Here is a 143,090-nt window from a genome sequence, read left to right on the forward strand (position 1 = left end):
ATATCATGGCCACATGATGCAATGAGGATGATTGGTAGGGCGAAAGGCAGGAAGTGAATTTCCTGGACAAATATTATCAAATAATGTATTGGTCCGTGACGCAGTAAATGGGTAATCGAATTTTTTTCACTCTCACATATGTCCGAGCATGGCTGGCTGGAGTACGGGTTCGCCGGAATATGATTATACGGAGTGAATTGTTGAAGGGAGGTGAAGAGTAGGGAGATAAAAAAATTATTTGGGTGAGTGAGGGAGAAATGACAAGGGTATAATTGTAAAAGTCGTATGTGAAAAAGCATGACCCCTAAAATTTATCATACTACTACTATTATATTATTAATATTCCATAGGATTATGAGTTCTTCCCAGAATAGAAAAACTTCATGAGAATGGTTTAAAAAAATACAAGATAAGTCTGATTCTTTAATGAATTTCTTTTTAAGGTCATAGATAAAGGTTATAAAGGTGTGACATATATTTAATTTCTTATACATTCCTAAATGACGAAGTCATGATTAATTCGAATGTAACACGCACGCTGGAGTTCCACTGTTCAGGAATCCGACGTAGGAGATGTAGCAGCATTCCTTGGAGTCCATTTCAGGCTAAGTTTCGAATAGTAGACATGCTATTCGTAGGGGGTCCAACTGTCGGGCAAGCTTGAATCTGATTCGGTTAGGCAAGAGGAATTGGAGTCGAAATAAAGGATGTTATTTAAATTAGGAGTCATATTTCAATTAGGAGTTTTATGTTAATTCAATTTCGTTGTCAATTAGCATTGCATATGAAAAGCTACTTAAGTAATAAGAAGTTCAAACTCATGCTACTTACATCTTCTTTGTCTCTTACGTAACATTTTTTTAATTTTAAACATTAGCTTACGTGTTATATATAGATGAATTCATATAGTTATGGGAAAAGTAGTTATTCAAGAAGTTTTTCGACATAAAATTTGAGATGATTTTATTTTAATCTGATTTTTATGTAAAATTTGAGAAGAGAGTTAACAATATATCGAGTTGTCATCAAGATATATGTTATATATCCATGAAAGATTACTCGAAAGATTATATCAATAATAAAACTAAATTATTTCATGTGAGATTGAGTATAATTATAATACATATAGAAGGCCATGGTTAGAATTATTTCATGTGAGTTTGACTATAATTATAATAATATACATATAGAAGGCCTTGGTTAAAGAAAAATACTAAGTATAAACTATTGACTGACGGAGAAAATATTTTTCTCCGTCAGTCAATAGTTTATACTTAATATGGTTAAAGAAAAATACTAAGTATAAACTTCATGGTTACTTAGATCATTGATTTTTTTTTTAAATTTCGGATGTTTCAACTTCAAATTTATATCAAATGTAACACCACATGCGATTAAGGGTATACATGTAATTAACCTGCTATTATTTGACCACACCAATTTATCTACTAAATACCTTAACGTGCCAAAAAAAAAATGTAAAATCCAGTTCACACATATTGAATCTCAAAAGCATGTGTACCGAAATAACCCGGCCAACGGCCGGGCTTGAACACTAGTATAATGAAATAAAAGGATGGGCGACATGGCCTTGCTGATTGCTACTTGCAACTTGCTAACACATGCATAACTCGTACTCTATATATGTGAAGTATATTTTAATCTACATTTTTTAGAAAATAATGGTCACCAATCCAACATTACACTATACTCGCAAGTCACACTCTGTATAATTTTCACCACCAGTGCTACTACAAAAGAATAAACGACTTTCCATTTTCATACACATATTATTATTATATTTTTTCCTCATTATTTTCCAAAACCCTTTTAATTATGGGAAATGCTATATACAACCCAGTGGGTTACTGGGTTGTATTTAAGCATTTAATATCCTTCTAAATTTGTTATTAATTTAGAAATTAGAGAACAAATTACACATAAATCGATGCAATTAATGCATATATTAAGTGTTTATTTCCTTTTTTAGTTTCTTAAATACAACACATTGGGTTGTATTTATCATAACCCATTAATTATTACATAGTCTTATTTAAGATGGACATATCCGATCTTAAACTTATTGTAGAGTCTAGAGAATATAAGATTAAATGAATTAATGACTTGAATATTATTCATGACAAAGGTTGCTTTATATAACAATTACAAGAGAACGATGATTAGAAACATAATTCAACTAGAATATATCTTAGAGATCTATTTGACATAATATAAAAAAATATAACTAATAGAATATCTAAAGGTAATTTCAAAAACCTATATTTTTTTTTTGACATAATATAGAAAAATATAACTAATAGGAGTAGAAAATAATAATCCACCATAGTCACATTTTATTTTGCTATAAAATAAGCAGTCATGGCAATTTTAATACGAGGTTCAAACTAATGTTATGAGTATTACAGACTTTACCAATTAAGCTAGTTGATATTTGTACCGTCAGATATAACTATATTTTACTTTGACTATTTTTCTAAACCCTTTTAATTACTATTATTACCAAGCATATTTGCATGAGTAAGTATTGTCATATGATGGACATTACATTGTTATTGCATAGTAGAAGTCATATCCATGGATCTTATCCTCACAGAGACTCAGAGTTGTATATGTAGACAATATATACTCAGAGTTGTATATGTAGACAATATATACTCACAATTGTGTCTCCAAATGTAGGTAATAATTTGCGAGTTTTAATGTAATGGTCTCCTTCTCTATTATTATCACCAGGCCAACTTCCCATTTTACACCATGAAAATGAACAGTAATGCGTGGGCACACTGTCAACATTTTGTCTGCAATTTTATGTAATGTCTGTCAATTTATCTGCACTCACTGATGATCCCCATTTCAAGCCTTGACCACTTTCCAAACTTTACGTTTTAGCTCTCTTTGTTTTTCTCGATTCACTCTTTTCTACCTCCGTATACCCTAATAATTACTCCCTGGTTTCATACATTTTGGATACCGAGCCTTACTTGTGAGTTGTGACGGTACCAAGTTTTACTTCTTACCGTCTTCTTAATTTCTTTTTAAATATTTCTAAATCGGGTATAAATAGAGGCGATTCTAGGATTTGATGTACTGAGGTGTAAAATTTTCTAATAATGAAAATATCGAGTTTTATAAAGAAAAAAAAAATTGTTTAGTTAGACAAAATGTATGGTGACATGGTATTAGATAAAAATTACAATACAAGAATTGAACCCATGACCTTTTACTACAAAATAGACTTGTCAACCACCAAACGCACATACTTTATGTGCTTCCTTATTAAACAAAATTGTAATTATTTTTTGGAAAAGGGGTGCAGATGAACCCTTGTACCCCCGTCAAAAACGTCACTGGGTATTAGTCGTCAACTCGTCATAGCTTGTAACAACCACGAGTAAAAATTTGTGTCTTTTGAAACACTCGAAAACTTTTTTTTTTTCTTATTTGGATGTATCGGTTAGAGTGATAGAGCCAGAATTTATTGTTAGAAGTGCGAGAATTGCAGCAAAGACAAGCTACTAATATAGAAGTAATAGGGTAAATTAGAAAAAAAAAATTGAAATTCTAACTAAGAAGCTTCAGTTTTTTTTTTTATTGTTTTCCGTTATTAGTCAATCATATATGTATGTTTTTACTTAGTATGTTGGGGTAATTTTACATGTACTTGTTATTTTTCACATTTTTATACGAGTATTTTATAAAACATTTCTGTCTCTCAATTTATTGATCTTTGTATCAAAACCATAAACATACCGAAGTGTCTGAGGCGGACAAATAAAAAAGAGCACAATCAAATATTATTACATATACTACGATTTTACTATTGAAAAACTTTTTTCATCAAAAATCTTTATAGTTCATTCTATAGACACGTAGCTCATTAAAAAAAAAAAACTTTAAGTACCTCTAAAATTTCACAAATTCTCATTTAATTAAGACGATACTATTTATTTTAAGCTTAAGACGGGTCAAGTATCATGTGTATATAAGTCATATACTCCGTATATTGTTTATTCTTTATGCATTCTTATACACTATACATAATACACAAGTGACAGTACTTGACCCGTCATAAAATTAAGACGGATAATGCCGTTTTAAGGGGACTTAATTAGGCCATGTTCTTTTCAGCTAAAACGAGCTGAACTGAATTGAATGAAGTTGAGCTGAGCTGAACTGAATTGAATGAAGTTGAGCTAAGTTGAACTGAAGGAAGTGAGGTGACTGAATATAGCTAAAGTAAGAGTAATTTTGTGACGAGATGAGTTGAACAAAACTAACTGAAACTGAACGGAATTGAACTAAATAGAACCGAGTTGAACTAAAATGAGCTGAAATTAAGCCAGAAATAACGGGGCCTTACTGCTAAAAGTTATTATATCGTCCTCTTAAATCTTAATAGTATGACTAATAAATAATTTCCAAAAAAAAAAGAAGTTAATAATAATACGAGTAATTTTTTTTTAAAATTTTTGTAGGCATTTATTTGAAGGTGTGTGAAAAAGTTTGAGTGTACTTTGTATAATCGAACTGACACTTGAAACATTGAATAAAGCAAAAAAAGGAACCAAAAAAAGAAAGAAAATAAATAAAAGTTGAAAAAAGCTGCATAATCCAAAATACATGGACTAAAAATTTGTCTTGATTCTCCTGGCCCTTTTATACTGCTTGTCTAAAGGAATCACCTTTACCTTTCAATTTTAGGGTTTTTTCATGCAAAAACATACGTCTTTGTTTATTTTCCTATTTTGTCTACTTTTTAACTTCCCACGCTTCCTCTTCTCAGTCTTTATTCTATTTTTTTCAATTCTCATTTACTCCGGTCATGTTTTACAATTAGTTTTTCTTACCTATCCTTTTTACCATTTAGGGTAATTTACTAATCAAATTATTTGAATCATACACAAGTTAAAAACAATTACCGAGTATGATTATATAGATTTATAGTATTGAGTTTTAGTAACATCTCCTAATATGAATTTTATTCTTAGTCACCATTATATAGATCAAGCTGTACACGCAAAAAGGTGATAAATAATCAATAATCACACATTATATATCATTATCGAAGATAATAATTGAGATATATATTATCATCTGGTGTACTCTCATTGTATTACTTTATTAATAATATAGTTATTACTATATCATAAAGGTATGGTGGACCGGTTCAACCTCAGTATCACCCTTTGATATTGATATAAATTTTGTTTTTGGATTACGAATTGATCACCTTGTTTTATACTTCAAGTTAATAATTACTTTATTCGTTAAATTAATCTCTAATTATAAAGGAGAGTAAATGATGGCTGGTACGTTACAGCAATATAATGATTTAAGTAAATAACTAACTGGAGCGGAAATATAATATTTATCATTGTCAATATAATACATGTTAGAAAAACCGTACTATCCGATCCTTACACTTTAATTTATGATAATCAAGAGTCAACCATCATCTCATATTTTCCAAATAGGATGATATTTTGAATTTTTACATATGCAATTGTGCATGTTAATAGGAGAATAACCATGCATATACGAGTATAGAGTAAATAACTTGAGAAAGTGGCACAGTTTACGAAAATTACTACAACTGAAAACTGACTAATGCATGCATGGCCGTATATAATCATGTAATAAAGCTAGTTTATCCAATTTACGTAAGTACAATGTACTTGATTCAATCAAAAACAAAGACGTTAAAAAAAAACATTTACGTATGTAACTGAAGTTTATTTTTTGCATGTAAGAGAAACTGATGAAGTGCAGTAAAAAGGTGGTAAGTAAGTGAAATGGTAAGAAAGAAAAGGAAAAAAAAAAAAAGGTAAAGGTAAGGGTGAAACCCGAAAAGCAGTAAAAAAAAAAAAGTAGTGTGGTCCTTTTCTTTTAGTAATAAAGGTAGGGCTTTTTTTGCTGCAAAAGTTGGGTAATAAATACATATAGATACAATAATAAACTTACAGTGATGACTACTACTATCAGATCACTCCCAGTCATCACCTGTTTCTATTGCTTGCTTGAGAGTGACTCACTCCCACTCCTCTGTCTTTCTCTCTTCATTATATGATGCTTATATAGGACTATATTGTAAGTTTGTAACTAGTGGTCGAGATAGCGGTAGTGCGCCATGGTCAGTGTCGGAGTCAGAATTTGAATTTAGGATGGGTGAAAAATTTTAGGAGAGGGTGGACGAATGAGCAATTATATACTCCCTCCGTCCCGGTCATTTGTTGTCCTTTGGTTTTGGCACAAAGACCAAGGAAAGGGGGAGAGGGCCAATGACTAAATGACAAGTGGAGTAAAGTGGGTGTGAATGATCAAATTACTCATCAAATTCATTCTTAAAATAGAAAGGACAACAAATGACTGAGACACCTCAAAATGGAAAAGGACAACAAATGACCGGGACAGAGGGAGTATATAAGAGTTCTATTAGTACATTGTAAGTTTGTAGTCAGTGGTGGAGATAGCGGCAGGCGCCATGGCCATGAGCGTATTAAAACAAATAGAGGTCCTGTGCGCCGGAAAAAAAAAAGACCCTAAATGTGAATGTACTAGTGTATTGAGTATATTTCATCAATAAAGTTTGTAAATTCGACGATCAAAACTGTAGGCTTAGTTTCTGCACTCATGGTTGGACTAAGCGGACGGTCGCTCCTTGAACAGTAAAAAATTGAGCTTTTTAGTCAAAATTTTAGCTAGCTAACCTTATTTTTACAACAAGTACTCCCTTTGTCCCGGTTATTTGTTGTCCTATTTTACTTTAGGGTTTTTCGGTCAATTATTATCCTTTTTATTTTAAAAATGAATTTAATCAGCAATTTGATCCATGACACTTAATTTGGTCCAGTTGTCATTTTGTAATTGGCCCCTTCCTCTTTCCTTGATCTTTTTGTCAAAACCAAAGGATAACAATTGACCGAGACGGAGGAAGTACTAGTTTGGCTCCCAAAAGTTTCAACCTGCCAATAAATCTTGGTTCTGCTACTGAATTAAACGAATGTTTTTCCAAAATGGGGCGTAAACACAAACAAATTAACGAAATAAGTTGAGTTTCAAAGTATTTACCCAAAATGGGTCCACGTCATCATCGAAGCTAGGCTCGGATTCAAGTCGCTCTCCCGCTCAACGACCTTACCCAAAGTGTCACTTAATGTCCACCCAAACCTCAGTATGCTACTTAAACGGTAAGTCGCTCCGGGAGTGAGCGATTTTAGCTCAAATCGCCTACCCCCACAGCGACTTAGGTGTTCGCAAAAAAAAAAAAAAGGCTGTTAAGGAGAGTCGAACACAGGACCTTCCACAAAACTAACACTTATTCAATATTACCTAACCATCAGTGCAAGAAAGTTTATATGTTAAAGGGAAGTGATTAAAGATAATATTGAGTAATCGTTATTCAAGTCCCAAAACACATTTATTGCTGTTAGCATTAAATATGGAAATTTAATCCCCTTAATAAGACATCACTTTACACTTGGTGTTATGGTAAGGGGTGTGAAAGAAATGCTAGTAGATTCCGTGTTCCATTCCCATCAGCTACAATTCACTTCTCTTTTTTATTTTTCTTTTTTCTTTTTTTTTTTTTTTTTTGGCTAAGTCGCCCAGCCGCTGAGCGTTTTTCCTTCAAGTCGCTCTCCCGCTGAGCGACCTTCATCCTGAACCTACCATCGCCAAAACCGAGCCTACGTGGACCCATTTTTGGTAATTAGTTTCAAAGTTACCCTATTTCGTTAAATTGTTTGTTATTAAAACCCATTTTGGAAAAAAATTCGAATTAAACAGATGAAGTGAATGATCGATCTTATATGATTTTTTTTTTGTTATTCTTATTTAATTTGTTTATTTGGTTGTATGACATGCATGTGTAACATGATGTAATTGTACCCGATCAGCACTACTACTCTGAACTTGAATCAAACTCTCTACTATAGCTAAAATATGCGTCATAAAGGCAGATCTAGCTGCATGTTTTACTACAACATTGACAACTTCTGCTAGCTGTAAGAGTTGAGAAGAATTGAGTATGAATGTTATGATTTTATTAATTCAAGAATTACAATATATATAGGAATTACAAACACAATGCTTAGAAGAGAAAAGACCTAAATTACCTAAACTATACAAAGATATTAGGAAAGTACAATCACAGAAAGATCTATAGAGTAACGAGCAAGGCAATAAGATACGGAGAATATACACTAAATATTTTAATGATTAACACGCCCCCGCAAGATGGACGTTCCGGAGGAAAGGCCAATCTTGGAGCATAGAGTAGCAAAACGGAGACGAGCTAGGGGCTTCGTAAGAAGATCAGCGAGCTGATCAGTACTGGAAATATGCTGAACCCGGAGTAGTTGAGAACGAATACGCTCACGCACAAAATGAAAAGCAATAGCAACATGTTTCATACGAGAATGGAAAACGGGATTGGCCGAATAGTGAGTAGCACTGAGATTGTCACAAAAGATGACAGGAGTAGCAGACGGAGTAACACCAAGATCACGAAGTAGAGCATGGACCCATTCAATATCAGCTGTAGTATCCGCAATAGCACGGAACTCAGCCTCAGTAGTGGAACAAGCAAGAGCACGCTGCTTTCGAGAGGACCAAGTAATGGGATTACGACCAAGGTAAATAATATAGCCAGAAGTTGAGACATAGTCATCCTTGTCCCCGGCATAATCCGCATCACAGTAAGCGTGTAAAGCAATTGGAGAGTCACGATAAAGCTGTAAGCCAACATCAAGCGTACCATGGAGATAACGAAGAAGGCGCTTAGCTGCTGCCCAGTGAATGTCAGTAGGAGAGGACATGAATTGAGCCAATTTATTTACCGTAAAGGAAATGTCAGGTCGAGTAATAGCAAGGTATTGGAGACCACCAATGATGGCCCGATAATCAGAGGGATTGGAAATGGGCGAACCAGAGGAGCGCAAAAGAGGCGGATGGGAGACAATAGGGGTAGGAAGCGGCTTCTATTCGTGCATCTTGTGTCGTTCAAGGAGATCAAGAACATACTTCTTTTGAGTAAGAAGCATACCTGCATTATTAGGAGTAACCTCGATACCCAAAAAATATGACAAAGGACCTAAGTCCTTTAGGGAGAAACGACCAGCAAGAGTAGCAATGAACGACAAAAGATGAGACTGCGACGGACTTGTGACAATGATATCGTCAACATACACCAATAAGTAAATAGGGGATGGAGAATGAGAGGACATAAACAATGAAGGGTCCGCAGGGGACACACGAAAACCATAGGAAAGTAGGGCTGTCTTGAGCTCATTATACCAAGCGCGAGGCGCTTGTTTAAGACCGTAAATAGCTTTGGACAGCAAACAGTGGTGAGATGGACACGATGCATCGACAAACCCCGGAGGTTGTGCCATATACACAGTGTCAGTAAGTGAACCTTGAAGGAATGCATTATTAACATCCAATTGCCGGATAGGCCAATTATTACATACAGCAAGAGAAAGAAGGAGACGAACCGTGGCCGGCTTGACAACCGGACTAAAGGTTTCTGAATAATCGAGACCCAGGCGTTGAGTGAATCCTTTTGCAACGAGACGTGCTTTATATTTGTGAATTGTATTATCGGGATTGTATTTAATCCGAAACACCCATTTACAACCAATTAGATTTCGGTCACTTTGAGGTGGGACTAAGGTCCAAGTTTTATTTTTGGATAGGGCAGTGAACTCCTCGAGCATAGCATTACGCCAATGAGGAATGGTTAGCGCTTGTTTTGCCGAGGTAGGAAGGGAGTGGAGGTCAGAGAGTGTGACGGTTTTGGCATACTTAGGATTTGGCTTTCGAATATTATTGAGTAAACGAGTAGTGACAGTACGTTGGGGAGGAGGAGGAGGGGGTGGAGGTGGAGGTGGGGAAGTAGCAGGAACGGAGGAAGGAGAGGGAGGTGAAGGAATGGTAGAGGAGGCAGGGGTTGGACTGATGGGAACAGAGGAGGGGGATGCGTGTTGAACAGGGGTTGCTGTGTTTGTGGGAGAGGCAGGAGGGGAAGTGACGGGTGATGCAGGAGTGGAGGGAGGAGTTTCTGGGTTCGCAGGGAGAAGAGGGAGCATTATTTTGCACCATTGTGCAGTAGTGGAGGGTGGTAATGGTGAAGTTTTCGTGAGAGTAGGAAAGGGAAAGGAGTCCTCAACAAATTTTACATGACGCGATGTGTAAAGACGATTTGTGATGGGGTCAAGACAGTGATATGCACTTTGTGAGGCAGAGTATCCGACAAAAATACACGGTTTAGAGCGAATGTCAAGTTTATGAGAGGCATAGGGACGAAGCCATGGATAACATAAGCAACCAAAGCTCCGTAATTTGAGATAATTTGGTGGTTTATCAAAAAGTTTTAAATAGGGAGAAGCATTAGCGAGGGATGGTGTAGGAAGGCGATTAATGAGATAAACTGCCGTGGAGAAAGCATGAGGCCATAATTCAAGAGGAAGGTTGGCGTGAGCTAAGAGGGAGAGACCGGTTTCGACTATGTGACGATGACGCCGTTCTGCATAGCCATTGTGTTCCGGTGTGTGTGGGGGAGAAGTGAGATGAGAGATGAGAGATACCATTATGTGATAGAGAGGGAGTAAGTTTGATGTATTCTCCGCCATTGTCGGAGAATAATTGCTTAATGGGACGATCAAAGTACTTTTCAACAAGATTTTTAAAACGATGAAAAACACTTTCGGTGTCAGATTTTCGTTGTAGTGGGTAAAACCATATATATTTAGTGAAGTGATCAACGAAGATGACGTAATATTTGAATTTGTCATAAGATAAAACCGGAGATGTCCATACATCCGAAAATAGTAAATCAAGAGGAGCACTGCTGGATAAAGAAGACTCGGAAAAGACGAGTTTATGACTTTTATTAATGTCACAGGCATTACAATTTGAGTAGTTGAGAGCGGGAATATTAAGTGAAAAATTACTACGTAAATAAGCTAAGATAGACTTTGACGGATGTCCTAATTTATGGTGCCATGTGACGGAAGGAGACAGGAGGCCGAGGTGAGCTTGAGGGGAAGGTGGGTACCATAGATAAACGCCGTCTTCAAGTTTGCCTTGAAGGAGCACTTGGTTCGTTGTGATGACCTTAATGAGAAAATAAGAGGACAAAAATTCAACTTTAGCATTATTGTCTTTGCAAAATTGAGAGACAGAGAGTATTTTGCGAGATATTCGGGGAACATGTAAGACATTAGAAAATTGTAAAGATAAAGAGGAAGTATGTAAAGTGAAGGAGCCTATATTAGAGATGGGAAGAGATGTACCGTCACCGATAATTACGTCATCAGACCCGTCATATGGTGAGTGAAGAAAAAGAGTTTGAAGTTCATTTGTAATGTGGTGGCTTGCACCACTGTCCACGATCCATGGTCGTGAAGAGGAAGGTTGAGAGGATGATGCAGTGTGTACCTGTGGATGAGAATTTGGTCGAGGAGCAGACTTAGGAGGAAACAAGTCAGGCAGTTGAACATTGGGGAAATCCCTTTTGAATTTGCGGCAGATTGTAAGATAATGGTCAGTGAATTTGCAATACTGACAACGGCCTTTGAAGGGTGATTGAGGCTCGTTGGCAGAGGAGTCATTAGGGGTAGGGAGTAGGGGTGGTTGAGAGGATGGCCGAGGGTAGGATTTTTGAAAATTGGGACGGGTTTGTGCTGCTAGGGCAGTGACGGGAAAGGGAGAGGCAGGGAGAGGAGTTGGGTTTGATTGTTTGAGAGTGAGTTCATGATTGATCAATTTTTCATGGAGGGAGTCAAAGGAGATGGTGGTATCGCGAGCCCGAACAGCATCGATAATAGGTTGATAGGATTTATCGAGACCGCGAAGAATTTTGGCTATGATATCCTCGGCATCCATAGGTTTGCCAAGAGCAGCTAATTTATCGGTATAAGATTTGAGTTGAGTCATGTAGTCGGAGATAGAAAGGTCGCCTTTTGAGAAGGAGTCTAGGGAGTCCTTAACTTGAAGTATATGTCCTCTAGAAGGGTTAGCATAGGTGTTGGCGAGGATTAACCAAGCTTCACGTGAGGTGGTAGCATTGGTGAGAAGAGAGGCGATATTAGTAGGGAGGGTACCTATGAGGGCGCCTAGGATTAGCCTATCTTGGCGTTGCCAGGTTTTGAGGGCCGGGTTGGAGGTGGTTGCTTTTGTGGTTTCATTGGTCAGAGTGGCAGGAGGAGCGGGGTGAGTCCCGTCTACGAATTTTAGCAAATCGTAGCCGAAAAGAATGTTGGAGAGTTGTGTTTTCCAATTAAAATAGGTAAGGGGAGTGAGTTCTTTGCATTGAGAAAGGTTGACATCAATGAAGGGAGTGTTGGGGTCATTGGGGTTTGGGATGAGATTACCATGAGGAGCCATGGGAGAACCGAGGAGAAGGGGAGGGAGACCGAAAAAAAATTTATTGTATGTGAGTAGGTCGGATCTTACAAGCTCTGATACCATGTAAGAGTTGAGAAGAATTGAGTATGAATGTTATGATTTTATTAATTCAAGAATTACAATATATATAGGAATTACAAACACAATGCTTAGAAGAGAAAAGACCTAAATTACCTAAACTATACAAAGATATTAGAAAAGTACAATCACAGAAAGATCTATAGAGTAACGAGCAAGGCAATAAGATACGGAGAATATACACTAAATATTTTAATGATTAACACTAGCTAGATAGTAGATACTCCTTAAAACGGACGTAAATTGTGCGCTGCTTGTAAATTTTGTACTCCTTCCTTTCGCCCCGTTCATTTGTTTACCTATACCATTTTAGAGTCAGTTAATTGTTTACCTTTCCATTTTAGGAATACTTTGATAGGCTATTTGACCATCCACACTCAATTTGGTCCACTTGTCAATTTGTCATCTAATAATTGATCTCTTTCTCTTTTCCTTGTCTCTGTGCCAAACCCAAAGATAAACAAATGATCGAAACGTCACAAGTTTTAATCCAGAAAAATGGTCACATGTCTTACATCAATCAAAGGCAAAAATTATAGAATTACCTACATGGTTAACTTAGTCATCCTGCCTACATATTGGTTAATTTCTATGACATCACATTTTCAGAAGTCAAACATTTGTCTAACAGATACATTTCTACATTAATAACATCCAATTACTACTTACAATAACAATGAGTAGGAATAACTATGTAGAAATTCAAGGACGAAGCTAAGGACAGACCGACCAGGCCCTAGCCCGAGCAAGCTAAGCTTTTCAAGATAAAAATAATTATTTACTTTTTTTCTAAAAAAATAACCATGATTAAAGATATAGGTAATACTGATGTATGTTTCGGCCCTAGGGGTAGAACTTGAACCTAGGTTCGTTCTTGTTAAGAAACTCTAAACATTAAATGAGAGTAGTCTTTATTCTTGTGGAAGTAATGAGTGATTGAGTGTCATTCATGTAGGTGTTGATCAAACTGTTTGGGAAGTATGTAAGTCATCATTCGCTAAGCTAATTAATTAGGTCAAGTAATTAGTTTATCTGGTAAAATTATAAGGCGTGACGATATTGATGACCTGATTTCAAATCCTGTCAATATCATTAGAGTAAAAAGGGGATATACGCAAACCCCGTCAATATCATTTCAAACCCTGTCAATATCATTAGAGTAAAAAAGTATTATATATATGACCGTTTCATTATAATATTAATTCTCCACTCAATTACTATAGATATAAAAAAAATCAACTATCGATTATTGTTTCATGGGTCCCAACTATCAGCTTAAACTTTTGGTTGAGATGGTTTTTTGACATGCATGGTATCAGAGTCAGTGTGACCAAAATGTCACATGTTCAAATCTCATCCCATTTCTAAAGTGCAATATTTAGCACCAGGTAAGGGAAAACCTGTAGTTGCATCCACACATCAAATTCAAAGCCCAACGGGCGTTCATGTGAGGGGGCGTGCTAAAGTATAAACTGATCATGGAACTTCAACTATCAGCTTAAACTTTTGGTTGAGATAATTTCTTGACAAATATTCACACCTCATATATATAGATGATATAGTTGGTGAATAATGTGTATTATGTATGTACCCCTTGGACTAATGTATGTAGTTTCAAATCTATATGATAATAAATAAATTATATAGTAAGACGGTTTTACACTGTGAGATGGTCCTAAGTTACTCGATGTCTTTTTACATAATAGCTGGAAGCCAGGAACCGTCTTACAAAGTAAACCCGTCTCACACAACTAGTGATGATAATAATAATAATGTGAGTCAGTAGTGTTAGGGACTGCAGTAGATGTATACATAAATCCTTGACCACATTCTCTAGCTAATGTATGTTATGGGGATGCGAGCCCAATTGAATTTCCCCTTTTGCTTGGTATACTCCTTACAATATGTAATGTAATGCATTTATTATTGCAAAGGAAACTACATACTGATAAAGTTGATAGTCTTATATGTAAAGCTCACATTCATAAATCAGACATACTAATAATACTGCCACTTCAACCTTTGTATAAAGCTGTTTTCTCCTTCTGCTCTATTTCACATTTCACCCGGACTGTACTACTATATGTATATTGAGTTCTCCTTATGCCTAATTAACAAATGGGTAATTCGATCGGGTCCCGAAATGGGACGGTTAGGTTAGGTCAGGTCAGGTCAGGTCAGGCCGTGTCAAGTTACTTTTGAGATGAAAGTGAAGTCAAGTATGATACCTATACTTCAATACTATAATAGTTTGCATAATTTTCATTATCAATTTCATTTTTTCACCAAGACATAATTATGTTCAATAAATTGTACAAAAATGCAACGGATTATGGAAATCACCCTAATAGAAATCCGTGAGCTCTTATATCAACTAGCAAGGGATTTTTCAAGCTAGTATTGGAATGTACCGGTGTTAAAATTTATAAGAAAGAGCTTTTATTGTCACAGTGGTCTTACACAACTCGAATCCGAACCAAATCAGGTGGTAATTATGCGGTCTGGATTCTCTCCATTACTTAGAAAAGAAATGGACATCCATTACTTTTAAACGGTGGAGATTAAATATTGAGACGATCTAGTGGTTATAATTATATCGTAAAAGTAATGTTTAAATGAATGGAGAGAGAAAATATATTAGAATAATGGTGTATTAGAGAAGTAATGGAGAGAAAGTAATTGGAGAGAATCCATTATGGTATATTGGTATTCACAAAAAATATCACCCTAAAATAATAATATCGTCATTACTCATACATTTATATTATTTATAACTAGTGTAGAGCCCGTGCTACAGCACGGTATTTTTTAGTTTTGTTTTATAAAGAGACATTCTATTAAATTAATTGCATAAATTAACTGTACTTACAGTTTAAGGTTATAATGTACTAATATTATCTTAGTAAGAGGTAGAAAATAAAAGTTTACTATCATCAAGAGACACTTTAAGTTAAGTTATTTTTGTTTTAAACTATTTTTATTTTACTATAAAAAAAAATAACTCTATAATGCTCTATCATTGCATGAAACTAATTTATGACATTAAAATACAATTAAGTGATGTAAAATCTAATTAAAACGCATATTAACCATATAACGAAAACAGTACACCACGCATTTAAAAAGACGATTTACGAATTATTAAACTAATATTTTTATTTATTTCTAATAATAAAATACTTTAAAATTGTTACGTCCTTTAAAAATACACCATATTTAGAGAGTAATTGATGAAGGATAATATAAGAAGCAGATTTACGTAATTTCAGAGTGTAAGTGATGAACAATAATTAAAGTAAAGATTGCATAAGAAGCAGATTTGCGTAATTTTAGAATATAACTGATGAAGAAATAATATTTATGGAATGATTGCATAATAAATTAGAGACAATGATTATTTCTTGTAAAGGAGGTAAAAGATAAATGAATATAATTTTGTTATTGTTTCCATATATAGTTTTAGCATATGTTTAGGCGGGAAAACTACTAAGAGTTTTATTCTCTTAATAGTAAGGGAGATTAGTAGTAAGGGAGATGCAATCTCAGTCACAAACTCACAATACATTATCGAGAAATGTTAGTCATAACCTGTAACCGTAAATTTAACTCTAATACTCCCTTCATTCCATTTTTATTGTCCCCCCTTCCTCCAAAAATTTATCCCATAATTTTTGTTCCCTTTCTAAGTTTAGTAAAAAAAAAAAAGTTGCTTGTAAACCTCTAATATAGCCTTAAATAATTTAACTATGACAATATTCATCCTGATATACTTTATTTACATTCGTTTTAATTCAAAGGCTATAGAGTAGTAATTTCACCCTATTTTATAAATCCTTCCCCAAATGGAAAATAGGACAATAAAAGTGGAAAGGAAAGAGTAATACTCCCTATGTCCCGGGTATCTCAGTCAATTGTTGTCCTTTCTATTTTAGGAATGCATTTGATGAGCAATTTGATCCTTCGTTCATATTCAATTTGGTCCATTTGTCATCATTTAATAGTTGTACCACTCCTCTTTCTTTGATCTCTGTGCTAAAATCAAAGAACAACAATTGACCACAGAGAGAATATTTATTTTTATTTTTGAAAAATGCCCTTATAAACCCTTTGCAATGCAACAAAAAACATCAATCTACAACACTTGATAGCCACAACTCATTTTCCATCAAATAAATACAATTCTCTCTTACTTTCTCTTCTCTCCATTTCATTGCATACATACATCCTTCTCCCTCACATTTACAAACTCCATAAAACAAAAATGCAAAGTACATCATGGTCATTAGAACCCAAAGAACATGTTGACAAATATTGCAACATTTCCTTATCTTTAGCTCCTCCAGGCCAAAACCCAAACAAAACCCAAACCCTAATTACTTCTAATAAAACATCAAATAATAACACAAATAATAACAATAATAATAATAATTTTATGTTCTTATGTTCATCAACAAAACCTACCTCATCTCAAAATAAACTTAGTATTAATGTAAATAATGTTAGGGAAGATGTAGACGAGGAATCGGCCGTGACAGTAGCACTTCATTTGAGCACAACTCCTTCAACAACAACATGTACAAGATCAAGCAAGATATCGGCGGTTCATGGTGGGTTAAATGATGGACAATATTGGATCCCTTCTCCGGCTCAAATCCTTGTCGGTCCGACCCAGTTCTCTTGCTCCGTTTGTAACAAAACCTTTAACCGTTACAACAACATGCAGGTTCTTTTCTTGTTTATTTACGTTTTTGGTTTAAATTGGGGTGTCCATCATCGACAATTGACAACCTATTCTTATAAGTTACTCCGTCTATAAATTCACTTTATTGTTTAATTATTAATTTTTTTTTTTGGTATTGTTTTTGCTTATTTTATTTTTACCTTGATTTTTTTTTTTAGTTTGCATTTCAAACCTGAGGTAATATATTTTCATTTAATTAATACCATTTACCATTTATATTGTTATCACTAATTATTGTGTAGTGTTTTTTTTTTTTTGAATAAAATGAATTGTGTAGTTCATCGTGTACCTAGGCTATGTCACTATGTGGTAGTGTCAGGGATGATTTTTATCTTGTATCGGATTTTTTGCAGGCTATTATTGCTTTGCGAATCTTTATTCAATGTAATATATACTAGTCTACCACTCACAAAGAATGAAAAAGGTAAATAAATGAATGAGACGGTAAAGATGATTCCTTAGGGTTTTAGTTAAGTGAACATAAAACATCAAATCAAATGTAATGTAGAACACAAGCTTTATTTTTTATTATTATTATTATTATTTTTTTTTGGTAAAATTCAAATCCACAAAACAAGTATTTCTCCAAATAAAAATCATATATGACTATATGAGGTATTTTGTTGGAATTTACTAAGCTATTCTTAAGCATGGTTAGGGATTAGGGGATAAAATTTGTTGTCTTAAACAACTCTATAATGACATACTATACGAAATTACAAACTACTCCCTCCGTCTCAATCTTTTATTTACCTTTTATTTTCTTTGTGGGAGCATTTTAATCAAAGGGAAACAAATTATTGGGACGGAAGGAGTAATACATTATACATTTGACTATCAACATTAACAGGAGGACACAACACATGCATTTTTGCAAGGTTTAATTTATGTACATAAAATAATTAATTAAGCTAATTTTGTACTAGTACTCACTGTTCTACGTAATCTAGAAAGATTAAATTAATTTATAGTAAATCCAAAAAAAGTGTTCTTGATTGCATGACTTTAATTTAGGTCTCTCTAAAATAAACCAAAATTATACAGTACATATGCATATGTGGGGTCACAAATCACAGTACCTGAAGAGGTCCAGCATCATTGTGTGCAACTATAATGATAATGATTTAATCTCAAATAATATCAATTATTATCTTACAATAATAGACTAAATTTTATTAAATTCAAAATGGTTTTGATTCCGCGATTTAAGCTTTTAATTAATTATCACTTAAGGAAAATTTCATAACTTAAGATTTTAAATATTTTGAAATAATTTTGTTGGTGTCAAATGAGCCACAATGACATCAGCATTACAACATCGAGGGTTGGACCTGTTATTCACTATATTTCATTTTTAACTATTAGGCTAAGACTTCTTCGGTAAATTGTGAAATATTGTACAGATGCATATGTGGGGTCACGGATCACAATACCGAAGAGGTCCAGAATCATTGCGAGCAAGCACAAGATCGACACCCTCGACAATATCAACCCCAACGTCGACAAACATGCTAAGAATGCCGTGTTATTGTTGCGCGGACGGGTGCAAAAACAACATACAACATCCAAAAGCCAAGCCACTTAAGGACTTTAGAACATTACAAACTCACTACAAGAGAAAACATGGGACTAAATGTTTTGATTGTCGAAAATGTGGCAAGGGTTTCGCGGTCAGAGGTGATTGGAGAACACATGAGAAGAATTGTGGCAAGTTATGGTTTTGTGTTTGTGGGTCTGATTTTAAACATAAGAGGTCTTTGAAAGATCATGTTAGGTCTTTTGGTGATGGACACGCGCCTGATGCTAGAGTCGAGTTGTGTGATGAGGAGGTCGATGATGAGGAAGATGAGGAAGAAGGAGAGCAATGTGTTGAAGATCCTTTTGATGTTGATTGTTATGATGATGATGTTGAACATGAGAATAGAATTCTTGATTTTCTTAAATAAAGTTGTTATTATTAGTGGCGGAGACAGGTTGGGGCTGGCAGGGGCGGTCGTCCTCCTAATATTAAATCCTGACTTCGCTGCTGCTGATTGTTAGTTTGTGTGAGTAAAATGATTATGTTTAGGTGCTACGATAGATTATGTAGATTTAATTTGATGATTTGTAAAAGGATGAAGTAGGGTTGTATTTCATATGTTTATCTTAGGGATTAAACTAGTAATGAACTCACTATGTATGATTTGGATCAACATTTGTTTAGAGATGCTAAGAAAATTGATATTCAGTTTGGTATTTGGTTCGAATACGAAGCCATAAAATAGACGTAATTTCTCCGTTAAGGACTTAAGTCCAATTCACTATAGTAACCAAATTAAACATCTCTGATTTTTTTATTTCTTTTTTCTTTTTTCTTTTTTTTTTTTTGAAAATGTAGCGAATATCACAGAGCAGATAACATATAACGTGATCGAGCATTAAAATTTAGAAGTTAGAATTGAAAATGGTTGATTAAAAGAATTTAAAGACAATTCATTACGACCAATATAATCATACTGTAAAATCTCAAGATGTTGATTTAGCGTTTTAGCGGATCAGAGGATCGACAATTTTGTTAAGACTCCGCTTTATATAAAATATACAGTATAATCCAAAGAAAAGGAGCTGAGATCTTAAAAATACAACTCATTTACAATGGTAGTCCGTTATTTATTCATTTTTTCGACGAGTAATTGTAAACAAACGCGACGATCTTAACCGCAAAAGTACCTGTGCTTCAAATCATTAGTGTTCGCGTTAAATACGAAAACATAATCATATTCCCCGGAAATCCTATGCTTAGAAAAGAAAGCATGATATTCAATATTCCAGAGTCCGCAAAGGATTGAAACACAGCTCCGACCTTGTTTTCGAAAAAACAGGAGGCGCGTCACAGTTTACACATGAAAGAACAGCCACAACAAAATCTCGGTCCCAAAATGATTGAGGTTAACTAAAACAAACCAACAAAACGATGCAAAGTTTGTCGTGCAACTAGATAACATACAGGAAACGTCTGATAGTACAAAGGAACTGCATAACAAAGTTCAGTAAAACATCAAAATTACATTAATCACTCTCAACGTCGTCTCCAGCAACTGGCTCTTGGATGTCGATTGAGAAGTTGTACTCCTGATCACATCCCATATATGAATCACACATAAAGTAAAGGGTTAGATTCTTCTTACCGAGTTCCTTAGGAGCACGAAACGAGAGCTTGGTATTAGCTTTCCTCTGTAAGGCCACCCTCTTATTAGCGAGCACCTGGTTAGTCTTTGTATCTCCCACCACTAGCCACCAACCTTCTTCTTTTGCCTTGGGGTATCTAAGAGAGTCTACGGGCCCCACTTCGTTCCTTCCTTCCATATCCCGGTCAAGGGCCACATCTAATGTAACATACTTGTTTGCCCTAATCTCGTCAGAATCCACCACATCATATGTCATGTCAATGTGCGGATAGCGATTGCAGAAGCGAGCAATGTCGAGCAGCTGCATGTCGGACATCTGCAAGAGGTCCTTCCTTTCGTCATCCTCCATTTCCTCCAAGTCAAAGACGGTCTCAATGGGTTTTCCGGGATTCTCTTGGCACCTCTTGGCCAAATCCTTGGTGAAATGTGGGAGTTGCAACAGATTGGAATCTCGCTCCCACATGCCTTGAGTCACCATTTGGCTAACTTCCATGGCTAGAAGAGCGAGACCTAGCCAACCATTACTGGAAATAACATCAACTATTGACTGAAGCAATTTAATAGCACAAATGATTACTTTGTGTTGATCCAATGCTAGATTGCCACCAACAGGATGCCTTGAGAAGTGGGCTTGCAGCAGCGCGTTTGCTTTAACATTTGGGTCTGTGTACTTGGGATTCTCGAATGAAAATCTTTGGTGATGGACCAACTTTCGAATCGTCTCTTCTTCACCGGGCCGAACTGGCAGGTCTGAGTATTCCGAGGCAGAAGCCAGAATCTCCAAGAGACCCTTCAATTTGGTCTTAGGGGTCAACGAAGAACTAAACCGCTCGATTGTGGTGTAACTGACGTAATAATACGAGGCAATCATACCAAGGTTCAAAGGAGAGAGATCCATGTCATCATCAATAGAAATACATTTACTTGCCTCCAAATCACTGAGCGTGTTCTCAACGAGCTCAGATAGATAATCTGACAAATGCCTATGGCTGACCCCCTGAAGATTGTAGTAATTGGGATTCTGCGTGAGCCTCCGGTACATAAATGTCCATGTGAGATAATCCACAGCATCCTGCTTACTCTCAACAACCCCGACAACTATTTCAGCATTCAGATTATCGTGTAGATAATGGTGCAAGTGACTTTCGACAGGGAATGCTTCATATAAAAACTTTTTGTAGTACTCCTTTCGGGGTGCATGGCAGAGAATAACGCACTTCCCGGACTTGTCTAACAAAGGACGACTGGCATGACCCATCATCTGCAGCAAATCAGTAACGGGGTAATCGGTATGAGCGTTTTCTCTGCCATCATAATGTTGGGTTCCCATGACTACCACCAGATGCGCCAACAAAGGCACGCCCCAGCACATCGAACTTGTCATAACACAAACTTGAATCCACCCGGCTTCAAATAGCTGGGAGACGATATCTTGGTCAGTGCTACATAGCCCTTCATGGAGAAAGCCCACGCCAGCTCTCAGTGTGGTTTTGAGGGTCGGATCCTTTATCTTATCAGTAAAAGGCTCCAACTCTTCCAAAAAGTGCAATAAAAATAATGGTTCCTCTTTACTTTCTCCTGGAGTATATGCCACGAGATCCAGTGCAGTAAGTGAGGCATGTTTCCGAGTTGGAACATAAACAATAGCGGGCTTATGAATCTTTCTGCGTTCTACAATAGCGTGTTGCACAATAGCAGTGTATGTTGGCTTAGTCATAGCTTGCATTCTTGCCTCAAAATTAGCGATATCTACACCTTGAATGTGAATTTCCAATGGCACCGGACGTACCCCTGGAGGAAAATTGAAAAGCCCATGTGAGGTAGCACCTATCCATTCACCAAGATCCTTGGCATTAGCAAGAGAAGTTGATAGCGCCACAATGCGGATTTTATTCTCTACTTGGCTTGCAATGTATCTCATCCTTGACACAATCACCTCCAAAACGGGGCCACCTTCACCACCAATCAAGTGCAGCTCATCAACGATGAAAAGGGTGACTTGTTGAACATTTTTTCGCTGCTTCCAACGCCTCGATAAAGCATCCCATCTCTCAGGAGTGCTTATTATAATCTGCCCCCTCTCTAGTAATTTTAAATCGGTTGTCGTCTCACCGGTAAGCTCCACCACCTGTAAACCAAGACCTCTTGCAAACTTCCTCTCCCAATCACGATATCGCTCCTTTGCAAGAGCCTCCATCGGAGCTATATAGACAACACGCATTGTGCTTTCAGGGCTTTTCTGATGATTCCGAAGGATAGCAAACTCAGCACAGATGGTCTTTCCACTACCAGTAGGTGCAGCGACCAAGACATTGTCATCTGTGTTGTACAGAACGGTGAAAACTTGTGTCTGAACGGGATTGAAATGCCTGAACTCCTGATAAAGAGCTTCATACGATGAATTTCTTAACGCGCTCACTGGCAGTGGTTGCAAATCCAGTAACTCAGTAGGAGGAGGATACTTCTCAGGCAATATAAGGTGCCGGAAAGAAACAGGTAACACAGTCTCTGATCTCAACCATTTATCAGAAACAACATGAATGAAATATTGAGGTGGCAGAGGCTCAGATATTGGAACAGTGAAATTCAGAGTATGGTCTTCATCAATGTACTGCTTTTTCAGCATGAAGTATTCGTGGTGGAGAATGTATTCACCATCATTATCTTCCACAATGACCCAGAAAGGCTCCACATATCCATGGATCTTGTCATCCCACTGGAAGTCAGGTGTGATGGTGAGTTCCACCTGAAGTACGGATCGGGTAATAGGCTGAACGTGGGCCGCAAGGTTAAGCTTTGGAAACTGGTGAATAAACTTATGAAGTGTTTTGCCGAGCTTTGGGATTCTTATAAGTTCTCCAAGTTCTTGTGAAGAAAGATCATAGTATCTCTCCCAAGCTAGATCCTTCTTCTCCAGCCTCATAAGGACATCAGTTGGAATCCCGGTGAACTGACGGAGAGGTGTCTGGACGCTCCACATTCTCTTTTGTACCATTTTGCACAAATTCAAAGCTTTCTCAGCCAACTGAGCCCAACCTCTCTTCAAGACAATCTCAAATAGTGCTCGGAGAAGACGAGCCGCACTCTGCAACAGAAGAAAAAAAAAAGTGGGAATAAATTCACTAGAGTGGCAGAGACAGGGTTACGAAGAGGGTATGCAAAATTTTGGAAGAGAACTATTACGAAAATGCATTTTGCCAAAGTCTAATATTTTTTCTTAATTGAGTTCTATGACCCACATGTTTACAATCATGGAGAAATTAATCAAATGCCGATACCATTAAGTAAAGGAATGCACATGCAAATAAAAAAAATCGTCACAGCTGAATTGAAGCATACCTGAGTTATATAAACCATGTCTGATGTTAGTGACAGACCTTCAAGCTTCAACTGTGAAATATAGGCTTGAAGTAAAACATTGATTTTAGCACTGGGCTCTTCCAAGCTCTCTTTAATGGGGATAGGAACACGATCCAAAAGCTTGGCCAATTCCATCTTCTCGTCTTGCCTGACACTCACATATCTAAATTCCTCGCTGAGAGAGAACAACCGGCAAAGCTCAATGTCACCCATAGTTGGCTTCAAATGCTCATTGTAAGTTGATATAGTTCCATGAGTTATGTAGTAGTAACTGGCAATTCTACCCAAGTCAGTCACCTGGAAGTATCCACTCTTCCGATCATATTTTATCAGGTTGTTTTTGTCCAAGACTGTAGCAGCAGAATGAATCTGAAAATTGGAAAATCGATAAAAGTCAGGCTACTGAAACTTCTTGAAGGTATAAATGTGTTGAGTCATTCATAACAAAACACAGCAATTAAGATATCCAAAATGAACCGGAATAGGTCTCACTTGTAATTAAGTAAATCTTAGTCTAATCAGTCCTGTGTTTTTCTCAAAGCCATTTTGACAAGGATGAGGCTATTATATGTTACTTCATCCGAAAAAACAAATAAAGAATATTACATCTGAATCTTTTCAATTAAGTTGCTAAACATTTTTTGTAAGAGTATTGGCTGTGTCCATATAGAAAATGATGATGTGTAAGAACTACCAATTATATCCTGGCAGCTTTGATAATGCAACTATTCTCATTTAATTAATCACTGTGAATATAAATAAAAAATGTCATATCATTCTTCGCTTCGTGGAACTTCTTTTGATAGACTCAAAGTTTTCATTTTGTCAGAATTAGGGGTGTCAATCAAGTTTAATGATATACCACGATTCTCTATTATTCATTCTAAAATATCAATCCCCCCAGCTTGCATACAAGTTTCCATAAGATGCGGTTTTTTAGGCCACTACCATAATTTATACATATTGACATTTAATCCAATTATGAAAAATCATAATGTTCACTGAAAATCTGAATTTACAAAAATTGATACTCCGCATTTGAAAACTCAATGAAGTACAAGACTACAAATGGCTCCTCATTTGGCATTATCATTATTCAAAAGAAGGGGCTGATTCATTACTTAGAATTCCTTTTGTCTTTACGTCAAGTTCTTGACATTGTGTGATTAAAGGCCATTTGTCTGAGAGCTATAAATTAAGATGATTTGGGGATCCATGTATAATGTCACATGTTTATAATGAATCTTAGAGGAACTTTTGTAGAAACTAAAAAAAAAAAAAAAAAATTGTTCGGAAGAATAGCTAAGCCACAACAAAATGTTCAGATAAGACTCGAACAGGGACAAATGAAAATAAGCATAGGGATTCAGAAGAAATAACAGGATCCCATGGAAATATGGAATCAATAAAAGTAAACATAAGGTAAGGATAGAAGAAGAATTTTACCAGGTCAGCTCTTCTCTCGTACAATACGTCATCATGCACAAGCGCATCAGGTGCTAAGCCATATAGAGTACCATTACGCAGCATCCGAATGTATAGGTAAGTATAAACGATCCAGTTGCAGGCTTCAGTAGAATTTTGCACAGTCCCTAGAACAATTTCTGCATTCAATTGATCAGCTAATTTCGAAATGAACTGGCTTTCAATAGGAAGTTGCTGATTCATAAGTGAAAGGTAAAACTGCAATTCTGTATGGCCAGTAATGATAATCCCCTCTCCATAAGTATCATACTGGGGTCTACCAGCTCGACCCAACATCTGCATAACATCCAAAGGACTCAATTCAGTCCAGGCTCCTTTTTCGGGATTGTAGATCTGGGTTCCCTTGATAATCACAGTGTGGGCAGGCAAGTTAACACCCCAAGCAAGGGTTGCAGTGGAAACTAGGACTTGCACATGACCATCGGCAAAGAGATCCTCAACAAGCTGGCGATCAGCCCTCGCCATCCCAGCATGATGAATTGCAAATCCATAAGGTAGAAGGTCCTTGAGGTCATTACTCTTGACCAAGTCAGTATGAGTGTGAAGAATCTCACGACTTGCACTGTCCTCTTTTAGGAATCGGCCAAGGGTATCATTTGCTAATGCCGTGTCCCTTATAGCACGAGCAGTCTTCGCTGTCTCTTTCCTGGAGTGGACAAAAACAAGAACCTGGTGTTTTCCGGCAACGGCCATCACCTTTTCATAACAAACATCGTTCATCAGCTGGAATCTTTGTAGTGGCTTCTTCACATTGATTCCAATGTACTGTTGAGCAAGGGGACAAGGTCGATAGCTGTTGTCGAAGTAGAACAAACCCTTTTGTACATCAACCCTCAAAAACAATGCCACATCCTCATAATTAGGAAGAGTAGCTGATAATCCAACTAGCCGGATATTCTCTTGTGTAGTTTCGATCTGCCTGACTGTCCTAGCCACTATACTCTCAAGAACAGGACCTCTATTATCATGAAGCAGATGAATTTCATCAATGATAAGAAGTTTAACAAGCTGTGTGTACGTCCGATCACCCGACTTCCTGGTGATAATATCCCATTTCTCAGGAGTTGTGACAATTATCTGAGTTTCATCAATCTGTTGCTTAGTCAATGACTGATCTCCACTCAACTCCTTCACATTAACACCGTAATGTTGCAACCGATTAGACAGGTTACCAACCACTTCGGCCACAAGTGCTTTCATGGGGGCCACATACACGATCTTATAACTGCTGTGATTAAAAGATCCATCAGGACCCCTATTCAACGCAATCTGCTGTAATATGGTCAGGACAGCAACATTGGTCTTCCCGGCACCAGTTGGAGCACAGAGAAGAATATTGTCAGCAGCGAAGAGTGCTGTCTCATAGACTTTACTCTGAACCCTATTGAGCTGAGTCATGCCCTGGAAAGCTGGCTGTGCCCAGTCTGGCATTGCAGAGATCTTCACCATTTGTTCGCCTGGTTCAAGTGGTTTAGCTTTCAAAGCAGGAATATGAACTTCCTCGTAACCTTTAGCCTGATGCCGGAAAGATCCATCTGGCAGTATAGTCTTCTTATTTGCCATGAAACGGCCACCTTGTTCAAAAGTGATGCTATCTAGATCAAGCAATTGGCGCTGCCCATTCAACCAACCATTCTCAGAATCTTTCTCAGCTAAACCTCTAGGACCACGGTGGTCCCCGTCTGCAGCATTATTGTCAATCAAACGACGAGCCTCTGATTTTATTTTCCTCTCCACATCCTTCTGCCTCTCTTTGGCAGTAGCCCTGGTGGCATGCAGCTGTTCCAGAATTGGGGCTAATTCTGGATCCGATCCCGTCATCATCTCTTCTTCAATTCGTTTCCTCTCTTCCTCATTCTCAGCTCTCGCTAGACGAGTACACCACACAATTTTCCTCCTATTTCGCAAGAGATACTTGACAAGGGAGAATTTGTCGAAATCAAGGTGTACCAGAAGCTTATTCTCAGCCTCCCTATCATCCCCATCACCAAGAATCTTAAGAACCTCCTCAGCAAGTATCTGGCTTTGTTGTGGATCAATCGCATTCTTAAATGCTTCAGTAATCTTTCTCTGAAGCCAATAAGCATCAATAACTTTAACACTCAATGCCATCTCCTCGTCAGCTTCCTGCATATCGTCGTCATCATTTCCAGCACCCATTTGCATACCACCAGACCCACCAGCTTCTGCCAAATCGTCATCATCCTCCTCATCTTCCTGCACCATATCAAGATCACTCTCCTCATCATCATCCTCATTTTCCTCAAACTCCACAGCAACACCCCCTTCATCCACAACATCCCCACTCCCTGACGACTGCCCAACATCACCACCCTCTTGGTAATCCGTAATCTTCTTCCCTAAAGCAGCCAACGAATCAAACACCTCAGTAGTACCCAATAACTTCTCAATCACCTTCTTCTTATCAGGCCCCTTAATCGTGTCATCCTTCAAAGTCGCCAAAATCTCATCAGCAGCCCCCTGCAATATCCCCGGCTCCTGCCCACCAAGCGCACCTTGAACAATATTCAACATAGCCTCAAACGCAGCACTAGTCTCCTTCGTCTTAGGCTTATAAACCGCCTCATCAATAACACTCAAAACACTCTCCTCCTTAGTTCGTCGCCTCTTCCCCTGCCTCACTCCCCCAGCTTCCGCCGCCTCCCTCTCACGCGACTTTTTCTTTGACTTCTTAAGCTTCTCATCCAATTCAGGCGGCCTCCCCCTAGCCGCCCGATCCCCAAACGATTTCGGATCAATTTTACCATACAGAGACTCAGGTTCACCCGTAGGCTCATGTGTATCCCTCGGACGCGAGTCTGTCGTTAACACCAGACTCGCATTCGATTTATACTCAAACTGCTTAAACCTCGCGTGTGCTTCCGCCATCTCTCTAAACACAATCAAACCAAAAAAAACAACAATCAACAGTCACACAATTATCCCGTTCTTAAACCCTAATTAGGGTTTAAGTATACGCTACCAGAATTAGGGAAATTAGGGTTTAAGTATATGCAACAACTTAGGGTTTAGCAAAAATAACACAAAACCCTAAAATTACACTACAAACTAAACCCTCCGTCTCAATCAATCGTTTCCGAGAAATATTTTAATCAAAGGTAAACAAATACGAAAGACGATAAATGCGATTAATTAAAAAAAACAAATGAATTGAGAAAAGAGAAAGACGTACCAGAAATTAGATCTAGAACAAAATGAGAGATTGATAGCTCATGAACTGAAGCGTGGTGTAAAATATGAATTAATGGCGGATTTATATAAACTTAGGAAATTAAACCGACCTAATAATATGAAATGAGATATTTATTTAATATTTAATTTGTGAAGATTAATGTCGGTCTATTCTGTTTTGGATCCGATCTAAATTTGAATTGGGCTGGGCTGAATTGGGATGGAGGGAGTATTAGAGATAGAAGTGGATACACGGATGGTTTGGGTTTGGCCCATTTTAGCACGATACGAGTACGAGGTAGTCACTGTTTAGCATGGTATGACACGTCATGGATCGTGAAACGTACAAGCGCCGATGTTTGAGAAAGAAGATTGTGCATAGTCCAGGTGGGCCATCTAGGCACGACATGACTCACTTGGCAACGTCTAAAATACAAAGAAATAGGGCTGAAATTAAGGAATTGCTGGGTACACCAAGCACTGCATGACAAGACTCGTCATGGGTCGTTGCTTCCATTTCACTAGCACGCTCGAAGTCTACCTTTATCTGCCTTGGACGTGCCATTTTCTCCTCTAGACAAAGTAGGCCGGCACGAGTCAGCGTATGACAAAACCGATAGCCATCGCTAAGTTCTATTTAGAGGTACTTGTAAAAATATTACGGAGTGTGTTATATTATTTTTTACTGCCTTTTTTTTTTTGTTAGGTTAATAACTACATATGTTGAAAATTCAACCGAGATTTTGTCAGTTTAGTTACGTTAGCGTATCTCACGTGACTTTATTAACATTAGACAACAATGATCAAGTGATCAACTAAAAGTAGAACTTCAGACAAGAAAAACTTATGTATGCCTGGTTTATATTAAACAAAAGGGCAATGTGCTACATTTTTAATGATGTTGAGTGGTTTCTAGGTTTTACACTCACTCATATTTTTTTCTATAACGTTTCTATGTTTTACAACTCATTCGAGCGAGTAAATGGTTTAACCAACTTTGATACAAAGCTATGTTTCTTTTTTAGTTACACTTATTTACTTACCTGATAAATTATCCCTAACAAAACCATTTTGAGCCAAATTCAGCAAGTCCCTTAGGTTTATAGGTATTTTTGGATAACAATTTAAATTTGCAAAGAAAAAAAAAAGGGTAAGGAAAAGTAACACAGCTTTGTATTTTGAAATAGGTAAATAAAATTCTTGGCAGTTACCGTTAAATTATTGAGGAGATAATGGAAGGAGAAAGGATTATGGAAAGGACTCCTCGACTTGATGTGTGATACTAGTACACAAGTCATGAAAAAAATTCATTGTTTTTCTTTTCGTTTTTGTTCTATTTCTGTTGCTTAACTTTTTGGGACTCGACTCGTTGCAAGTCCCTGAGATATTGTTATCCCGTTCTGTTAATAAAAAATGTTCTAATTCGAATAAATAAAAAATATACCAAAGAACACTTCCTCCTTTTGTTGGCAAATGCAAATGAACTTCTTAGATGAAGAGCTAACTAGGTAAGTCTTAGAATTGGGCTTGGGTGAATGCATCAGCATGTCGATAATCATCGAAAAACGTTGGATCCAGAGCATACCTTTCAGGTAGTCATATACGCATGTGAAACAATTCATTAATACCGCGACAGTATATTACTCGAGCAATTGTAGAACACAATATTGTTCAGAAGTAACATCACTAACTGAAACTGACTTAGTTAGCTTAGCTAACATTTTCGTGCCTCAGTTTATGGATAACAACAATAACCGATAATCCTAATTTGATTTGTAATCGGTTGATTATATGCTGTTATCAGAGCGGATATCAGAAATCATCAACAAAGTCGCTAATAATTCTTGAAAAATAAATAAAAAAAGTAGCTAACAATATAAGATTAAGGCTGGTGGCGATTTTAGCCCATAAACATGTTTGTATGAACAACAAGAGGACAACAATCGTGTATGGAGCAACAATATCCAGCAAAAATGCGTTGTGAATCAATATCCAGCAAAATTGTTATTTGGTGTATCTGTTTTAAAGCTGGGTTGAACAATTCCTCCCTGCATTAAGCGAAAGTACACGAATTCACCGTCATGTATATGTGTTCATATATCCCAAATTGAGCTTTTTCCGCGCTTAAATGAGAGATTTCTGCTGTTTCGTATGAGGCAGAGCTATCAAATTAAATTTGTACTAACCTCTTGAAGCAGTGTCGCAAGAAAATTAGTGGACTGGCGAAAGGAAAGACTGGATTCCAAAAATAATGAAGAGAAATCCACCAAAAATTCCGACCTGGTCATAGAAAGCAAAGAACTGTCATAGGACTAAAATACAAAGGAGTAATACACAGTGCTTGCACACTTGCAGTCGAGATACTCTCGGGAGAGCGTTAGTTTTGATACATACCACTCTCTCGGATATTTGAGACGCTAAGCTCTTTCCACCAATGACAGCAGTTACTGTGCACAAAGTTTGTCCTCTACACGTTACAGACAAGAAACATCAATTAATCATGGGTTTGAGTCATGCGCCACAGTATGAAACATGTTTATATGAAACGTTTACGGTTTCAACCTTTGTCTTCTAGAGATTATAGAATGAACAAGGAGCATAAAATTATTTAAAATACCGGAAAGGAGAAAGGTAACATGTAATACTCACAGAATCCCACCAAGAACAACACCTAATGGATTCTCATCGGCAGCTAGACCAATGGTCGCCAGCTGAAATTATACCACAGAAAGCGTTAATGGGGGTAGTGAAATTGTAGAGCGTAGGAACATCAAAATTCACAGAGCTTTCTTTATGGCTTACCTGGCTCTTGTCACCCCATTCACCGAAAAAGGTAATAGTAAATGCCTGCAAAAGAACGAAAACAAAGATCAATCAAATATTAATAGCCTGACTTGGAGAATATATGAAATTCAAATGGACTCCTGAACAATGTTACTCTCAGTTACCTGTAGAAGGATTGGTGAAAGAAATTGAGTAAGAAATGGCCTGCTCTTCTTTTTCTCATCATCATCCTGGAACACGTAAAACTATGGTGAGTATCCTCCAATTCAATAAGGTTATAGAAACACGAAAAGTATATATGTAGATTAATCCAAGCAAGAACTAAATGCTGGATAACTCACACGGGCAAGTAGCTGTCAGCTATTGACCAAGTTAAGACAGTTTACTTGAGTGCAATGTAGACTAAGGCGAAGAACACATAATTATTGATTCTATTAATGAGAGTCCAGGGATCATCCTATTATATGTTATTGATTACGACGATTGGCATTTGGCAACGACGCAAAGGGATTCACTTGTATATATATATGATGGAATGTATTAAAGTCTTCCGCTTATCGATCAATTTTCTTTACGGCATCTTGAAACTATATATCTTCAACACATGGTTAAGATTACTTACATATGACCCCCTCTACCCTGGGCCCTGCCATAAGTGGGAGTCTTTGAGGCACTAGGGTAACGTTATTATAAACAAGTTTATGGGAATCAATACATTGGATGCACACACAAAAATGAACCACGGAGTATTTACTAGAATCACTAAACCTACCTTGCCTTTGGATGCTCCTTTGACTCCCTGGAAGTCAGCATCCTAATAAAATAACAGCAATCAGTTAAGGGAATCTATAATAAACGTACCATAGGAAAAAAAAAAAAAAAAATGGGAGTCATATGCTAACCAATTTCTTTTCAACTTCATCTAATTCCCCGTCATCTCTGCACAATCAAATTAAATTAGCTACGAATGGAAAATCCACAACGAACGCCTTTTCAACTTTTTTCAACTGTTGTGAAACTGTGATGTTTTTAATCTGGTAGGGGGGAAATCAACATGAGAAGATAAATGAACGAAGACAAAAATAAAAATTAATAATTACCCTTCTCCATGGAAACCTTCCCACAATGACCAACATCCAAACCCAAGGAATAATAGAGTTGCGATATGATGAGTCAAATTTCGAGATATCTGAGCAGTTTAAAATCATAGCATTAGGTAAGCATATTGTAAAAATAAGGGAGAAAAAAATAGGTAGAGTCTTTCCACTGCCAAGTACGCTTACCAAATTGGGAGCAGCCCATCCAACAACTACTGAGAGCATTGTCATCACCTAAATAAATGTATTATCAGACATCCAAATTTACAGAACAATTTGAACACAAAGAAATAGCATAAAAGGATAAGACCAGGGTCTACTCACTATCATAGCAGAGAGGCAGCCAGCAAGGACAAGTCTCCGAGGGTGGCGCATAGCTAAAATCTAGACAAAATCAAGGAGACACAAATAGTAAGCAGTTGTGACCAGAATACTGCAGTTGCAAAAGTCATTATTATTCAGTCAGTCATAAAAAGATACGCAAGGAGGGGCTGGGAGGAGGGGGAGGACATGATCGATATACTATAGCTGCAAGGTGTCATCGCTTTTTTCCTTCAAAGATTTCGTACACAATTCACTGGAGCTATTTCAAGTACTCTTAGGAGCTCAATTTTAAGAAAACAGCCACAACAAGAACAGTTGGTGATCATAGAACATGCTGACGGTCCCTAGGGAGAAATGGTTTTCATTATAATTCATGTAAGTGGGTCTATGAGGAGATGAAACACGAACTTTGCCCCTGGGTCGAGAATTTGGATCAGCTATATATTGGCTTGCCGCCCGCCCTCCCTAAGTTGGGACTTGGGAGCCGCCCCACTTGGCTTGGCCAAAGGGCAATCAACGGATTCCTAAAGAGTAGGGGACGTATGAAGTTGGATCTAAAGACCAATAAGTATGTATCAACAGTATGATAACTTATAAACTCCTCCCCAAAATCCAATTTAGACAAACAACATTAAACCTCAAAAACGAGCCAGGATACAAAGTATACTCGAAACTCAAAGCAATACCACTTTCAGACACTCCACATAAACTAAACCACTTCAGCTTGTCTTTTCCTGCTAAGTACAGTAACTAAGAATAATCTACAGTTTTTCCCTCAAAAGAAAAGAATAATCTACAGTTTATAGCTAATTCAGAATTATTCCAACAAAATTGTTCCCTTAAAGTAAAAAGGCATCCAATTCCATATAGAACCATATTCTTGTTAAGCACTAAACATCATTAAACCAATAAAAGCATCTTTTTTTAGGGTGGTCAATGGTCATAAGACTCATAACGCCACTCCCAATATACAGTCCCGCTCGTTTTTATGTTGGAGTTAGATAAACCGATTAATAAATACTCGCACAAAGCGAGTGGCACAAGCAATTGCGTTCTCATTCCATTTTTTTACTCTTTGGGAATACATACAAACTTGTCATTAAGCTAATACAAACACAAATAATTGTCCATATTACCATATATCACATAATTAATCCTTAAAATTAGAAACAAACTTGTAATTAAGCTAATAAAATGAAAACTACTCAATTTTAATAATCAAAATCACAAATAAAAGTCTTCCACAAGTACCCACATAGCAAAAATATGAATTTAAACAAAATAGAATGCTAATCACAAATCACTCAAATTCACAATCACAAAAAACTTCTAATTAAGCTAATAAATGAAAATTAATCAAATTCACATTAATCACAAATCACAAGAAATCACATAACAAAAATATGAATTCAGTAACCTACTCAAGTACTCATCTGTCTATTAGCCCGACGAATTACCCATTAACCCACACAATAGTACACAAATCTAACTAAAAACTCGGGGGTACAACGTAGAATATCCGAAAAACAAAAAAACAAAATATGAATTCAAACAAACTAAACAAAATCAACATACAGCAGCAGCAATGAAGGTTTTATCACCGATCTCAGATAGAATAGTCATTGCCAATGATTTAGTAAAACCCTGCAAAAACCCATTAATACATTAACATCATATTTCTTCAAAAACCCAATGAAATTCAACAAAAAAATAAATTAATTAATTAAACATATTAATTAATGAAAATTACCTGAGCTACTGATAAAGTCATACTCTTTTAAATCTTTTTTACCCCTTTTTTTCTACAAATTATAATAATTTCAATAAATTAATTAATTTGTAAAAGGGATAAAAGAGTATGAAAGTTTAGAGAGAGAAACACAGTTTGAGTTGAAGGAGAATTTGCTCTTTTTTTTTGTGTTGTATGTTTGTTTGTTCTGACTACTATTAAGTAGAGGAAAAATGACTTCTAGTCTAGTAGATAGATCTCAATCACCCCAAATTCTCGTTTAGAACGGATATATCCGTCTAAATTTAAACGGGTTAAAAAGTATTGGTAGGACAACAAAAAAAAGAACTCTCTAGGGAATTAGAAAAAATTTGTCTTATCTAGTTAAGTTGGGTAATATTTAACCCGTTTTATTCTTAAAATAGATATACTTATCTGAAGAGAGATTAATTATTTTACTAATTAAAGTATAATTAATTAGAGAATACTTAAGATGAGTTATGATTTATTGTGCCTAGTTGGGTTTTGATTCGATTTGGAGAATTGATATTTAATTAACATTGATTTGTTTGGTGGATCTAGCATCTAGTGATGTTTTTTTTTGTTTCGCGTAAAAATGGTTATAAGAGTGATTTTGATGTTGACGGAATTTGAATTCAGGTCATAAGTATGACGTTGTGTTAATATAATGTATTTATTCTGTAAATATTTTGAAATGAAAATAAATTAGAATAATTAATATATGAGGACTTAAAGTATTAAGTACTTCAGTTTACTGTGAATTTGTTTTACTGAATAAAGATATGATAACTGATATAGAGTGTATAAGAGTTAAGAACTTGTTTTGTAAAAATTCTTGTAAAGGCAAACAAGCTTATAGTTGCTTTTCAATTCAGCTTAACCTTAAGTTTATGAGATTAAACATCATAAATTAAAGGGTTAGTTATTGAACACTACCTTATAAAAATATTGTTTTACGAAGTACATATTAGTACTACTACCTTTTATTCAATTTTTTGTGTAACACCTTAAAAATATGTTTTGATGTTAAACACTACCAAAATGCATTTAAGGCAAAAAAATAAATCAAAATTCGGCATTCACAGCGTGATAAAAATTTGTTTGCTTTAAACCTAATTGATTTGTCTGCCACAACTACACAAGTAGAAATCTGAAACATTTTTGAAAATACATAAAGAGGACTTTTAAAACAAGTAAAATTACAATAAATGAGGGACCAGTTGATTTGAGTCATAGTTTTTAATCGAGCAAGTATAGTAAAATCAATTGTATGATAAACTTAAATCATTTATTTCCTTTTCATTATCACGGAATGATAATATCACTACGCTTTTTATTAATGCCACGACAATATAAGCCAAGTTTAAGGGCAAGTTATTATTCACCGTCTTACAAACATAAATGGCAATTGGCATTAGTAATTTTAAAGTACCATTATGTCTTTCCTTTTCATTCGTGAAATGTACTTAATGAGTACGGAGAAAAGAAAGTGAAAGCAAACCTATAGATTTGTTTTAGCCACAAATTATTTTTCTAACGTCAACACGATTTAAAAATCTTATAAATAATACCTCTTCCCGGTCAATAACTATTTATTTCTTTTTTAGGGTGTTTCAATCAATAGTTATTTATTTTCATTATAAGTTATTGTGGATATCTCCTAAGTAGGTGGGATATTATGATTTTGTGTGTTCTAAAATCAGTAAATCACTCTTCTTTCAGCTCTTGGTCTTTATTCCAAAATTAATAAATAACCATTGATCAAGACAAAAAGAGATAAAGATGATGATATAAGAAGTGTCTATTTCAAACAAGTCAACGATCAAAATGGTTGGCCAACGTATAAAATATACAATTACATAATTTACATTAGCAAATACGAGTAAGTCAATCACGTAACGTCAAATTTGTCGACTACTAGTTATGAAAATAACAAATGCTATAATAAAATAAAATAACTCATTTTTTAACCTAACTTGATACGATTTTACATACTTGCGTAACACAAAGGAAACGTGCAAATTTGGTTAAGAAACCATTACAGACCAAGTTCGTGTACACTCTCAAATATAGGATTATTATTCAAGATTAATAACGGAATATCATTCTACAACATCAATCGACACCCCCCAAAAATTTCCTATAGGATTTATTTGTAAAAAGAATACAAATTGCGTATATATATATATACAGTACAATGATCAATATGAAGAAGTAAATTTGATGAACCTATAGATCTAAGCAAAGGTATACTAACCAATTAGCTTCCTAGTTCGCCTTTATTATGCACAACAGTCAGAGGCCGAGAACAGGATGTGAGGCTTGTGACAAGTTATCATATTTGATACCATGGTTATATATGGCTTTTGTAATGTGGCTGGAATCTGGATGCTGTAAATTTTCGTTCTTAGCCCATCGGAAGATAAGTCTTGCCCATGTCATCAGACGACAGACATTTGTTCTTCGGCTTCAGTCTCGTCTTCCTTTTTCAAGGTGGAGCACGTAAATGATCTATACCAGTTATTGACACTCATGACTCGGATAATCCTTTCCTGTTCACCATCTGGATTTTGTAGTTGAAGATCAGGAGTCCAATTGTCTGCCTCCAATATTAGAGTTCTTTAATTTGGTCATGGTTCTTTATATCCGAGTTCCGGTGATAGTATGGAATCGACCTCTAGTTGAAGAAATAACGAGACTCCAGAACATCTCTTAAATCGAGGTCTCCGCGTTCAGGGATAGGCGGAAACTGTAAATGAGGATAAGACGTCTGAAAGCTCTCTAATAACTGCACAACAGAAGTATTGCTTCAGTACTAATACCAGTACAGCGTCCAGTAAATTTTATTCTTGAGATCACATGAGGAACACTCAATCAAATAAAAGAACGCTTCCTAAAAAACGTCATACGTCATCTCAAGTGTGTGAGTGCACTTTGAGCCAGGTAATAAGAGCCATAGTACAGGACATAAGAAAATTGAAAAACGTCCAACATCACATGTAAAAGACGACGACTATTTTAGACTGCCTCAGCTTCACATTTTTTTCAAGCTTTGTGTGGTGGAGAAAGCGTGTGACACTCCCTAACCCATTTAAATGTGTGAACATAAAAAAAAAAAAAAAAAAAAAAAAAAAAAAAAAAATAGTCAAAGTACAGTATTCGCGGGACAAAGGGAGTATCACATGCGAAGATTACTCTCAACCAAAATTCATGAAAAAAGGGAGCCCATTTACCATGTCCGGATAAACATTACCATAAAGCCAAAGACTGAAATCTTATAGAAGATGAGTTCAAACAAGAAAGCCTTACACTCTCCAAAATAGGTAGTTCATAGAGCTCAACAAACTTCTCTCGTAATATTTTGTTCATTTCATCCACATCACAAGCATGTGTCCAATATGAATCATGAACCCCTGCAGCAATAGGAAATTGAGGTGAAAGTAAGATACAAACTAACAACATGGAAAATGTCACAAGTTAAGACTACAAACTAACCTGCAAAAGTTAAGCCTGCCCGTTTGCAGGCAATAGCAGTCATCATCATGTGGGACCCATCAAGAGAGTGGACAAAATTTGGAGGGAAAGCTGATCTCTGCCGTCTTCCCATGATCTGAAAATGCATACAGATAAAATATTTATTGCCAACAGCCACACATACCTAGAGCAGAACTGAAGCATGATGCAAGGGTAAATACTAAACCCGGAAGTACAAAGCAAGGACAAATGAAAGTGTTGCTAATAAAATCGTAGGCTACCTTGTCAGTTTCTCGCCGCAATGTCAAAATTTGTAGAGAAGTACTGACCTGTATCCATTACAAGATTTAAAATTTTGAGGAAAAAAAAATCTAGGTACAGGAAAACCTCAAAAATCAACAAGAATAAACGAGAAAGTCCAAGAGCTTAGAATGTTTACATGACGTTTTCCTATTTTACGGTAAGGTTGAACAACAGGAAGACCAAGCGGGGTTGTCCATTGCACAGCCTGGTTTTCTGATGCAATAACCTGTTTGACATACAAATGAGACACTTATTATCCTTCTCGATACCTACAGAAGAGATAGCACTAAGGAGGTGTTCTAGTCTGCCAAAATGGTATGGGTTTGGAGTCAGGAATCAAATAAAGGTGTTATTAGGGTATCGAAGCCCCAGCCTCTTGAATTTTGGGATTTGGGTATCAAAACAAAATTTCTTGCCAAACACTTGTATAGGTTTAGATCATTCCAAACCTTGACCCGTTGGTACCCTTGATACCTGCAATTTGCGAATTATACACCCTCTAGACTCCCTAAATATTGGCAGATTAGAACAAGATGATTGTTTCATCTAAATTAAACATGTGAGTCCCAGAGTTACTGATATCATATACATTTATTTGCAATAAAGAAAGTGATAAAATTAATAATAGGCCGTACAAAAATTCAATCAGAAATTTTGGTGGCAGAATCAATAGCTATTTCCGAGCCAAACATATTATTCAAAACAGTTCCAAGATCACATGCCTTTGCACACTCTCCAAGCCAGTGCATAATGGTTTTTGCTGATTCAAACAAATCTCCCAGAGCAGTCATTGTGACCTGCTCAGATAGCAAAATCAAACCATTAAACAACCTTAAGAAAATGTAAGAGAAAAATTGTTTGATTATGAGCCATCTCAAACCACTAAACAGCCCAGTTTACAAGGTTAATTTTGTGTACAACTCATATCAGGTAGTCTAAGGCTATTTTAGCAACACCACCATACCCGAGAATAACAATCAGCAACCAGGTTTTTGATAATGTCGGTATATTCCGTAGATGATAAACATGATTAGCTTACGAGCATTCACCATTTTCTAATCTGATTTAATTTGAATTATTATTTTCACTTCTTAGCATTTTGCTGATTTCCTCTACTTTTCCATTAGTTACAGAATGCCAAAGATCAAGTTTTGTGCGGTTAAAGGCTTGGCCATCTCAAACCCTACTGACTTATTGTTTGTAAAATAACTTTTTGGCGCATAGGTCCCTCATCAGCTTCCTTATCCAACTTATTGTAATATCTTGTACTCCGTAATTTATTCTCTCACAAATAGTTCTCAAATACAAGCTTTACTTATGAAACAACTAGCCTGGTTCCCTTAATTTTTCAATAGTCTACACGTAATATTCTGAGTGACCACCACTAACACATTACATCATTCTTTGGATCGCAGATTCGCAGCATAAAAAAAAAACTCCTATTAACTTACCTTAGCGGCATAACATGCTGCAGTAAAAACCTCATCATCTGCAATTGCATCACGTTCCTTTAACCTTTTCTTAATTTGGTCACGAGCACCCATGTATGTCACACCATAAACTGATGTCATCACAGTCTGCTTGACCAGCTTCCTGTCCACCTAGGTTTTTGCATTGAAAGCAACGAAAGTTGGTAATGAGACCAAATATATTCTTACAGTCCCATGATTAAAAAAAATCTCTTTCAAAGTGCACTCCCAATCTCCCACGTATAGCATATATAAAAAAAGCAATTACATACATGGCTAACTACCAAAAAACCTTATTCTAATAATCAGAAACACTTGATGAAACAACAATAGATCTTATTCATAGTTTCTTACTTACCAACATGATCAGACACAAAGGTACTAAAATACTAAAAGGTATAGAAGACTTATTTAATAATGGACAATATCAATTAAAGGACACCATATAGGAAGCAATAAGATAGCCACCTTACAGTGCCTATTTTCACTTATAAGAGAGTCAAAAGATATACGACCAGGAAAATAGGCCTATGGATCATCAAAGACAACTCATTATGATGAGATAGGGCATAACTTTAACTAGATTGAAGTGCTTCATGACCACACTAAAGAAGTCCACCAATTTTTGACATCAACCCAGGCAGAAGGGATGAGTTTACTACTATCAGTAAAAATACCCTATGCTTATGCTGGCTACATTTGGTTAGGTGTTCCACATCAACACTACATGACAATTAGGATACTTCAGTTTCCAATAATAAGAATCTCTTCACAAACAGCAGTGTCCAACACACACCCACGTCAGACACTTGCAGCTGATTCAGTAAATGGGCACGCAAATATAAGCTACCTGATTCAGTAAAAGCTTAGCCTGAGATGCATTTGGTTCAACAGCGGGATCTTTATCAGCATCTATAAGCATAATTTCATGGACCCTGCATGTAAGAAAAATTGGTCAACTGAGCAGCCATAGGACAAATACACTTTACTCCAGCGTTATTACTATTTCCTTTCACAATTAAAGTAAAATATCATGATATCACGTAAAATGGTGACTTAGTAAAGCAATTGCTCAACCATGAGCACTTGACAAGCAAAGAGTAGCAAGACTCCGTACTTGATGCACTCAGATGTCAACAAAACAAGGCTTACCACACTTTCATTGTCAACACCCAACGGTGCACAGCTGTTGGTGCCATTTTCATACCTTTAATTAAAGTGGAATTTTTCTACTTTATTAGCACAAGGAGGTTAAAACTCCAAAAACCCTCCATTGGTGTTAATTAGAGTTAAGGGTTGTAGCTTACCTTTTTGCAATATTAGAGTACACATCTGCCGGTTTATCCCCTGCAACAAGATTCACAGCCCTTGCTCCCAGCTGAACAAAAAAAAAAACAGTCTAGTAAAGAAGATAACAGTATTAAGATCTGTGAAGTCATTAGGTCAACTGTAAACTAAGCGCCCAGAAGGTAAAAGGAAAGCAGGAAAAAATTGATGTTCGCTTTGCCTGTTCACAAACATGCCAAATCCACACGATATCAGACAAGTGACAATAATCTTGTCAAATTTGAGATGGCCTGGGAGCACTAAATAACTAACTCGGGTACAATGTATGATCATTGGCAAATTACAAACACAAAAGAAAATTGCATTTTTTTTTTCAATGAAGCAGCAAAACAAAATGTGTATGTCAAAACACAATCGAATGTATTCAGGAATCAAAGCCACCAATTCTGTTTCATCCTCAGATTATTTGATCTGACAGTGAACTAACAATGGACAATGCGATATTATACTGGCTATATCTTACAAAGAGCTCTTAAAATAAGAGCAGAAAAGCTAAAAAAACAACTGAAAACGCTTAACACAACTTATGTACGTGACTAAAAATATGAACCCTTTTCTATAGTAAGACGTCATAACTCTACAAGGATCCGGGTCTAAATTAATCATGCAAGCAGGAAAAAGTAATAAGCCAAGACAAGCAGTATGTTACCTTATCCCTGCCGAGGGCAGCATAATGCTGTAAACCATTACATGAACCATCCTGTGGATAAGGAAAACCCGAATATTAAGTAGGAAGACAACTACTGCAATTATAATGCAACACCTAGTAATCTGCACAGAGTATGCAATTATGCATGCATCTGAAATAACTTTAGAAAAACATGGAATAATTCTATTTTCCAGGGCATATTCCCAAATACGAAAAAGAATCCATTACCTTGCAAAACGAACTACTTTGAATAACATATACCAAGACAAACAAACAGCACAACATTGAAAGACGATGTCTCTAGGCATTTCAGCAGAAACAGAAATTCAGAATCAGAGGCACTCAAAATCATGACTTAAAACCAAGGCTGACAAAGTAATTGTGATCAAAGTTGCATGTGGAAAAAGGTAGAAGTCCCTTGCATATAGCATATACAAAAACAGACAAATCATCTCCTAAGTTAATGGCGAAGTTCATTAACCAATGAAGCCTGTAGCCAGCAGCAGATTGTATGAACTGTCAGAAACCATAAATGATTGAACAGCCCACTTCATACAATTAAGAACAATTAACTTAAATGGAACACACCTATGATAAAATATCTGATGCAATTAGGAATAAGTACCTGGTGGACAGGCATATGTGAAATGTAAACCTCCGGAGATGAGTTTCTCAATGCTTCTGTAAGATTCATGCATGCGGCCAAGCACTGAAATGGATCCTCTGCATTTAACCACCAACGCTTTCCGTCCAAAGGTCTATCGGCAGAATCAAAAATATCGTCAAGATGATTTTCAGTAAATGCAGCCCGACCCTCTAACGACAGCTTATCAACACCGCCAGTAGCATATAAATTTGCCAAGTGGATTTTAAGCCAACGAAGGCCTGATGCTCGGAGGGGCCGGCCCTCTGCAAACTCCAAGATTCCTCGGCATAAATCATTGCCAAGATGGTTCAAATGAGCGTGCATGGGATATGCACGACCACGAAAATCTAGGTTGTGTGGGTAGTAAAAGCCTTCCTCATCCTTCATCTTTCTAGCCACCTACTCCCAGAGATATAATAAGCATCATCACTCAATTAATTAATCGGTGAAACAAATAAGCTCAGGATAAAAATCGTACTGCCTCCATCAGTCCATCCCAAATGAGTTGTTCACATACGTGAAGATACAATATGAAATTTATCACTTTTGATTTGTTCAAGCAACTAGTTTCGTATTATCATTTTTGAAAACTTGCAAGTTTTGCATATTTTGAGAAAAAATTGGTCCAATTAATATCTTTTGACCAAACAAATCAAATAGGGCCAATGTAAAGGGAATGAAAGGAGCGCAAAAGAAAGATTTCTTACAGCTAGCTTGAGTTCCACTGTACATCGCTGAGAATGCATTTCTCTATTCTGTTTCTTGACATCTCTCACTTTCCACTTCCATTCCTTTATTGCAGTCTCCTCATCCGTATCTGGTTCCTCTGGTATTGCAAGCTGCAAGAGTAAATTCAAAAAAAAAAGTGAGGCCAGACTAAAGGCTTTCACCCAAGAGAAGTGCATGTCTTGTAACTTATACTCACATCTTCACGATCCACCAAGTCAGCCAGACCGCCTCCACTATCCCATATCCTGTCTATGACACTAAGAACCTTTTCATTAACTCTCCATTTGGTCTTGCCAAGTGTATGCAAAGCCTAATCACATTGAACAAGAACACAAAATGTCTAAGAAAAGGAAAACACTACTAACAGAAATAACTAAGCAATGAATTATTCAAACCTCAAACACGATTTCTAACTGGTGCTTCGGGGCCCTTTTTAGTGCATCTCTCTGTTGTCTTGCTCCACGCGTTCGCATAATGTAAGATGGAAGGAACAAGTATGCACCCTTGTCATACCTATCAAAACATATGGTTGTCAAAAATCGTTAGAACTTATATAAATGAAGAGTAAGGATCAAAGCCATGCAACATGATCTCACTTACAAAAAGTGGAAAAAAGTGAGTACACAAAAATGAAAACAGAGTAATTTATTATTCAATCTTCTAGATATTTATCAACAATAATTCCATCATTGGAAGCTTTGCAGATAAGGTTGATAAAACTCAAAAGATTGAAGAGGTGATCCTGCTAACATATAAAGGGAGCCAAAAGTCGTCGAAAGAGATACCCTGTCCAGTCCAATGGAGGGACCAGCATTGGCATGTATGGAATCACCATGTGCCTAGCCTGGGTGAGCAGCAGAAGAGGTATTAGCATCCCCGGAGATAAAAAAGCAAACAATATCATCGAGAAAAGATAAATGAGGCCCCACCAGATGGTGAAAAAGAATATACTTACAGTTTTCTCTAGACCTTTCCGCACCATAGGATCACATACTATGACACCTAACTTTTTGCTTTCTTTTCTGCAGAAGGGATAGGTTAAATATATCTAAATAAAAGGTAATTAACTAAGACTAGAGTAACCTTTGGGGGAAATGTGAAAAAAAATCTTACTGGCCTTCACTGCAAACATATTTTGCGGTGTGTATGAATGCAGGACGAATATCAAGTAGAGTATCTGATAACTGATTAGCCGGAGGATGTATAAATGCTGTTTCGATCAATAGTTGGATTAGTCGGGAGCCAACCTGCAACAACATACCACAATGACACAGAATAACCAATCAGAATGCTCAAGACAATATATTCAGCTACTACTATTGTTGAACCACAGGAGCTACGCACACACCTTTGCTTGATTGGCCTGGCCCCAAGGACTTGACTTATCATGCTCCTTCAATACTCGCCTAATCTGGTGACCTTTTTGCTTCTTCATCAGATTCGTCACCCTTTTCCCAAGATTCTCTTGCTCAATCGCTGCAGCGTCTTTTGGTGTCGATTTTTTCTTTGATCTCTTGAGAAGTTTATGAAGTTTAGCCTGAAAAAAAGCACATCGCACATCCCTTCACTGAAACATCCACCTATGGGCGGGTAATTCTATTAAAGGGTACCAAAGGGAAACTTCCAATCGGCCATGTACAAAAAAGAGGCAAGCATACATCATTATATCTTTAAGCCTCAATCTATCATATGTAACATTGTTGAGATATCAGTATAACAGCGACATTGAATTAGCAATCAAAATCAATACCCTTAAGATCTTATGGGACCCACCAAATAGTATCGAAGTTAAGTTCCACCCTTCTGAAGTACAAAGCTTAAACAGTGTGGCCATTTACAACTATATCAATATTTCGACTTTAATCCAGCTTCAACATTGTGGTCATTAGTGTCAATTTGTCAAATACTCGTACCATAAATTAGAATCCAGTCAAAACATCGTCAATATAAAGAAAGTTGGACAATGCACACTCTTCAATTGATAGAAGTATTGTTCTTTTCTCACACAACTTCTTTCATCAATAACCTCTCAAAGCAAAACATACATTAAAATACGAGAATTTTTGCAGCCCATTTTTTTCCAACAGAGTAGCAATCTTTGCAAAACATACATTAAAAGACGAGAATTCTCAAAGCATTCTGAAAAACAAGCATCATGTCATAGAATAAAACATAACATAAAGAAGTAAGACAAAATCAAAAGCTGTGAGCTCAGAACTACCTCATACTCTATAGCTTCACCGATTTCAATAGATGCTCGTAAAACGATGGCACTCCCGCTACTCATCAACAAACCCACAAGCTTATGCATTGTGATAACCGCCATCATATCTGCAGGTAACTCATCAAAATAAGGCGCATAACCTCCACGATTCTTCCCCATCTTACACAAATCCTGCTCGGCGTTAATTGCATCCCTCAAAGGCTCAAACCATCCTAAAAACAGCGACTTAATATAAGGCAGATTTGGGGCAAGCTTTTTCTCGCACATAATAGTCAACAACTCCTGGTATTCCCTTGCTGCCTCCTCCCATGCCTCAGTCTCTACCTTTGTTTGCCTCTTCTTAAGGGCATCGTACTTCCCTGGAGACATCCCATGAACCAAAGCTCTTTCCCTTTTTATCTGTCGCTTACTCATTTTGTAAGTCAATTCACAGATTTCTTCATCTTCTTCAGCAGATGTTGACACAACTGCTTCCGCAGCAGCACTTGCATAATGACGCACAGGTTGGTTGCTAACGGCAGAAGTACCAAAAGGTGTCCTAGAAATCATGAGGTTATATCTGCCCATCTCACCATTTTGTGACAATACCTCACCACTCCGCCCAAAACCTTTATACCCTTGATTAGTCACAAATTTACCTGAAAGATGCCTGACTTGGGTAGAATGTTGCGATAACTCCTTCAAGTATTCAACGCATGAAGAGCGTTTGAGCTCCCTAGTGGCTGTTATCTTCCTCAATATGTCAAATTTTGTGGCTTTTTTCCACATAGTTTTATGAGAATGCCAAAGATCTCAACTGCAATCGCGACAATGGTAGTGACTGTCAAGGAACATAGTCGTACGAAATGAAATAAAATAAATACGGGCTATCATGTCATGAAATGACATTGATTTTTGAAATTCCAATACCAAATGCTCTCAACTATGCTTCGTGTTTAAGACAGACCCAAAATATCGGCATCTTATATCAAAGACAAACAATTGAGCATTAACCTATGCCATTCCAATCTCCAAAATTCTATATGATCTATACAGTAAACATTAAAAGATATCGCAATAATCCTACATTAACCTGGCCAAGCCAACTATTTTACAACAAACAACATCACCAGCTACACGAATCGACCGTATACAACCATTAACGCCCTGTCTTTCAGCTTACTTTGCACACAAAAAAGACGTCACCGCAAGCGAAAAAATGCAAAAATTGATACATTCGAGCTACAGTGACCTTTCACTGTCACATTATTCGGTATTAATCATCTCATTTTCTTATGTAATCAAACAATCATCCATATCTTTAACTTCATACTTCAATTGAACAAAAACAAATCAAAAATCAACCAAAAAATCATACAAACTCACAAACGAAAATTAGCAATACATAATAAACTTCAGCAGTAACATAAATCGAAATCCAATTGTAAAAATATTGGTACAAAATGTATGTGTTCGATTTTCTAGGGTTTTAGTGGATTTTAAATATTAATTTATAACCGTGCATTTCTAGAGAGAGAAAAGAATAGATTGAAATAGTAAGATTCGTACTGTTGAATTTGCAGAAAAACTGGAAATTACAGGAAATCGAAGATGAAGATGAAGATGATGGAGATGGAGATGGAGATCATGGAGACGGAGGCTACAGAAATGAGAGGTAGAAGACTAAACCCTGCTTAAACCTAAGTTTAAGTTTCTGTGGGGTTTATCATATTCTTCGTATAAACATTTTTTTTTTGTCCCGATTAAGACGGTTATGTTAACTTGATCAGAAATTTATCATTTTTTAATAGAAAGTAATTATTTTTAATTTTTTTTAAAATCTTAAACTACACTCCACTATTCATAAAAAATAGTGTATCATGTGCCTATTATGTGCGCTGCAATAATAATCTTATAACTAAAGTTATCACTTTTTAATAAAAAAAATTGATGATAACATGTTATCAGAAGTACGCAAGGTGGAATCTGGTGGTTAAAACTTGGGTGAAATTCTCGAGAGTTCCTTGAATCCATCTCTAGACTTCGAGTCTGTCACACTCGGATGGCTTACCTGGTAATCTGGTATACGTGGTTTGCAGGTTATCACGTATAGCCGAGTGAAGTAGCAATTGCGGGTTCCCCCGTCACCAACACATTTAGCGTGTTGGCGTAACTTTAACAAACCTGTTTATGCTTTTAAGAATGAGTTTTTTTATAAGCTACTTCTCGAGAAAATTGTAGATGTTGGCTATCATTTTACTTAAACGAATTTTTTTCATAAGCGCATGGAAATTGAATTGAACAAATTATATTGTTAAGAGATGTATCAAGATGGGTCTCTATTTGTAGTGAATGGAAAAAATATAAATGAAAGTAGTTAATATGATACTCATATACATATAGATGTATAGTCTTATTTGTGATATCGAGTCTTTGAAAATGGGTTTCGAACGAACACACCATGTACCCACGTAGGCGAAGTGAACCTTGGTCCTTTCACCCCCAACGCCTTGCCAATAAAAAAAATCTAGATATTTAATAATAGGGTTATTTAACAAGAATACTCCAAACTATTCGGGTGCTTCTCAAATTACGCTGAACTTTAATTTAACTAGGAATATACTCAACTATAACACCCATCCGCTTCTAATAGAATTGCCTCCTTTTTCACCTAGAGTAGTAGGTAAATCGAACACGGGACCCACAACTTCATCTTCTTCCACCCAATTTTTCTGCCATTACTATTTCTCCTTATGCTGTTATACCAACTTCCTCCCTCTTCAATTTTTTTATACCCAAATTTTCTTCAACACACAACATAATCTCTTATTCCAATCATAATGTAACCCCAACTTCGTCTTCTTCATTTTACTTAACTTTACTCCCGTTCTTTTATTTTTCAATTTAAATCCTCTCTCTCTCCTATTGCCACCCATACATCAGTACATCACCCTCTCAACCACCACCCACACCATCCTTAACCGCTCATTATTTACAGCATTGTCATCCGTCATTCACCACGGCCACCCATATTTCGCCGCATCTTCAATCATCGGTTACCATTCTTCACCTTCGCATCCTCTTCTCTACCATTTCGTCTATAAAATAGAGGTCACTTTGACCGTCGTGCATCGCTTTTTTACCTTCAACCACCGCGATCTCGCTCGTGCAGCCTCAAACAGTCTTGTCTCTTTGTCGTCGTCATGTACCTCTTCACCAACAATCGATTTAAATTTCTAAAACCCTAGATCCCCAAATCAATTTGGGGGTAAATATTAATTTTGTGTCTTGGGGTCGTGGGTGGTGTTGTAATGACGGTCGGGAGTTGGGTCTAGGCGATCCGTGATTTGTGTAAGTTGTTATGGGTGCAATGGCATATTTTGGTGAGACCCCATGAAATTATCTCTGCGATTATGCAACATGATAGAATTGGAAATTAATTGTCAATTATGTATCTTAATGATGGAAGTAATATATTCCTACCACTGATTCCTGAAGCGACTAACAACTTGTATTAATGAAGTAGCTTGTAATGTAGCACTGAGTATAATACGAGAAGAGAGTGGTAATAAGGAAGGAGAGTGACTTGCTAAACAGGTAGCCGGTTACCTGAGTATAATTTGAGAAGATAGGTCTAATAGTATAGTTTATTGTAAGTTAAATTGAAGTTCATAGTATTTTGAGAAGGGTGACAATAGTTTGGAGTATTCATATTAAATAACCCTTAATAATATTGATTTATAAAAGACATCTCAATTTAAAATGATTCAATTGTTATTGAATTACTCCCTTCATTCCTTTGCCAAGAGACCATTCGTAATAATTCCTTCGGAGTACTGAAGGCAATTTAATGGGTTGATCCCTCCCAAGTTTGGCTTTTTCATTCGCAAGAGTCAGGAATCGAACCCCTGACCACTTGTTTAAGAGATGAGAGCCCTTACCACTCACACCAGCCAACTTTGGTTATGTTTTTGCCTTTTTAGATTGCTTGTTTCGGTTTGCTGACCGTGGCCGAGGTAACTGCTATGTATAGGTATAGCGTCTCCCCCAGTATCGGCCTGGACAGAGTTGGGAGAGTCTGAAGATGAGCTTTCAGTTGCTTGAAAGCCGTGCTCTGTTCCTCCCCCCAGCTGAAGTCTTTATTTCCTTTTAATACTTTAAAGAATGGGGTGCTCTTGTCGGCTGACCGAGAGATGAAACGGGCGAGAGCCGCCATTCTCCCGGTCAGCATCATAACCTCTTTTCGATTCCTTGGTTCCGGCAGGTCTAGGATTGCTTGGACTTTGTCTGGATTTGCATCGATGCCTCCGCACCACAAGTACGCCGAGGAATTTTCGCCCGGACGCCGAAGTTGGTGTGGCCGTGGTACTCACGATCGGCTCGTGTCACCGTCACTTTTTGGCTTGGGGGTCTCTCCCACGCCGGCCCTCGTCCTTGCTCGGGCGAAGACCTCGGCGGGCCGATACGACGAGAGGGGTTTTTTCACTATACCGCCTCCGGTGGTACGTTCTGAACTCCACCGGCGCCCGCAGAGTCCTCGTTTCTGGAAGATTTGTCCGACCGTGACCTATTATTCTCACGGCGTCTCTCATCGGACCGTGAGTCGTTGTTATCACGGCGTCTCTCATCCGGGTTGTCCTCCGGCGCTCTTCTTTTCGAGTGCTCGGCCTCGCCTGGGGCCTACCCGGGTCTTGTGATAGTCCTCTACCTTGATGGCTTGATCGGCCCAACTTCCTAGCGGCGTCCGGACCCCAGGCCTCCGCACTTGATGAACTCATTTTTTAATTCTCCCCTTGGGAGACCTTTCATCGGTTGAAAGCCGCCAATTCGGGATTAATTTCTCGAATCTCTTTGAACCTTTCCGTCGAACCTCTTCACATAGCTTCGTAGAGTCTCGCCCCCCTCCTGTTTGATAGTTAGGAGGTCTGACGTCTCCACGGCCCTCCTCTTATTGCAAGAGTACTGGGCTAGAAAGGCGTCCCTTAGGTCGGCGTAATAATATACCGAGCCGTCGGGGAGCCCCTTGTACCGACTTTGAGCCATCCCATGCGAGTTGTTGGGAAAACTCGGCACTGAGACCTCATCGGGTTGCTCCCACACCGACATGTAAGACTCGAAAGCCTCAGCGTGGTCGGCTGGATCACTATCTCCTTTGTATGATAGAGGTGGCAGCTTGAGCTTGGTTGGCACCTGGATCTCTAGGACGTAGGCGCTGAGGGGCTGTCTGACCACGTGTCGAACTATACGCGGCGAGCCGGCGACCGGCTCCTCGCATTCCTAGTCCGGCTCCTCCCCTCGTAGCGGGAAGGACTCCTTCTTCGACTTGGACTTCTCCTCCAACTCTGCTGAGTCGGACTCCTCTGACTCCTTTGGGGTAAGCCTCGTTCGTGCGGCGGGGACGCTGTCCTCCCATGAGTATGGGAAGGACTTAGGTCTACCGCGCCCACTTTGGGCTCCCCCGGCGACTTGGCTGGGTCAGCTTCTCCTAGTGCTCCGTTCAAATTTCTCGGAGTCACGTTTTGGGCCCTGGTTCCCTGGACAGTTTCCGCCGCTCTTGTCGGCGTGACAGTGTGAGCAGGCGTATTAGTAATTAGGTCCAGGAGCATTTTCAGTTTTGCTACGTCAACCACATGTCCCATGATGGTGACTGGTTAGTTGGCAAATAGCGCTAAGTGCGTGTCGGTATTATTGGCATCCCGAACTCCGGTTGGATTACTCCACCGGTGGAGGGTGCATGACTCGAATTGTTCAAGGTATCATCCTGGTAGAATGCGGTTTCGTCGGATTCGATCTGCGTCTTGTTGTTTCGACATTTTCTTAGCTTTTGGGGTGGGTTTTTGTTGGTTTTTTTTTGTTTGGGAATGAATGTGACTAGCTTCTAGTGTCTTCCACGAGACGGCGCCAATTGTTCGGGTGTAATTCGGAGCGGTATTCGTTACCACCCTTGGCTCGTAGAATAATGTCTTTGGTTGGATTCTTCTTGCCTTTACCGTTCCTCTCGGCCTCTCCCCGCAACAATGAACGAAGGCGAGGGCTTGGCTTTGTGCCAAGCGTACCCACTCCGACGCTCAAGTCAGTAAACTTAAAGGATTAAGTTGTATGTTATTTAGAGCAATCTATTGTAGAGAGATGAGGAAGATAATACCAGTTTATGTGTGATATTAGGTCAAGTTGTGGATCCCCTCCTCAATGAAGGTTGAGGAGTATTTATAAGCTTTCACCTTTTGTCACGTAGTGGCCAAGTGGCTAGTAAGTGGAAAGACTGATCTACCCCTCGGCCGAGGGACCTATGGCAGGCCGGCGGCCATGTTGGCTCACCGCCGAGGGGTCTTGGATATGAGTACGCGGGTATGTGTCCCGGGCGGTTGCCATGCCGAGACCAGCCGACAGCCGATGTCAGATCGGCTAGCAGTCTAAGCCGATTGACTTTCTTTGAGGTATCTTTGACCTTGCTCAGTATGTTGACTTGGTCAGCGGTGCAGAATATGCCCCATCAACATTAAAGTGGGATGTTAAGATGTCAATAATTTAATTGGTAACACGAGAAGTGGTATTTATGATCTGTGGATTCGAATCATATCAGCATCAAAATCGCTATTATAACTCTTCCGTTGACACACAAAAAAAAAACATTTAAGTGGAACATTTTATATGGTACTTCTATGTTTGTTCATTTTATAAGGGGTACGGTATACCCTCTTTTTCGAAAAAAAAAATTTACCGATTATAATTTATAGCTACGAAATCCAAAAGCAAATTTTGTTTTTCAAGCCGAAGATTTTGTTAAAACGATCTATTGGAAAATAAAAATAAAAAAGCATCACTTTATGAACTCTCGAGTCACTCGAAAAGATGTAGCCAATAGCCCGTCACTGTCAAAAAAGAAAAACACATGATTAAATGAAAAAGATTAGGTCACTCTTTAGACGATCTTATTTTTCAAATCAGAAAATATCAACATTTTTTTAATAAAATGTCACCATGATCAAATGTTATTAACTAAAATTATCACTTATCACCGGTTACATTTTTCACAAGAATTTGCCGATAAAGAAAAGCTCGATTTCGAACAAACACATCATGTTACTCATGTACATAAAATGTTATTGGCAAGAAGTGAATCGTACTCCTTTCATTCCCAACGTTTTGCCAAGAATAATCTTGTGACTTGGTGCATTTTTAATACAATTAAGCTAGGGTTTAATTCGTGCAGAGGTAACGAAAAAATTGCACAAAGGATACATAGAAAAAAAATGGAAGAACCTTTTATCTCCTACCTGTTTGGTTCCAGCTATAAAAGGGAATAATGATATTGAAACTCCAGTCCACACCAACTGCCACAAACCGAAATTAATTTTTTAACAATAATAAGGGCACACGTTAGAAAAAACCGATATAATATACTCAATTTGCTTTTTGTGTAGGTCGGTCTTATATTCGAGCCGTTCAGTTGAAGCTTAGCTTAGACGCGACTCAACCCTGAACCGCATGGTTCAAAACTCCTCAAATCCGTCTTAGGATTGAAAATTGTCGACTGGTTCAATTTATTTGCAGTGTGCAAGCCTTCGGCATCTGAATGTTTCTCCTCAAGGTTGATAATTTAGTAGGTTGAAGCTGCACTTGCCAGCAAACTCGAACAAAATTTCTGATTAAATTAGTTGATGTTTACTTGTATAATACCTGCCATTGAAGAATTGCTACTGATAAAGACGCGTCAATCTTGTTAATTGTAATGCATTATCTGAGACGGAAAGAGCATCATTTATGTCCTGCACACAATGCTAGTTCAGGAAACTTACTGTAAGATATCATTCTAGCTTGTTTCTCCTCAGAAAAATCGCACCATGTAAACTGCAGAAATGTCAGACATGGCGAGATTTTAAGACATTGATGTTTAAACCATGATCATGTCTTCCATAATTTATCATAACACGTTATTACAAATCGTTAATTATGTCTTGAATGCAGAAATACCAGCATAACTCTGGCGATTCAATGACGGGAAATTCCATAACAGCTGAGAGTACAACTTCAAGATTGATATCAGCAGTGACTGTATGCATTCTGGCATCATCTGCTGCAATAATGGTGATCACCATCTACCATGATTACAATGCCTTTCCCCTATTTCACAGCCCTGCAGAAGGTAAATATTTCTCACCTCAATATTACAAAAATAAACATAAGGGGTAACATTCACACCGCACTGGTAAGATTGTGTACACAAGATGCCATAGACAAGAGCTAGAGGAACCAGGGTAATATAGACATTTTCCATTGTGATAGCAGCCAAGAGCTTCTCCAAAGAGTTCCTGCATTGATTATCGAATCAGATCAGTATTTTGTTCCTTCTCTGTACATGATATCCTCCTTTCAGAAAGAGTTAAGCAAACTGTTTCCAGATAAAGATGCAATCTTTAATTTGTTGGGCAATTATGTTTTCCAACCTTCAAATGAGGCATGGGAAACGATAACCGCATCCTATCAAGCTAATTTAGAACAGGCAGATCAGAAAGTTGGACTTCAGATAAGGGTATTTCACCCACAAAGAAACTCCAACTAAAACTGTCCTCGGTGAGATTTTATCGTGTACATGGGCACATAATCTACTACCGAAAATAGACGCAAATAACACTACTACAAGGCAAAGGTCCTTGAAGAGCAAGGCCATACTGGTGGCTTCTTTATACTCGATATATGGTGAAAGTTTGAAAGATATGTATGGGAATAGTTCCAATGCTACCGGACAAGTTATAGAGGTATATCAACCAAGTCACGAGGAGCACCAGGAGTATAATAACCAAGACCATGACTTCAAAGCATGGGTTGAGATATATCTACTGATATAAGAATTTCTTGAAAGTGAGTTGGACAATGCAGAGTTGCAGACACTTCTACTGATAAAGTGATAATGACCTATACGACGAGTACATTATAAGACGAGAAATTCTGCCAGCCCTTTTGTCCAACAGAGTAGCAATCTTTGGGATAACTCAAACAAAGATTTATGAATTGAATACAGTAACAAAGTAATAACATTCTCAAGCATTCTCAAAAACAAGCATCATAGAAAAAAAAAAAAAAAAAAACATGACAGAGAAAGTATGACAACATCAAAAGCATTGCGCTCAGAAATACCTCATGATATAGCTTCACCGATTTGAATAGATGCTTGAACAACAGTGGCACCCTCATGGCACCATTAGACTGACTTAGTTCAAGACCGCTCACAATCTTCTTTTATTTCCATCACTATTTTAATCAGGCACGATAGCTGTCTTAAGTTAATACGGTCTTAAATAAGAATTGGTAATATAAATATTATATGATGCAATTTAAAGATTTTTTTATGATAAATACATGATTAACTTTTACCTATATAACTTTATTTCTTTATATGTTGTAATATCGGTTATCATTAATTTAACGGTTAGATTTTAATTAATTAGCATTTAGGAGTCTTATAAAATTTGAATTTTTACTTCAAATTTAATTTCTATATTTTTACAAAACTAATTAAATATTGTACTTTTATAATTATATATACAATATATAAGGTTAGAAAAACCCTTAAATTATTTAGAACACTAAAATTAAAAATGATTAGCAAAATGGGCTCGAGGCAGCTTATTTAACGAAAAATGGTTTTAAATAGTGTCGAGTTTCGAAAAAACAAGCCATGTTGCCCATGTGGCCATGTAGATAAAAATATAAAATGTTGCCGGCAGAAATTGAACTTTGGTCTCTAAACGCTGAGAAAAAGAATTGTACATCAAATGTACTACCTCACACTCAATGAATTTTTGAGTTTTTGTGTATTTTTTTCGAGTTCTATAGAGTTTATAAATTACATTTTAATTTTATGACGTAAAAAATTAAATTTTTCTGAGCTTATATGTAATTTTTTGAGTTATAATGTAATTTTTTGAGATTAATTTTTAAGAAAATGAACTCAAAAACTTTATAATAAAACTCAAAAGCTTTAAATTAAAACTCAAAAACTTTATGCTATTGCTCAAACATTATATCATCTGATGTACATGTATAATTCAAACGCTTTGTCAAGATTCAAGAAGGGATACATAGAAACTGAAGGGAGAACATTTTATTCTCCTGACTGTTTGGTTCAAGCTATGAAAAGGAATAACAGAAAACCACACGAACTGCCACATAGCGAAATGAAAATTGTCGTCTCGAGTCTCGATAAGCTTATGCGCAATAGACGATGATGTAACAATAATAAGGATTAAATTTTTATGTGTAGCCGTGTAGGTCGGTCTTATATCGGAGTCGTTCAGTTCAAGGTAAGCTTGACGTGACTCAACCCTGAACCGCATGGTTCAAACCTTGGGCTTCTGAATGTTTCTCCTCACGTAAGGTTGATAACTTAGTAGGCTGAAGGTGAACGCAAGCAAACTCAAACAAGATTCCTACTAATTAATTTTAACTGATGTTTACTTGTATAACACCTGTGATTGAAGAATGACTACTGATAAGGACGCGACAGCAATGTTATATAAGAAAATGATATCTATATCTAATAATTAAAGGATTTTGTAAGGAATGCAATTCTAAACTGCAGTAACATGCACGTTGCAGTCTTGTTAACTGTAATCCATAAACTGAGACGGAAGGAGTATGATTTATTTTTCCTGCACATAATGCTAGTTTCAGGAAACTTACTGTAAGATATCATTGTTGCCTGTTTCTCCGCTGAAAAACCGCACCCTGTTGCTCTGACTATTAAAAAGCTCTACAGAGGTATGCATTGAATTTAAGAACAAGTTCCTGTTGAGAAGTAGACAAGTCTGCCAGAATAGAGAATGCAGTTCTATCATTTTAAGATACATTAAACCTACTCTCTTTGTTTTTGACTGTATAAATGTAAATTGCAGAAAGGTCAGACATGGTGAGTTTTTAAGACATTGATGTTTAAACCATGATCATGTCTTCCATAATTTATCGTACAGCGTTATTATAAGTCGTTAATTATGTCTTTAATGCAGAAATACCAGCATAATTCTGGCGCTTCAATGACGGGAAATTCCACAATAGCTGAGGGAACATTTTCAAGATTGACAGCAGCAGTGATTGTATGCATTCTGGCATCATCTGCTGCAATAATGGTGATCACCATCTACCATGACTACTCTGTCTTTCCTCTATTTCACAGCCCTGCAGAAGGTAAATATTTCTCACCTCAATTACAACAATCAACTTAAGGGGAGATATTTTTCATTTCGAATAAAGCCAAATAATCATTATCTAATGGCTTAATATATGATGAAATCAAGAAAACTCGTTCGATAAAATGTTTGTGCTTCTTATAGACTTGCACTATGAAGTAGCAGTTAATCACCACAATTTTCATCAACAACAACAACATCAGAGCCTTAAAATGTGAAGGCTCCGTTGTCAAAAATAAATAAATAAAAAATGTGAAGGCTCACAGAACTCCGCTTGTGAGTGTTTTCGGGCATTCACTGCCGGTCCCAAGCCCAGAGAAAGGAGGGGGGTTGTGGTAGGTCTGTGGCAGCCAGCATAAAAACTTAAGTCACATTTTATGGACACAATTTTCATCGTGTCATCCAAAAACCCTCTAGATTCACATCGCATTGGTAAGATTGTGTACATATGATGCCATAGACAGAAGCTAGAGGAACTGAAGTAATGTTGTCGAGTATATTTGTATATAGTTTCAGAAGTATATTCAAGGGCAATGATTCAAACCACCCTCTTCTTTACCAGGATCAAGTAGTATTTCTTTCGAAGGATCAGATAATACTAGAACAACGAAGATATTACCGGACATTCTCATAGATACTACTAAATTCGACCCAAAATCATGCATTAGCAGGTATGAATCGCTTAAGTACCGAAAGCCTTCACCCCATAATCCTTCCTCATACCTCATTTCAAAAGTAAGGGAGTATGAATATCTTCACACACAATGTGGACCAAATACCGAATCATACAAGGTAGCCATGAAAGAGCTCACCAAGTATAGGAATCAAACAAACTTCAGCAATCCATGTAGATATGTGGTCTGGAAACCTGCGAATGGCTTGGGAAATAGGATGCTTAGTTTGGCTTCAGCATTTCTATATGGACTCCTCACGAACCGAGTCCTCCTGGTGGATTTCAGCAAAGATGCAATGACCCGTCTATATTGCGAGCCATTTCCAAACTCAACTTGGCTACTTTCAGAGGATTTTCGAAAAATAATCCATGGTGGCAACAATGCAGAAAGAAATGAAAATATTACCATCTTCGGAAACTTGGTGAAAAGCAGTTCAACAATGGACGAGAACTCAGGACAGTTGATTGTACATGTTGATTTAAGATACGGGTGGGGCCAGGACAATATAGACATTTTTCATTGTGACAGCAGCCAAGACCTTCTCCATGGAGTTCCTGCATTGATTATCGAATCAGACCAGTATTTGGTTCCTTCTCTGTACATGATATCAACCTTCCAAGAAGAATTAAGCGAACTGTTTCCAGAGAAAGATGCAATATTTAATTTGTTAGGCAATTATCTTTTCCAGCCTTCAAATGAGGCATGGGAAACGATAGTCGCGTCCTATCAAGCTAATTTAGAACAGGCAGATCAAAAAGTTGGACTTCAGATAAGGGTATTTCATCCTGAACAAACTCCAAGTAAAACTGTCCTCAGTGAAATTTTATCATGTACACAGGCACATAATCTACTACCAAAAACAGGGCAGAGGCCCGTGAACAGAAAGAGCCAGAGCGTGCTCAGCAAGGCCGTACTGGTGGCTTCTTTATACCCAATATATGGCGAAAGTTTGAAAGATATGTACGAGAATAGCTCCAACGATTCCGGACAAGTTATAGAGGTATATCAACCAAGCCATGAGGAGCACCAAAAATACGATAACCAAGAACATGACTTCAAAGCATGGGTTGAGATATATCTACTGAGTTTGTCTGATGCGTTAGTTACTAGCTGGGGATCTACTTTTGGTTATGTGGCACATAGTTTAGGAGCAATGAAGCCGTGGATTCTAGACAATTTCGAAGAAGCTCAGAACATCTCAAATCCATCTTGTAAACACGCATTGTCAATGGAACCTTGTTTTCACTATCCCCCCAAGTTGGTGTGTGGGACAAATACAAGTGTCAACATCACTGCTCTCTTTCCTTTCATGAGGCCTTGTGAAGACGATAAGGGTGTGAAACTGGTTTCTAGCATAAAGTAAATATATCAGTTAGAGTTAGATTTGTTTCTGATTGCATTGGATACAAAAACTCACTATTTTTTATTGTAGATTATGACAAAAAAAAAAAAAAAGCAAAATAATTCATTACCCGCTCTATTTGTATTGTGGAGTAGCTTTGACGGAATCTATATTATGATTCAACCAAAAATAGTCTCTCTGTGTTGTGAACATAGGGGTATAGCTTGCGTACATTCAACCCTTTACCCCCGCTGTTTGCAGAAACGTCCTGCATCGAGGTAATGTTTCTATGGGGGTAATGTTTCTGCTGATATCAGCTAGGATTCAATTTGAATCAGTTCAATCAGCTACTCAAAGTTACAGCCAGTTTTACTTAGTAACCGCAGTGAGTTCCTCACACCTGTTAGAAAATGTTAGCTGTTTATCATGACTCCTGGTTAATGGTTGCTAGTGTTTTTTTTCCTAGTCCTAGTAAAGGGTGTAAACCCCGAAAACAAGAGGCTGTCGCTCTCCAAGAGCGTCTTCACGGAGGAATGTTTTTGAATTGTTTTTCGTAATGTTCAATTGTTTTTAGTAACTACAACCGTCTAAGATCACTCTAGGGTAGACTAAGAGAAGAAACAAAACAAGTACTCCCTTCGTCCCGGTCATTTGTTTACCTTTGGTTTTGCGACAAAGACAAACAAAAGGGAGGTGACTATTTGTGGTAGTGGTTAGTACTCTTAGTAGATAACAAGTAAGAAGTCTTCCTAATATGGAAACGTAAACAAATGAATGAGACACCCTAATATAAAATAGGTAAGCAAATGACCTGGACGGAGGAAGTACATGTCGACAGATTGGTTGGAGTCCCAAGATCGGTTTTATATTCTAACAAAACCATTAAGGCCCTGCCTTTCAGCTTAATTTGCACAAAAAAGACGTTACTGCAAGCGAAACGCAAAAATTGATTAATTCCAGCTACGATGATCCTTCAATGTCACATAATTCACAATTAATCATCTCAATTTCTTATGTAATCAAACAATCATCCATATCTTTAAACTCATACTTCAATTGTGCAAGAACAATTCGCAAATCAATCAAAAAATCATACAAATTCACAAGCGAAAATGAGTAAGACATTATTCAAAATCAAATTGTAAATACCTGATCAAAACAAATAATTCGTACAAACTGAATGCGAGTATTGTAAAGAACCAACAAGTCACCTTATCAAGTCTTGTCTAGGAGCACATGGGAAATGCGAGAAGAAGGAAAAAGGATGACCTAGGCTAAAGTAGAGTATGCTGCTTTTGTACTATGAATAGACTAGCATATGATGTGCACCTTTGTACACTGGGTAATACCTAGAAAGTAGTTGTAGTAGTTGTATATAATCAACTACCTCGTGTACCTTTATCCTTAACAAAACAAATAAACAAAAACACATTGAATGCTTGCACAACAAATCTGCTCAACAATGAAGTCTTCTACTCCTGACATTGGCATTTACTCAACATGGTATCAGAGCCATGGGATTGAGGAGACGGATAACCAATCTTGTTGAGCATTTACTGCAAGAACAAAGAGGCTCACTCAGTCTATATAAAGCTGAGTTTGCAGTAAGAAGAACTTGCACCAAACTTCTTCTTCCTTTCTCTCTTTGAAAAACAATTAACACTCTAAGTATGGAAAACCTTGAAAACACAATAATCACTGATAACTCAAACAACAATGTTGTGGTACCCACTGCTAATGCCATCCTTGAATCATCTGACCCACTGTACTTGCATCCAGCTGAGAGTGCTCACCCCATTGTGGTAGACAATAAGCTCTCTGGAATTGACAACTACTATGAGTGGAAACGTCAGATGGAGATTGCAATTAGCATCAAGAGGAAGTTGGGTCTGTTGACAGGTGTGGTGAAGAAACCCACAAATGATCCATCGAGAGAAGCGGCTGGATCACCGCAATAGTCACCATAGCTTGGCTACTCCACAATATGGAGCCTCGGATCGGGAGATCCGTGATGTACTCCTCCACCGCAGCGAGATCCGGGATTATCTCCAAAGGCGTTTCACGTGAGCAATGGTGCTCGCAAATTCAGGCTCAACAAAGAGCTCTATGACCTGGAACAAGGAGACAAAAGTATCTGTGAATACTTCACAGAACTTAGGATATTGTGGCAAAATGTTGAGCTCATGAATGACTGGCCTCCCATCAGTCAAATGACAGCAGAAATCAATGCCTGGTTGGATGCTCACCACAAGGAGCAAGATGAAAGAAGGCTGTTTCAATTCTTCAATGGGCTCAATCCATCTTACTCCACTTTAAGGAGTAATATCCTGATGATGTCTCCCCTTCCAAGTGTAGAGGAAGCTGCTGCTATCCTACAACAGGAAGAATCTCAGAGGAAAAATTACAAGGGCTCGATGAAAATGGAAGCCGAAAACTCGCATTTTATGCTAACCAAAGAAGTGAAGAGAATGTACCTTCTCGCAACAAGTGTAAAAAGAAAGGACACTCGTTCATGTTCTTGGAGAGTTATAGGGTATCTGTTGGACATCCAATGCACCAATACTTCCCCGCACCTCGAACTCGACAAGCCAAAGGAAGGGGCAACTCGGAGCCGCATCAAGAGGTTACGATCCGGAATGCAGAGAGGAAAGTTCCAACGCCACCCAAACAAAGGAAAGATGGTCGCTCATGCCGCACATACTTTGGAGGAGATGAGGAGATGACTAATGTGTCGTGGTCCATATCCATGACAACACTCAATTTGAGCGGTGATGAGTAATCAAAAGGCAAAGGGAATGGCTTATCCCAAATCGAGGATGAAATGGAAGCCAACTTTGCAGGTAAGGCTCTCTCTACTTTAACCTGTCCAAACAAAAGATCCTTTAACTGGATAATAGACTCAGGAGCCTCAGATCATATGATTTCTGATCTAGGACTCCTGCAACATTGCAAAGAATTTATTTCAAAGCCAAAAATCAATCTACCCAATGGGATTACTTCTGTAGTCTCTCATTATGGTATATTTCAGTTGGACAATGGCCTGACACTGACCAAAGTACTCTATGTCCCAACTTTCAAACACAACCTCTTATCAGTACAAAAACTCATTAAAGATGAAAAATGTATTGTGACATTTTATGAGCATATGTGTGTCATACAGGACTCTCATACCAAGAGGATTAGAGCATTTGGCAGGGAAGAAAGGGGCATCTACTACCTATTGAATAATAATAGCAATGTTCTACCTAGTGCAAGTGTTAGGACTGTTTCTACACCTTGCAAGTTTAAGTCTCATTTTGTTAACAGTAAAGATCTGCAGGAGTCAGAGTGTACCATTTTGAATGTTTGTAGTACCTCTGACAATCAATGTAATGCATTGCTCAATTTTAATGACAACAATGAAAGTATTTGGCATCTCAGGCTAGGTCATGCTAGTCTTGGCAAACTGAAACATATCCCTTGCATTCCATCCACTGAACTTGCACACAACTCCAAACCTTGCATCACCTGCTCTATGGCTAAGCAAACTAAGCTCCCCTTTCCTATCGTGACGACCCGGATCACCTCACATATTTGATCTTGTACATGTAGATGTCTGGGGTCCATACAGAAAGGAAACCAGAAATAAACACAAGTATTTTTTGACATTAGTTGATGACCACTCAAGAGCCACCTGGGTCTATCTCATGACAAATAAGTCTGAAGTGTCCACATTGTTAGTTCAATTCTATGCCTTTGTCAAAACTCAATTTGGAAAGTGTATCAAAATCTTTAGATCTGATAATGCTCTTGAGTTCACTGAGGGGGACAACAAGAAATTCCTCCTCTCCACTGGTATCTGGCAACAAACCAGTTGTGTAGATAGACCACAACAAAATGGAGTTGTGGAGAGGAAACACAGACACTTACTTGAAATCAGCAGAGCCATCAGGTTTAATTCAGGCCTTCCTCTCTCTTTTTGGGGAGACTGTGTACTCACAGCAGCCTATATCATTAATAGGCTGCCTGCCAAGATACTTAGCAATCTCACACCCTATGAGATACTGCTCAATAAACCTCCCCAGTATGACAGGCTCAGAGTTTTTGGGTGCCTAGCCATGGTTTATAATCCAAGCAGAGATAAGGATAAGTTTCAACCAAGGGGGGTTCCTTGCATCTTTGTAGGATACCCATTGTCACAAAAAGGGTACAAGGTGTATGACATAGTCAAGAAGACTGTCTTTGTCTCTAGAGATGTGAAGTTTTTTGAATCTATCTTTCCATGCAAGATTAAGCATTTTGGCAAGCACCTGTCTACCCTGCTGCCAGAACCAGTCACTCTTCCAGGACAGGTCATGTACGAGGAGGACATACCTCCAATATCTCTTCTCACATCCTTGCCTGAGTCACATGACACTACTTCTAATCCTGAGGTCCCAGACATTGTTCTCCCCAACACTTCAGCTGATCCAGCTCCCAGTTGCAGGCCTCAGAGAACCAAGGAAAGCACCTGAATGGACTAAGGACTATGAGGTTCATAACCCTGTGATGGCACCAGCCACAGTGGCCAATGTGGCTCAGTTACACATTGTCAGGTCCTTTGCAGGCACTGCCACAGTTGCCACAACTACACCTGATCCCACTCATTTCCATGATGCTGTTCAAGATCAGAAATGGGTTGATGCCATGAACTCAGAATTGCAAGCTCTGGCCACTAACCACACCTGGGTCCTTACAGATCTACCCAAAGGCAGGAAAGCCATAGGTTGCAAATGGGTTTACAAGACCAAGTATCATTCTGATGGCACTCTAGACAAACACAAGGCCAGATTGGTCATACAAGGCTTCAGACAGAGGTATGGCTTAGACTATGAAGAAACATTTGCTCCTGTAGCTAAGATGTCCACAGTCAGGGCTCTTCTTGCTGTGATTTCTATGAAAGACTGGTCTACTTGCCAGATGGATGTAGCTAATGCGTTTTTACATGGGGATCTTGACGAGGAGGTGTACATGAAGCTCCCTCCTGGGTATTGTGATGGTGTTGTGTCAACTCAGGGACAGGGGGAGTGTGATCCTCAGCTAGCAGGTAAAGCTTGCAAGTTACTCAAGTCCCTCTATGGCCTTAAGCAGGCTCCCAGGCAGTGGTTTTCCAAGCTGTCTAAGGTCCTCATACAATGCAATTTCAGACAGTCTCATGCTGACCACTCCCTGTTTATACGCCAACATCATGGCAGCACCACTGTTGTCCTTGTGTATGTGGATGACATGGTCATTGCAGGAGATGATCCTTCTGCAATTCAGGCTCTCAAAGATCAACTGAACTCATCTTTTCACATGAAAGACTTAGGAGAACTCAAGTACTTTCTAGGACTTGAAGTTGAAAGGAGCACAGCAGGTATCTTCCTTTCTCAGAAGAAATATACACTGGATCTTCTGCAGACCTTTAATGTTGCTGGTTCCAAGTCCCTGAAGTTGCCAGTAAATCCAGTTCTTAAATTAGAACCTGGCAAGGGCACCCCTTTGCCACAACCTGAAGCATACAGACAATTGGTGGGCAAGCTCATCTACTTAACTATTACCAGGCCAGATATTGCTTTCTCGGTCCCACGAGCCAATTTCGCAAGCCCCCACCTCTCGATCATATGCAAGCAAAGACGTAGAGTGCTCAAATATCTCAAGTCCGCCCCGGACAGTGGTGTCCTCTTTGCCGAGCTCGGCCAGCCTAAGCTCACGGCTTATTGTGATTCTGACTGGGCCTCTTGTGCCTTCAGTCGCAAGTCTACTACAGGTTTTTGCATTCTCCTGGGTCAATCTCCCATTTCATGGAAATCCAAGAAGCAATCTGTAGTTTCCAGGTCTTCTGCTGAAGCTGAATATCGGGCAATGGCTATGACTACCTGTGAAGTAACCTGGTTATTTCAACTTCTTCAAGATTTAGGGCTGCAACATCTTGGTCCTGCTCAACTCAAGTGTGATAACCAGGCAGCCTTAGCCATTGCCGCCAATCCAGTCTATCATGAGCGCACAAAGCACATTGAGGTGGACTGTCACTTCATTAGAGAAAAGATCCAGCAAGGGATCCTCACTACTTCCTATGTTAACACTAAGGAACAGGTAGCTGACATCTTTACCAAGTCTTGTCCAGTGTCTCAACATGAGTACCTCTTGTCCAAGATGGGAGTTTCATCAAGCCTTCACTCTCATCTTGAGGGGGAGTGTAAAGAACCAACAAGTCACCTTATCAAGTCTTGTCTAGGAGCACATGGGAAATGCGAGAAGAAGGAAAAAGGATGACCTAGGCTAAAGTAGAGTATGCTGCTTTTGTACTATGAATAGACTAGCATATGATGTGCACCTTTGTACACTGGGTAATACCTAGAAAGTAGTTGTAGTAGTTGTATATAATCAACTACCTCGTGTACCTTTATCCTTAACAAAACAAATAAACAAAAACACATTGAATGCTTGCACAACAAATCTGCTCAACAATGAAGTCTTCTACTCCTGACATTGGCATTTACTCAACAAGTATAATAATTGCCTTGTATTAAAGCTGAATCTTCAGTAATCGATGCTCGAGTTTCTAAGGTAGATTGCAGTAGATTGAAGGAGTAAGATTATTATTGTTGAATTTTGCAGAAAAACTGGAAATTACAGGAAATCAAAGATGAAGATGATGAAGATTGAGATGAAGGTCAAAGATAGGAGGGATAGAAGACTAAACCCTGCTTAAACCCTAGTTTTTGTCGTTTTATCATATGGTTCCTACAACATTCTTTACGATCAAAGTGGCACTATTCGGATCGGATCGGAACAGACATCGGACATAGATGTATCTCAGGCAAGCCCTTAGGGTCTGTTTGGGAATGGAAATTTCATTTCAAACTTTGGATTTGGGCTAAATTTGTTGTTTGGGCTAAAACAGTATTTGGATTTGGATTTATAACAAATCCTATCAAATAACAAACATTAAACAAAATCAATCATTCTAAATACTCCCCAGTTAATGTATTATACAACTGGTTGTATATACAACTTATTCAATATAGTTGAACTTTGTTATAAAGTTATCGAGCTCTACTAACAAAATTATCGAGCTATGATACAAAGTTATTGAGTTTAACAGAATAATTATTAAGCTCAATAACTTTGTAAAATAGCTCAATAATTTTTAAAACGTAATTTATTTTCGCAGTACGTATTTTACTCATTATAGTACTTTTTACCCAAGTTTTTCCATTATCATACCCCTAACTAAAAATCACTAAACCTAGTTCTCCCAATTCTTCCAAATTATAATTTTTCAATAATAGATGATAATTTGAATCTAAAATATTGTATTTGATCCCTTAATAGCAAATCATTTAAATGTTTCACTCACGTTTTGTAGATTTTCTTTTTGTATTAATTAAGATTTAGCATTTTAAAAGTTTGACATTGATTTTTGGGGTGGTGGCATTAGTGGAGGACGGCAGAGGTAAAGGACGACGAATGGGTGGTACTTGGTAGGTCGTCATCATAATAGGTGGTGTACGGCGGAAAGCATGCTTCGTGAGGACAACTCTGGACAAGAGTGGTGTGGTGGATGTGTTCGACCATGGAGGAGAATGGGGTGGTGACTGGTGTGGTTGGTGGAAGGAGGGAGTGGGATCGCCGGTGAATGAATGGCGTTGGGGTTGCCAATAGAGATCGGGTAGATGGCTTGACGGCGGGCTGATGGGTGGCCAAGAGACATGGTGGTAGGGGTGGTTGGAGGTGGTGGTGGGTGTATGACTACTGCGTGATTCAAGTTTTTTTTTTTCCTTTAGTTTTTCTCCATGTAGTACAATTGAGAGGTAGAGGGTGGGAAATGAAGGGGGTAAATTTGTCAAATGTGTACTGTAATGAGTAAAATGTGTACTGCGAAAATAAACACCCTTTTTAAAATAGCTCAACAACTTTGTATAAAAGCTCGACAACTTTGAGGCGGTTGTACAATGCTAATATACAACTGGTTGTAGGATAGTATTTGTGAATACTCCCTCAAATTTTCTTTTATCTTCTCCCTTTTTTTGGGCAAAAAAATTAAGAAAGGGGAAGAAAGAAGGAATAAAATAGAATAAAGTATTGTAAGTTGTAAAGTTTATAGGGGAGAGAAAATAATAATAATAAATAATGAATAAAGAATATATAAAGTAATGGGAGTTGTTGATTTTTTAGGAGAGAGAAATTAATAAAAATGAATGAAACTTAGAAAAAGAGGAAAGATAATCAATTGAAGGGAGTAGTAAATATCCCTCCCAACCCCCGTATTCCCAAATCTCCATCGACAACATCAACCTCACGCTCCCTCTCCTATTACCATCCAACATCAATTTCACCCCCAAATTTCTAGGGTTTATGCTCAATTTCGGTATCACCAACATCAATGTATGTTTCCTAATTCTTTAATTTTGGAATTTCGATGTTGCGAGCAGCAATTTTCTTGTTTTTCGTTTGTAATTTTGTTTAATTTCAGTTATTTTTTCCTGTCGGTGCTGCGATTTTCTGGTTTAATTTTGATTTCGTAATGATTTGTGCTTTCTTATTATCATTTCGATTGATGCTTTGATTTAGATTAGTGGCGCTACTTTCACTTTCTCATGATTTTGGTCCATGGTCTCATGATTACGGCTTGTTCCTCCTGATTTTGTGCTTGGTTGTAATTTTCATCATGTTTTGTGGTTGGAAAGGCTAGAGATGATTCCGTTTGTGATATTTATTCCGCTTTTTTTTTTTTTTTTGAATTGTTCTATGCTTATGATTTGCTTCTGATTCTGCTTTGTGATACTTCTGATTTGCTTTTTTTATGTTTTTGAAATGTTATTTGCTTCTCATAATTGAATGGTGATGGAATCATACAAGCTTGATATTGAACTATAATGATGATTAAGTTATTGGTCGATTTTCTATGAATTGTTTGTGGTAGTAAGATGAAATGAGTTAAAAAGAAACTAAACTCAAGCGTAAGACTGTCCTACAATATGACAAAGCGACGATTCAGGGTCTGGTGAAAACTCACTGTCTGGTGAAAACTCACTTGACAGCGAAAGAAATCGCGTTTTGTCATATTGCAGATAGACTTGTGATGTATTGAATATGCTTGATTAATTGTTGATGATATTGCATTCTGAATGATTTATTTGCTTCACTTCTTCAACTAATTGTTGAAGATATTGCATCTAAGATTTGTAGTTGTAATACCATTTTTGTCATTGTTGTCTGTACTCGCTACATTAACATGTCGGATTTGCATAGTATAACCATAGCCACCACTTTGGAATATGCTTGAAATAAATTTTGATCGATTTTGAGCCGAGCTATGACCCAGTTGATTCCAAGTGTTCTACGAGTCGACACAGATCACTTACAACCCTAGGTATAATGTATGACAATTAGCAATTCAGTCCGTCTCATTATAGACGGCCACTATCCGTCTATACTCTATAGCTATAGATAAAGTGGGAGGGCAAGTGGGGGTATCCATTTCCCACCCATTTGCACTATCCATTTTAATTTGTATGAGGGACACTATCCGGCTACAGTTATAGACGGATAATATCCGTCTATAATGAGAATTTGTGTTGACAATTGGGCACAAAATATACGTCTATCCGTCTACAGTTGACAATTGGGCACAAAATATCCGTCTATCCGTCTACAGTTATAGACGGACACTATCCGTCACGGACACTATCCGTCTATCCGTCTAAAGTTTTAGCTTTTTTAATTCAAACACTCTTAATTCCCGAGCCACCTATAAATAGAAAGAGTTATCTAAATTAGGAGGAAGTATAATAATTGACCGGGACGAAAAAACTATTATACTCCGTATATGAAATAATAGGGTGACACGAGTATTAATTCATGTGGCACTTGGGTGACCAAGTATAGACTATAGAGGTTTGGTCCAGTACGTTGTGTCGTTGCGCCGTAACAGTCTTTACGCTTGTCAGATCTCACGTAATACTCTTTTCTCCCCCTCCTCCTTCGCCGACGCCCATCCCTCAACTCCTCAATTCCTCTACAGTATGTTTTTCAGTTTCTAATTATTCGATCCCCAAATCCCTACTTTTGTACCTAATTTCTGCTTTCATTTACATGATTACTTATTTACTTGGGATGAATCACATTGGGTTGTTCTGTTTGGTCAATTGCTAATAACTGCTCCCTCCGTCTCAGTTATTTGTTTACCTTTTCTATTCTTTGTGACGGATACTTTAATCAAAGTTGTAAAAAATGATTGGAATGAATGAATGGAGTAATATGCAAAACATTGGGATGAACTGACGAATTTGACTTTCTGGTCTGGAATTTCGAATGCGCAAACAGCCTGAAGCCATGGGAAGCACCAGTGGCTATAAACTTTCAGGATTGCAGAAACAAGTATTGAGCCTATACCGAGAATTTCTACGAGCAGCACGTTCAAAATCAATTGAAGATCGGCGACAAATGGAGTTGATTGTATCTCAAGAATTCCATCGCAATGCAACACAAGTTGATCGCAAGAACTTTGTTTACATTGAGTACTTGCTTCGGCGTGGTAAAAAGCAACTTGATCAGCTCAAAAGCAGTGGTACTCTCAGTTTGTCATTTGTGAAGCCCGCTAAGTGAGTATCATCAAGTCATCTTCATAGAGAAACTTGATACTTCTGAGATGCATATCAACGGCTGTCGAAATCACCCTGCCACATCTTGTTTATATTGTTCACACTAGGGTGAATTATGAAGCTGAAGAAATGTTTTACCGGTGCAATCCGAATTCTAATGTTGCTTTGCAAATAAATGGTGATGCCTGTTTTTGTTAATGTTATACAGTAATACTTACCGGAAGGATTGCTATAATGCGGAATGTAGTACAGCAATGCAATAAAAATTTTCAAAATAATTGACTACTCGCTGAGTTTTTGTTCCCAAACAAGATTTTGTACGAGACTGTACAATACTAATTTCATTTTTCGACAAAAGATGAGCGTGTATTATGCGGTCGTCGTGTAATGTGCATTTTATCCTCATGGTGAGCCAAATTATATGCACTGTATATTACTCCTTAGTTGCTCCTGTATTAGGTAGACTACCGTCATTAGTTGCTCCTGCATAGAACTGGGTACAACTGGTTGTAGGATCTACTAACTGCTGGCACACAAATAACATTATACCTCCAGTGGTACAATAGTATCATACAACCAAGTTATATCTTATTGAGCTTATGTGTAATTTTTTTGAGCTTTCTTAAAGTTAGCTTTTTTTATGTTTAAGTGAGTGAGTTCAGAAATTTTATGGTATAGCTCGACTTCTTTAAAACAAAATTCGAAAACTTTATTATATAGCTCGGATTCTAGAGCATACAACTGGGTACAACTGGTTGTAGGATCTACTAACTGATACTGGCACTGGAGTAGGCATGTACAGTGTTCAATTTTGGGATTTAACTACTCTCAAGTCCACATTATTAATTCGGTCATTTTCTCTCAAGAGAGACTGACTACGCTTACAGTAATGCTACAACATTGACACATCAGCTGTCAGGGATTAGGGATGACGATTTCACACAAATTAGTTTTTAACCCGTGCAATTTTGCACAGGTATGTAATTTAATATTGTAGATTAGCCAGATTTATAAAAAAACATAATTACATTTTCTATATGGATTTGAATTATAAATTACATTTGTAATTATCAAGCGAGACGTAAAATACATGATATCGGAACCATATACAACATATTAGGTAACAAAATAACTACCGAATAATAACGATATTACAAATAATTACATATACTCTATAACAACCCCGCCGTCGAAACGGGAGGGTCACGGACATTGAGACTCTCTCGAAAATCATCAAAAAGAACCAAAGGAAGGCCCTTAGTGAAGATATCCGCAATTTGATACTGGGATGGAATATGCCGAACGCGAACTTCACCACGTTCCACCTTTTCGCGGACAAAATGTATATCCATTTCAATAGTTTCGTACGTGAATTCTGTAATCTAGTTGCACTACTTCTACCACTACTCGTCTACTCTACAGGAATTCTGCTAAACTACGACAGTCAATAAGGTATATGCATATATTGCATGCTTAAATTCTGTAAACAGGACAAAAAATAATTTTGGGTATTCTCATTAGTACCCTTTCTTATTCAACTAGTTTGAATGTTCGTACGTTGCAACGGGGTAATTAACTTATTTATAATGCAAAAAAAAAACATAAGGGTTTAATGTTTACATTCTATGTCTAATGATTTGTTTACAAATTATTAAAATATCTCTTTTAAAAAAAATAAAAGATTAATATATACGTGGGTTAACTCTTATTTATAATCATATAATCACCTCACCTTATACTAATCTTTCGATGTGGTACAATTCTACTATTTATAAGTAATATATTCACCAAACTTGGATTATTTTTCTGATGTGGGACAATTCTACTATTTATACGTAGTATATCATCAAACTCGCATTGTTTTTCAATGTGGAACAAATAACATACTCAAAATTACACCATCATTTTTGAACTTAGTTCGACATTCAACCAGATCCAGAATACCGAATACGGTTAATTGTTACTCATTATATTTAATAGTTATATTTAAATTTAATAATATGATCAAGTACTCTCCATTAATATTTGTCGCTGTTTTTCTTCATTTTTTTCATCATAATTGAGATACGGAAATTTCCCGTGGTACCCTTTAATTTTGTCAGATTTTTCATGTTACCCTTACTTTTAAGAATCTGCCTATGGTATCCTTGAAGTTCCATTTTTTTGCCCATGGTACCCCCTAATGTAAAAGTTGTTAAATAGACGTTAAGTTTGATGACGTGGCAATAAAATAACAATTTAAAAATAATACCCCCTTTATTGTTTTATTGGTACGGATATCTCTCTCTTTTAAATGAAAACTAGTTTTGGAGCCCGTGAAAATCACGGGATCGTTAATAATTGATTGTGTTTAAGTGTTTAATTTGTGAATAACTTATATGGAGTAGTCCCCCTCTCAATCATTTGTTTAATTTTAATTAAAAAACCACTCACAAATAATTAAAAAAAAAAGGAAATAAATAAACACGACTGGGGGACCGGTATTATAAAACAAAAGTTTAATACACCAAATTCTTGATTCTGGATGGTACGCAAACCAAAATGTGAATAGCTTGGTTGTTTTGAAGTGAGGACACAATCCGTCAAATTGAATTTTCGGTATTTCGGGTCTTATGGACAATCTTGACGCCATAGAAGTATTGGAACATGAAATTGCGCTCCATTGTCGTCCCTTGTTTTCAAAGGACGGGTAATGTTGGTTTCGACAACCTGGTATCAAATAAGACAATATGAATTGGTATTTTGATGAGATTTTATAGAAAGAAAATCAATGACTCTCAATTTTCTCGTTTGAGTTGCTAATGATTCTTCAATTGCCTGTTCAATTAATGGTTCTTCAATTGTCTCTTTAATTAGCGATTCTTCAATTGTCTCTTTATTATTTAACCATTGCTTTGACCGGCTTAAAGATTATAGAATATGAATGGTTTTTTTCACCAACAAACATTGCATTTTGCCTCTTTATTGCTTGAATGAAGATACTGTTTTTATTGTCGTTTTGGTGCATTTTAAAGTACTTGGCCCTATGTTTATCTTGCAAAGAAACGGTCGTGAACTTTTATGTGAGCAACTTTAACAACTATTCCAAATAATTCCAAGGAAAGATTACATATATTTAAAATATCACATTTTGTGTTATAATAATATACTCCGTAGTATATATAAGATTAGATATGGGACAAAAAGTAAGAGAGTAAAGTAAGGATCAAAACTTTATAGGTGAACTCTAATAATTATTATTATTAGTATAAGATGAGCAAAACTAATTACACATTGGAGTTGAAACAATGAATTGGAGAATAAGAATCTTTTTCTAACTAATTACTATTTATGCATATTATAACACTATGATAAGATTAAATTGACATGTGTATCGTAATTTGGCTAAACAATTTGATTTGTAACCTGTTTGACAAAGTAAAAATAAAACATAAGTGTTACAAAGGAGACTAAAGTGTATGAAAGAGTGAAGGACAATAATGCAACAACATGTCAACAACTTATTAAAGATTTTTGCTACCATTCGATATTTCTAATACACCATTGTAGAAAAATGAAAAACTGACAAAAATGAAAGAGTCATCCAAACCAAGAAAAAAATTTGTAAAGAAGATCCATAGCCATTATTTCGAATCTCGTGCATTGTTATTGATATGTGAGTATGTCATCCTCTTATAATATTAATACAAACACACACAAAAAAATAACTAATAAAATTCTAATTAATTCAAAACATAATAAAAATAAAAAGTGAAACAATTAATTTAGTTCTCATTGTATAGTTTACCTACCAATTTTTTTAATAAAGTTGAAAATTCATTCTCCTGCAATATTAATATAAACACAAAAAAGTAACTAATAAGATTCTAATTAATTCAAAACATAATAAAAATAAAAAGAATAATAATTAATTTAGTTCTTTAGCTATACCTTACCTACCAATTTTTTGAATAAAGTTGGAAATTCATTCTCCTGCAATATTAATACAAACACAAAAAATAATAACAAATTAATACAAAACATAAGAAAAATGAAAAATGAAACAATTAGTTTACTTTTCTATGTATACTTTAGGTGCTATTTTTTGAATAAAATTGAAAATTAGGGTGAATATAATAGTTATATATATGAAAAATTCTATTACAAATTCTCTCAAAATTTTATGAATGAAAGAAAAATAAAAAAATATGGTACATAAATAAGAGTATATATAGTAATGATGAAGGGAAAGTTAAAAGGTCATTTCATTAAATAAAGGAAATAATGGTTCTTAAATAAATAAGGTAAATAAATAAAAAAAAAAATTATGAGAGGAGATCAATGGTTTACAATTTTTTTTTTTTTTTTTTTGTGTTTATCCCTTATATTTTTTTAACTTTTTTTACCTTATATTTTTTAATTTTCTTAAATTGGTAATCCATATCACTTTTTTTTACCATGTCACATTAAAAGTTGTCACATCACAACTAAACTTGCAATGTCACATTTTTTGGTTAGCCTTTTAATACGATTTTATAGATAGAAACTATTATAGGTTTTATAGCCATTATACAACCATAAAATCCAATATTTTAATTTTATTTTTAATTTATTTTGTGGTATTATTTAATTAGTTAATTGATTGCCGAGAAACTCAAGAGGTGAATTAAATAGGAAAAAATGTTAATGAAAATTATTGAAGTTAACTATTAAGTAATATAAAGAGTTTTAATCAATTTATTAACATATTATATTATAAAAATTGATTAAATAGAAAAAAAAATTAATTACTTTGGTGGGTGTTAAGTATTATGAAGAGTTTTAATCAATTTATTTCTGTGTTTAATTAAAAAAAATGAATTAAATAGGAAAAAATATTAATAAAAATGGTGGGTGGTAAGTAATATGAATAATTTTAATTAATATGTTTTAATTAATTTATTAACATATTTTATTATAAAATTTCAATTTTAATTATAAATTATAAATTTTATTAACATGTTTTATCACAAAAATTTCAATTAAAATGTCAATATTAACTATAAATTATGAAATTTTGATATAATTTCTAAGGTTACATAAATTTGGGAAAACAATATATTTAATATACAAAAATCATTTAAGAATATAGATAATATCTTTTAATATTATAGATAAGTGAACTAAATTAATTTATAGATAAATGAATTAAATTAAGGCCATGTAATAATAAATTAATGCCGGTTAACAAAATGAGCGGAAAAAGGGGGATTGTCGTTGTCGGTAGGAACAGTGATGATAAGAGACGGGATAATTGGGTATGAATGTGTATGTTGCATTTGGGTTATGGGGCTGAGGTGGGCTTCAAATGTCTGCGTGGCTTTTTTTATCCTACGTGGCATTGTCTACGTGGACTTAATTGAACATTTTAGTGTAGCCTTTTAATAGTATTTATAGATTTAATTAAGTATATCATTATAATATTGGAAATTTCTCATGGTAACCTTGAACTTTGATAGATTACACATGGTACCCCTAATTTTAAGTTTCTACAAATGGTATCCCTGTGTTCATCTTTTTCTTTCCCAAAATACCATTTGACAACTTCCGTCATAACGTCATTGCTCCTATGACTTTTGACCCCTTTTTCTTTTTTTATCTAGTACACAAACACTTCATCATCTAATTCTTAAATCCAAATTTTATTTAATAAACTAACATTTAATACCTAAATAACAAAACACAAATAGCATGGCATGCTCAATTACTCAAGTTACTCATAGGAGTAACGACGTTATGAAAAAAGTAAACACAAGGGTATTATATGTACAAACTTAAAATTAGGGGTATTATGTGTAATTTAACAAAATTCGAGGGTACCATGAAAAATTTCCGTTATAATATTGACCATTTTATCGATCTTTCTCCCACCTAAAAAAATGTTACAACTTTAAAAATTTAACATTTAATTCAAGATTATGTTTAAAGTCTCTTATATAATAAGTATACTTTGAGAGATTCAATATATTTGGGGTGATACCTAAGTTCCAAGGATAAATCCTATTTATAATCATGGGATCACCCCACCTTATGATAATCTTATGATGCGGGACAATTCAACTATTTATACGTAGTATATATTTATCACACCTACATTATTTTTCAATGTGATACGAATAACATATTTAAAAGTACACCATATTTTTTGAACCTAATTCGAAATCCAACCCGATTTAATAATAAGCAAATACTACATTATCTATTAATATTCATATGTTTGTTTTTTATTTTTTTTTATCATAATTAAAATATGTGCAAATGATATGAACTTATACTCTAATGATAGAATTTTTTTTAACACAATTCTAATTATATTATTTAAACGTAGTACATTTACCACACCTATATTATTTTTAAATATGGGACATATAAAATCTATAGGTAGAAAATATAATGATATAAACTTTTAAGAGCTCTTCAAGACAATACTTAAGAGACTCAAAAGATTTTGGGTTGATGCCTAAGTTCCAAGTATGCCTTCTATTTATAATTATAGAATCAGCCACCTTATACTAATCTTTCGATGTGGGACAATTCTACTATTTATATGTAGTATATTCACCACACCTACTTATTTATCAATGTGGGACAAACATACTAAAAAGTACACAATTTTTCATATTAAGAAGTACACCATCTTTAATATGTGCAAATAATATGAAATTTATACTCTAATGATAGCATTTTTTACCACAAAGCTGTTAAATTCAACAACGGCCTGGGCCGCACCCAAACGGAGGAGAAATAGTCCACAACGTAGGCCCAAGAGGGTTCCACTCTAAAACCAATTGTCAGTAGAGGGAGTAGCCCCTTGCCTTATAAAGTGGTAATTCTTCTCCTCTTTTATCAATGTGGGACAACCCTCACATGTGGGACTTTGGGTTTCTTCATGTAGGGTAATATCCATATAAGACCCTTTAAATTTAGGATTATAACGTAAATTTAACATGCGATTATCGTCATAAAACATAAATACAATAGAGAAACGATAAGGAACAAGAATCAACCTCGGGTCCTTTGAAATGCGGCGTAAAGAACAGAAATCAAAGTAGATTTCCTCCTAATCGTTGCACCCAAGACCGTCTGAGACTATGCCCCTTGTGCTAGAAAGAATTCTCTGATTGCCTTGCAATATTGAGAGAATTTTGTGAGGTTTTCGATGTGAGATCTAGGTTTCAGAGAGAATTGCCCCGAAACCCTAGTTTTTCTGCAAATGATTATGCTTAGGTCAAAAGGAGAGAGGCTCTCCCCTTTTGTCTTGTTCGGCCAGACCGTGGGTTAGGGAGGAAGTGGGCTTTCCACTTTCTCCTTATTTTAACTCGTGGTTTGACTCGATTTTCGCTAAATGTATATGACGGGATTTTATCATAAATCGTCATCGGTTATCGGTTATTAAAATATCAACTAATAACATGACTCAGTCGATATATTAATACTTGTCCGACAAAGACGATATTGTATAATAAATTAATTCAATATACATTAATTAAATATAAATCGTTTATATTCAATTTACGAATTAACCGCTTAATTCGCCTTAGCACGTATTATTTAATCCGTATTAGATAATTATCTCAACATCGCGTTTGACTAATTACTAGTCAATAACTCCGACTAACTGCTTAGTCATTTTAGGCATCAACATGACTGTATTTTCATACCGTCACATCTCTCAAACGTATCCTATAGGTGTGACTTTTAGGGACCAGTCGATCACCGCCATCTGTATGACCAGTCGATCACCGCCATCTGTATGACACGTGGACCAACTGATAATAATACCAAAAGTATGCCCTTTGATCCTTTTAGAGATTTATAAGTCCTTGCACTAACTGTTAAGGACACCAGCCCCAACACTTCACACTCCCCCTCACATGTGAGGCCCACTTTTCACACCAGTCTGGACAAATTCAACTGAGCAACTTTGCTCGTCCAGCTGTAAACTTGGCCCAGTATCAACTCAGATCGGACAAATTCAACTGAGCAACTTTGCTCGTCCGTCTGCAAACTTTGGCCCGTGAAACCCAGGTCTTTAGCCATAGGCTCTGATACCATGTTAAATTCAACAACGGCCTGAGCCGCACCCAAACGGAGGAGAAAGAGTCCACAACGTAGGCCCAAGAGGGTTCCACTCTAAAACCAATTGGCAGTAGAGGGAGTAGCCCCTTGCCTTATAAAGTGGTAATTCTTCTCCTCTTTTATCAATGTGGGACAACCCTCACATGTGGGACTTTGAGTTTCTTCACAAAAGCTAATTATATTATTTTCATAATTTTTTTAACGATATTTTTTTTTTGACAAATGAAATGTAAAAGTTTGATATAAAAATTGGAAATATCACTTGAATATAATTTAGGAAATATACATATTATAATAATTAAAAGATTCTCTACTTTATTTTTTACATCAAAAATTATACTTTCCTAAATTAATTTTTGATGATTTGGACGCTCTCAGATCGCTCGAAAAAACTCTCTTTTATATATATATATAGATAGATTGTTTTTAGTTATACCTCTCCCTTTTCTGAATCCCCAATAATACCCCTTAACTTTTATATTTATATTTTCTCTTAAATGTAGCCTATTTAATTTTGCCGTCAATTGAATCTATAAGACTCAAGTGGAAGTGTGATTAGGATGCTAGAGTTGTCACTCGCCATTTTCACAACCGTTTCATTACTTTTCTCCACCATTGTGCACATTTTCCCTCTATTAACGAACTTCGTATATAAGTTCCCACAATGAATCAGCCCTCTTTAGTCTTTCCCCTCCAACTTTCAGCTCTTGATACTTAAGTTACTTATGACGAAGTCTTAAAAATATGTATGATGTAATGAGAAGCCGTTGCTATATCAATGAGAGCTTGGCAAAATGAGAACTTGATATAGAAATTAGTTTTAAACCATATTCTCTTAATTAAAATGTTATTGCGGAGATATATAGCTCTTGCTCTTTGATTGCAATTTATCTTCACTAAAAAGAGTTGGATGTCGCGGGCGTAGCCGCGACTTTCCTGCTAGTTTTAAAAAATGCAATAAGGTCAAAAGTCCACATTATAATACAGTCACAAGAAGAATAAGCAAAGGACTGGTAGGTCAATTCACAATCTCAATAGTCTACCAATATCAGGAGCACTATTGAAAATAGGGAGCTGAAGCCTGAAGGGGCTTGAGGTCTAGGCTGGGCGGGACGGAAAGAATGGTTATGCGCAACCGGAGGAAACAAGTTCCCGGGGGTGTAACAGAAAGAGCAGGGGGCATTGCTGGGCCTATAAAACAAAACATCTTCTAAGTTGTAGTTATCGTCAATTTCGCGAGGAATGTAGTTTAAAACAGTTTGTGTTACGAGGCCTTACATCTGTCTATGTCGTAGTTAGTTCATATTTGATTATTGTCGTTTAGTACCTTGAATATTTCCTTTGTATTTGATTTTTAGATTTAGTTTTTAATCGATAACGAAAAGTGATTTTGACGAAGTAGTATCCTCCTTATGCTCAAAAGGAGAGGAGTAATGTATTATTTAGTATTTACATAATTTTGTTACAGTGTGTCTCCGTATTTCATTCAATCGATTGTCATTGTTACAGGTTGTTTCATAGTGTTATCCGTGAACTTGGTGATTTGCCTGTGAAGAGAAAATTTCAGGCTATAAAGGACATCAAAATAAAAGAAAAAGAATGATGGAGAAGATAGAATAAGAAGTTGAAGGCGGTGCCAAAGAGAAGTGATAGTGTTATCTCACTGACTATGTTGTGTCTAATTTTTTTCGATGTGTAATTCCTCCATGTTAGGTGTCTTACTAATATATGGGGTCATTATCCTTTATCCAGTGGTTTTACCGAATGCTTATTCATTGGTGTCGACAATTGTGCAGGTATGATTACGATTACTCTGGACATGGGTCATCTACTTGTAAGGTAGGTTGCACTTAACAAAAATAAGCTTGAAGTTCAAGTTACGATTGACTTCTTACAAAATTTGTGATGGATTTACTCTCAATTTTACTTTATTTTTTCACTAAAAAGGTCATCTTCTTAACAAAAACACATGGTTAAATGTGTTATATCACTTATTTCCAAAGTGGGACAATGGATGATACTAATATGGTAATAAATTGCAGGCAAGTGATGCAATCTGATGCAACTTGCAATGTTGGTACAAATTTATAGTTATCTGAAGCTATGGATAATTTTGTGCTTGCTTACTTAATAGTTAGGGAGTTGTTTTACTTGTTATGATGTAGCAATGTTGGATAAAATCGTCATATCTCATAGCTTATAGAGGAATAACTTACTCTCCCTATGTGATGTTGCATATTCAAATGGATCAAAACATCTCTGACTCCCTGCTTTTTTATGTCTTCCCTGAAAACCCTTTAAAATGAAATCTCATACCCACCTTCGTATCTTTTAATGTCAGTGACGCTTCTCTCTCTCTCTTTTTTTTTTTTTTTTTTTTTTTTTTTTTTTTATGATTACGGTATCTGGAAGTGACATACTCGAAGTCTAGAAGCATAGCCTCGGCCCTCAGGCAAATTAACATCCACAATATTGCTTTTGGAGAAGATTGAATCCATCCAAGTTTTAGCCATTAAATTCTACCTTATTTGCGAGTGTGACACTTCTCTTTAGTCACGTACAATTGATAAACTTGATGACTATCGAGTACTCCCTCCTATTATATATATATTCTTCCCCCTTATTTTTTGCAAAAAAAATTATAAAATGAATTTGAACCACACAAAACACACTACCTCACATGCTATTGAATTTAAACCACACAAATCAACCTAAAAGAGAAATAGAGAAGAAAACTCGAATAACCGAAAAAGGAAAGAGGAAAGAATATATAGAATCGGAAGGAATATAATATAAGGTTGTTTTAATTGCAGCGCGCCGTGACAACTCTTTGTAGGCTTGCCCATTTAGGTGATGCATTAGATAGTTTTCAAAATAGTAGGAGAGATTATCAATCTTGAGCGACGATGTTAATGGGTGAAATATTTTACATGAGACATTTGTGTAAATAGAAGCATATGTAAATGTAATCTAAAATGTGCAACGCAAGTACTTTGAATATTACTAATATTGTTTGAATAAAATAAGCGTTTATTTTACATGACGTCTTTGAATCGGTTTATAGTTTTCCAAAAAAAATCATAAGTTGGACGAGGCTTTTCCAGCTAGTTTGACAAAAAAAAAACAATAAACCGTATAAATATTCAATATTGGTAAAATCAATACTCGAACGAATTGCTTAAATTGCGAGTTGAAACCCTAATTCCAGTCCCAAATCAATTACTCCCCCATATAAATAGTGGATAATTATTCATCAAAAAAGTTGAAACCGTAATTTTTTCACTCCCAAATTCACAAAACACACTTTTTCTTTTCTCTAAATCTCGAATATCATCAATGGCGGTCGATATTATTCATCAAAATCATCTTAACATGTTTAAATACAGTGATGATGAAGATTTTCGGGAAGAAGAGATTAAAATTGATCACGGTTTTGATAATATTATTGTTGTTGATAATTTACCACAAGTTTCATTAGGCGGTGAAAAGTTTGATAAGCTCGAGAAGGTAATTCGTAAAATTTACAGTAAAATTGGCGGTATTAAAGATAATGGATTTTTTATGCCGGTTGACGAAAAGACGGGGGAATCACTTGGTTATTGTTTTATTGAGTTTAATACTCGTCAGGTAACAACATCTCTCACTCTTTAATCTTCTAGTGCTTGATTTGATTGGTGATGTTAGGTATTGTTAATGGTGATTATGTGTGATGATGGATATTTGTTGTTTGATGAAACTTGATGTGAATTCTAACAGTAATTTTTGTGTGAGACGGTGACGGTCTCACAGTTCTCACAGTGTGAGAAGACTGTCACGTTCTCACAGTGTGAGAAGACTGTCACGTTCTCACAGTGTGAGAAGACTGTCACGTTCTCGTTCTCACAGTGTGAGAAGACTGTCACGTTCTCGTTCTCACAGTGTGAGAAGACTGTCACGTTCTCGTTCTCACAGTGTGAGAAGACTGTCACGTTCACGTTCTCACAGTGTGAGAAGACTGTCACGTTCTCGTTCTCACAGTGTGAGAAGACTGTCACGTTCTCACAGTGTGAGAAGACTGTCACGTTCTCACAGTGTGAGAAGACTGTCACGTTCTCACAGTGTGAGAAGACTGTCACGTTCTCACAGTGTGAGAAGACTGTCACGTTCTCACAGTGTGAGAAGACTGTCACGTTCTCACAGTGTGAGAAGACTGTCACGTTCTCACAGTGTGAGAAGACTGTCACGTTCTCACAGTGTGAGAAGACTGTCACGTTCTCACAGTGTGAGAAGACTGTCACGTTCTCACAGTGTGAGAAGACTGTCACGTTCTCACAGTGTGAGACTCACTGTGTGAGACGGTCTCAGTGCAGTGCAGTGCAAGACGGTCACACAGTGTAAGATGAGACGGTCTCACAGTTCTCACAGAGACGGTCTCACAGTTCTCACAGAGACGGTCTCAGGGCTGTGCAGTGCAAGACGGTCTCATAGTGTAGACGTTGTGAGACGGTCTCACAGTTCTCACAGAGACGGTCTCAGTGCTGTGTAGTGCAAGACGGTCTCACCGTGTAAGGGGTTGTGAGGCGTTCTCACATGCAAGACGGTCTCACAGTTCTCACAGTGTGAGATGGTCTCACAGTTCTCACAGAGACGGTCTCACTGCTGACGGTCTCAGTGCAGACGGACGGTCTCACAGTGTAAGACGGAGACGGTGTGATTCTAGAATTTGTGGAATTCTAAAGCTGTTTCAAACTCTTTTATTTAGGCTTTGATGTTTTTAGGTTGGAATTTAATGATGATATTTGTTTGATGAAATTTAATAATGGATATTTGTTTGATGAGTTGGAGGTTCAACCCTTGAATTTAGGGTTTTATGTTTATAGGTTGAAATTAGAGCGTTTTCTTAATATTTGATTTGATTTGATTCTGCATGGTGGTTTGTGTTTGTGTGATGAGATGTTTTCGGGGCCCTTTATGCACAAGGCAATCAGATGTTTCCGTGTGTGTTTCGGACATATTAATGGTGGAATCTGTGTCTGGTTTTCTGGTTTTTGTCCTTGCTAAAGAAAGGACACAGGGATATAAACTAGACAAGGCACATACATTTCCTCTGAATTTGTTCGAAGAGATTGAATTTAGGATTTTATGTTTATAGGTTGAAATTAGAGCGTTTTCTTAATATTTGATTTGATTCTGCATGGTGGTTTGTGTTTGTGTGATGAGATGTTTTCGAGGGGACTTTATCACAAGGCAATCAGTTGTTTCTGGGTGTGTTTCGGACTTTGAATTGTGTTCTTTGTGGTATGCAACATATTTATGGCATAACCTGTGTCTGGTTTTCTGGTTTTAGGAAGCTGTCCTTGCTAAAGAAAGGACACAGGGATATAAACTAGACAAGGCACATACATTTTCTCTGAATTTGTTTGAAGAGATTGAGATGTATACCAACGTTCCTGAGGAGCTGGCTCTGCCGCAAATGCAACCATTCAAACAAATGGTAGTTTTAATGCCTTATTTTTGATTTTTTTTGTTGTTGTTTGAAGATGGTTGGTTTACTCCATCTCTTTGCCTAATACATTTTGTATAAACAAACGGTAATTTGTTTTTTTTCAGGAAAATCTTCAACTTTGGCTTACTGATGCCAAAGCTCGGGATCAGTTTGTTGTTCGTGCTAGGCAAGATACAGAGGTATCATGGAACGACGCCAGACTGTTGAAACCGGAATCTGTTCACAAACATCCGGTAAGCATAATTCTTTTGGTAAATAGTTTAGTACCCAAGACCTTGTCAGCATTCACGCAGCTTAGATCCTTAAATGGATTTGGTCCTTTTATCATGTTCTTTTAGTTTTCATCAGACCAGTAATCTGTAATCTTGAAATTTCAGTATTGGACCGATAGCTACGTGCAGTGGGGCCCATTTGGGCACTTGTTCAGTTATTTGGCTACAATCCACCGTTGAGGTGCTGCTGTTTGGGGTTGGGGCTCTACTTATTCGACTACAATCCACTCCCACTCATCCACCTTTACCAACGATCAAGAATCACCCTTTATCCCAAAACCACCCCACCTTCCACCAAGGCACGACCTTAACCCCTTGAGCTCCCCCTCGCCTCGTCAAACTCCTCTCTGACCTTGTCGAAATTGTTCTCTCATCTCGTCAGACCCATAACCACCACCTGAAAACCCCTCCTCACCCTCTCCCCACCTTTCAAAATCCTAGTTGTAAGGTTTTGAAAGGCAGGGTGGGGGTTTCGGGGATGGGTGAAGGGTTTTATGGTGGTGGTTATGGGTTTGATGAGGTGGGGAGGCGATTTGACTGATTAGGGAGAGGCGTTTACTAAGTGGGGAGGCCTATTGAGGTGAGTACGGGTGGCTTTAGTGTTTTCCGGCGGGTTTGGGCTGTCGAGTGGGTGGAATTGTGGCTTGTCCACAGTGGTTGGGTGGGTAAAGCGCAAGGGTAAAAACGGAATAACTTATTCGTACCCCATTTATTTTTGTTTTCCTAGAAACTCGTTCCAAAAGCAAACCTAAAGAAACCAGTTGAGTCGGGAGGGAGTAGCACTTGGGCTTTTTTTTTTCTCGTGTTTGTTTCTTTTTCATCAGATTTGTAATCTCTCCCCGTGAAATTTTCAGTTTTGGACCGAAAGCTATGTGCAGTGGTCGCCCTTGGGTACTTATTTGGGGACAATCCATCCTCAAGGTTGTGCTATTTGGGGCGGGGCCTCAAGTTTTGAACGTTTAAGGCGTTTTGTTCATCAGCAGGTTAGTATTTGAGCTACCATTTATTATATGTTTTTTATGGAGGATTAATTGTTCTTTTTCAATTTGATGTAAATGTCCTTATTAATGCTAAATGGTGACCTTTGCAGGTTCAGCTAATTGACTTTTCTCCTGGAGAGAAGTTTATTGTTACTTACAGCAGTCATGAACCAAGCAATTCCCTTGATACTCATGTAAGTTTAGTTTTCCACTCAGCCAATGAATGTTTGTTATGTTTCCTTCTCTACGAACCAAATAGAGCATGATTTGGCATGTGTATAGTTCCTTTCCTGATCTATATTTTCTGTTGTTACTAGACGGTAGTGCTGAATATCTTCGATACGAGGACAGGAAAGGTGAAGAGATGTTTCCAAGGGAGTGCTGATGAGTTCGCAGTTGGAGGAGCAGGTGATTTGACTGGGATCAGTTGGCCATTTTTCAAGTAATGTCTATTGACTTCATGTGCTTTAAGTTTTATTGCTGTGATAATTATCGTGTTACTATTTAGGTGGTTCTATATAGATGAGCAAGTACTTTTTGTTATTGTTCTTGCATTTTCCTTTTCTGCCATTCACAGTACTATTAGATTTTAGTTACTAGGAGTACTATTTTCTTTCTATCTGTTTATTGTGTTCCAACTTCTATTTTTTATTCTTCTTCTTCCGCCATGTCTTGCTGCTTATTAACATTTTCCGCAACGATGGCTTTGTTGTTGTTTATAGATGGGCTGGTGGAAGGGATGGCAAATATTTTGCCAGAATTGGGAAAAATGGAGTATCTGTGTATGAAACCGAAACCTTCACTCTCATTGATAAGAAGTCCATAAAGGTGGAAAATGTTATGGACTTCAGTTGGTCTCCCACCGATCCAGTATTGGCACTTTTTGTTCCTGAGCTTGGTAACCAACCGGCAAAGGTATGAACCTTATTTCTATATACTTCTTGGCTACCTGTTTGTCTTGTGGGATTCTGCTAACACGATAAACTCCTGTAATAAAAAGTTATTCATCCAACCGCTCATAAAATTTCTGTTATCTACAGGTCAGTCTTTATCAGATCCCTAGCAAAGTGGAGATAAGGCAGAAAAATCTTTTCAGTGTCAGCAATTGCAAAATGTATTGGCAAAGCAATGGAGATTATCTTGCTGTTAAAGTTGATAGATACACCAAAACGAAGAAAAGCACATACACTGGATTTGAGCTTTTCCGGATCAAAGAACGTGACATTCCTATTGAAGTTTTGGAACTTGAAAATAAAAGTGACAAAATCATTGACTTTGCTTGGGAGCCCAAGGGCCACCGGTTTGCAGTTATCCATGGTGATAACCCGAGGCATGATATAAGTTTCTACTCAATGAAGACGACTCACCACACAAGCAGAGTCTCTAAGCTCACGACTCTCAAAGCCAAGCAAGCAAATGCTCTCTATTGGTCACCCTGTGGTCGTTACATAATATTAGCTGGATTGAAGGGTTTCAATGGGCAGTTGGAATTTTTCAATGTTGATGAGCTTGAAACTATGGGTATGGCTGAGCATTTCATGTGTACTGACATTGAATGGGATCCAAGTGGAAGGTATGTTGCCACTGTCGTCACTGCGGTTCATGAGATGGAGAATGGCTTCAATATTTGGTCCTTTCACGGGAAGCTTCTATACCGTATAATGAAGGATAATTTATCCCAGGTAAAACATATTTGATGCTTCGTTGTTCTTGACTTCTTTCTTTGAATTAAATGGTCTTATCCCAGGTAGTTATGACTCAGTCAAATAGGACCACAGTCCACAGTCACATCGGTGAACTCTTTAAGTTTCAATTCCAAACATGACCTTATGTTGTTGTCGTTAACATAATTCCTTGTGTTGGAAGCACTTTTAGAATCATTGTTGGCTGTAATTATCGGAAATCGTATTTTGGTTATTCTGATATAGACCTAGCCAATGACTCATTCATCGTATTTTGAGTTTTGACTAATCTGAAATAGACCTAGCCAATGACTCATTCGTGTTGGACCATTACGCATCCTGTTCATTTTGTGAGCACTGTTGTTCATTTTGGGTATGAATTACTTCACGTTCGGAGTTTTCAGGTTATAGTTTTTAAGGGTATTGTTCAAAGTTAGTCATTTAGGGTCTCAGATTGGGCTTCCAGTTGAGTTTACCTCGGTATTTTTGCACTGTAGCTTCTTCATTATTTTGACTCACCCTATCGACTGTTTGTGTTTCAGTTTCAATGGCGCCCAAGGCCACCATCCTTGTTAAGTTCTGAAAAGGAAGAGGAAATAGCAAAAAACCTAAAGAAGTATGCTAAGAAGTACGAAGTTGAGGACCAAGATGTATCATTCTGGTTGAGCGAACAAGACTCCGAGAAAAGGCGACTATTGAATAAGGAATGGGAGGCGTTGCTTAAAAAATGGAACAGCGACCATGATAATGAGAGGTTAAAACGCGAGGAATTGACAGGCTGCGAGTTTAGCGATGATGATGAAGAATCCGAAGCTGAGGTGGTCATATCCGAGGAAGTTATTAATGTCAAAGAAGAAATCATTACCCATGCTTGATTTGATCCACTGTTCGCGACAAACGTAAATCTTGAAGTTTAGATGAATTGGTAAACTTACTTTGTAGGACATAAGCAGTAGAACAATGCTAATCTTTATTACTGAAAATGTAAATTTTGGCTGTGCGCGCCTGCATATTTTCACTGTGAATCGGATAGTTCGACCATGTTTAGTCCCATCTGGTGTTTAACTTATTTTGCATCTGGTGTTTCTCCTCATATTCTACAGATAACTTAGTATGCAGGATCTGGTGGCCTGCAAATTCCAACAAAATTGCTAATTAATTTAGTAATTAACAGAAGTTTGACTCGGTTTTACATTTGGTTAGACAATTCAATCGATAATGACGTATGAACTAACTCATTTTAAAAATGTCACTGTTATTAAGACTTCATATTCTATTACAAGCCACCTGTTAGCTGAGAACTTTGAATACAGAATTAGTCCAGTAATGTACGGAGTACATGTGAAAATACGATTAGAATTGTAATCATTAAGATTGTTTCATTTGTTTGTATAAGGAATTAGTCAACTGTAACAGGTAAATCCTGCAAATAATACCAGTTTCAGGCAACATGCTGTAAGAGATCATTTTTAGAGATCAATTCTGCCTGTTTCTTCGTAGAAAAGACTCAGCCGGTGCTCCGACACGATTATCCAGTTCTACAAGGTATGTATTGAGTTTAAGAGCAAGTCTTACTTCATGTACAAATTTAGATATTTCAGATTTTCAGTTTGATTAACTTACCATATAAGTTTCTGTAAATTAAAGGTTTTGATATGTGGATCATCATGATGTCTGAAAATTTTTCTTTTTTGGGGATTTTGCCTTATTTTTTCCTGGTAAAAAAATGGCTGCGTTCATTACAGCTTATAATTGAATGCAGAAACAGCAGAATAACTCTGGGGATATTTAATCATGGAAAATTTTAAAGTAGCTAAGAGAAGATTACCAAGATTTACGATGTTTGTCGCGGTTGTATGCCTCATGGCAATACCTGCTCCAGTAATGCTTATCATTCTATACCAGGATTACACAAGCTTTCCTCTCTTCAACAACCCTGCAGACGGTAAATATTTTTCATTCCAACACATCAAGATATAATTCCCGACATTATTTCCATCATTATAGTCCCAAGGACCGTATGTTTTTATTATATGGGTAATGTTGTATACATCTGATCCCCTAAACTCGGGTTTGTCTGACAATCTCAAAAACGGAAGTGGCATTGCGGCCAGTAGCCCCAAACTAATTTTATGTTACTTCCTCCTCTTCTTTATCAGGTTCAAGTAATGAATCAGTCAGAATATCGAACAGCACCAGGCTAACGGAGATGTTAACAGACATGTTCATAGAAACTACAAAGTTCGACACAAAATCATGCATTAGCAAGTCAGAATCTCATAAATACCGTAAGCCTGGACCTTATAATCCTTCCCCTTACCACATTTCAAAGCTACGGAAGTATGAGCATCTTCACAGACAATGTGGGCCGAAAACAAAATCCTACAAGGCAGCCATAAAAGAACTCGGCAAGTTCAGAAATCACGGAAACTTCAGTATTCCATGTAGATATGTCGTCTGGACACCGTCAAATGGGTTGGGAAATAGAATGCTTAGCTTGGCTTCAACCTATCTATACGGTCTCCTCACGGACCGAGTCCTTCTGGTGGATTTTACCAGAGATGCAATGACCAACATTTTTTGCGAGCCATTTCCAAACTCAACTTGGCTACTTCCACAGGATTTCCAACGAATAGTCCATGGCGATAACTATAAAGAAAGAAATGAAAAAATCATGACCTTCCAGAACTTGATGCAAAGCCGCTCAACGTTGGACGAGAACTCAGAGCCATCAATTGTGGATGTTAATTTAAGGTTTCGACGTGGTGAGGATAATTTAGAGATTTTCCATTGTGATCAGACCCAAGAGCTTCTCAACGGAATTCCTGCATTGATTCTGAAATCAGACCAGTATTTTGTGCCTTCTCTATTCATGATATCGTCCTTCGAGAAAGAATTAAGCAAATTATTTCCAGAGAAAGAAGCAGCATTTAACTTATTGGGCAATTATCTGTTCCATCCTTCAAATGCGGCGTGGGAAATGATAACCACATTCTATCAAGCTTATTTAGCACAGGCAGATCGAAGAGTTGGACTCCAGATACGGGTTTTTTATCCTTGGAAGACTCCGAATCAAACTATCATGGATGAAATTTTAACATGTACCTGGGGAAATAATCTGCTGCCGAAAGTTTTACCAAATAATGCTACTGCAGAGAAGACCAGAAGCTTTCCCAGCACAGCTGTATTGGCAGTTTCACTGCATTCTATATATGGTGACAGTTTGAAAAAAATGTACGGGAATTACTCCGATGATTCTGGACAAGTTATAAGGGTATTTCAACCAAGCCATGAAGGGCGCCAAAAGCATAATAATCAAGAACACGACATCAAGGCGTGGGTTGAGATGTATTTACTGAGTCTGTGTGATGTACTGGTGACTAGCTCTGGGTCGACTTTCGGTTATGTGGCTCAGAGTTTAGGAGGAATTAAACCATGGATTCTCGACAAAGTAGAAGTTAAGAATAAGAAGAAGAAGAAGATCGTAAATCCAACTTGTAGACAAGCATTGTCCATGGAGCCGTGTTTTCACTATCCTCTGAAGTTAGGTTGCAGGTCGAATAATACGACTCATAACAATATCACTGCCGTCTTTCCTTACATAAGGCCTTGTGAAGACTTTACTTGGGGTGTGAAATTGCTTTCTGGCATATACTGAATATCATCGCCTATGAATCGATTTCCGCTGTCTGTCAGCTTCTGTAACCGCAGTGAAATCCTTAACATTATACTCCCCGAAATTGTTTTCAGAGGGTAAAAGTGAGGTGAGCCCGCTCAACAAGCCCTCAGTATCAGTTCGGTTTAAGCTCGTTTATAACTCAGTCAAGCTGATCCCGAGCTCGGCCCCTGAACTAATTCAAAAGTCATTATCAGTATGCTGAAGATAGAAAGGAAAAACAGCACATTCTTATTATTACTGTATTATTTTTTTATAGATATATAATGATATTATTGATATTTAGTTTGATCGCGGAGTATATGTTCTTTTTTAGTCAAGAAATGGGGTGAAGCGGTTTTATCATCGTAATTGCTCGTTCATGTACATTTTTTTCTACAGTAAAACTCCTAGGAAACAATTGGGTAAAAGTTTTGGTTGGGAAATTTCATCAAACAGATGGTAGGCAACAGATCTTACACATGAATTATAATCTTACAGAAAAAAAATGCAATCCACCAACAAAAATTAATCACCCAAGGTAATTAGCAAAATGCTGAAGAATCTGTATTTTATTTAATTAATTTTACAAAAAATGATTTGATTGAAATAAAAGTGACGGAATCATTGTCCTAACCAGATGCTGTCTCCCTGCCGCGAGCTTTACAGATTCTATGAAGCGTTATTAGGATCGGGATACTACTTTGGACCGTTAGCTTTAATGTTGTAAAATCCGGGTGGCAAAATCAGTTACGTCAACTTGGATCGCGAAATTACGACTTTGAGATTCAAATCGGAATTCTGATAACAATTATTCTATCGCGTTTGTAAACCTGTAAAATCGTTTCTCGATTTGAAAAGTTCAAAATAAACGTGATTATGCGTAGGCATGTCACAACTCGATGGAGTCGACTAATATGAATCAACAATCAAAACCGTCACTAGTAAATCTGATTCATTTAAAAATAAAAGACAGGAACATTCCTGCATTCCTGCAAACTATCGAAATCTTGGTTCAGAAAGTAACATGAGAATAATCTGTCATTGCTTTCGCCTTCTCGTTCGATACCAGTCCTATTAAGCTCACTGCATATGCATCCTGCCACAATCCAATAAATCGTGTCACGCATACGAGACTTGTTCAAAAAAAAAAAATATACGGAAACAAATACACAAAAAATGATGATCTGATTATTATTTACCTGTACGTTCTGCATTGACATCAAGTGATGCAATAGTACTTTAAGATCGTCACGACTGTCAATTTTTATGTGTTTGTCATCAATGTCATCACTTAAAACAGCTACATCCATAAATACCTGAATAATCAAATGAATCGAGTTTGGATCGATTAAAAACAGATTCATTGTCATCCCTGGTTATGTTACTTTAGCGGTCTAGCGTACCTTGGTGCACCGGACAGTACAGGATGCGTTCTCTGCAATGGTTTCTGGCAACTCACATTCATCGTAATTGAGTTTATGAAAGGACTCCTCCCCAGTTGAAGACACCTTCATAGCGAATTTAAGATCAGTTTTTATCATAGCGCTAATCCAGCAAAAATCTGAGGGTATTTCAATCAAAGGAGGCCGGGTTAGGCATTAAACTCACCGTCAAGCGGCTAGAAACCCAACGATCAGGATTCTCAAGCAAGAGTGGCACAACCTCTGAAAACCAAAATCATTAAAATTAAAGCAGATAACTTTAGCACGGATTCTTATGTAAAACCGCCTTACACTTTACCTAAATATATCCTTATAACCAGAAAACTGTTCACCGGCAGAGCCAGGATTTGAACTCAAGGAGGTGTAAGAAATATTAGTATAAGGGAAACTCGAAAAAAGTTCAAAACTGACGAAACTACAATTTTACGGAACATAAGTGTAAAACCGTTTTACCAAAGAATTGTAAGAACCTTAGACTGAATTAGAGTGAACTGAATGAAAAAGTATAATATGGAATTCTCACCATTCAATACAATGTTAACTTTCTTGTTTTTATCATTCTCAAAAATTCCTTTGCCGACTAATTCGTCGATTTTTTGTCCAATCTTTCCATCCTCATCCAACACCAAAACCTGCATAGTCCATACAACCATCACACCAATAAGTCTTGCTGAAGACGGGTAAATTAAGACGAAATATAACCAGAACAATTGTCTAAGCTATAGAAGAGACATTAAAATGGTCACATTTTAAAATGACGACAGTCTTCAGCCTGTGACGGAAAATGTCCGTCTTCAATGAGAATTGGTGTAATCACACTAATGACGAAATTAGCGTCCACTCTGATCTTTTCCGTTTCTAAAATATCTTTCACTTTCGTATTTAGACAAGAATTAAGATAAATTTACCGATAAAGAGAGAATTTTCTGCGAGATTACGAAATCTCGAACTTTTCGTAAAACGGCGGCATCTACGCCAAAGATTTTTGCAAAGGTAGACTCGAATGTCTCCAAATCGCTATCCGAAAGGCGAGAGAAAGACGGAGATGATGAAGAGCAACGGAATTTGCAAAGACGAGATATGTGTTTGGAATTGCTAATAAAACTCAATGATTGAGGGATTTGGAATTTGGTTGGAATCACAATTGATTTGTAATTGTAATTCTTGTTCTCATAATTGTTACTACGAGGATAACATGAGAATGTATGAATTTTGTAGGCCTTCATTTTTTTTACTGCTAGTAACTCTTTGAGTCTTGGTAAAACTGTTTTACCCTAATAATTGATATAGAGGAGAATATCTTTCTCGTACAGTCGTACTCCAGCTACACTAATAAAATTTCTGTTTTTTTAATGGGGTAAGGGGAGCCATAAAGGCTATTTTGATGCTGACGGAATTCGAACTGATTTTTAAAGATTAAGATATTATAATTGTTATTAATATTTTTAATACTTGTTTTAAGCAGCTACTTAAGTTTAAGGTAATAAGCTAAATTAAAATTTCTTGGTTTTCGGCTCGTTTGGATTAAATGTATAGTCCCTTCGATTCATAGGTAAAAGATAGCAAGAAGGAATTAATGTTTGACCTTCAAAAAGTAAATGTCTACACGACGTATAAAGGATTGGAATTAATGTTTAACAAAGATCATCAGAATAAAAAAATCCGAACCAAACAAATACGGAGTATTTGGCAAGAAGTAATAACCAATTGCGGTAAAGGGAAAATGTGCTATAAGCCGATTAACAATGAAAGATCACCAAAACAAATATCTTCTTCAAAAAAAAAAAAACAAAAAACAAATATCCGGGTATATGAGTTATTCTAAATCCATTTTGCACTTACAACCGGTAACCTGATCTTAATGTCGAAAATATAAGGGAACTGATCTTATGTACAGCTGACAGATACCAGAGTAATACAATTATGCCGAGATTACATCAATTAACGCCTACCTTGCAAAATGGTAAGGTATGAAATGCAGAGTTCTTAGAAAAATCAAGCTAAGGATTTGACGAACCAAATATCCGTCTAATTAAAGCCACCTTGCTCTGCCATGACCGGGAGATGATTCGTGTCTTTGTTGCTTTTACGTACTTACATGTTATCGCGACCTTCTTCTCCGACAAACTCACCACCACCGATTCTATTCCTGTTATAACCAAAGTTCAAAGCACAACTTACTCCTAACAATTACACTAAGCCAGGTGAAATCACTACGTTTCATTATAATACTACTCACGTATAATCAACTAATAACGTTGCAACTCCATAGAATAGGAAGGAGCGCTCTGTAACACCCCACATTAATTAAAGAGGTACAGTGATAGGCTTTAATGACTAGTGCTTAAGGGATTGGAAGTACTACTCATATCAACAAAGTGCACTTTCTTTTCTCGTTATCCATGTGAAAGAACTCCACAGTTAAGCGTGCTTGGCTGAGAGTGAGTGAGGACAAAATGCGCTGGAAAGGACCCGTGTTAATCTGTGGGCCATGTACACAGCCTGGTGAGCTATCATAAGTAACTGCTCGGTCTGCTCCCCACCCGGTTTGGGTCGGGGTGTTACACGCTCCCTAGTCCGTCATTTCATTAATTGTCTCGACATAAAGTTAGAGCGAAAACAGGACAATATAAATGGGATTGAGCTAAGGGAGAGAGCGTAGCATTGGAGAACTAACCATTAAAACGAGAAATTACGTCGTTTATCCTCTTCTGACACTCGACGCACCTCAAGTCTCCTGATATAACAACTTCCTGCACCTGTTTACAAAACAATAATCACCCAAGTAATTATAAAACATTATAACCAGAATATTAAGATGACGATTTACTATGTAGAAATTGTCGGATAATGATAGGACGTCACTGGCTGGTACAAGTTTTAATCTCGCCCTCTCATATGCATCTTGTTCAACAAAATATGTATGATACTCCGTATTACAGAATTTAGGTGACTAACAAGAGGTAGCGAAAGGGACTCCATAACCGCGAGGGTAAGAGGAGCAACAAGGCTTGATTTTTCGCTACTAGAATCCTCGCTATAATCATCAACAACATCCATTTAATTTCTTGTGTTTTTGATATGAAGTTGTGTAGGATTTTTGTATGGTTACTGAGTGTGTAGGGTTTTTGTATGAAAAGCATAAGATGCTGTTGTACTAAAGAACTTTGATGATTAGCGCAAAAGAAAGTTGATAAATGTTTCAATAATTAAGGTAGAATATTTTGGGAAAATGGGGAGCAAAAGTGAGTGTTGAAAATGATTTAAGAAAAGACTTTTCAACAGTTGAGAAACTAATGTCATCTTCTTAATCAATGGCTATATTGCTATCAACCGCCTTTTTCAGGTCTTCTCCGATCTTCTCCGATTATAGACCGTAAAATAATACTTTGTAGAAATAACTTGTATTTGTTGTCCGTGTGAGCAAAAATAACGTATTTATTTCATGATGGGAGAAAAAGGTTGGAGTAAAGACCAAAAAGAGAAGGTTCATAGCATTGCTCCGTTTTTTTTTAGGAGTTGGTGAGAGACTAAGGATCAAAAGCACTAAATTTTGGGTAATTCTAGAGGTAATTATTTACTGTAGTTTTTAAGGATGGGGTGTCTAGTTTTAGTCAATAGTTTTTGCTTAGTGAAAACCATTTTCTTTCCACAATTATAGACAAAACCGGGTTAAAATGGACCTGCTATTGATGATACATATTCACCATTTTTGATGGGCAATTGTATTTTACATCGGTCACACTAGCTAAATAAGAGAAATGGGTGAAACTTGGAACGACCTTACAGAAACAAACACCGTCAAAGGAACGGAAATAAGCTATCTAAAATTCTCATAAAAACGAAGAGGTATTTTGCAATGTCGATAGCTCTTTTGGCACAGTAAATAAGGAAAGTGGATTATCTTTGAAAAATTATTCAAATTAGTTCCCAACACAGAATATTAACACCGAGGCGGAAATTCCGAATCACCTTTGATGGATCGAGTTACTACCCGGTAGTCGGTAACACAGTACTGACAATGGACCACAAAAAGGAAAATAAGGAGTAGGAACGTATGGTTTACTTTTCTGTGCAATTGGGCATAGTGGATGAAAGATGCTCTTCTGAAAGGAGCCTCTCAATTCGCTTTCTAACGTATAATTGGAGCCTATTTTAAGTCATTTTATATGAAGAAATTGCTACAAAAAGTCTCCCAAGTCTTGTTTTTCAATCTAACATCACCTTCATATCTTATTGTATTGTATACAGCTCATTTAGGAATCTTGCTCTTGCTTATTTTAGCTTCTTAGCTTCATTACATGCCAAAAGTCTTCACTTAAGTCAAAACGGACTGCATGACCCAGTCAAAAAAGCGAGTCGGTGAACCAAAACTACAAATGATCACCTCTGCTCTGAACGATACGGTTTTGAAACATCCGAGTGCATATCGTGAGAGGGGCACTATCCGTCTTCAGCTTGTGACAGATAGTGTCTGTCATCAATGAGAATTTGTGGAAAATGAATTGCTTCAATTTTCGAGTACACATGTAAAACACCCAAAATCTTGTTTAAGACGGATATCTCCGTCTTAAACAATAGAACGGGTCAAATACTTAGATGAGACAAAAGTATTTGACCCATTTTACCACTTAAGAAGGATACGGCCGTCTTAAGAAAGACCAACGGGTAAAAAGAACGACGAAAAGTTGGTAACAGAAACAGAGATGCATATATTATTGCTGAACACTGACAGACTATACATAGGTACAAAAGAGAAGAGCTTGAAGGAATCAACCATGGCTCAAGTCTTCAGTGAGAAGACTAAATCAAGAATTACATGGAAAAAAGGAGAAAAAAATAAACAAATTAAAGTATCAGAAGAAAAAAAAAACAAGAGAAAAAAACTGAAGAAAGAAATACCTAAGCATCTGTCAACCTAAAGGTGGTGGAAGTATCCATTATTCTACTTCTCACTCAAAACTGATGCCCCCACCAGTTTCCGGCACACCGCGGAAAGCAACTTTGGTTGGGCTGTTAAATACATCACTGCTACAAAAGCAAGGAGCCAACTTTTGGCATCGAAGCCAGGATCAAGTTAGTGGTTGGACCTACAAGTCAGGGTTAATCCTGAATTCCCAAGAAACCATCAGCGGGACATGACGAGGCTTGTTAAAGGTGGTGGTATTACAGATGAGTTGAAAAGAGATTCGTTTTTGAACTTGAATTTATCGCGACCAACTTTGGAAGTCTCGTTAGTCTCCTTATTCTCCTTTCCGACTTTTAGAGCTAAAACCTTGTGGTTTGTCTTGTGGGAAAGCGTCCTTTCAGAGTTAACTCTGCTCGCACGAGGATGTAGCCTCTGAACGGAAAAGAAAGTACGTTTCCTCTTCCCCAATGTCTTCCACTTCAACTGCGACAGAAAATCGTCTTTCAAAAGGTCTGGCACAGTTTTATTGCTTTCATGCAAATTACTTGTACCGACTTCTTTTCTTGAATCAAGCTCTGGCTGATTGTAATCACAAGTCGGAATTTGGGCTTTCATATCGCCAATTTGTCCAGCTGTTTCCTCTTTACCTAAACCAGACAGAATAGAAGCTGCAACATCTGGCCTTTCACCTAGCTCTTTCCATGTGTTCTCCATCCACTCTTGAGAATGTCTAAGATCACTTGGACCGAAAACAGATTCTAGTTTTTCGCCTGAAACAAAAAAAAATATTAAAAAGGAACAATATGACCAGGGAAAGCTGAACCGACCCAGCCTAAAACATACAGTGAACAGATAACAATTTGTTGAGCAAAAACCCGAATTGTCAACCTGAACTTCATTGCTCCCAAACTGACCCACACCCCATAAGGCCATAATCACTCAAACACACCAGACCTCAAAATGAGTCAAGCAGACGTCCAGAACTGACATGAATCTAATCATACAAGAGTGATTGGTTCGATGGGTCCAGAACTGACAAGATGGTCTATTACTCATTAATATTTGGCTTTAATCATTTAATTATACAGGTTATTTGTACCATTTCACAGTAAAATGTCGTCAACAAATATAGGGGGTACAAAAGAAGCGGCCTCCATATGAGTTGTTCAAAAACAATAATTACCTGGAAAATAAACACGGAAGTTCTCGCCAGGTTGCTTCTGGATGACAACACCTTCCCACCAGCCATCGTGCTGCCATGCATCAACAATTGTACCAACATTAAAGGCCCAAGAAATTTTGCCTTTGGGTGCCGCCAAGGATGGTCTAATCATTGTTCTGCCATGAAGTCGTAGACCCATCTCATCCCGAACGGCAATTCTCGATGCTAATACCCATTCCTATAATGCAAACGAAAACAAAATTGTAAGTGAGCCTGGAAAGAAAAGGGAAGTTTAATTAAATAAATCCCATGTGGTCGGAAAATATGTTAAATATAAACCAATGAATAGCATACATTCGATATACATTTTAAGTTTACTTGAAAATAACTGCAAAATTTAGTGAGAAGAAGTAAACAGACTTTGATTATAAGATCTAATGCAAGTGGATACACAAGTTCAATAGCTTAAATGTCGTTTTTCTAACCGAAAAAGTCTTCAGAGAAGAACGAAATAAAATATATACCTCAAGACAATTTGCTTCATTCTCTGCATCCTTAATGTCATGATAAGACAGCTTGACCTTGTTTTTATGTTTCTTAATGACAGTAGCCCTGAACCAACAACCTCTCATCCCACTGTCCTGTGACAACACTTCAACAACAGAGCCGACAGAAGCTACTCGAGGAGGAGCTTCTACTTTCCCTCCAATCCTGGATACAGTCACAAGTGGGCCTTTCTTTGGAGGAATAACATTATCAATTTCCGTAGCATCTTTAACTGTTGAATTCACTCTCCAGTCGCGTGCCAAACGCAATCTTTTCCTTGGTTTCGACCCACTCCCATCGTTGATTTCCCTTTTCCGAGAATCCTCGGGCTCATTTGCATCAGACGAACCACCACTGGTCTGAGGTGATACAAGAGTTGGAAAATCTGCATGTAATTGTTTAGGTTGTTATTAAAAAAATAGACGTCCAGCGGGGGGTTCGGAGATTAAACAACAAAAAGCAAAAGTTAACTATCCACACCAAAGAAGGTAACACTACTACAAATAAGGGGAAACCTCAGCAGCAAAAGGCAAAATAAAACACACAACAAAACATATTTTGAACCACAGATAAAGAGGTGACGGAAGTTGGAACATGTAATAACCTAGATATGAAGAAGGCATAAGGGTGCCGAAGCTCTGAACCGGCTCTTAGACATTGGTCTAACAATCCTGCAGCCCATAGTCAGCCGTTGTTAAGTTGAAAATAGTTATGTGAAAGATATGACGATGATTAAAATATGACATATCAACCATACTGAACAACACTTTCAGTTTTCATTACAACAATCCCTGACAGTTGCGCTAAAGTATAGCACTACATGTTCAAGGATTTCTTAAATACGAAATGCTATTTATACCATCAACAAGTTCCAAAGCTTAGACGTTTTGGTCCTGAATGTGACGCACATGAATACGCACTTCACCAATTTCATCCAAGCATACGCTTCCCGCAAAATCTTTACTTCAAAATATTTGGAAAACTCTTTAATCTAGGGTAGAAAAAAAAGAATCGGAATATATAGATTAGAAAAGTAAACATCTCAGCCATCCTATAACATCATAAACCATATAATCCACCCATACGAAACAATTTTTATTGGGACGTCGGAGTATATATAGAACTACAAATTGCCATCAATCTCACCAAGTACATGCATGTTATTCAAGAGAGAGTTTATTGTTAACATCCCCGATTTTTGGCTAAACCAAATTTAATTTTTATATACAAAGCCGATAATAGAGAGAATGTTATAGCCAATATACAAAGCTCCAAAATACAGCCCCAAAATACAGCCGTAACAAAACTACAGACTACAATTCAACAGTACACAATAGGACATGACTCCGGGTGTACTTCCAACTCTATCTGAAACTGCAGAAGTCAGCAGAACTATGAAGATGACCTCCGAAAAAAATAACACAATACAAGAAGCTACTTTCCTTCCAGATCTCTGAACTCTCACATAAAACACATAGATTTGGTCAGTTTAATACGAATTCACGAGTCTTATCAAAGACCATTTAGCTGAAGTCACAACCACGCACTCAAAGAGAAAGGGATATAAACTACTTTGACTTCATAAACAATAATTCGAGCTTATTAAATTAGATTCAACAAGGAGAAAAACCTATCAACATCTCAAAAATAAAAGCTTTATCAAATCTAAATTTCCAATAACCCATCAACATCACACAGCTAGATATTTATTCATTTTCTTACATCGACCATTCTTAGACGATTACACGCGAACTCAGAAGAACCCAAAATTACTTCTTTTTTATGTAGATATGAACACCCAGATCTCAATTTATAAAAAAATACAACAAAAACAATATCTTGTTTATAAAACACAACTAAAAAGAGCTCAAAATTAAATCACCACCACCCAAAACAACCCAGAAAATCGAAATCAATAGAATATCCAAAAAAAAACAGAAAATTTATTAAAAAAAAATTAGAAAACCTAATTAAATCAATATCTTGTTTATAAAAAACAACTAAAATGAGCTCAAAATTAAATGCCTCCAACCAAAACAACCCAGATAATCGAAATCAATAGAATACCCAAAGAAAAACAGAAAATTTATTAAGGAAAATTAAAAAACATATAAACAACAGGCCAATTAATCGAAAGTTGATTGTTTGACCCCCCCAATAATAACCCAGAAACTCAATTAAAAAACCTCGAAAATCGAAATCAATGGCATAGAACAAAAAACACCCTAGAAAATCTATTAAAAATTTGGAAAACAAAATTATAAAGGGGACATTAAAACTGAAATCTCCCAAAAAAAAAACCCAGAGAATCGAAATTTCATTGTTTTGACTCCGAATAAACACCAGATAATCGATTGAAAACCCCAGAAAACAGTAATCAGATGAAAACCCACGTACAATACCCCAGAAATTGAATCAAAAAATAGAAAATCAAGCTAATTAGGGCAAATTAGAATTGACAAATCACAAAAAACGGCTCAGAAAATCAAAAATTCTGTCGTATACCACCAAAATCAACCTAAAAACTCAATTAAACAACCCAGAAAACCGAAATCAAACAAAAAGAGAGAGATTTATCGAATAAAGTACCTGGTAGAAAGGAGTTCAACCAATCAAGAAGCTCACGTCTAGATCTAGGTTTAGTACCAGTATTACAAAACGTCGTCGTCTTAGAATCATTACAATCAAGAAGAAATCGATAAGTCATATGCCTTAAACTCCTCTCTTTCGCAATAACAGCTAGATCTTTACCTCCATCTCTTCTTTTCATCGTATAATGTATCTCTCTCTTCCCTTTCTCGCTACACACATACACCTCTTCCCACCCTACATACCCTCCTACACCACCGCCGCCGTCGTTTGCGCCGCTGTGATCCGCCGTCGCCGGCCACCTTGCCATGGGAGTGAATTGAAGAATGAATAAGGAATGATGAGTTAGGGTTCTTGAGTTATTTCTATTGAGTTAATTGATTTGGGAATTGAAATTAAAATAATAATAATAATAATAATGTAGTGAGAGGAGAGAGAAAGAAGGAGGAAGGGGGATTATATAGTGAGGTGGAGGATAAGGGGAGAGATTAGGGTTTTGAGATGAACGGCTGAGATTGATTTGGTACACGTGTTTGTGTGTAGGAAAGTCGTTGGATGTTACGCGAGTTTTGGGTTGAATGAGTTTGATATGTTGGGTGTGGAATTATAGTTTTGCCCTTTGGAGGGAATTTTGATTTTTTTGATTTTTGGCATGTAGGCTAGGGAGGTTAAGTAGGTCGGGTATGGGTTAAGTCAGTTCGAGATAATAAGAGGGTCGCGTTTGATTAGTTTGAGTTGGCAACACTTTGGGTCTAGTCAGATCAGGTCGAATTGAGGTTATCTACAATAACTATTCAGTATCCACCAATAAATATTCGGGTAGTGTCAGAGAAGAAGTTAAGCACAAATTAAACAGGTCATGCCCCAAATGAGTTTTTCGGAAAAAGTATACTTATGAACTTGTTTTTGAAAAGAATTTAGGGTTATTTCATGGGAATAATCCATCATATGTCCCATCTTCTCATATTAATCTATCCTCGTAATTAACTGAGAATAATCTCATCTTTAACGTCATTTAACTTGTAGTACACCGATGGAAGGATTACCTAGACAACCGGTTACCCTTTATATAAAACTAATTAACCTATATAATTAACTTATCTCCCAACACTTCAATTCCCCAAAGTTCTCTCCAACTCCACCACCAGCCACCACACACTCCCACCACCGACTGCACCCACCACCCACAACAGTTGTAAACCGCACACTCCCTCTACCCGACAACACCGCTGCCGTCTACCTCCTCACCACCAGCCCACACACCCGTCGTCGCCACTCCACCACCTTATGAATAATGACATACGCGACCTTCTTTTCCATTTCTCCTACTGTTTCTTCTGTCATCCTTCACTTCTTCTTCTTCTTCCTTCATTTTCTCTATATATAATTTCTTCCTTCCTCATTTCGTTTTTTCTTCAATTTCATTAAAGGTAAGGTACAATACAAAACCCAGAAAAATCAAAATCAAAAACCCTAATTCCCCTGAAATCCCCATTCCCTTTAAAAAAAATTATGTGATTCAAATTAAAAAGTGGATTTCGTTTGAATATATGGGCTTAATTTGGATTAAAAAAAGTTGATCTCAAGACCACTGGCTAATTTTGGTGCCGAGATGGATGGTGTTTTTGAGGATAAGGATCAATTCCAGACTATATTTTTTGGCCAATTGATTGCGTCTCCGAAGGTGAGGGTCGATTCCGATAGGTAAATTTCGTTGGTGGAAGATCATTTTTGGGGACGAAAGCCAATTTTACGGCGAGTTGGAGTGGTCGGATGTGGGTTGTCGGGCGATGGGTGGTGGATGGTCTGGTGGTAGATAGTGGGTGCCGGGTGTTGGTTGTGAGGTGTTGTCTGTGTTGTACTGTTTGTTGGTAAGAAGAAGAAATAAAGAATTGAAGAAATTAAGAAGTTCAAGGGGTCACTTGTTTACAAACCGGTAATCTTAGGTCAAAAATGGGGTTGGTCTACTAAAAGTTAAATGACGTCAAAGACGAGATTATTCCCGGTTAAACACGAGGATAGATTAATATGAGAAGATAGGACATAGGATGGATTATTCCTATGAAATAACCCAAAAATTTATATGGTTCGAAATATAGGTCGTCAAATTGATGCTTCACCCCTAGGTAAATTTTGAACCTAGCTTCGTCCCTGGGTAGAGTCATATATATAGAGTCAGGTTCAAGTCCTCATTTCAAGTGTCAGGTTGAATCATTCATGTCGAGTCATTCGAATGGGCCAATTTTTGACAGGTATGGTGGCATGGCTTAAACTTTACTACTTATGTCGATGGAATGTACGAAGGAAAATAAAAATTTAGAAATATATGGAGTTATAATCCCCTATTTACTAAATGAATAGGCGAAACTCCCACTTTTCCCGCCAAAAGATATTTCATAGAATAGTGCGTGGTATTTTTAACATATACTATAGGTGTGGACATGATAATTTATAAATGGACATAATCTTTTGTATTTAAATATTTATATTATTTAATATTTCACATTCTGCACAAATTTATCTCCGATCATTTCAGGATAAGAAAATTCTTTTTTTAAAGCTTTATGATAAAATTATTTTTTTATAATAAGAAGTTGCGGCTAAAAAATATGGTATTAGTAAATATTTGTTAAAAATTCATTTGACTTTTATGATAAAAATTTGCGGCTAAAAAATATGTTATTAGTAAACATTTGTAAATTAACATCATTAATTTCTCGGTAAAAAAACCAAAAAAAATACTCATTTTATTACTTCTCACGATCTAAATTTTTATTTATTTCTCCAATCAAAATACATTAAGGAGAAACATGAAAAATAAATGAATTGTCGATTTAAATTCTATAAATAATACACTAGAAAGTAAGACTCTATAAATACCGTACATATATTGCACGAGGTCTATATTAGTGAGTCTATAAATAGCGCGCATTCATTGCGCGGGATCTAAACTAGTTTGTAGTAATCGGAAAATCAGATTAAGACGGTTTTAGAAGGAAATCAAATCCTTATTTAAGACCGAAATATCTTGGCTATACTGATAAGTCTTGCTTCTTAAATTTTAAAATGGGTCAAATACTGCTACATGATTCTAATAAAGACACAACTTTTGATATTTTATAGGCAAAATGTAATTTGATACTCCCTCCTATTCACTATATTCTTCCTTTTTTTTTTGCACAAGAATTAAGAAAATGAATTTGGACTACACAAAACACACTACCCCACATGCAATTTAATTTGGACCACACAAATCAACCCAAAAAAAGGAAATAGGGAAGAAAACCTGAATAATCTGAATAAGAAAATAAGGAAGAATATAGTGAATATGAGGTAATATTATTTAATCTGCTTTAAGATTAAGACAAGTAACTTGATTAGTTTGAATTTGGATTAGAGGAGGGTTTTTAGGACATTTATTAATTTAATCAATTAGTCTTGTTGAAGACGGGTTTGAGCAAGTGACGGATAATGCCACTCACAAAACGGATAGGGGGGGACAAGGTGGGGGCACCCCATGTACTTCCCTCTCTCCTCTATTTGGGTCATTTGTGAGGGAAAATGGTATCCGTTACTACAAAGTGACGGATACGTGCCGTCACAAATGAAATTTTGAGTAATTTAATATAGGAGAATTGGAGATCATGTCTTGATAATTTGGTGATATCTGATCAGATAGAGAAGGAAGCAAGTGGGCAAGTTGACTTGTACTCTCATGGAAAAAAATTTGGGTGTATTCGATATGAAATTATGAATGTATTATCACAAATTCTTGTTTGTGACGGACGCTATTCGTCACAAACAAGAGACGGGTACCATTTTACCTCATAAAGTACCCACTTTTTCTCTATCTGCAACACTATTCATGTGGTCCCCTTTCTCCACTAACCCATTTTGTTACCATTTTATCTCACAAAATATCCGTCACAAATGGTAACCCGTCACAAGGGAGACCAATTGATGTATTATAATGGGATATTTGTGCATTTTGAATTTTTGGTGGTTGCGAATGATGGAAAGAGAGGTGACTTGTCATAAAGGAATTATCGAGATATGGTTTAATTAAAAAGAGTTATTAAATTATCGAGATAAAAGGTTTATTTAAAAGGAGTTGCACTGTATTAAAATTGCTTCATTAGAAATGTTGAATCGGTTAGTCGTTGCTCTTTTGTTATGGACCATAATGGAATAATTAATGACTCACTAAAGTGGATGTTTTTCTTTTTTTGAGAAATAGCGGTTCTTTGAATCTTCGATGTAGTTAGCCAGTTATAGATGTCATTTCATCTCGAGTCATTCAGAAACCTCTTTCTACTACTCATACAAGGGTAATACTTCATATATCCAAAACCCTTACCCCACAACTTATGGAAGCCATTTAGACATTAGGATAACGTTGTTATACACAAAGAAAAGAGTTTCAGTGAATTTGTCATGCCAATTTTACATTAACAAGTTACAATCCAACTAACTGTTCGATAGCGCTTCTCATTTCAAGAGCTTTATTATGAATTGTAGTATTAGCTCATGTATATCGGTTCAAAGAGTCACAATCAATGTTGTTAGGATCGAGATTCTACTAGTAGATATGATTGAATCAATAGAATCGGATCATATAATCATAAAATTCTACAAACTAGCTCAATATAGTTTTTTTATGTGGCACAAACATATAATTGAAGATCAAAACACTTATTTATATTTACTCATTAATATTGACAATTAATGATTTTAGTATCATTGTAGGAACATGTTCCTATAACGTATACGAAATTTGGGTTTTACAATGACATTATATAAATATATATATTTTTGTTTTCTACTATGGAACTTGATCGTAGGACCTGATTATTATTATCTTATCTCTAGATGAATAGGATCGTAATATTACACAACCATGACATAATCTATAATATCCAAATCAAAGAATCTTGCCTGTGACCGTCTCTTTAAAAAGACCTCTCACAAATCACAATCTCTCCCCACTTGCTCTCCAACTTACCCTTTTATCTCACGTCTGTTCAAAGAATTTTGTCGGTCACAGAATTTGTGTATCCAAATAGATAAAATCACATGCTTTGGACACAAGCCCCCCAAATGCATACTTATAAACGATTATTTAAAACTTCTCCGATCAAAAGTCAAAATTAAAGGCAATGTCTAACGTAATCAACTGTAACTTATCAAAGCAAACATTCGTCATCATGACGAGCACAAATAAAACGGAAATATTCGTCATAAATTTAAAATGGGTTAAGCATGACAGATGAGACAAAAGGAAGATATCTAAGTACTAACAAAAATGTTTGTCCTATATAGGTAATTGGAAGCATATTTGACTATTTTGTATCTAAAAACGGATATTGTCGTCTTAAAAGAGACTCGTCACTGAAATGATCAAAAATAAGTTAAAACTCCTTTTGATTAACAATCAGGCTGTCAAAAATCTACCTAATCAATTAAATCTTTTTCAAAGACGGCACACGACGAGGACATTTTCACCCCTGAACTGTTTACCCTCAACTAATCTCCTCCATTGTAACAAGTATAGCTGCCAGTCTGCTGCTATCATGTTCGGCCACCACCGCAATTGAAACGAGAGATGATCTCACCTTATTTTAAAGATAAATTAAGTAATTAACCACCTTAATGAATGAACTGAAACACAAAAACAAACCTATTTCATATGGGGTCGCTCTCATGGTACACTTACAATGAGATCATCTCATACGAGAATTTGTGCATCGCCAATCTGTTCGAGAATATACAATTATCATCAAACACACTTACATACTCCCATTGAACATGGCTACAATCAATGGAACATCAAACACATTTTTTCTTTCCTTGAGAGAACATACAGCAAAACAAAACGGAAAAACAGGACGGTACAAAAACTTCTGCAAATACGGTAAAACAACCTATCTCCTGCATCTAGCCACTGACCTGGAAGAAAATCTACACTAAATTCTCTAAATTTGAGTCCTGTACTTCTTCCTATAATATTGGAGGAGCACCTTTCCACTTTTTTCCATCCTAACAGCGGATTGAAGTATTTTCTCATCCTTTTTGGGTAGATCGTCACTACATATGTTTTTATGTTTTTGACGATTTGTCTTGGATTTAGACCGGGTTTTTCTAGACCACCATTTGATGCTTGAGATTCTTGAAATAGGGGCCATGGCTGAGAGTAAATGGTCGAGATTCAGTGTATGTTCGATCTTTTTTGAAAGAAAACCTTTCCTAGCACTATACCGTAGGTTAATCCCAAGTTTTGATGTCCAATCTTCTTGGAGATCAGAAAGCTGCTCAGAATCAACTGTGGTGTCGATGAGTTTCAGTTCCTTCTCAGTAGCAGTATCAAGTTGGACCTCTTTATAATTGAACGGAATTCTGAATTCTTCTGCAATAGCAAAGGCGTTTGCCTTTATCTTTTCATATTCTACATTGGAAAATGTGAAAAGGAATGAGGATTAATATAAAAAACAAAGACATGATGTTGTTTTGTTAGGATATTCAATAAGAGATCACAATGGTAAAGTCGTTTTGTTAGGAGCAAAAAAGTGCGGTTCCAATAGTATTCTTGTTGCGGAAGCTCTCGCTTTAAAAGAAGGCATTTTAGCAGCTAAATATTTAGGAATCTCAAAGTTAATTGTGGAGGGTGATAATTTATGTGTGATTAACTCGATTAGAGGTACCTGGCAAATTCCTTGGGAAATTTCTAGTATTATTAAGGATGTGAAATTAGACCTTCATTTTTTCGATGAAGTGATAATTAAACATTGCTTAAATGAAGCCAACAAGGTTCTTCGACTTCATGGCTTCTATTGGACATTCATGTCCAACTCTTTCGAGGTGGTTTGATAGCCGGCGGCTTCAACTTACCTCCCTCATTCGAAAGGATGAGATAGGTTGGTCCTACCCCAGAGGATCAACCTAGTTTTCTTACCTTATCAAAAAAAAAAAAAAAAAAAAAAAAAAAGACATGATGTTGTGCCATGTTGTCAACAATTTGATTTCTCCCCGAAATATAGAATCAAGATTGTACCACAACTGAAGTTACACCAGCTCTTCATTTACGTGTACCCATGTCCGACACTACCGCTCATTCATGGGTATCACTTGAGCATTTAAAAAAAATGTGGATTTTTCATAAAATAGCCCCGTCCGGCAATTGGACATATACTCATGTAAGAAACTACTAAACGAGTATGAGTAACAGAGATCACAACCACTGCAGAAATTGCATATCTAGGGGTTATTTTTCTCATACACGTGAAGTATTATGTATACTTGGGACAATAAAGTGACGGATACAAAAAGCAGAGCATTAGCTTACCAGAATGACAAATAACGAGCACCTTGACTCCACCTTTGGGTCTCAACAGCTCCTTGATTTGAACTGCATGCTCTAAGCAGAAAATTCGCGGTCTCAAAACACCAAACGCATTCCAGCTATCGTAATTACAGGCTGCTGAAGACAAGACGAGCAATAAATTCAAAACAGTACAAAAGTCGATTTTCTAAATAACAACAGCCATACAATTTAACACAATTGCATGGATGCTAAATAAGGTATTACGTATGGCAAATACTAGTTGAGCTCCAGGGTGAAATCCCGACATTCCCGTGTTATTACAAATATATATGAACCCAATTGTAAATAACATTTCAGGCTCAGCTAAGAGCAGATAACATTAGCTATTGCTCTCTGTCACAATGGTTTGAAAGTCACTTTCCCAAGATAAGTCCAAGGTTCAATTCCCACCGTGGAATTATCTTTTGACTGTCAAAAAAAAAAATCTGAGGTGATGTAAAATCATCAAAAGGCAATTCAAGATAAGGGATCAACCATCAACCTGATTATACATTTCTAAAAGACCATCCAAAAAAGCCATAAATGATGCAATGCAGCCCCATATTACACGAACCTTCCTTAGTACTTAAATGATCTTCTAGCTTTAAAATGAAAAGATCCGATAATAGCAGGAAATTACGAGTTCAAAATACCGCCAGACTAGCAGCTCAATGACTTTGACACTTCATAAAGAACTAGTTATATCTACTAGACCATCCAACATTACATATTTGACTGGTAATCTAGTTTTTTGGACCATTTGCAAATTATAATAACAAATGGAAACAAGGAGTGCAATTTACAAGAACTACTGAGGGATTGAATAAACTAGGGAGAAAGGAGTAATACAGATAAGTATGGGGTTGGGGAGGAGATCAACTTAAAAGGAATATAACTAGAATGTGATCTTATACCAGAGACAGATATCTTATCATCTTGCTCTTGTGGACTGTCTACACCAATTGCTGGGTGATGCTCAGCAGGGAAAAGCTCTAACGAGGATTTCTCGGATGGTTGAACAACAGACATAAATGGATATCCAAGAATACCACAAGCTACGCAGGGCACAGTTCCTGAGTCAATTTGGAAGTCATGAGAAAGATCATCACTACCGAGATATAAGTCATCCACAGTTTCTCTATGCAACGTTATCTGGTTAATATCCTGGTTCGGTGACTCGTTGGGAGCTACAGCCACTTCAGCGTCATTATCACATAGAGCATCCTTTGGTACTAAGACTTCTCTGGCAAATGATGGCAATGAATCAGGGTGCCATAATACAACGCGAAGAACAGAATCTTTTTCTCTAAGACTGCTCAGTAGACTGTTTTCCTTTAGCACATCATCAATAAAAGCTTTCTTGACTGAAAATTCTCTTCCGTCCTTCAGACGATCTCTCAGGCGAGAACTTCGTACTCCAGGAAGTAAAGATTCTGGAACCCTGTCAAGGAAGAAGCTAATTATCATGAAATCTTAAACATTTACAGATAAAAAAAAACAGCAAATGATTACATAATACAAACTAGAAAGCCTGGATCAGTTCATTGCTCGCAATTCACAAATCTCAACACAGCATGATCAGCATAATATAATTTTCACATATATAATTAACATATCGTTGAAGCAATTATCAACACAATTTTCATTATGAATCGTCTAAAAATAGCATTTTGTTGTTCTCTAACACACAAGTGAGACTGCGTACATCCAGTCCATGCCCTGCCATATACTAAAGACAATGGGATAATCTTATTGTTTTTGTATTATAGCGTGTATAAAAAGTTGGATAGGATTCTTCACATTACTTTTTTCCATTATGGATAATTCATATGAATCCAAAAGTAATATGTGAATGCGTGTATTCAAATAAATCAAGTCAAAACAGGCAGTTTCCAATTCCTCATAATTTGCTTTTTTTACCAAAAAACAGCCCTCAATTCATTTCCCATACTAATTCATCTTTTTCAGTCAAAAAAATTTAAACATTGCGGAAACTAGAACTCTTAATGGCACGAGATTCACGAAGCACATACTCCAAAATTTCATATGCAGATAAAGAAGAAACTAATAAGAATAAATGTAGCCGACCTTGAAACAAATGACATTGTCAGCAAGTACAGAAGTTGTTGATGAGAGAGCATGGGAAGATGATCCATTGCAGTCCTGCGCACTGCAGCTTCCTTAGCTATGGTTAGCCACTGAGGCGTGCCAAAATTAGCAGCTTCTCCACAATTGAAACCTAGTGAACATAATAATAAGATTTAATCAAACAGATTAGGGGATCGGTCAGTTTATCTTCAACTTTTGTAATATTAAGAAAAGTCGGAGAATGATTTAGAGCCATGAGATGAAATTTCATTGTCGTAGCAAAGTCACAATAGTAACTCTCATGAGAGATCATCTCCCCTATAGATATACTGAGACAGAAAGGTTTGGATTATGTATTGATGGGCTTGTTAGTTGAATAACTGAAGCAGTCTCACAAGAACATTGTACGGGTTAGCCTCTTCTGGGGGAATTATGAATGGATGAGAAAAATATCATGGTTGTTTTCAATTCTATAAATAATTGTACTATAAACTAACACTTCAGGATAATTGACCGGCATTGATTAAGCATATTGGCCAACCAGAAAGCTGAATGACAGTGAAATGCTCAAAAGTAAACATAACTTGCTTGTGTTTCCTTCAATCTTGATTGGGTGGGACAGGGGAAGAAATATGAATCAGACATCGAAAGCAAAACCACAAAGAGTGATGCAGTGATCAAGTCATAAAATTACTCAAAACGCCAAAAAAAAGAAAAGGATATCTCATTCCTACTCTAATAACTGGAAATTCGTCTTCGCATGAGTAGGAATGAGATGTCCTTGTTTTAGTTACTGTACACTTCTGTGAAGACGAATTTCCACTTAATAAAATAGGACTGTGCACTCTTAAACAAGCATCTGTTGGTTTATCACTCTTTGTAGTTTTGGTTTTGACATCTTCGCATTAGTAGGAATGAATCAGACATCTGTTGGTGTATAGTTTTATACTACTGTCCTCAATCAGTGCAATCAGAACAAACAATACATGTATGAAAGAGTTGTCAAGCTTATATAACTTGAATCTCATGTCACTCTTAATCAAACTCAAAAAGAAATTACCATGACTGAATCCTACATGATAAGCCCTTGGGAATGACACCACATATTCACCAGGATTCTGTATCAACCTAATTAAAATAGTCCACATATTAATACAACAGTCGAGGAAATGAGCGGAACAATCGAGCTGAGTGACCAAAGTAGTGCTCGTAATCATGAATGGGAAATCTAAAATCAGTCAATACATGGCCAACATGGGTATTAACGATAAAAGGGATACCTGCAACAAGGGATACCAGATCTAACAATCATCTCAGGTGAGAGAAGGGTGGTCTTTTCACCAAGAAGTTTCAGTGCAGCTGTCCAGGAGATAAAAACCTAAGTTACAATAGTATTATGTTCAATTTGTATTTATTTCTACCTAATAAAATTAAGAACATGATTTCAAAAAAAAAGAAAAAAAACTTAATGAACATGAGAACTTAACAAAACTGCAATTTAAGCATAAAAAAATTCACTGGATGCCAGATAAGTGGTTCCCAAAAGACAACTCCAAACATGGATACACTCTACCATTACGTCTAAATGGAATCTGGTCTCTCATTGTTTCTCTTACGACTCACGTGAGTTACAGTGCATGCTCTTAATGTGTTAACTCCAGTCACTGTAGTTTTACACTTTTACTTCCCAGCACAGGTCACAATGCAACATACAGCATGCTGATAGACACTATCATTACACAGCAGTAGCCCACACAAAGTCATCCTAGCTTTTGTTAAGTTACTCCAAAATTGTTCAAGCATGAAAGGAAATAGATATTTAGTCATAAAATTTCCTGTTTCGGGATGCCAGTAGTTTTTTGCATTTTGAGTCAAAAACACCATTATTTTCTTACACTAACACAATGCAATTTTCATTGCAATATTAACAATGAATTATTTGGCAACAATCTTTCTGGGATGTTAACACAAGGGTAAGGCTGCGTAATTCAAGATTCAATACACACAAGCGATCAACCAGATAAATCAAAGTAATTTGTACACGAAACTAATAAGTAATTCATAGGAGTATTATCTATAACATACCTAAGTGGTCAAACTCTCCTCCATAAGCCTTCTTACGTATAACATCCTCAAAAGCAAATGCATAGTCGCCAGGGATCCCATACCATGTCTTTGGTGAGCCAGTATGCATAAAGTTCAAGCTATGAAGCTCATGATCTTCAATATGCCACGCAAACCAGCTGAATAACATACCGATGTAAACCATCGGAGACGTAACACCAGGAATGTTATCCAACATAAATCGAGTAAGTGATCCAGCAGAACGGGTAATTGCTTGTAGGTTCCAAGGACTATTTGAAAGTTTCCATCCAGCAGTACCTTCTAGTTCGACATCATCCCTTGACTCATTAGATTGTAAAGCTTCATTATATGACGTGCTCGGTGAACCAATTATTCCCTTCCCTTCCTTTGACGATGAAGACGTATCGTGGGGAAATGCCTGTCCTTCCACCCCACTGCAATCATTCTTAGAAGTGTTTACACTGTATTTTGCATAATAAGATCTTCCTCGTTGACATTGACCAGTTATTCTCCTCCTTTTGCGTGGATGGAAAAAACCTAGCAACCCCTCTGGCTCCCCAAAACCAGAACCTGGGACATCATTTGCATACTCAACATATATAGGCTTCTCCAAAGCCGCCTTCCAAAACAAAGCCTCGACTTCTATCGGACTTACTTCCTTCACCGTACCTAACACACTCCTACTAAATCCTTTCGCCTTTGCTTCAAATTGGTCTAAAGTATAGACCTCCCCACTTTGCCACACCTGCTTCCTCGCAGTCTGTGGCAACTTCTTCCCCTCCCCTTTCCCTCTCCCTACAGTTTGTCCTAACTCTTGCTGCCTAGTCGTGAACACAGCTCTCTCACCACCCTCCTTACTCCTCACCCTCTTCGACAAATCCTTCACATCTACATCTCCTAACCCTAGCTCTCTCGCATTCAACAGAGACTTATTCACATTGTTGAAAACATATCGTTTCGACGGTCTGGGCAAGGGGGGAATCACCTTACATATACCAAAAGCACTAGCTTCTTTCTCGATTTTCGATATATACGCAATTGGGTCAGCAAATTCAGTGTCAGTGGGTCGAAATTCCGGCGCTAAGGGTAATCCCTTCAACCATTTGGGTATTTCAGCATTACCCATCAAACCCTAAAATTATTCATCAACTAACCAACATATAACAATCAATTGTCAACTTCCACCTTATTTTATCAGATATACCTCTGCAATTTGTTAAAATTCCTTCCAATTGAAACCCAGATTTATACCTAATTAAATATTAAAACACAAACCCTAATCAAATTAACCGCCAATTTTCGGTTACAAAAGATGATTAATTAATCCCATCAAAACGAAGAATTGAACATACAAGAAAACTAAGATTCGATTACAATTAAAAGATAATTAGTAGGTAATTAACAATGAATACATGGAGAAATGTGAAGTTTTAATTATTTAAATATTTAAATTATGAAGGAGGGAGAGATAGTGAGATAAGAGAGAGAACCTGAAGTGATTGAATAATGAGGAGCAAGGAGTTCGTTGCGTTCGGTGGGTCAATCATCGTGGACAAGGGATTGTTATACTTTAACAAAGTGTCTTGCTTGTGAGTTGTGACGGGTTAATCCCGTCCACAAGTGGCAACCTCTCAAAAGGGAGAAAAAGAGATGAAGATTTAATTCAGTCAAATTCAAGACCTCTCACAAAAAGGGAGAAGGGACAAGGTGGGGCACCCCATGTGCTTCCCCACTCACCTCTCATGGGTATTTTGTGAGAGGAAATGGTATCCGTCACAAGTTTGTGACGAATATCGCCATCTTCAATGAGATTTTGTGATACTTTAAAGGTAACAGATGTCTGACTTTACCCGGACTACCTTTATTTAACATTAAAATTTATTTTCAATTAATTTTAAATTGCATAATTCATAAATTTATAATTAATATATTTTTCAGCGATACAGAGTATATCTTCTTAAAATTATAATGAAATAAATACTACTTTAAAGGTAACTAGTATGGGTGTCCAGCTTCGCCCGGGCTACCTTTATTTAACATTAAAATTTATTTTCAATTAAATAAAACTATTTCTACGATACAGAGTATATCTTAAAATTACAATGAAATAAATTAAGAGACAAGTTTACTACCCCGCTATTAATATTTTAGTTAAATCGATTGGTTAGTTAATTGTTCATATATACTTTCTTTTGTTCTTAGTATTGTTACTTTTATTACATTCGTTATTACTATTTTTGCTTTCACTACTCCCGCCGTAATTTTTTTTTTTTTTTTGAGAGAACTCCCGCCGTAATTATTGTTACTTCACTACTTGTACATAAATATTTATAATTTCACTACTCACGTTGTTACTTATGTTACTTTTACTACTCCCGCTCGCTGCTAGTATTGTTACTTTGACTATATTTAATGTTATTACAATTCTTTTCACTACTAACAGAATTACTTTCACTATTTAAGTATCCAATGAGTGATTACTATCATATTACTATATGCATTAAATATATTACATGTATGCGTTAAATTAATCAAATCGAAATAATTATGGAATTTTATATTTTTTTTGGAAATCTAGCTTGATTTATTTACATTTTAGCAGTTTCCAAAATATAATATACTTATATTATATTTGTTTATGTTAAAATAATTAACATATTTATACTAATTAATACCATACGAGGTGCTTGTTTATTTAAGGAAAATCACCATATTCCGGTGTTCTCTAAATTTATACTTCAAGCAAAACTATATTATATTTACATTGAAGTCACTTGATGAGGTCCATCGCACAATAATATTGATTTAAAACTATATAGTATAATTAATTTGTATAGATTTGTTTAATTATATTGAAGTCCCTTGATTTATGTAATTAATATATAGTACTTGACACTCGCGAAGGATGGCTAGGCCGAAAGGTGAGGGTGGATTGGGTTTTCGGGATTTCCGACAATTCAATTTAGCTCTTCTTGGTAAGCAGGCATGGAGATTGGTAACAAACCCAAATTGTTTGTGGTCACGATTGATGAAGGCGAAGTACTTTCCTAACAATGAGTTTATGACGGCTGGGGTTGGCTATAATCCAAGTTATACTTGGAGGGGTATATTGGAAGCGAGAGAGGTGATGGTTCGAGGGATGAGGAGACGAGTTGGTGACGGAATGACAACGAGGGTGTGTGGTTATTCTTGGCTGCCCAATACGCACACGGGACGCCTAATATCACCGTGTCCACAAGGTTTGGAGGATATGTGTGTAGATGAGCTGATGATACCGAACACTGCTGCGTGGGATGAGTTAAAATTGAATCAGCTACTCCTTCCGTTTGAGGTGCAGCGTGTGCTTGACACTCGCATCAGTCCGAATAAACCACCGGACATTTGGTATTGGGGTCTTGAAAAGGATGGTGTCTATACGGTGAGAAGTGCGTATAAGATGTTGGTGGGTGAGCTGGGAGACATGACAGGGGCTCTGATGGACTAGAGGAAGATGGCTCGGAATCGGCCTGAAACTTTCGGTTTGGCCCCGTGTGAAGCTCTTCTTCTGGCAATTGTGTAGTGAAGCGCTCGCCACACGAGCTAACATTGCAGCCCGGGTCGGAGGTGAGTATTCTCTTTGTCCTTTTTGTCATTCTGATCTTGAGTCGAGTCTCCATTTGTTTCGGGATTGTGGGGTGGCAAAATGGGTCTGGGATGGCTTGGATCTGGGAGAGTTAACGGCGGGAAGGGGAGGGGATGTGAAGGAATGGGTGGAGATGTGCTGGAAGAATATGTGCATGGAGGAAGGAGCACGACTAATGGTTGGGTGTTGGGCTATTTGGGAACATCGAAATAAGGTTGTGTTCGATAATGCTACTGTGTTCCCGGTGGACGTGATTCGAAGAGCGAAGGATGTCATGCAAGAGAGTGATGAGTGTGAGGGGATGTGGATTGGTGGAGGGAGGAACGATAAAGAGGGAGCTCGAAAGGATAAGACTGCGGGTTGGAGACCGGCGCGGGATGGTTTTGTCAAAATAAATGTGGATGCGGGGGTGAAAGAGGGTGAGGGGGTTGGTACGGGGATTGTTTGTCGAGATAGCAATGGTGACGTTTTGTGGGGTTTGTCGATTGGGAGGGACCAGTGCTGGGAAGTCCACTTTGCAGAAGCGACCGCTATTATGGATGGCCTTGAGGAAGCAGCTGCGCGTGGAATTCGGAAAGTGGAGATGGAGAGTGACTGTTTACCGGTTATAGAAGCTATTCGCGACAAACAGACGGGTCGAAGCATGTTCCACCAGCTCCTAGATGATATTATTATGTTTTGTTCGAACTTTGAGTCTGTTGTTTGGTCTTATGTTAGTCGAGTCAATAATTGTGTTGCACATGGTCTAGCTCATTGTATACCACGTGCCGTAGGAAAGGTTATTTGGGAGGATGGTCTTCCACCTTCTGTGAACTCTGCTGTTATTTTTGATCGATCTTTAATAGAGTAATGCCGATAGGCATTTTTCTTCAAAAAAAAATATATAGTACTAGGTTTGGTGCCCGGCTTCGCCCGAGCTACCTCTATTTATCGGTAAATTTTATTTTCAATGAAATAAACTATGTTGGAGTTATCTAACTCACACGTTTACTATTTGTAATATATTTTTCTACGGCATATCTTGTAATTATGATTAAATGTAAAATTATTTTCAAATTAAGACACACGTTCCCTACCCCGCTATTAATATTATTACTTTCACGACATTCTTTCTTAAAAATCATTACGTTCACTACTCCCGTGGTTACTATTGTTTCTTTTACTAATTCCTCTATTTTTTTCTGTTAAATTCATTATTCCCGTTAATTTTATCTGGCCTATATTTAAATGAATAAAATATTTCCTTGAGTCGATTGGTTATTTAATTGTTCATACTTTTTCTCATTGTTAGCACTGTTACTTTCACTACATTCGTAGTTACTTTCACTACTCCCACTATTATTATTATAATAACTATCACTACTCCCCTCAAACCACCACTTGTAACCAACAACCACAAACAAAACAACACAACTACGGCCTATCTTACACTCCCCGCTACCTACGTACTAATTTTCAGACCAAACAAAGCATCATAACCTCTTTAAATGACCCACTAAAAATCCCCGACCACTCGCTAATCTCTCCGACCAGCCTTACTTTACACAACAATATACCCCACATAAGGCCACTTTTGACCATCGTGTTGATAACCCATGGAAAGCTTGTATTTCCACCTTTCCAACGAGTCCAAGAACACCTCAAACCGACATCGTTTGCTATCCCAAACATCGATTGAAAGTTACCCCATTGCAAAATGCTAAGTCCTTCAGCCAAAAAGTCGTGTTTGACAACAAAAAAATTATTAAAGGTTGTGTTTTACAAACTTTTTTTTAAAGGTGGTGTTTGGAAGAATTTTTTTTTAAAGGTTGTGTTTGACAAAAAACCCTTAATTTAATGTATAATTCTATGATAATACTAATTAATTCCGTAAGGGGGGCATGCTAATTTTAAGGAAAATCACTATATTCTTGTGTTTTCTAAATTTAATCATTTTAATTTAATGTAATTTACATAAATATTCTTCATCAAGTCATCTTTATATTATACTTTTAACCAAAACTCTATAATATTTACATTGAGGTCCCTTTATCAGGTCCATCACACGGTGCTATCGATTTAAAACTATATAGTATAATTAATTTGTATAGATTTATTTAATTACATTAAAATCCCTTGGTTTCTGGAATTAATATATAGTATTGATTGATTGATTGACTGATTGATGATTGATGACCACGGATTCCTTGGTCACAAAAATAAAAATAAAAATACTTAGTGTAAATCCTGACGTAAGACGGTTTATGTAATTGTTATTGTTTTTGGGATAGATTCGGTTTAATCCGAATTTGAGTTGCGTAGGATTATTAGGGCGGTAAAACTCTCCCTCATGGCTGGATTGAGCATGAGACATCTGGTTAAGTTAGAATCTCTTACCAGTTGAGCACGAGACATCTGGTATGTAAACGTTATTGTGAAGACAATTTTTTCAATAAGAGGCGAATTGTTGTAAAATTTGTCTTACAAGAGACTTTTGTATGACTTCTTTTAATTTCTCATGAAATATTTTTGAGAATCTTTTTTCATATGACTTCTTAATGCGTGTCATTATGGCACACGTTAGAAAAATCGTATTGTTAATACAAACTACAAAGTACGTGTAATATACAGAATATGGGATGCGAGCGATAAGTTTCTAGAGGATAGGTAAGTTGAGAATAACTTTTAGAGTAAAATATCAATTACTATATTTTATATACCAAATTTTCAAACTTAATACCTTTTATAATGTTTTTTAAAACTTACTCGCCTAGAATGTTATTCCGTATTTCCGAACACTAAAACTTGATATCAACTCTTCTCTCGGGTCACCAAAAAGAGAATATTCTGTTATGTTTAATGCACTTGTTTTTATGAACTACTTTCATCACTAGTTAAGACACTTGTTTTTTTCATGTCTTAGCCTAAAGACTGAGAAAGTATAATTTTTTCATGTCATCCCCCTAAAACTAAAAGAATAAGAAAACACCAACTTTTTCCCGCTCAAATGCTCATACCTATAAGTGGGCCTTTTTTTTACATATTACTATGCTGGGCTTAGTATATGCTGTCAAATAATCTATAACATATACAAGTCCACTAAAATCTACTGTATAACATTAGTACGCAGTCAAATAATCCTAAATTGAGTAATATATCATAAAGGAATGTTTATGCAACAAATAAGTATAACATCCCCCTAAAACTAAAAGAATAAGAAAACACCAACTTTTTCCCGCTCAAATGCTCATACCTATAAGTGGGCCTTTTTTTTACATATTACTATGCTGGGCTTAGTATATGCTGTCAAATAATCTATAACATATACAAGTCCACTAAAATCTATAACATTAGTACGCAGTCAAATAATCCTAAATTGAGTAATATATCATAAAGGAATGTTTATGCAACAAATAAGTATAACAATATCAATTAAAATATGCACTAAAAATATCAAAATTTTACATATCTTTGTAATAAAAATATACAGCAAAACTATTCCTAATTATACAGCAAAATGATTCCTAATTATACTACTCAATAAAATTTTACATATCTTTGTAAAAATACATTCCTAATTATACTACTTAATAAAATCTTTCAATATACCCCTAACAACCTCTCCATAGTTAAGATCTTTTGATGAATCAGAGATGGTAGCATAAACATGTCGTACAAAATATATTGAGATGGTAGCTTATACTTACTTATGAATATGGAGAAAATAGTAGTTTTAATTGTTTATGAATCGTCCGTTTAGATGTGTCGTATTATTTATAATTTGTTTCCGTTTATAAAGTTAATATGCGATTTACTTACATTTTGTTTTAACTCAATGATCATATCCCCCTATTAGTAGTGACCCTAAATTATAGTATTTTTTTGAATAATAATCGGTTTTCATTATATGTAATAATAAAAAAAAGTTTGCACAAAAATAATTTAATCTAAAAGTCTTTTAAATAGTACACTTTTTTTTAATATATCACTAACATTATAACGTACATTAGAACTTATAATAAGTACAGTTCATTTATACAAATATCTTAAATGGCCACTATATAAGCAAAACTCACAAATATCGTTCTTTAGCTCTCAAATACCGTGCTTTAGCACGGGATCTCAACTAGTTTATATGAGTTTTCTAACAGATAGCTTGATTGCTTGTATTGTGAATTTGTGATAATTTATATTGACATGAAAATGGGCTTGGATGATTAAGTACGTAGTACAAAAGCAATGGCCCAATATAATTGATCAATGAAGAACAAAAAATTGCTCTTCGACTCTTCGCATAAGTTTTTATTTTAACTTTTCCCAATTAAAATGGTGAGAATATTATTGAAAGCGAGAATTTATTTTAGAATAATGTATAATAAAAGAATCAACATTATTCTTTTTCGGAAAAATTATTGTAGAGACAATAAAGTTATGCTTATGAAATACATCCTCTCAAAGCAAATGTAGATTAGTACGGAGGAGAACAATAAAGTTATGCTTATAAAATACACCTACTTCGTAATTTTGTATACAAATAAACACACACAAAAAATGGCTAATAAAATATTGTGATGTGGTAAAAATTAGGGGAAAAGTTGTAATAGAAAAATGTAGTGTTAAGATAGGTTATAAATACAAAATTAATGAGTATAAGTAGGTGATCAATTTATTAGTAATTATTTTTGTTATTATAAATAACAAATGAGAATTTGTGTATTATATGTTTTGTATTATTTCACAATTCACATTACAAAATCAAACAACATTGAGCAATTGAAAATGACTTCCCTTTCACTTTTTACCCCTTTCATAATTTCTTTAACACTCATATTTTTTGGTTGTAATCATAGTCTTGGTTACAAAATGATCATCCATCATAGCCAACACCCCAAACTAAAACACTTTTATGAGACTAAGGAAGAGTCCCATGGGAGAGGGCCTGTGAACGCAATAAGAAGATCGTACATAACAAGCATCGACATCGGTCATCAACAACTATTCCTTGTTTTCGACACAGGTTCCCACTTCACTTGGGTCCAATGGAAAAGTTGTTTGCAGTGCCTCGCTAACCAGCCTCCGATCATAGCTCCATACCAAGTTACACGCGACTTCGTCATGGAACATTGCAACCACACGATAGGCGACGACTGTAAATATAGCAAGGACACCCCTCATTCGACTTGTGTGAAGAGTAATAGATGTACATACACAGTTAAGTACAAAGACCTAAGCGGGTCGTCTGGCTTTGTGAGTACCGAAATTATTAACCTATTCACTGATAAGGCCGTCTCTCAAAGAATGGTATTTGGTCTTGGATTCCAGAACACGTGTACCCCTGAGTTATCTTGTTTCCAAGGGGTGGCTGGTTTTGGAGCTGGGCCACTCGCTTTACCATCTCAACTCACCCCTAAACCTACCCGATGGGGCTTCTGTCTTCCTTACAATGAGTCTATGGACGGAACGTTCATGGTCGGAGACGAGGCCCAAATATTTGGAGATTATAGAACAGCACCGCTCATCAATGTCGATTATTATTACTTAACCAAACTCGTAGCAATATATGTGATAGGTCCGGGGAAAGTTACGACTCCTGATGTCACATCAACTATCTTAATCGATACCGGGGCAACCTTAAGCTACTTGGAAGATCAACTATTTGACAATCTCTTAAGCATGGTCAAAGACTTTGTAAAAGAGACTTTTAATGATATTCCGACTCAATTTCTGTCGGAGTCGAATTTCGAGCTCTGTTATAGACAACCCTACCAAGTTGAGATAATAATTGTACTCGGGGAAGCTTACTTACGCATCGCAGATCCACAAAAAGTATGGTGGAAATATGCAGGGTATTACTGTTTGTCTTTCAAACGAAATGGAAGACCGCCTCATAATACACTTGGGAGCTACCATATTCGTGGACATAAGGTGGTCTACGACTTGAACCCGGACAACCCAAGTATCCAAGTGTCCACTGGTCAAGACGAGACCGGTTGTTTCACCCCCGCCGGTGCCTAATTAAGTAATTAACCATAACAATGATTGTAAATTTGTAATCAACCTTCATATACTTATATACCATAACCTTATCATTGATTTTAATTTGCTTGTCCTCTGTCAACAAAGTTACATGTTTTATTTCTTTCCTTGATTCTTGACATTTGATGGTACTACAAGAAACACATAAATATTATTGACAACAATTGACATTTCCACATTGTAAACAATGAAATCACAGACAATTAATTTGTTCTTTCAAATGGACACCACCACTAACAAAACAAATGCATTTTTTCCTAAAATCTTTCGGCCAATCAAAAAAACTTAAACAAACTCAGCTTTTATACTTGGTAGATTACTGTTTCGAAATTGCAATTGGTGTAGAACATCGAGTTAAAAGTAGATAAAAACAATAACCGTATCACCTTTATTCACGCCCAACACAACGAACGTTGAACTCCTCGTATTCAATCACTTCAGGGTATCTCTCTTCTTAAAATCTCTCCCTCCTTTATAATTTTTGAATCAAATAAAATCGAAATTCGGTTTTTCTAATGTCTTATGAGGGGATATTAGAAGGTCATCTGAGGTATATTCATGCCTTAATTTCCTTTTTCTAATTGTCTCCGACGTCAAAAACTCTCATCTTATTACATAACAACATTATCAAGTGTCTCAAAGGCTCCGGAGTCCGGGTAACAATTGTATCTACATTAAGAAAACTTATTTATTTCATGATTTGTGTGTCGAGCGAGATTAAATACGAAAGATAGATTATTACAGGAGGTACTTTTGCAACTAGCAACAACAAAGTAAAACAATCCAATTAAGCCGATTAACCAAATGACAACAAAGGAATCGTCATGAATCACATTATTATTATCAAGAATATGTCATCCCCTAATAGAATTATTGTCAAATAATTCTACACATCTTTTGTATATATTTAGCATATTATATTTTATATATTAGGTAGCTTAATATTGTAATCATATCTTTTATATATGTTCATATCTTAGGTTGTAACTATAAGTAGTTTTACCCTGTAACTCATTCTTATGCAATTAATAATATTCATTCTTTACATGGTATCGAGCTTTTCCGATCCTCACGATCTCTAAATTTTTTCTCTCACGCTGTATTCACGTCCCCTTGCCCCCGACCAATCCTAGATATGGCCAACCAACTCATCCTCCACAACGCTGCCCAACCCAACGCACCCCTCACTATCGTCACCTTTGCTAATTGTATCCAACTCAAGGATTCAATCACGTTCCGACAATGAAGATTTCAGATCAAGGCTATCCTTAATGGTCTTGCTCTGTTTTCCTTCATTGATGGTACAAACCCCGCCCCTGACCAAACCATCACGGTCGATCCCGTTCCCCCCGCTACTGCACCCACAACCGAAACCAACCCCGCTTATACTACTTGGTATCGCCAAGATCAGTTGATCCTTGGCTCTCTCGCTGGTACCCTAGCCCCGCCAATCGCTGCATTAATCGCCAATGACCAAACATCCCATGATGCTTGGACGACACTCTTGAAGTATTTTGCTAATTCTTCAAGAGGACACCGTCTTCAAATTAAAGACCGCCTTGACCACATTACCCATACCGACAATATGTCTATCACCGATTACATGACTTCAATTAAGTCCTGCACCGATGATCTCGCTCAACTCCAACACCCTATGGATGTTGACGATATCACCGCAAAAGTACTCAATGGTCTCAATAAGACCAAATATGGTTCTGTCATAGATGTGGTTCGTGTTCGAGATTCCCCTATCTCGTTTGATGCCTTACACGAACTGCTCATTCAACAAGAGCTTCGTTTGAAACACGAGGCTCCTACCGCTGCCTTTAATCCCTCTGCCAATCCAGCCCATTACTGCTCCAACAACCGCAACAACAACTATCAACCCCGCCATAACAACAATTCCCAAACCAACAACAACTCCAATTCCTATCCCAAACCCAACAACAATCAATCCTATCAGCCGCGTCCATTCAAAGGAAGGTGCCAGTTTTGCGACACGGTTGGGCATGTGGCGTCTGACTGTCCTGACCTCGCCTCTAAGTACCCAACCTTTGCCTTCCCTACTCGAAAACCCCGCAACACCACACCCCAAGCGCACACTGCCACTCATTCGAACCCCCCCTCAACCCGCTCCTGGACCGTTGACAGCGGAGCGACGCACCACATCACCGATGATCTCAATACCCTTTCCCTTCATCAACCCTATGATGGACCCGATGATTTAGTCATAGGTGACGGTTCTGCTCTTCAGATTACGCACTCTGGTTCTTTCTCTATTTCCTCCTCTACTGCTTCTTCAATTTTTTCTAATGTTTTAGTTGTTCCTCAAATCTCACGAAAATTACTCTCTATTTCCCAATTCTGTCTTGATAATAACGCATATGCCGTATTCTTACCCGACTCGTTTTTTGTTAAGGAAATCAAGACGGGAACCGTGCTCCTTCAGGGTCCACTTATTGATGGCTCCTATATCTGGACTCCTCCTACCCCGACTGCCCTAGTTGCCACAACGAATCAAGCATCGTGGCATCATCGTCTTGGCCACCCCTCCGCAAAAATATTTAAGCTTATTAATTCTAAGTTTCAATTACGTATTTCCGATTCTGATATTTGTATTCCTTGCAATTTAAATAAAAGCCACAAATTACCTTTTGGCCCGTCAACTTTAAATTCTACCACTTCGCTAGATTTAATATTTTCCGATGTTTGGACCTCTCCTATTTCATCCCCCGACTCCTTTAAATATTATGTCATTTTTGTTGATCGTTTCACCCACTACATATGGTTATATCCTCTCAAACGTAAATCCGACACTCAAATAACATTCACCAAATTTCGTGCTATCACCGATTTTTTTTTAATAAACCCATTAAACGCTTCTACTCCGACAATGGAGGAGAATTCACAACTCTTACCTCCCAACTAAATATCGATGGTATCACTCACCTTACTTCTCCCCCTCACACTCCCGAGCACAATGGTTTTGCTGAAAGACGACATCGTCACATAGTTGAAACCGGCTTATCCCTCCTTTCTCACGCCAAACTTCCCTTAACTCTATGGCCCTATGCCTTTTCTACCGCTGCCTACCTTATTAATCGTATGCCAACCCCGTCCCTCAACAACGAGTCCCCTATTCCAAGCTCTTTAATCAAGAACCCAATTATCTTAAACTTCACAATTTTGGTTGTTTATGTTTTCCTTGGCTCCGGCCTTACTCCGAGCATAAACTCCAAGCTCGCTCTATTGAGTGTGTTTTCGTTGGTTATTCTCCAACCCAGAGTGCGTATCTGTGTTTAGACCCGACTACATCCCGTGTCTATGTTTCCCGACATGTTAAGTTTGTTGAAGATCAATATCCTTATACCCGCCTTCTCAATCTTAATACCGTGCCCTCTACCATGACCTCATCCGAATGGTGTCAATTTACCATACCCATATTATCCGGCCCACCACCCAATACGCCCATAACCCCTGAACCGCAACCCAACTCACCCACTACTCCCTCTGTTTCCAACTCCCCCTCACATTCCCCTGCTTCCTCACCTGCTACGCCCTCAACCCCAACCGCCACTCCCTCTCCCTCACCACCCACTCACAATCATGGCACCCGTCTCTCCAACAATATCATTATGCCCACTCCCAAGTACTTCAAAACGAAATCCAAACGCGCTGACCTAGCTGCCATGCCCTCTCCTTACATCACGCCCACCACCGTCAAACAAGCCCTAGTAGATCCTCTTTGGCGCTCAGCTATGCAGGCAGAATATGATGCCCTTACCCGCAATAAAACGTGGTCCCTAGTCCCACCCGATACTGCCCCTAATACGATTGGTTGCAAGTGGGTATTTCGGATTAAATACAATCCTGATGGTAGCCTCAAACAACATAAAGCGAGACTTGTTGCGAAAGGTTTCCATCAACGACCTGGTCTCGATTACAATGAGACTTTTAGCCCCGTCATCAAACCTACCACCATCCGACTCATCCTCTCCCTTGCCATTACGCGTGGTTGGTCGATCCGACAAATTGATGTGAATAACGCGTTTCTACAATGAACTTTAAATGATTCAGTTTATATGACACAACCGCCAGGTTTTGTCAATCCCGACTCACCTACCTATGTTTGCAAACTTAGCAAAGCTATTTATGGTTTAAAACAGGCACCCCGTGCCTGGTATACCGAGTTACATAATTGTCTCGTCACTTGTGGTTTTCGCAAGTCCGTTTCTGATCCGTCACTCTTTATTTTATCTCAAACTAACGTAATGCTATTTGTTTTAGTATATGTGGATGATATAATTATTACAGGTCCATCCAATACCGATGTCACGACATTTATCTCCGCCATCTCCAAACGATTCTTCCTAAAGGACCTCGGCCCCCTGTCGTTCTTCCTAGGAATCGAGGTAACCCCGACCTCTAAAGGTATTCACTTACACTACAAAAAGAATTAAAACAGACAACTGATTTTGGCGACTGAAATCAGTCGCCAAAATCAATTTGGCGACTGAAATCAGTCGCCAAACGTCAGTCGCGGACCTTAGTCGCCTTTTCTAGCTTTGGCGACTAAAGTCGGTCGCCAAATGATAAAAATGGCGACTGATAGGGTAGTCGCCAAATTGGCGACTGATTCTAGGTAGTCGCCAAATTGGCGACTGAAATGCAGTCGCCAAATCTACATTCAGTCGCCAAATTTGGGTGACGTAGCCATTTTGGCTGAGGAAATTTGGCGACTGAATTGGGATTTGGCGACTGAAATTCAGTCGCCAAAATGGCGACTACCATAAATCAGTCGCCAAATTGGCGACTGAATTTCAGTCGACAAATCTCAATTCAGTCGCCAAAGCCACTGTATGTTTTGGTGGTTTTTTTCGTTTTCATTGCTAGCCAAATATTTACAACCTGCATACAAACCGATGTTCCACAACACCATACATCCCATTTCAACACACACAACACCATACATTTCAACCCAACACCTCCCATTTTCTCAAACTTCATTTCATATATTGAAAATGAAAGTTTTACAAGCTAAGCTATTCTAATGTTCAAGTCTAAAGTTCAAGTTTTACAAGCTTACATGCTAAAATCATCTTACTTGGAAGCCAACACCGGCTCCACTCCCCCCATGTGGACCATGCGGATCATTTGGATCGTAGTTGGGTCTAGGTCCGGGGTTACAACCTTGCCACCAATTCTCAAACATTTCCATTCTTTCCTTCATTTGGCGGAATTCTTTATCACGTTTGACAAGTTCTTCATCACGTTTGGCATCACGTTCATCACGCTCTCTTATTTTACTTTGAAGTTGACTAATAATTCCCGGTTGATACGTGTTGCTGGGAATTGTTGAAGTCGATCTTCTACGCGTTTTCTCATAGAAAGCCGGTGTTGAACTTCCGGTACCATACACGTGCCCTTTCTTGAAGCCATCCACCAACTCATACCATATGTCATTATCCGGTTTTTCTGGATTGGCGGCTTTTTCTCGTTCAAATGCTTCCTACAATATTAAACAAATGGTTGTAAGTTAATATGGTAACCACCTTATATACGACATTTTAAAAGAGAATAAATTAACAAAAATTAAGTGTTACGGAAAACTTACATATAATTGCTTGTCTTTTGGCTTAGTCCAAGTTCTAACCCCTTTGTGGTCAACCCTGGAATGCGTGTCCGAAACAGATTTCGCACCGTCGCAATCGGCCGTGACTTCTTCTTTCCTCTCTCGAATGAAAAAAAAAACATACATGTTAGAAAATCAACAAAAAATCTAACATAAAATAAACATGTTGCATTGAAAACAAAAAAAAAAGTGTGAAATAATAGACAAACTTACACCCAACATACGATTCCATAACGATCGTGAACCCGCGTAATGAGTAGGCTCGTTCACGGCGTCTTCCTTTCCTCCTCTTTTGTTGAGGGATGCTTGCTTAGACTTTTTTCGAAAAGCTTCACTTTTGGTATGCTTTATTAAGCCTTCATACTTGTCACCTGCAATTACACATATGAAATCATAACTAATAAGTTACTGATATTATTTATAATATAAGAGAGTATATGCTAATTAATACAAATAACAAAACAAGTTAATTAAATACCTTTCATGTGGTCTGGTTCCTTTGGGCGCCTAACTACCTTCCAAATCACGTCCCGATATCGTCGAGTACCGACGTCATTGTACCTGTTACGGACATTCTGTTCTTGAGACGGTGACCAAGCAAATGATAGCTACAAAAAAAGCGACAAAATTTCATATTAGTATAAAATAAAAGTATAACCTTGGTTCTTAAAAAATTTATCAAAATTAATTATTTGGTTTCTAAAACAAAGAATTACGGAAAATATATACCCGAAAGTTATTGAACCACGCCTCTCTTTGTGCATGAGAAGCTTGTGTCCACGATGTAGGAATTGGACCCACGAAATTAGTCTTCGTGCTTTTCGTAACACCTCGTATCACGCAATCGTCCATAAACCTGCATTTATTTTGAACATGTAAAATTACAAACAATTATTATTTTAAAAACTAAAAATAAAAAAAATAAAAATAGTAGACTAATAAAGAATAAAACTTACCATAATCCCGCCGGCTCAAGAATCATCCGATGATCCGAAGTGTACCGTATCGGCACCCGTGCTGGCTCGTCGGTAGCGTCAGTCTCCTCGCCGTCACCGTCTGTCTGCATCAGATCCTCCTGCACAAACTCCTCCTCCTGCTCCGGACGCGTACTCTGTCCTCCTCCTGAGCCGCCTCCACGCTTCCTACCTCGACCTGCTCCAGCCATCTGCAGTAATACAAATAAAAATTAACACAAATAATGATAAATGAAAATTATACAGACTTCTAAATTTTAATAATTTACTCTTGAGGAATACAAAATTATACCAATTTAATCATCTTCATCTTCAAACCCCTCGTCCTCATCCTCATCCTCTTCCTCATCCTCATCATCGTCATCATCATCATCATAATCATCTTCATCTCCAAACCCCTCGTCCTTCCTCCTTTTCTCCTCCTCCCTTCTCCTCCTCACCTCATCTTCCCCCCTCCTCTCCTCCTCTTCTTCCCTTCTCTCCTCCTCCTCCTCCTCCTCCTCCGCCTCATCCTCCCCCGGCAGTCTCTCTTCCACATCATAATATTCTTCCTCTTCCATGTCTTCACCATCTTTATTCTCATGCTCATAGTTGATTTCATCGGGTGGAGACAAAAGCGTTTCATTTGAAACGTTTTCTTCTTGGAAAAAAGTTGTATCAACTTGTGACCGTGCCTTTGTCTTAAAGATTGCACACCACGCATTTTGATTTCTATCATTTGTTGTGCTTGGATAAGTAGCAAAATACACTTGATGAGCCTGATGTGCAAGTATAAATGGATCATACTTAGAGTATGTTCTAGTACGATTCACTTCTACAAGCTTGTATTGTTCATGTACTCTCATTCCAGCCACAGAATTATCCTTCCAGTCAACCTTGAATAAGACAGTTTTATAAGCTCGGTCACGTCCACTATAACTAATTTCAAAGATATCTTCAACTATACCATAGTATTTGTTGTCATCAAGAGAAGAAATAGTAACCCCCCAATTGCACCTAGCCTTACCTTTACCGTGGTTGAATGTTTGAAAATTAAACCCATTAACCGAGTATCGATTCCACGTTCTTACCATTTTTGAAGGACCAAAAGCCAAACTTCTTATCAAATCATCTTGAATATTCAACTCAATTACATGTTTCTGAAACCATGATGGAAATTGGTCCTCATGTTTGTCCCAAACATCATCCTTACTTATATTAGGATTCCTCTGAATGAAATCATTAACAAACTGTGTTTCGTATGGCTCCAAGAGGTCACAATTAGATAGCACGTAAAGGTGGGCACGATTATACTCCTTATCATCCAAATATCTTGTTTGCCCCTTTGATGAACACCCTTCATCATCTTGAGTTTGAAAAAATTCGGGTAAACTTCCGTCTACTTCATCCGGTTTCTCAACATTCAAGTTTTTTGCTTTGGTTTCTATATGTTTTTCAAAGTAAAGAGAACAAAAGTTTGCAGTCTCTTCCGTTAAATAAGCATTGCATATAGAACCTTCCACCCTAGCTTTATTACCAATTTTTTTCTTCAAATGATTAAGAAACCTATAAAAGTTAATGATGAGTTTTATTAATAATAAAGTTAACATATAATAAATAGATTAGTTATTACTATTAATTTTAATTTAAAAGTAGCTAGATTATCTTAATTACCTTTCAAATGGATACATCCACCTATATTGGACGGGTCCCCCAACTTTGGCTTCATATGGCAAATGAACCGGTAGATGCTCCATGGAGTTAAAAATGCAGGAGGAAAGATCATTTCAAGCTTACACAATATCTGTGGTATTTGCTCTTCTAGACGAATCATGTCATCAACACATATTGAAGAGGCACATAAATCTCGGAAGAATTGACTAATCTCAACAACTGCATTCCAAACGTTTGTCGGCACGAGGTGTTTCAAAGCAACGGGTAATAATCGCTCCATGAATATATGACAATCATGACTTTTCAAGCCTTGCAACTTCAGCTTCTTAAGATCAACACATCGACTAAAATCTGATGCATACCCATCAGGAAACTTCAAATTTTGTAACCACTCACACAATACTTTTCTCTTAGCTTTGTCGAGAGTGAAAATGGATGTTGGCTTAGACCCGTCGCCGCGAATGTGTAATTTGGGACGATGACAAAATTTCTGCAAATCTTTTCTAGAAGCAATGCTATCACATTTTTCACCTTCTACATCCATGATCATGTCAATTAGTTGGTCAAAGAAATTCTTTTCTATGTGCATTACATCCAAATTATGTCTTATCAACATTGTCTTCCAATAAGGAAGGTCCCAAAGAATGCTTCTTTTAAACCAACCGTTTTTCTGCCTTTTCAATTCTTTAAATTCTTCCTCGGTACCATCAATATAGGGGATGGTTAATCACATACCGTCTTCCATATCTCATCCCCAGGCACTCGTTTCGGAGGGGCATCAAGCACCTCTTTACCTTTTGTGAAAGCTTTCTTGTTCTTCCTATGTGGATTTCTCTCTCGTAAGAAGCATCTATGACAATCAAACCAGCTTATTTTCTTGCTATTTGGAAGCCAAAATGCTTTACTTTCCTCCATGCAACAAGGACATGCTTTTTGTCCTTGTGTAGACCACCCAGATAGCATACCATAGGCGGGAAAATCATTTATTGTCCACAAAAGGGAAGCTTTAAGTTGAAAATTTTGTTTTTTAGACACATCATAAGTTTCCACCCCAACTTCCCACAAATATTTCAACTCCTCCACCAATGGTTGTAAATAAACATCCAAATTACGTTTCGGGCTTTTTGGTCCGGGAACAATAAGTGACAAGAAGATAAATGGTCTTTTCATACATAACCAAGGTGGTAAATTGTATGGTGTGACCATAACGGGCCAACAAGAATACTTCCTCCCAAAATTACCGAAAGGATCAAATCCATCCGTACACAAGCCAAGTCGTACATTGCGGGGTTCCTTGGCAAAATCGGGATACATCCGATCAAATCGTTTCCATTCTTCCCCATCACTAGGATGACTCATCTTCCCTGGAGCACGTGGGTTTTCTTTGTGCCATCTCATTTGTTCGGCAATGTTTTTGGTGGCATAGATTCTTTGAAGTCTTGGTGCGAGAGGAAAGTAAAACAATTGGTTACATGCTATTGGTTTCTTACTCTTTTTGGCCCTCTTACTACCGTTGCCTTTTTTCAACACCAAAACTGTATCTCCTTCACTTGTCTCATATCTATCCGCCCCACAATTTTTACATTTGTCAAGCAAAGCATCATCTTTCCAAACTAGCATACATACTTCAGGACATGCATCAATCTTTTCATGCGTAATCAAGACCTTTAACTACTTTTTTGGTAGTATAGAAACTTCGGGTCATGATATTATCATCGGGGAAAGATTCCTCAAGGAACGAGGCAATGCCATCAACAGCAACAAATGGCATATTGAACTCACATTTGAAGGTAATTAGCCTAGAAGCGGCTTGTAACAATGTCATTCTGCTTCCTTCATACAAGGGTTTTTCTGAGGCTTTTAACATGTCAAGAAAGGCTTTTGCTTGTGGGTGTGGCGGTTGTTCTTCAAAAATAGTTGTATGGTCATCACTATTAAAAATAGTGGAATCCATAGCATCAACAACCATCTCTCTATATGGGTTCTCATCATTTTGTATTTGTTGGGTGTGAGTTTGTTCATGAATTGGAGAATATGCTTCTCCATGTGAAATCCAATTGTAATAATTTGGCTTAAACCCGTTTATAATGAGATGTTTTTCTACTACAATGTCATTTGGTATTTCAGGTTTTTGCATTTGGCACAAGGGCACCTAAGTTTTTGGTCTACCAAGTCATATTCATCTTGTTGTTTAGCAAATTCAATAAACTCGCTAACACCCTTTATAAATCTAGCGGTAGGACGTCTTTTCTTATTGGAATGGTCTAATCTTCCTTCATACATCCATGAACGTTCCAATCTCTTCATTTTAATCTAAAGAAGACCCCAAAATAATTTAAACATTTTTAAAAAATAACAATAATATTACATACAAAATTTAAACATTATACTCCACATTATACAATAAACATATGAAAACAATATATAAATATTGTCAATAAGTAATCCATCTTCGAATGGGGTCCTTATCACTCCAACCTAAACCCGTCAATGTACGTTTCAAGTCACTAATAAACACACTTGTAATTTATTAATGAGGAAAAAATTAAAATGACAATTCCCTTGAGTTCTCCAAATACACATCTATGTAGAATAACTAATTACTCCACATATACATGTATTCGGAGAACATTTAAGGGATCGCCACCAAACTCATTCCTCATTAATAAATCACAAGTACGTGTTTACTACCTAAATGACTTGAAACGTACAAAGACAGTCCCAAAATGGGGACTATTCAAGAATTACTCCTAATGAGTAATTCTTGAACGGGTACTAAGTCAACATCAAATCAAACAACAACACAATCAAGTACTAAATTAATTAAGTCAATCAATAGCCCAATTCAACCACATAATAAAGGCTTCTATCCTAAAGTCCGTAACATAATTTGAACTAAAATTAGTAAATTTAAAAGGTAACTGGCTGGTAAGAGGAGGTTACCTAATCAAGTAAAAGCAAAAATGAAAAGAAAATAAGAAGCAACAGCTACCGCGTACGGTGGTGCCTAGCAGCGCGGTGACAACCCTGAAAAGAGAAAAGAAAAACAAAAATAACAAGGTTATTCTACCTCAATTCATCAATAACATGAATTATCAAACTAAATTTATCAAAATCAAGTCCTAAAGAAGCTTCCACTTAGCTAATAGCTAATTTCTCTTACAGCTAGTCTTGCTTGTGACGGACTAATTCCGTCACAAGTTTGTGACCTCTCACAAAAAGGGAGAGGGGACAAGGTGGGGGCACCCCCTATGTGCTTCCCACTCACCTCTCAATGGGCATTTTGTGAGAGAAAACGGTATCCGTCACAAGCTTGTGACGGATATCGTCCGTCTTCAATGAGATTTTGTGTTTCTCTTAATCCAAAAGACGGTTCCACTTAGCTAATTCCATTAATGCAAAAGACGGTTTCACTTAGCTTAATATTAATAATAATACGACGATTTCACTTAACTTAGTAATAATAATAATAATAATAATAATAATAATATTAATTAAGACGGTTCCACTTAGCTTAATACTAATGATAATGAGACGGTATCACTTAGCTACCCAACACCATACACCACCCACGACCCACCCACCCACGGCCACCCCACGACCCACCCACCCACGGCCACCCCACGACCCACCCACCCACGGCCGACCGCCACCCACGGCCGAACCCCCCTCCCCGCGCCCCCCATAACCCTAAACCTAAAGACAAACCTCATAATCATTCCCTTTTAATTCAAACACAAATTAAACTAAATCTAACTACAAATTAATCTAACATACAAACTACAAATAAATCTAACAAACTAACCACAAATTAATCAAACTACAAATTAATCTAACAAATTAAACTATATAAACTGAAATTAAACAAAAAAAACTAACCTAATTGAAGAGGGTGGATGTGGCGGTGGAAATGGCGGTGGAAGGGTGGTTGTGTGGTGTTTTTCGTTGGTGTCGTCGCTTCGCCAAATCGCTCGTCCCTTTTTTTTTCCGCAAAGAGTAAAGTAGGAGAGAGGAGGGCTGAATGTATTAAAAAAATCAATTGGCGACCGATTTTTTTAATTTGGCGACTGAAATTCAGTCGCCAAATTTGGCGACTACCCTTATTTCAGTCGCCAAATTTAAAAAATCAGTCGCCAATTTGATTCCCTTTTTAAAAAAGACAGCCTGGTTTCCATTAAAACAGTTGGCGACTGAAATTCATTTTGGCGACTGAATTTCAGTCGCCAATTTGGCGACTATGCAAAAATCAGTCGCCAAATTAAAAAAATCAGTCGCCAAGTTTGATTCCCTTTTTAAAAATGCCAGTCGCCAAATTGGCGACTGTTTTCAGTCGCCAATTTGAAAATCAGTCGCCAATTTGGCGACTAAATATATCAGTCGCCAAATTTCGGTCGCCTGTTTTAGTTTTTCTTGTAGTGTTAAATCAGTCCAAATATATTTCTGACTTATTAACCCGACACAAAATGATAGACTCTCGGCCATCTACCTCACCTATGAACCCGCACCCACCTCTTCTCCCCTGTCCTGATCAACCCGTCCAAGAAGTCACGGCCTATCGAACAATTGTAGGCAGCCTCCAGTATCTCTCCCTTACCCGACCCGACATAGCTTTTCCCGTCAACAAACTTGCCCAATTCCTAAATCACCCTACCTCCAGTCACTGGGTTGCTCTAAAGAAGCTCTTATGGTATCTCAGCGGCACTATACACCTTGGCATTCACCTAGTTCGAGACACACCACTTCATCTCCATGCTTATTGCGATGCGGACTGGGCACGTGACACGAGTGATTATGTCTCACCACTGGTTATATTGTTTTTCTTGGTAAAAATCCTATCTCATGGTCTTCGAAGAAGCAAAGAGCGTTGTCCCTCTCCTCCACAGAAGCTGAATTTAGGGGCGATTGCGGCCGCTCGACGGAATTATTGTGGCTGAAATCCTTACTTCTTGAACTCAACTTGTCGCCCAAAGTTCCTCCTGTGATCTTTTGTGATAATCTAGGTGCAACAAGTTACTCCGCAAACCCGACTTTTCACTCAAGGATGAAGCATGTGGCATTAGCATTTTACTTCGTTCGAGAGCAGGTACATCTTGGTAATATTCGAGTTCAACACATAAATGGTGATGACCAGCTCGCCGACACATTAACTAAGCATTGCCTGCGCCCCTCGTCACTCTCTTCTCTCTTCCAAGATTGGACTTACTCTACGACCGTCCATCTTGCGGAAAAGTATCAAGAATATGTCATCCCCTAATAGAATTATTGTCAAATAATTCTACACATCTTTTGTATATATTTAGCATATCATATTTTATATATTAGGTAGCTTAATATTGTAATCATATCTTTTATATATGTTCATATCTTAGGTTGTAACTATAAGTAGCTTTACCCTGTAACTCATTCTTATGCAATTAATAATATTCATTCTTTACAATTATTACTCGGTCCATTGATAATCAAATCAAAATAAATGTCATACAATACTAAGGGGGGCGGAGATGTGCAGTAGACCGTTATCAAGATGGAACTTCACACGATCCATTATAGCGTTCGTTGGAAAACGAAAACGTCTCCAGAATGGACCATAACTTGTCTCAGCGACAGACCATACCGTACGGGGGCCAAACTGGTTTAGAATAGGCTTAAAACGCTCACCACGAATCAAAACTGCATAGTCTTTCTTCTTAATCTCGACCGTCAAATCATCGATGCCAGGAACTGTCAAAATAATGTTGTATTCTATGAGGCTCTGGAAAACATCTGCCTTCACCGTCTCCACACCGTCTCCTCCTTTTTCACAGCATATTTCCGACCACTCCACAATTTGCTTACCATCAGTTGGGACACCATTCAGGATCATCGACATCATTACTAACGCGACTGCTACAATCATCACCTTCGACTTCCTCATCCTCTTCCCTTAAATAACTGGATTTCAATCGAACTAAAATTTCTGTTAAGATTACAAATAAAAAATTAGCACAAAAACATTGCTGTATAACACTATAATTATCAGTTTATTGTAATTTGTTGACTTTTATATTGATTGATTTTTTATTTGTCATGTTAAAATTACCCAAATAAACAAACGAACCAAACATGTACGAAAAGCACAAGCTTCCTTCTAAATTTTCGATATTATAACCGAATGGGTCAGCAAATTCAGTATCATTGTGTCGAAATTCGGGCGCTAAGGGTAATCCTTTCAACTATCTAGGTATTTCAGCATTGCTCATCAATTGAAATCCTAATACTCCGTATTATTCATCAACTACTCGTATAGTTGTATATAACAAATCAGGCAAATCTTCAACGATCGTCATTTTATCGTATGTACCGGCCATAAACCCGGGGAATTTACGAACTAATTAAATGAGAAGTGTAATTAGATTAGATTATTCACATTGAAAATAAAAAGCGTCTCTCTATAACTTAATAAGATAGCGTCACTCTAACTTGAATTTTGTAAATAGAGAATTAAAGATGGAAACGAGAGAGAACCTGAAAGGATTGAATAACGAGGTGTTAAGAGTCACGTAAGAAATTAAGCGTTGGTTCGCTATGTTGGGTACGCCGATATTGTTAGTATATATATAGACTAGTTTTAAACCCGTGAAATTCACGGGTCTGTTTTAAAATTTTAAAATGAAAATATTTGAATGATATTTAAGATATAATAGTTTAGTTTACTCTGTGAGTATTTATATAGTTAATAAAACTACTTCGTTATCATACATTTTGGCCCTTTCATAAATAAGATTTATATTATATATATACAATGTGTATTAAAGTAATACTATAACAATGTTTAAAATAATTAATCAAATAAGAGGAATACCCAATTTTTCAGTAAAAAATTTTTATACCTTACGTTCTCACATATCATTAATCTGAATCCATCCACTTGTAAGTAGACCTGGCAAAAGCAACCCGACCCGATTGACCCGACCCGAAAAAGCTGACCCGAGACCCGAAGTGACCCGAACTACATCACCCGAATGTGACCCGAAAACCCGAATTGACCCGACCCGACCCGAACATGACCCGAGCTTTCTTGACCCGTACTGGCCCGACCCGAAAATGACCCGATCCAGAACCACTAAACCCGAAAATGACCCGACAAAATATAACTCTAATTGAACCGAAAAGACTTGAAATGACTATTTCTTTATTATTCATTGACCCGAAAATGACCCGACCCAAAATGACCCGACCCGCTTGACCCGAAACAGACCCGACAACAAACCCGAAATAGACCCGAAACCCGAAAAGACCCGTCCCGACCTGAATTAACCCGAACTCAACGAGAAACCCGAATTGACCCGACCCGAATTGACCCGACCCGAACCCGACCCGTTGACCCGTTTTGCCAGGTCTACTTGTAAGTTGTAACCATAAAGAGTGAAACTATATTCAACTCTTATTCGTACCTATACTAAAATTCTAACTTAAACGTTTGATTTTAATTTGAAGCTTGATAATAGAATATAGAAAATATGAAAGTTGAGTTAAAAACTTAAAATTTATTTCATTTCTTATGAATCTATGAGATTACATATATGAAAAGATACGAAGAGAAATATAATACTAATAAATTGTAAAGGGTAATGCTACACTAATATTGTAATGCTGGTAACTAATAGTCTAATACGAAGCAAGAACTACTCCAATAAGAAAAAAAATAAAAGAACAGAATTTTGTAGCAAATAAAAAAACTTAAATTATTTATTTATAAGACAAGCATATTCGTCTTAACTTTAAACGGGTCAAGTATCACACATAAGACAAAAACATAATACATTGAGATTAGTGAAATGTTTGTCTCATCTATGCAAGTGAAGTGTTATTTAACCCGTTTTAATATTTAGACGGATATAAAAAACCTGTTGGCAAACAAAAGCTATCACTCACTAAACACAAATTGATAAATAAAGATAGCAAAACGAAAATAGAGCTCTTCACAGGAATCACAGCCGTCCTCCAACCACCTCTAGTAATGGACAATAAACTCACACCTCCATACCACTTCTTCTATTCTCTTAGCATTTTTATTTTCAAAATTTCTATTAGATTAGCCGAATGATCGTTGCTCGATTGAGCGCTCCTAGTAAGCAATGGTACCTTGATTTTGAACTTGCTATCCGCTATAGTTTGATAAAATTTGTGTTTGGGTTTTGTGCATCGTGAACAACTAAGGGTGATTGGGGTTATTTATATGGTTTCTACAGGGCAATATTTGAAAATAAATTGGACGAAAATCTCTCCTCTATCTCTATCTCTAATCTCTAAAATATGGAAAATAATAACCAAAAGTCACGTTTCTATAATTACATCAAATATTTAAGATTTTGTACCCATTTAATTGCTTATAGTTACCTTAAATTTAGGATTTCTCCATGATTTTGCAACTTCCTTGACCAATATGGAAAACAATATCCCATATCCTATATTATATTCTGTCGTTTTGTTATTTTTTTGTTTTTTTTTTTTTATTTTAAAAACAAAATTCTAGTGTCTCTAATTTACCGCCATGTCAGATTGTGGAAAAAAACTGAGATGCCATGTCAGCTCTATTGGCAATTGCATTAGAGAAGTATATGATTATAGAGTATACTCTTAGCTTGATGTTCCACAATTCCACACCAATTCGGAAAGAGTTGGACGTTTTTTTTTTTTTAAAAAAATTGATTATAAAAAATAATTTAATCTCAAGGAGTTTGATAAAGACTAAAGAGTTGGATTTTTTTAAAAATTAGGACAAATTACAAATAATCACCTAGTATTTACGTATTTTTACAATTTAAACCTTCATCGTAGATTCACTAATCACCACCGTATTTCTGCCCCGACGCCGTTTTTCTAATTGCCGACTCGTTAAGTGAATAATTACTCACATCACCCAAATTACCCTCCTATACTAGTACTACTACTACTACTACTACTACTACAACACTAAGGCCCTGTTCTTTTGGACTTAATTTCAGTTCTAATAAGTTCAGTTCTATTAAGTTCAGTTCAGTTCAGTTCAATTCAGTTCAGATTAGTTTATTTCAACATTAATATTATTATTCTTATTTTATATTCTTATTGTTATCATTATCATTATATTAATTTATTTACTATTGTTATTATTATATTAAAATTTATTTTTAATGCTTATTACTCTATTATTATTATTATTATTATTATTATTTTATTTATATTTATTATATTTATTTATTATTATATTATTATGATTCACGGAATTAGTGTATTAATATTTATTATTATTATTATTATTATTATTATTATTATTATTATTATATTTATTATTTTATTATTATATTCATTTATATTAGTATTATTAATAACATATTTATTATTATTATATGAATAAATTATTATATTACATCTATTATTATTATATTATTATTATTATTATTTATATTAATTATTATTATTATTATTATTATTATTATTATAATATTTATATTATACTTATCATATTTGTTTTTTTAGTTATTATTATTAATATATTATATTATTTAATATATTATAATATTATTTATTATTATCATTATATTACTAATATATTATTATTATTATTATCATTATTATTATTACTATATTTATTATTATATTACTTTTTTTTTATTTTTTAGATTACTTATTAGATTATATTAATATATTAATAATAATAATAATAATGAATAATATTATTATAATTTTTTTTATTATTATTGTTATATTATATAATATAATATAATAATATTATTATTATTATTATTATTATTATTATTATTATGTACATACATAGTTAAGTACAAAGACCAAAGCGGGTCGTCTGGCTTTGTGAGTACCGAAATGATTAACCCATTCACTGATAAGGCCGTCTCTCAAAGAATGGTATTTGGCCTTGGATTCCAGAACACATGTATCCCTGAGTTATCTTGTTTCCAAGGGGTGGCAGGTTTCGGAGCTGGGCCACTTGCTTTACCATCTCAGCTCACCCCTAAACCTACTCGTTGGGGTTTCTGTCTACCTTACAACGAGTCTATGGACGGATCTTTCATGGTTGGAGACGATGCCCAAATACTCGGAGATTATAGGACAGCCCCACTTATCGATGGCAATTATTATTACTTAACCAATTTATCGGCTATATATGTGATAGGTCCGGGAGGAGGAATTGTAAACCTGATGCGACATCAACTATCTTAATCGATACAGGGTCAAACTTTAGCTACTTGGAAGATTCGCTATTTGACAGCCTAGGCGCGGTCAAACACTTTGTGAAAGATATTTTTGATGATATTCCGGTAATAGCTCCATATTTGACGGACTTAGATTTGGAGCTCTGTTACACACTACCTTACCAAGTTGAGATAATAATTATGCTTGGGGAAGCTTACTTACGAATAATGGATCTAGAAAAAGTATGGTGGAAATATACCGAATATGCCTACTGTTTGTCTTTCAAACGAAATGGAAGAGCTCCTCATAATACACTGGGCAGCTATCATATTTGTGGACATAAGGTGGTTTATGACTTGAACCCGGACCACCCAGGTATCCAATTGTCCACGGGTCAAGACGAGACTGGTTGTTTCACTCCCGCTGATACCTAATTATAACCTTAGTTAACATTAAGGGCTGTATTTATCATTTTCCTTAATTAATTTGCTTGGACTCGGTCAACATTATTTAACTTTTTTTTCATTCATCCCTAATTCTATGCAAGAAAATAGCCAAAACTAGTAACAACAAAGTAAAACAATCGAGAAATAGGAATATACAGTACATTGTTGTATATAAGCACATGCTCCTCATACCATGTGCTGAAATTTCACTTCGTGAGTTATTGGAGGCTGCCAAGATTTGAACACGTGACCAAACGTGAGCTTTGGTCACAAAGCCTCTGATACCATGATAAATGAATCATTTCAACCAAAATCTTAAAGTGATAGTTAATGCTCAACTACAATATTTATTCTTATTATATTTACTTACTGCAGAAAACAATACAATTTTATTCAAAAAAAAAAGAAGTAAAACAATCAAACTAAAGTTGATTAACCAAAACGACAACAAACGAATCCTCAAGAATGACATTATTCAGGAATTCTAAGGGGGGCGGAGATGTGCAGTAGACCATTATCAAGACGGAACTTCACACGATCCATTTCGGCCCTCACTGGAAAGCGAAAACATCTCCAGAACTGACCATAACTTATCTCGGAGTAGGACCATATTGTTGGAAGTAATGGCTGTATAAAGCCAAAAGCATTTTTGCCTCTTCTCCCACATCGGTGGGGAGAAGGAGGTATATTATGTTTATATTACTTTTCTCTCCCCAAGTGGATAAGAGTTGGACCAAGGAGGCTTTTGTTGAGAGTGTTGGGCCTGTGAGTCTGATCCAAACACACACACGCGCGCCGGCCCGGCTCGAGCTCGAGCTCGGGCTCGGGTTTGGGTTTGGGTAGAGCCCCTGCGGGGCGGGCCAAAGGCCCTCTTTTCTTTTTGGGCTGTGTGTTTTTGGTTTAGGTCCAGGTTCGGTGTATCTGTAATATTCTGTTCAGTCAAATGTTTTTATGACTGTTAATTGCAGAAATTAAGGGAGCGTAAATAATCCCTTAATTACGTTTGACCGTCCCTTAATTGCTGAGATTTTTTGTCTCTGTAACAGCTCTATTTTCCCTTATAAATAGAGATGTTCACTTGACAGAAGATTACACCAATACACTCCACATTCTCTCTTCTCAATATGCTCTCCTTCTATTTCTTCTGATTTTTCCGGGTACAGTGTCTGTTTTTTCCAAAGTCTTCTTACTTCAGTGGTGCGGTTCGAAGGCTGCAGTGTTAACCTTGGGGAACTACCGGCGTGAGACGATAACCACCACGGTCGTGCCGTAATAGTTTTCAAGTCAGTGGCTTTTTTACCACGGCGCTACAATTCTGTTCGATAAGTCCTTTTCTGTCTTTTGTATTATTAAAGTTTCTGTCTTTTTACCATTGTTACGATTTATCTTTCCAACAATTTGAAAACTATTATATTTATCGTAACAATGGCTGCCGTCTCAAACAAAATTCTGTCTGAATTGTCGAAATTGGAACCCTTAGACGGTATGAACTACAAAAGATGGTCTCAGAAACTGCTTATGTATTTTGAACAACTAGAAAGCGACTATGTTTTGTTTTTTCGACCCTCTCCTCTTCTTGTTACCATTTGCTAGTGTAGAATCTACCCCACCTTCGTCTGTTGCTGTTAAGTCGAATGAGGAGACTATTAAGAAACATGATAAGGATAACAAAACGGCTAAGTTCCATCTCCTTACTCATATGTCGAATACCCTCTTTGATTTATTTTCGGTCCATAAATCTGCTAAGACTATATGGGAATTGTTAGAGAAAAAATATGGGGCTGACGATGCGGGTAAGAAAAAATATGTTGTCGGGCAGTGGCTTGGGTTTCAAATGGTAGATGACAAACCAATTATGGACCAAGTTCATGTTTATGAGACCTTGTGTGCTGATGTCACTAATGAGGGAATGAAACTAGATGAAATTTTCTTGGCTAATGTTTTGCTAGAAAAATTTCCCCCTTCCTGGAATGAGTATAGGAACCATTTGAAACATAAGAAGAAAGATTTGTCCCTTCAAGAGCTAGTAGGCCACATGAGGACTGAAGAAGCTAATCGTCTGAAAGATAAGTCAGTCCAATTGTCTCTTACTACTGTCAAAGCCAATCTTGTTGAAACTGGTGGGTCTTCAAAAGAAGATAGGTTCAAGGGTAAGGGAAAGGATAAAGCTGGCCAGGGTCAATCTAAGGGTCAGAATGCCAAGAAAGCTGGTCAAGGGAAATTCACCAAACCTGCCTCAAAGATCCAGAAACCAAATCTGGTTTGCTATGTTTGTGGGAAAACGGGTCACAAAGCTTATCAGTGTCCTCAAAAGAAAGTTGCTGTTGAAGCTAATGTTCTTTGAAAAGGATGATATTATTCTTCTTTGTAGTGGTTGAGGCTAATCTGGTTGCAAATGCTAGTGATTGGACTCGGATACGGGGGCTTCAAGGCATCTTTGTGCTAACAAGGATCTCTTTTCTTTGAATTTGAAGATGTTTTGATGGTGAATGTGTCTACATGGGTAACTCTTCTTCTGCTGTTATCACCGACAAAGGCAAGATCGTTCTCAAACTAACCTCAGGGAAAACTCTTGCTTTAAATAATGTTTTGTATGTTCCTACTTTGCGTCGAAACCTCGTGTCTGGTGCCTTGCTAAACAAAGCTGGTGTGAAACTTGTTTTTGAGGCTGACAAGGTTGTAATGTCGCGCAATGGGGATTTTGTGGGCAAGGGTTATCTCTGTGGGGGTTTATTTGTTTTGAATGTTGATTCTCCTATCATTAATAATAATGCTTCTACTTCGCTTATATTCTTTGAGTCTATTGATGTTTGGCATGGTAGATTAGGTCATGTGAATGTTGATTCGATTAAAAGGCTCAAATCTATGTCGCTTATTCCTTCGTTATCTTCAGAAACTCATGAGAAGTGTCCTAGTTGTGTTGAGGCCAAATTTGCTAAGAAACTTAGTCGACCTGTTACAACTAGACAAACGAGTCTTCTTGAGTTAATTCACACCGACCTAGCCGACTTAAAAAACACCATGAGTAGAGGTGGTAAACACTATTATGTCACTTTTATTGATGATTTTCTAGATATACCAAAGTATATTTGCTTAGAAATAAAAGTGAAGCTGAGGACATGTTTATAAAGTTCAAAACTGAGGTAGAAAATCAGCTTGATAGGAAGATTAAAAGAGTCAGGTC

The 143,090-nt window shown here is 36.9% G+C and overlaps 12 protein-coding genes and 1 long non-coding RNA gene across 23 annotated transcripts; 5 read left to right on the forward strand and 8 right to left on the reverse strand.

Moving 5' to 3' along the window:
* The first annotated feature begins 16,620 nt into the window (after positions 1-16,620).
* LOC141598896 (zinc finger protein WIP6-like) lies at positions 16,621-19,483 on the forward strand. The gene is made up of 2 exons (XM_074418711.1): positions 16,621-17,230; positions 18,652-19,483. Exons 1-2 carry the CDS (start codon positions 16,769-16,771, stop codon positions 19,192-19,194), a joined length of 1,005 nt encoding a protein of 334 aa, XP_074274812.1. The 5' UTR covers positions 16,621-16,768; the 3' UTR covers positions 19,195-19,483.
* A 540-nt stretch (positions 19,484-20,023) lies between these two features.
* On the reverse strand, positions 20,024-28,659 carry LOC141598897 (DExH-box ATP-dependent RNA helicase DExH12-like). The gene is made up of 4 exons (XM_074418712.1): positions 28,454-28,659; positions 25,222-28,153; positions 23,755-24,144; positions 20,024-23,500 (listed from the first exon to the last, which is right to left on the reverse strand). The coding sequence occupies exons 2-4, from the start codon at positions 28,147-28,149 to the stop codon at positions 20,297-20,299; spliced, it is 6,522 nt and encodes a 2,173-aa protein (XP_074274813.1). The 5' UTR covers positions 28,150-28,153; positions 28,454-28,659; the 3' UTR covers positions 20,024-20,296.
* Positions 28,660-30,271: 1,612 nt separating this feature from the next.
* LOC141598892 (GDT1-like protein 5) lies at positions 30,272-34,606 on the reverse strand. Its single transcript, XM_074418706.1, has 13 exons — positions 34,408-34,606; positions 34,233-34,301; positions 32,658-32,717; positions 32,520-32,567; positions 32,337-32,425; positions 32,139-32,175; positions 32,009-32,050; positions 31,401-31,466; positions 31,255-31,299; positions 31,102-31,163; positions 30,847-30,919; positions 30,639-30,732; positions 30,272-30,500 (listed from the first exon to the last, which is right to left on the reverse strand). The coding sequence occupies exons 1-12, from the start codon at positions 34,426-34,428 to the stop codon at positions 30,664-30,666; spliced, it is 681 nt and encodes a 226-aa protein (XP_074274807.1). The 5' UTR covers positions 34,429-34,606; the 3' UTR covers positions 30,272-30,500; positions 30,639-30,663.
* Positions 34,607-36,463: 1,857 nt separating this feature from the next.
* LOC141598898 (DNA-directed RNA polymerase 1B, mitochondrial-like) lies at positions 36,464-46,972 on the reverse strand. 2 transcript variants are annotated; one of them, XM_074418713.1, is made up of 20 exons: positions 46,797-46,972; positions 45,246-46,044; positions 44,373-44,561; positions 44,138-44,271; positions 43,980-44,046; positions 43,810-43,868; positions 43,420-43,537; positions 43,221-43,334; positions 43,003-43,134; positions 42,275-42,694; positions 41,650-41,700; positions 40,961-41,031; positions 40,504-40,588; positions 39,636-39,785; positions 38,907-38,981; positions 38,321-38,410; positions 38,163-38,210; positions 37,903-38,017; positions 37,717-37,820; positions 36,464-37,195 (listed from the first exon to the last, which is right to left on the reverse strand). In XM_074418713.1, the coding sequence occupies exons 2-20, from the start codon at positions 46,014-46,016 to the stop codon at positions 37,085-37,087; spliced, it is 2,904 nt and encodes a 967-aa protein (XP_074274814.1). In that variant the 5' UTR covers positions 46,017-46,044; positions 46,797-46,972; the 3' UTR covers positions 36,464-37,084. The 2 variants fall into 2 exon arrangements, with proteins under 2 accessions (XP_074274814.1, XP_074274815.1); XM_074418714.1 differs by having other exon boundaries at positions 45,246-45,886; positions 46,797-46,882.
* Positions 46,973-52,250: 5,278 nt separating this feature from the next.
* Positions 52,251-60,010, reverse strand: LOC141598899 (uncharacterized). 6 transcript variants are annotated; one of them, XR_012523661.1, is made up of 10 exons: positions 59,579-60,010; positions 59,241-59,355; positions 57,226-57,641; positions 56,240-56,402; positions 55,911-56,035; positions 54,366-54,479; positions 53,451-53,539; positions 53,202-53,364; positions 53,027-53,078; positions 52,251-52,907 (listed from the first exon to the last, which is right to left on the reverse strand). It is a non-coding gene; the product is annotated as an uncharacterized LOC141598899 (long non-coding RNA). The 6 variants fall into 6 exon arrangements; XR_012523660.1 differs by having other exon boundaries at positions 52,252-52,907; positions 53,202-53,539; positions 57,226-57,358; positions 57,493-57,641; XR_012523659.1 differs by having other exon boundaries at positions 52,252-52,907; positions 53,202-53,539; positions 57,226-57,391; positions 57,493-57,641.
* Positions 60,011-66,666: 6,656 nt separating this feature from the next.
* On the forward strand, positions 66,667-69,375 carry LOC141598901 (succinate dehydrogenase assembly factor 1, mitochondrial). Its single transcript, XM_074418715.1, has 2 exons — positions 66,667-66,817; positions 68,759-69,375. The coding sequence occupies exons 1-2, from the start codon at positions 66,788-66,790 to the stop codon at positions 69,038-69,040; spliced, it is 312 nt and encodes a 103-aa protein (XP_074274816.1). The 5' UTR covers positions 66,667-66,787; the 3' UTR covers positions 69,041-69,375.
* Positions 69,376-80,313: 10,938 nt separating this feature from the next.
* Positions 80,314-86,628, forward strand: LOC141598902 (eukaryotic translation initiation factor 3 subunit B-like). Of its 2 annotated transcripts, XM_074418717.1 has the most exons (10): positions 80,344-80,921; positions 81,583-81,992; positions 82,265-82,606; positions 82,723-82,851; positions 83,745-83,873; positions 83,981-84,064; positions 84,188-84,312; positions 84,593-84,785; positions 84,911-85,552; positions 86,095-86,628. In XM_074418717.1, exons 3-10 carry the CDS (start codon positions 82,547-82,549, stop codon positions 86,425-86,427), a joined length of 1,695 nt encoding a protein of 564 aa, XP_074274818.1. In that variant the 5' UTR covers positions 80,344-80,921; positions 81,583-81,992; positions 82,265-82,546; the 3' UTR covers positions 86,428-86,628. The 2 variants fall into 2 exon arrangements, with proteins under 2 accessions (XP_074274817.1, XP_074274818.1); XM_074418716.1 differs by lacking the exon at positions 81,583-81,992 and having other exon boundaries at positions 80,314-80,760; positions 82,460-82,606.
* Positions 86,629-87,008: 380 nt separating this feature from the next.
* LOC141598903 (galactoside 2-alpha-L-fucosyltransferase-like) lies at positions 87,009-89,663 on the forward strand. Its single transcript, XM_074418718.1, has 3 exons — positions 87,009-87,097; positions 87,315-87,497; positions 87,712-89,663. Exons 2-3 carry the CDS (start codon positions 87,347-87,349, stop codon positions 89,208-89,210), a joined length of 1,650 nt encoding a protein of 549 aa, XP_074274819.1. The 5' UTR covers positions 87,009-87,097; positions 87,315-87,346; the 3' UTR covers positions 89,211-89,663.
* A 363-nt stretch (positions 89,664-90,026) lies between these two features.
* On the reverse strand, positions 90,027-93,868 carry LOC141598904 (uncharacterized). 2 transcript variants are annotated; one of them, XM_074418721.1, is made up of 8 exons: positions 93,611-93,868; positions 93,330-93,411; positions 92,695-92,801; positions 91,176-91,284; positions 90,819-90,874; positions 90,614-90,718; positions 90,410-90,526; positions 90,027-90,306 (listed from the first exon to the last, which is right to left on the reverse strand). In XM_074418721.1, the coding sequence occupies exons 1-8, from the start codon at positions 93,710-93,712 to the stop codon at positions 90,223-90,225; spliced, it is 762 nt and encodes a 253-aa protein (XP_074274822.1). In that variant the 5' UTR covers positions 93,713-93,868; the 3' UTR covers positions 90,027-90,222. The 2 variants fall into 2 exon arrangements, with proteins under 2 accessions (XP_074274822.1, XP_074274821.1); XM_074418720.1 differs by lacking the exons at positions 92,695-92,801; positions 93,330-93,411; positions 93,611-93,868 and adding an exon at positions 91,561-91,957.
* Positions 93,869-95,344: 1,476 nt separating this feature from the next.
* Positions 95,345-100,292, reverse strand: LOC141598905 (uncharacterized). 2 transcript variants are annotated; one of them, XM_074418723.1, is made up of 5 exons: positions 99,859-100,290; positions 97,874-97,940; positions 97,248-97,654; positions 96,745-96,961; positions 95,345-96,331 (listed from the first exon to the last, which is right to left on the reverse strand). In XM_074418723.1, exons 2-5 carry the CDS (start codon positions 97,890-97,892, stop codon positions 95,781-95,783), a joined length of 1,194 nt encoding a protein of 397 aa, XP_074274824.1. In that variant the 5' UTR covers positions 97,893-97,940; positions 99,859-100,290; the 3' UTR covers positions 95,345-95,780. The 2 variants fall into 2 exon arrangements, with proteins under 2 accessions (XP_074274824.1, XP_074274823.1); XM_074418722.1 differs by lacking the exon at positions 97,874-97,940 and having other exon boundaries at positions 99,859-100,292.
* Positions 100,293-105,517: 5,225 nt separating this feature from the next.
* LOC141598906 (lysine-specific demethylase ELF6) lies at positions 105,518-112,959 on the reverse strand. 2 transcript variants are annotated; one of them, XM_074418725.1, is made up of 8 exons: positions 112,879-112,959; positions 111,389-112,639; positions 110,584-110,662; positions 110,364-110,431; positions 109,304-109,454; positions 108,130-108,656; positions 107,198-107,329; positions 105,518-106,300 (listed from the first exon to the last, which is right to left on the reverse strand). In XM_074418725.1, exons 2-8 carry the CDS (start codon positions 112,512-112,514, stop codon positions 105,831-105,833), a joined length of 2,553 nt encoding a protein of 850 aa, XP_074274826.1. In that variant the 5' UTR covers positions 112,515-112,639; positions 112,879-112,959; the 3' UTR covers positions 105,518-105,830. The 2 variants fall into 2 exon arrangements, with proteins under 2 accessions (XP_074274826.1, XP_074274825.1); XM_074418724.1 differs by having other exon boundaries at positions 107,198-107,332.
* Positions 112,960-119,852: 6,893 nt separating this feature from the next.
* On the forward strand, positions 119,853-121,004 carry LOC141600529 (aspartic proteinase nepenthesin-2-like). The gene has a single exon (XM_074420774.1). The coding sequence runs from the start codon at positions 119,853-119,855 to the stop codon at positions 121,002-121,004; it is 1,152 nt and encodes a 383-aa protein (XP_074276875.1).
* Positions 121,005-126,923: 5,919 nt separating this feature from the next.
* LOC141600530 (uncharacterized) lies at positions 126,924-128,098 on the reverse strand. Its single transcript, XM_074420775.1, has 6 exons — positions 127,924-128,098; positions 127,614-127,822; positions 127,387-127,513; positions 127,136-127,265; positions 126,988-127,028; positions 126,924-126,944 (listed from the first exon to the last, which is right to left on the reverse strand). Exons 1-6 carry the CDS (start codon positions 128,017-128,019, stop codon positions 126,924-126,926), a joined length of 624 nt encoding a protein of 207 aa, XP_074276876.1. The 5' UTR covers positions 128,020-128,098.
* Positions 128,099-143,090: the final 14,992 nt, after the last annotated feature.

Source organism: Silene latifolia, chromosome 9 (assembly GCF_048544455.1).
Source record: "Silene latifolia isolate original U9 population chromosome 9, ASM4854445v1, whole genome shotgun sequence".
NCBI classification, from domain to species: domain Eukaryota; kingdom Viridiplantae; phylum Streptophyta; class Magnoliopsida; order Caryophyllales; family Caryophyllaceae; genus Silene; species Silene latifolia.

What these genes read in the sequence shown, in the direction of transcription:
- LOC141598892 (XM_074418706.1), bottom strand. Translation starts at nt 34,428, where the DNA reads ATGACTTTATCAGTAGCTCAG. An exon ending in TGACTTTATCAGTAGCTCAG is followed by an intron (nt 34,302 to 34,407) that starts GTAATTTTCATT and finishes GGGTTTTTGCAG; the next exon opens with GGTTTTACTAAATCATTGGC. An exon ending in ATGAAGTTGAAAAGAAATTG is followed by an intron (nt 32,051 to 32,138) that starts GTTAGCATATGA and finishes TTATTTTATTAG; the next exon opens with GATGCTGACTTCCAGGGAGT.
- LOC141600529 (XM_074420774.1), top strand. Translation starts at nt 119,853, where the DNA reads ATGATCATCCATCATAGCCAACACCCCAAACTAAAACACTTTTATGAG.
- LOC141598901 (XM_074418715.1), top strand. Translation starts at nt 66,788, where the DNA reads ATGCTCAATTTCGGTATCACCAACATCAAT. An exon ending in TCGGTATCACCAACATCAAT is followed by an intron (nt 66,818 to 68,758) that starts GTATGTTTCCTA and finishes ATGCGCAAACAG; the next exon opens with CCTGAAGCCATGGGAAGCAC.
- LOC141598905 (XM_074418722.1), bottom strand. Translation starts at nt 100,168, where the DNA reads ATGGCAAGGTGGCCGGCGACGGCGGATCACAGCGGCGCAAACGACGGC. An exon ending in ATGAAGCAAATTGTCTTGAG is followed by an intron (nt 96,962 to 97,247) that starts GTATATATTTTA and finishes TTTGCATTATAG; the next exon opens with GAATGGGTATTAGCATCGAG. An exon ending in CTTCCGTGTTTATTTTCCAG is followed by an intron (nt 96,332 to 96,744) that starts GTAATTATTGTT and finishes TTTTTGTTTCAG; the next exon opens with GCGAAAAACTAGAATCTGTT.
- LOC141600530 (XM_074420775.1), bottom strand. Translation starts at nt 128,019, where the DNA reads ATGAAGATGATTATGATGATGATGATGACGATGATGAGGATGAGGAAG. An exon ending in CTTGAGCCGGCGGGATTATG is followed by an intron (nt 127,514 to 127,613) that starts GTAAGTTTTATT and finishes AAATAAATGCAG; the next exon opens with GTTTATGGACGATTGCGTGA. An exon ending in TAAAGCATACCAAAAGTGAA is followed by an intron (nt 126,945 to 126,987) that starts GCTTTTCGAAAA and finishes TCAACAAAAGAG; the next exon opens with GAGGAAAGGAAGACGCCGTG.
- LOC141598897 (XM_074418712.1), bottom strand. Translation starts at nt 28,149, where the DNA reads ATGGCGGAAGCACACGCGAGGTTTAAGCAGTTTGAGTATAAATCGAAT. An exon ending in ACGAGAGAAGAGCTGACCTG is followed by an intron (nt 24,145 to 25,221) that starts GTAAAATTCTTC and finishes TCCAATTTTCAG; the next exon opens with ATTCATTCTGCTGCTACAGT. An exon ending in ACATGGTTTATATAACTCAG is followed by an intron (nt 23,501 to 23,754) that starts GTATGCTTCAAT and finishes CTTCTGTTGCAG; the next exon opens with AGTGCGGCTCGTCTTCTCCG.
- LOC141598904 (XM_074418720.1), bottom strand. Translation starts at nt 91,878, where the DNA reads ATGAAGGCCTACAAAATTCATACATTCTCATGTTATCCTCGTAGTAAC. An exon ending in AGTTAACATTGTATTGAATG is followed by an intron (nt 90,875 to 91,175) that starts GTGAGAATTCCA and finishes TTTGGTTTTCAG; the next exon opens with AGGTTGTGCCACTCTTGCTT. An exon ending in TGTCAATGCAGAACGTACAG is followed by an intron (nt 90,307 to 90,409) that starts GTAAATAATAAT and finishes GGATTGTGGCAG; the next exon opens with GATGCATATGCAGTGAGCTT.
- LOC141598906 (XM_074418724.1), bottom strand. Translation starts at nt 112,514, where the DNA reads ATGGGTAATGCTGAAATACCCAAATGGTTGAAGGGATTACCCTTAGCG. An exon ending in AGGAGAGTTTGACCACTTAG is followed by an intron (nt 110,663 to 111,388) that starts GTATGTTATAGA and finishes TCTCCTGGACAG; the next exon opens with CTGCACTGAAACTTCTTGGT. An exon ending in TCATGTAGGATTCAGTCATG is followed by an intron (nt 109,455 to 110,363) that starts GTAATTTCTTTT and finishes TATGTTCACTAG; the next exon opens with GTTTCAATTGTGGAGAAGCT.
- LOC141598903 (XM_074418718.1), top strand. Translation starts at nt 87,347, where the DNA reads ATGGAAAATTTTAAAGTAGCTAAGAGAAGATTACCAAGATTTACGATG. An exon ending in CTTCAACAACCCTGCAGACG is followed by an intron (nt 87,498 to 87,711) that starts GTAAATATTTTT and finishes CTTCTTTATCAG; the next exon opens with GTTCAAGTAATGAATCAGTC.
- LOC141598902 (XM_074418716.1), top strand. Translation starts at nt 80,470, where the DNA reads ATGGCGGTCGATATTATTCATCAAAATCATCTTAACATGTTTAAATAC. An exon ending in GGCGTTTTGTTCATCAGCAG is followed by an intron (nt 83,874 to 83,980) that starts GTTAGTATTTGA and finishes TGACCTTTGCAG; the next exon opens with GTTCAGCTAATTGACTTTTC. An exon ending in GCAATTCCCTTGATACTCAT is followed by an intron (nt 84,065 to 84,187) that starts GTAAGTTTAGTT and finishes TGTTGTTACTAG; the next exon opens with ACGGTAGTGCTGAATATCTT.
- LOC141598898 (XM_074418713.1), bottom strand. Translation starts at nt 46,016, where the DNA reads ATGTGGAAAAAAGCCACAAAATTTGACATATTGAGGAAGATAACAGCC. An exon ending in CCTCCATTGGACTGGACAGG is followed by an intron (nt 43,538 to 43,809) that starts GTATCTCTTTCG and finishes ATGTTTTGATAG; the next exon opens with GTATGACAAGGGTGCATACT. An exon ending in GTAAAATAGGAAAACGTCAT is followed by an intron (nt 38,211 to 38,320) that starts GTAAACATTCTA and finishes TAATGGATACAG; the next exon opens with GTCAGTACTTCTCTACAAAT.
- LOC141598896 (XM_074418711.1), top strand. Translation starts at nt 16,769, where the DNA reads ATGCAAAGTACATCATGGTCATTAGAACCCAAAGAACATGTTGACAAA. An exon ending in ACCGTTACAACAACATGCAG is followed by an intron (nt 17,231 to 18,651) that starts GTTCTTTTCTTG and finishes AATATTGTACAG; the next exon opens with ATGCATATGTGGGGTCACGG.